At 40.9% G+C, this 144,179-nt stretch overlaps 1 protein-coding gene across 5 annotated transcripts; it reads left to right on the forward strand.

The window, feature by feature from the left end:
- Window positions 1-1,948: 1,948 nt before the first annotated feature.
- Window positions 1,949-102,334, forward strand: LOC126203328 (lysine-specific histone demethylase 1A). Of its 5 annotated transcripts, none has more exons than XM_049937599.1 (11): window positions 1,949-1,973; window positions 3,764-4,080; window positions 9,132-9,328; window positions 11,831-12,028; window positions 21,248-21,469; window positions 29,769-29,951; window positions 31,647-31,859; window positions 64,202-64,477; window positions 75,246-75,458; window positions 90,249-90,503; window positions 101,271-102,334. In XM_049937599.1, exons 2-11 carry the CDS (start codon window positions 3,789-3,791, stop codon window positions 101,673-101,675), a joined length of 2,454 nt encoding a protein of 817 aa, XP_049793556.1. In that variant the 5' UTR covers window positions 1,949-1,973; window positions 3,764-3,788; the 3' UTR covers window positions 101,676-102,334. The 5 variants fall into 5 exon arrangements, with proteins under 5 accessions (XP_049793556.1, XP_049793555.1, XP_049793554.1 ...); XM_049937598.1 differs by lacking the exon at window positions 1,949-1,973 and adding an exon at window positions 1,986-2,069; XM_049937597.1 differs by lacking the exon at window positions 1,949-1,973 and adding an exon at window positions 2,074-2,193.
- Window positions 102,335-144,179: the final 41,845 nt, after the last annotated feature.

Consider the following 144,179-nt stretch of genomic DNA (forward strand, 5'->3'; position numbering starts at 1 on the left):
TGAAGTGTTGTTCTAATTTAATGCTTTGCCGGCACAGGGAATTTTTTCCAGACAGATTGAAATATGCAATTGTTAAATCTCTTCATGAGAAAGGGGACAAGAGTGACTTAAATAATTATAGACTAGTCTCATTGCTAACTTCATTTTCTAAAATATTCGAAGAGTTATGTATTCAAGAGTAGTCTCACATTTAAGTGAAAATAATTTACTCAGCATGTAACAGTTAGGATTCCTGAAGGGTTACTCGACTGAGAATGCTATCTACACATTTACCCATCAAATAGAACAAGCCCTAAATAACAAATTATCACCAGTTGGTAATTTTTATGATCTCTCCAAGGCATTTGACTGTGTGGATCATGTCACACTCTTAGAAAAACTCAGGTTTTATGGAATTGAAGGATATACACACAGCTGGTTTGAATCGTACTTAATGAACAGAAAGCAAAACGTTGTGTTGAAAAGCACAAATAATGCTGGGAGGGTGGTAAATTCTAGTGAATGGGGAGTTATCACAAAGGGAGTCCCACAGGGTTCAATTTTAGGTCCTCTGCTGTTCCTTATTCATGTGAATGATCTCCCACTTAACGTTTAGCAAGCGGAACTAGTACTTTTTGCAGATGACACGAGTGTTATAATAAATCCCATTCCAGAAAAAGCAGCTGATTATATTGTTAAGGATGTCTTTCAAAGAATTATTAAGTGTTTCTCAGAAAATGGACTCTCCCTTAATTTTGAAAGAACTCACTATATCCAGTTCTGTACACCGAATAGAGTCATATCGACAATTGATGTAGCATATGAATATTACAGTATCTAACAGAGCTCAGTTAGCTGGGTAAATTTCTCCAAATTTTTGGGTGTTCACATTGATGACAACTTGAACTGGAAGAAGCATATTACTGAGCAACTCAAACAACTAAGCTCAGCTTCTTTCGCTCTTCGTATAGTTGCTAATCTTGGTAATAAACAGATAAGCCTCCTAACGTACTTTGCATATTTCCACTCAAAAATGTCTTATGGAAAAGTTTCTGGGCTAACTCACCACTTAGACATAAAGTATCGATTGCACAAAAGACAGCAGTGAGAATAATTAGTAGTGTTCACCCAAGAACGTCATGTAGGCCCCTTTTTAAGGAGTTCGGTATTTTTACTGCACCATCAGAGTACATATATTCGATAATGAAATTCGTTACAAATAATCCATCTCAATTCGCGAAGAACAGTGATGTTCATGATGTTCATACGTACAACAATAGAGGGAAACATGACCTTTCCTATCTGTTATTGAAGCTGTCAGTTGCTCAAAAAGGAGTACATTATTCAGCAACAAAACATAAAGTGTCTGGCAGGTAGCAGATCAAGTTTTAAATCTGGCTTAAAATCGTTCCTTTTGGACAACTCCTTATATAGCATGGACGAGTTTCTGTTTCAGAACCGGTAAACAAAATGTAGCTCTAAATGTAGTTGCATTTGTAGAACTAAAAATTTCAGTAATATTAATATTAGCACTATTCATGTATGTATATATATCTTGTAATCTTAGTTGTTCCACACCATATCCATAAAAGTATCGGGAAAATGATCTACGGAACATGACATAACTAAAACTAAACTAAAACTAAACTGATTTTTGGAGAAGTGATTATGCATAGATGATTATAGGCCTACACAAGACTCAACGAAATTATTATTTCTTGGTCGACTTTTAGTATATGTGAAACAATTTATAAACACTAGAATTCCGGATATTTTATTTAATGAAGTGCAAGTGGAGTATGGTGTGGTGAGAAGATGAGGAGATGATGCTCACTTTTGAGCCAGGTGCAGCTTTTGATCAGTATGATCGTCTTAAGAAATGTTGCTGTAGACATATGTTAGGCTATTGGAAGTTCTGAATTGCTGAAGAATGCATTTAGCAATAGAACCTATTGGGGGTTCTTGAACCCGAACTGATGTTTGATCTGTGAAAGGTGACGTATCCGACAGTATTTAGTTTGAAGACTGCTGGTTATTGGATGAAGTTGTAGGCTGTAATTTTGTTCATGTAAGATAAGAAGTTAACGCAGGTTCGTGAAAGATTTGCTCTGTAATATTTTAGATTTAATGAAACCTGACAGTACGCCAATAGTTGTATTGTCTTTGAAGAAATGCTTTGAAGAGCGTCTGTTGGGAGCGACGTTTGGATTTTTGGTAAGATAAAGAATGACAAATTTATCACTGACAGATATACGCTAAATGGCATAGCTGCTGATATCTCATTTGCTGGAAGCTGCTGAGATAGCAAGCATGCGGCGGTACTGAGAAAAAATATCTATTATTGTGATGTGAATTAGCAGTAAAGGGTCAGGATAATAAGAATAAGAAAATAAATGTCATTTATGATTGTATTCTATGCTGTGCTGGGACATGTTAACGATCAGATGGCTTTTTCGAATACGCCGAATGCAATTAAAAAATAAATTGGACGTACAGAAACCTTTTTTTTATATGCGATAGATATGCATTGTGATATGAAGCGAAGGGCCCATCATAGGGGTTGCTGGAGGTGCTTATTGCTATAACAAAGAAGGAAATGGAATCAAAATTAATTGCGTTATACGTACGTGCTACAGATAATAAAGCTGTATTGTTCACATATTTGTTTTGGAGAAAATGAAGTAGGAAGGAACCAAAACAAATCTATGTATAAAAATTAAGACAAGGAATTTCTGCGTCTCCTGTTGATAGAACGATCCTTCGTGAAGACCTTTTTTTAAAGCAACTTTAATTTATGCTCCAACATTACATCCGATGCTGTGTTTTGTCCAGAATTGTAATATTCATTGTTTGATTGAAATCCTCAAAGGAGTTTGCTTTCGATTATGTCAGAACAGTGCCTTCATAAAGACCTTATAGATCATCATAGGCTACTGCAAAACTGTAGATGTACAATTAATTCCCTGGAAGTCGACACGTTTTATAATGATGTTACCATTTAGAGAGAAAAATGCTAAATAGGAAATATATCTTCAATGTAGGACATTGATGATTAAACGCTTCTTTATGTAGGTATTTTAGTATTCATTTAGGGCTTCATACTTTATTTATTAACTGTTTTGTTATCTACAATTTAGTTCATACTCTCATTATGTCATCATCCATATGTTAAGGAGAGATGGCAGTGTGGTTGGCAACTGAACCTGTTTGGCTGATAACAGAATCCAATTTCAAACTTGATTTTTAGCTTTTGTGATTTAGATATTACCTAAATGACTCTGTGTGACTGTCTTTTCATAATTCATATTGGCCTAAATGCCAACTATTGATTAACACTGAACAGAATCAAAAACTGTTTACATCAGCCAACTACTGATACAATTTAATGAGCTGATGGTTCTGGATGCATCTGGGATGCTATTATTATGTTTCAATTGACCAATGAGAAAAAAGCTGATAATTTTTTCTTTCACACCTTGTGACAAGACCTTTATGCCATTATCCATTGGTTTGGATCCTTTTATACAAACTTATATGGATTTTTGGGCTCTGAATAGACATGTCAAATGAATTAAAATGCCAATAATTATGACTGTCAGTATTCCTGGATAAATAAAATGGTGGTGAAACAGCACCACTTAGATTATTTTCAACATTTCTTCATGTATGCCTTTAGGCTAGGCTTGCATTATTTATTTATTTATTTATTTATTTTTTTTTTTGGGGGGGGGGGTTATAGGAACAATTCCTTACAACCTTTTTTGAAGTACTAACTTTTTTGTAGGAAGTGTGATCAATCAAAGGGCACCATGAGTCGTCGAAAAAAAACGAAAGTTGAAATTCATGAAATGGAAGAGAAATATGGACAGTTAGTGGAGGAAGAGGAGGTTCCTGATACTCAAGAAAAGCACAAAGTTAGTGCTGTATTAGACAGTAAGCCTGTAATAACAGATACCTCCAGTGCGACATTTAAGAAGAAGACTGGGGGCTCTGCAACTGCTGAAGCAGCACCAAATGCAACACCTTCACAGGGTGGTCAGTCAGTGAAAGAAGTGAAAGAGGAAGAAATGGAAATGGATTCGGAATTAGATGACCCTACAGGTAAAGCTTTCTTGCAAAAACTTATATTCTCTCTATCTCTCTCTCTCTCTCTCTCTCTCTCTCTTTCTCTTTCTCTCTCTCTCTCTCTCTCTCTCTCTCTCTCGTGTGTGTGTGTGTGTGTGTGTGTGTGTGTGTGTGTGTGTCAGGAATCAATGTCTTCAAATAGGTTGTTACAGTGAGAGGACTTTTCCTGAGCAAAGGAAAGAATTCTCTTATCTCATGAAGTGCAAATAACACAACTTAATTTTGTGCTTCTTAGCAAGGGCCCGCAGAACACTAACCTTGCAGACACTTAAATCTTTCATGTTAACAAAATTTTTCGTGGACCACTGTATGTAATGGTATTTACCATATTTATTTATTACAAACTACATAACAGCAATATAAAATAGCATTCAATGATGTTGGCTGCAAAGCTATTGCCTTCACCATTTTGATAGCTAAAGTTGCCAGTGAGTGACAAAATGCTACCAATTCAAAGTCCTCCATCTTCTGCTGATTCAGAACTAGGGACATCAGTCATCATGATAAACGTGTGTGTGTATTATATATTTTATTTTAAAATAATTGTCAGGACATCCAGGCCGTGTCACCCACTATTTCAGATTTGAATCAAACTTGCCTTGTTTGTTCTCCACATGAAGAAAGGTAATTAATGAAATTTTTACATTTTATCTCTCTCTGTTTCCATTTTATGGCACTTCAAAGTTTGGTAGGATTGTAATTGTTAACATAGTGGTAGGACAGATTGACATTTGTAACCCTTCTGAAAATAAGTTTCCATGTATTTATTTGACATCCAAATGATGTTAAGCTGGTGGTTATATTTAAATAGCCTACTATTACAATTTTAAAAATAAGTAACTAAAACAATCAAGATAATAAGAAATTTGTACTTACATCATTGTATTATATTTTGTAAAAAGTGTGATTGAGCATTATATTGAAAATTACATAAAAGGAAAGGGATATCCTTAATGCGGTTTTTTTTTCCAGAATAATTATAATCACTTGGGCTGTCACTTAAGAAAACAAAATTAATGAGACTTTTGTATCTTAATTGTGCTTCTCATTGTATATTGGAAATTTAAGGTATTTCTTTGATGATAAAAGTCTCACTTTAGTGGTACTATTTACATTTATAATTAATGTTTATTTTATTTAACTCTTAACTGAATGGTGTGAGAAGTGATCCAAGTTAAATGATGGAAGAGAAAACTTCACACTTCCTAAATTAAGGTTGTGACAAGCTATGGCATAAAAATATGTGATTAATGAGTGTTATGTATTAACCTCCTGTTTGTTACCACACATGACAATCACTGATCCCATTTGTTGTGAGAACGCAGTACATGTGAGGTGCCTGGTTGTTTTCATCGCCCTGGAATACCACAAGGCACTTATAAAGTACTAGCTTTGTCCATTACCTAATAGTTTGAACCTCGAGTTTTCTTCTAAATATTTACAAACAGAACAGGTACTGTTTACGTTCAAAAACAAGGTAACAAATAATATACCATATTTGTTTTTCTTGTTCTTTAAGTATTTTTTCTGCTTTCCTGTGAATTTCAACTCGTCAAGTTTAGTCTTACATTGCGGATGACCATTTGCCAACAAGAGTCACAGAGCTCATGTTGTTGCTTTTGAAAAACACCAACCTTTGTAAGGAGTCTAGTTTTGAGGCCTCATAACATGACAATAGATTGCAGATGGTGTTGACAATGGTTCTGTAAAAGAAATCATGCCAACATTTCATCTGGAGTGACACCGAGTGGGTCTGGAGAGGAACATTCGGAGAGCAATAGCAAATGACATCAAATAGACACTAATGAAAAAAAAAGAAACAGATAGGCCTAAAAATGAGAAGTATATTGGAAAGCAACCTGCATTCATATTGTTCTGTTATTTAAAGTATATTTCAAACTAGCTTCTTAGTCGTGTTATAAACATCAGAAAAGTTTGGAAAGTAATTGCACATAATTTTCACCACTAATTTGCTTCTAATGGAGTAGGTAAGGTAGTGATCCATAGTTTATAATCGCTGTCTATGTAGCAATGCCCTGAGTGAAAGCTTGGATTTTTCCATGGTTGTTAGCGAGCAGCATGAGGCTATGATTGCGATGATGAAATCTCATTCTGAGGACTGATATTGAAATCCACATGTGACTACCCAAAATTACGCTTGCTGCCGTTTCCATTCTCTCTTACGGCGACTGGCAGGATGTTGTCCTTGAAAGTGACACAATCAAATTCCTGTCCCATCATTTGTTTAGTCTGAATCAGTGCTGTGTCAAATGGCCTTGTCATCCAAGTCTTCCATCCTTTTTATTTCTTAGTCTCTTTTTTTCAGTGTGGCATTGAGGGCATAATCTATCATGGATATTTATTTGTCTGTAATATGGGGATTTTCAATTTTGTGGATATTTTGACAGCTTTTGTTTTAGTTCTGTCCGTAGCAGACTATTATCGCACTTGAATTCAGATTGACCGATTTAGGTAACATGCAATGATCAGGCATCATAGAGCTCACTTACATAGAAAACTCCATTTTAATTGCACAGAGGTTGGGAAGGCGTGATCATATTAATCAGAATTTTGGTTTGGACTACAGTGTGAGAGTGCTACATCATTGTCATAAACAAAGTGTGGTACAATTGCTTTTATATTTGATACATGTGCAACTTGTTTCCAGAAAGGAGCATATCAACATGAATAAAGGTGCATTATGGAAATGTCATGTAACTTTTACAATTCACTGTAAATTAAAATGTTATGAAAACTCCGTCAATCTCTCTGTGAGTTTTAGTATGAACATATTTTCTGTAAACGTGTATCGGTTTACGATTTGACGAATCTACGATGCCAAGACTCGCTCTCAGATAACTTTTACGAAGGTGGAGTTGTGGTGGTATCCATTGCTGTACTTCATAAGTGCAGCTTAACTGTACTCAGTGAAATTGATCATTTTTGTTGGTATTTGCAGTATGTAAGCAGTAATACAAGACATGAAATTTATTTGAAAACGTGAATATTGACGAGCATTAGCTGTGTAATGGAATGACAACAATGAAAATTTGTGCCAGACTAGTACTCAACCCGAATTTCTCTCTTTATGTGAGTGACTGCCTTAAACGTTCTGGCTATCCGTGCATGACCCATGGCTTCCATATGGCATAATTCCTGCATCGCAGCCTGTACTTGTATACACATCATGTAATTCGTATACAGAGGAGGAAGTCACTGCCTAGTATAGGTGGATAAATACAATACTGCAGTGCCTGTGTTGTTAAGAGGAATGATGCAGTGTTCCTTTGGCCATGGCATGCATACTTTGTATTGTTGGATAAATGCGAAATGCAGGAAGATCTGCAGCGTATAGGCACTTGGTGCGGGGAGTGGCAACTGACCCTTAACATAGACAAATGTAATGTATTGCGAATACATAGAAAGAAGGATCCTTTATTGTATGATTACGTGATAGCGGAACAAACACTGGTTGCAGTTACTTCTGTAAAATATCTGGGAGTATGCATGCGGAACGATTTGAAGTGGAATGATCATATAAAATTAATTGTTGGTAAGGCGGGTACCAGGTTGAGATTCATTGGGAGAGTCCTTAGAAAATGTAGTCCATCAACAAAGGAGGTGGCTTACAAAACACTCGTTCGACCTATACTTGAGTATTGCTCATCAGTGTGGGATCCGTACCAGGTCGGGTTGACGGAGGAGATAGAGAAGATCCAAAGAAGAGCGGCGCGTTTCGTCACAGGGTTATTTGGTAACTGTGATAGCGCTACGGAGATGTTTAGCAAACTCAAGTGGCAGACTCTGCAAGAGAGGCGCTCTGCATCGCGGTGTAGCTTGCTGTCCAGGTTTCGAGATGGTGCGTTTCTGGATGAGGTATTAAATATATTGCTTCCCCCTACTTATACCTCCCGAGGAGATCACGAATGTAAAATTAGAGAGATTCGAGCGCGCACGGAGGCTTTCAGACAGTCGTTCTTCCCGCAAACCATACGCGACTGGAACAGAAAAGGGAGGTAATGACAGTGGCATGTAAAGTGCTCTCCGCCACACACCGTTGGGTGGCTTGCGGAGTATAAATGTAGATGTAGATGTAAATATGATAAATGCGAATTTTCATTGTTGGCGTTCCATTATACAGCTGGCGGTTGTTAATATTCGCAACTGTGACTACATTTCATTATTTAATGACAGCTGTAATTACTGCAGTGCCTCTTCCTTCAGACATGCATTCGTGTCCAAAGGAACATTGCATCATTCTTCTTAACAACACAGGCACTGCAGTATCATAGTAATGGAAGAATATTAGCACTCTGAGAACAGCGCTTTCTGGTATGAAACAATCTCACAGCAAAACTTTGCTAGACACATTCTAACACAGATCTTTGCCATTCATGACATGTTCTAGCACCTGAGCATCTGCTCTTGGCCTAGTGCAAAGCTTCAATCTGTCAGTATTCCTTTTATAATTTGTTTAAGCTTGACAGAGTGCACCTTACTGAATTAGCACACCTGGTGAAAGGACATGACAGGAAAAAAAGCTTAGCCAATGCCTAATTGTCTTCAATGGGACGTTAACTCTAAATCTCTCTTCCTTCTGTCTTGAAGTGTATTTCAAAAGCAATCGTGTACTTTTTATTGTTTCTGAATTGTCCTCAGAGTGGCTTATCTTTCATTCTGATTGCTCTTTATCATTATTTGTTTTCATTTCAGTTGGCTTCTCTTTGATTTGAGTTGATGAACATGTTAGGCATAATAGCCCCTATTTCATAAATTTCTGAGTGGAGGATTTTCCCATACATAAAAATTTATTTATAACTTATTTTATAATTATTTTTAGATGTGTAATTAGTTTTCATTGTCCTGGAAATAACTCCATGCACGTAAATATTTATTTATAACTTGTTTTATAATTATTTTCAGATGTGTAATTAGTTTTTATTGTATTGGAAATAACTTCATGCACTGCATCACATTATCAGTTTTTATCTCTTTGATCAATTTGATTAACCAAACGATTAATGCAGCAGGATTGGAAGGCGCAGCATTCCAGAGTCGCTTGCCATTTGACAAACTGACAGCAAATGAAGCATCCTGCTTCCCGGATGTAGCTCAAGGTCCTCCACAAACACAAAAAGTTTTTCTTCACATTCGAAATCGCTTGCTACAGCTTTGGCTCGAAAATCCTAAGCAGCAGCTACTTCTGGAAAATGCTCTACCAATAGTAAGTGAAGTTTATTGAATAAACTTTTCTGATCTGTTCATGTCAGTAAATAAGTTGTTTCCATGTTTGAGCCTTGAAACCTGTAAACTCTGTTATAATTTAATATTAATTGATTGATTTGTGATTTTTTTCTTACCAAGACTGCAAAATCAGAAAGAGAAAAACAATATTAATGCTGTCTTAAGTAAAATCTACATCTCCTTACCAATTGCTGAATCATGAACAATTGCGAGAGCATTAGTACATACATAAATTTGTTGTTATCTCCAAATCCTTTGCAGCGTTTTATGTTTCCACTGACCTTATATTAAGGTGGACTAACAGCCTTATAGATAAAGTTGTGGCAGGGGTAGGAAAGAAAATCACAGTATGATGTTTTTATGCTCTGCTGTAAGCTGTCACATTGGAATTTACAGCAGGCAACAGTTTTTACTCCAAATATCAGTATGACGTCACAAAGTGTTGATATTTTTTTGTGCTGCTCATGAGTAGAATCTGTTAGTCTTAAGTTGCTATGCTGCTACAGCTTTGTGCTATCTAATTACATTCTGACTTCTTATAATGTAAGTGATTTCATGAATTTGTAAAATACTGAATTCACTATGAATCTCAAAGGTTATTGAAGAAACATTCAAAATAAAAACTGGTGTAGACCTTGATTCCTTGCATTAATTTGTTCCAGGCAGAGCAGATGTGAAACAAGTAGATGTGTTGAAGAATTTTTCTGAAAAGTCCATATACAGAGATACACACATGGACTCACACTTTAGCAGAAGGTGGCAACCCATCAATAAAGAGCATCCCCAGTGGTCTTGTAATTTCTTAAATATGACTAGATGAGTTGTTGTACAAAATACAAAAAGTAATAAGAGTTCTAGAAGGGCGCACAAATTGTGATTGTAGCAGGAAATGAGTTGTTCTATACAAAATGAAGCTTCTGTTAACCCTGCCTAGAGCCTTCAAAAATTATCACACAATGAATTACTGATTTTCAAAGACTTCTTTCAACAGCTGAAAATGTTGGGGTGGATATGTGAGTTGACTGAATTAAAAAAGAATGGAACAAATTTAAGGGGGAAAAAATCATACTGTCCATACATACAATTATTTGTCAGAATAGAATGCAATAGAATCAGCAGCCTCCACATAAAAATCTGACCTGTATTGTACAGTGTACATATACAAATGAAAGAATCATTGAAGAATTGTTAGAAAGTGTACACTTTTGATAGAAATAATTTGGTGAGTCTCAGACTGTATCATATCCTAAAAACTAAAATTTGCAGGACATAGATAAAGCAGTCCCCGTCTCCATAATTTGCTTCATTTGTGTGTGCAGCCGTGCCAACTGGACAGCAGGATTTGTGACTCCACAGTGGCATGTTGTGCTGCACTCCACCTTGTTGACTTTAAGATGATCCCAGTTCCCTTTCAGCTTTTTCACACTTTAGTTTTTCTTGTCTTGACTGATGCATTTCAGTGAGCAGATGAAGTATATATTTGTACACCTACAGTGTAGTGTGGCTACAGCGTAGTGCCAAAAGCTATCAAGTTTTCTTTCTTTTTGCGTGTGTCTGTCGCTGACTCGACACTTCTGCTGTTTGATAAGTGGTCTTCTTTAATCCATTCTACCAGAATGTCCACATCATTCCATTATTAAGGTGTTTGACTATACCACAGCTGTGCGGGAGGTGTTAGTAAGAAATGTGAAAGAGGTAAAAGAACTTGAAGGTGAATTTAGTGAGATACTTGTAAATTGGGGTCCACATGGGGAATTTGTGCCACATCCATTGATTCAGGTAAGTGTAAATTTGAAAAATTACGGCATGTTAGGTCAGCCTTCACTCTTTAATTGGAGAGCTGCAATTGATGTCAGAAGGAGGCATTAAGTACTGGCTGTGTTTCCAGTTCATCTGGCTCCCGTGTGTTCCAGACAGACTAGCAAAACTCAAGAATGATGCATATAAGTGTCTTGTAAGCTACTTCATTTGTAGGATATTTGCATGATTTCCCAGAAATTTTTAATGAATTACTGCCTTGTGTTTGCAGTCTTGTCTAATTATTGTCTTCCAATTTCTGTTTTCATATCACACTCAAGAGTCTTACAGAAGTACTGAAATAATGACACTGGTTTTGTAAGTTATAATTGATTTGTTCTTTTCAAAAAAAATACAGAGCATTCATGTATACTTCTGTGCAGTATTTTGACTTGGCTTGTGGTCTCCATATAATTCCTCATCTCTCTTCAGTCAGCTAATCATTCACTGTACATATCCTGTGTACACTTCATTATATATCTGCAACACTATAGTTCTTTAGTTGGTTGCAGTAGTGAACCATTTTCCAATATGTAATGATAAATGACAGTAACATTGTGTGATATTTAAACATTTAATACCTTTTACCATTTCTGCTTCAGAAATTACTGAAAATATTCAACATAGAATTTTTTATATGCAGGTATTTCAAATTATTTTTTGTCAACGTAATACATTTTTACAGATGGAGCCACCGTACAATAGTGATGGACCTCTTGTAGCTCGGGTACATGCATTCCTGGAAAGGCACGGATTCATCAACTTTGGAATCTTTAAGCGGCTGCGCCCATTGCCTGCAAAGAAACTGGGCAAAATCATTGTCATTGGTGCTGGAATAGCTGGCCTAGCTGCTGCCCAACAGCTGCAGCAATTTGGAATGGAGGTGCAGTTGGTTACTGTTCCAGTCTTTAATTTGTTAAAAATTATAATGCAAATGTGAGTTTGCCAAGGTGTATAGTTGCAGGAAGCCTTCTGGTACCATATAAATGTTTGTCTGAATATTTCCCATTAAGAATGTAAACTTTTTTATGGTCGGAAACACAAAACTGATTATTTTGGTTTTATTAGTTTCAGATTATGAAAAAGTAGAAATTGGAACTGATAAATCAGAAAAGTGATAATCCACTTATATGTTCATGTAAGACCTTTTTGCAAATGGTTGTTGTTGTTGTTGTTGTTGTTGTGGTTGTGGTCTTCAGGTCCAGAGTCTGGTTTGATGCAGCTCTCCATGCTATTCTATCCTGTGCAAGCTTCTTAATCTCCCAGTACCTACTGCAACGTACATCCTTCTGAATCTGCTTAGTGTATTCATCTTTTGGTCTCCCTCTACAATTTTTAGCCTCCACGCTGCCCTCAAATACTAAATTGGTGATCCCTTGATGCTTCAGAACATGTCCTACCAACCGATCCCTTCTTCTAGTCAAGTTGTGCCACAAATTTCTCTTCTCCCCAGTTCTATTCAATGCCTCCTTCTAAGTTATGTGATCTACCTATCTATTCTTCAGCATTCTTCTGTAGCACCACATTTCAAAAGCTTCTACATAGTGTCAAATCATTTTAGGCTTGATATAGCAATAGCAAATTATGAAATTACGAATTTGGATGTAGATGGCTAGGGATTTGGGGGAGGGGGAGTGGGGTGACAGGTGACTTTATGTCATTCCTATCTCCAAATGCTGCTACGGTTCTTAGTCAACATAAGCTACTTTCAAATACACATGCACAAGGAAGATTTTATCATCTTCCTTTTTTTATTCAGCCAAGGAGAGATGTAGGGAGTGGGATGAAAGTTGCTCATAAGGCAGAAATAAAGAAGTGTGGGTCACGAGAAATTATCAGTTTCAGTGAAGAGAAGTAGTACTTCTAACTAGCCTCTCTGTATGTTTAGTCTGCTGTGGAACAGTCAGGGAGTGCATCGTGCAGTTGTGGTGTGTCCCAGCAACCAGATCCTGCCCTGAGGTAACCACATAGAGCACCTACTGCAGGAACTTCTGGCTGACAGCTGATGATGCTAGATTACATGCAGAGGGTTGCTGTATTGATGGAAGAGATCCATTTTTGTCTGTTGACTGCTGTGAGACAATTGTCTTCCTGGGACATTGGCAGCTTGTTAATCTCTTACCAGGTGTGTTCCCAGACAGTAAATGCAGCTCCACAAGTGAAAAATAAATTATAGCTTTGTATTTGGACTGGAGCCATTTTTTACTAAACCACTAAAGGATATAGTTGCTGCCTGTGACATGGTAGTGATTGAGTTTGATGTGTTTGTATGTTTTTTGAATAGTGCATTGGGCAAGGTTTCACACTGGTACACTGCAGTGTTTGTGAGGAAAGTGCTGCAAAAGATTTAGTTGGATTTGAAGGAGGTGCATCCCAACATAAAGTACATTTGAAAAGGCAAGTTGTTCAGGTGTCCACGAATGGCCCTTATGTTAATAACACTTTCCTAAGAGAGCTGAAAAGCAAGCTCAGAGTCGAGGGTAATTCAGAGGGTCCTGTGTTTTTAGATTTTGGGACATATTGCTTATATACAGTGTAAAGAAGTTTCTCTTGCAACTCTGTTCTTGTCAAAAATTTGAAGCCTCTCTCATAGCTGTTCATGATGCAGTCCAAATCACGGTGGGGGGGTTGGAGTTTTATCTGTAACTATCACAAAGCTGTTAATACATAGCTTCCGAAATGCACATGGTAGGTACAGTGAAACAATAACAGACAAAAGGGCAATTGAGAAGTCCTCAAAATAAAATAAGAGAGAGTAGAGAAAAGCTAAGAGCACTACAAAGTATGAAAACAAAACTCATGGAAAGTACTGAGAAAGAGGCTTTTCAGGTTGAAGTAGTGGATCTATCACTAAAAACTACCTGCTTGTGACTTCACTTAATGTTCATGTGTGTATCCTTATCAGATTAGTCTATTACTATTCCTCGCATAATTGTTTTGTTCAAAGTATATTTGAATTTTATTCTTAAGTCTCTTTGTAAGCAGTGTACTTTTTTACTGAAGTAGTAGATTATGTTCTTTGTTTTCATGCTGATGGCTCATAATGTAAATGTTTATCAGTTATGTTATTTCCTTTGCAACCTAGTCTCATTCCAATTTTCCTGCAATTTATTTGTTAAAATTACATTTTACACTTAATTCTGTTGTCAGATACTGGTATGTTTATTTATTAGTTCATAAACCATGCTCAAAATTGGTTAGATACTAAACACAGTATGACCCTGAAAAAATCAAAAATTGGCCTGAAAAACATGGGGACTTTTTATTTTTAGAAAATTGCTGGACAACCTGGAAGTAGTAGCTCAGCTACAAAGCCCTTCTATCCTTCCACAGTTTGATGGTTTAATTTCTGATGCTAATGTGTCTGGCACATGCATTAAAGTTAGTTTCGGCACTCTTCTGCCTAGACATCTTGGAGCCTTATAATTAGCTCTCACGAAAAAAATGTCAGTAGTAATAACTGTATTGTAATGTTCATGGGGAAAGATTCTTAGAACTGGTCTAGGACTCCTTGAGTAATTAATATAAAGTGGCAATTTTTTATACAGGCAGCATTTTTGATCAGTATAACAAGCTGTGGATGAAGCTCCTGTTTACTGTGCAGTTTCAGAGCTCAGACACACAGCTGGGAAACCCAGCATGGACATACCAGAGTGAAATCTTCCATCACTCATTCGTATCACACACAATGTATTTTACATCTGGAAACGTCTTGTGAGAGGATACTTGCACAGATAACTGCCTGTAGCATTCAGTGCAATCTTATTGCTGTGTTTTTGGTAGTGTTGTGATGTCCAGTGCAGGGTGAAACATTTCTGTGGAAATGCGAATTTATGATATATCTCTGATATTCATTGTAACATTATTGTAATAGAATCTCAGATTTGTTGAACTTAATGTGACTACCATCCAAGTCAAGCACAAGCACTCTTCTACAGACCAATACACTCTGTTCAACATATGAGGGGAGATTTTATCAGCTGTGTCTCTAATTCATTCTTAAAATTGGGTTATGGTGTTGATCTTCATCTCGTGCACTTCAGCCTTGATAAACCTCCAAACAAAGCAATTAAAGAGGGTCAAATCTGAGGAATGAGGGGCCCAAAGACTCTGAGAACGACATCCAATCCATCCACCAAGAAATGCTGCATCCTGGAAATTACAGACAATTGAAGTAAAATTGGGTAATGATTCCTGCTGCTGGAAAAAAAAAAGAACCTATGGCTCCAGAAAGATTTGAGATGTATCAAGGTATGTCTCCAGTAATTGTTTACTTTTCAAACCTAAAGGGTCCAGAAACAGTGGTCCTGGTTGTCTCTGATCACACATTCACATTTCATCTCTGAACGATACAGGTGCTATTTTCCAGAGCCTGTAACAGATCATGTAACATGTAGCCTGTTGGACTGTGAACTCCTCATTTCTAGCTTGTACTGAATATGGTTGTTGCATGCAATTTCTTCGTTCTGTATCACAGGGTTTTCGAAACTGTGTGTTGTGGAATATCTAGTGTCCTACTCAGTTTTCTGATAGATTCAGATATCCTTTGTGCAGTCTAATTCTACATCTGCTCCATTGTTCCTTGAGTTATATGTGACCTCTCAGAATGTTCACCACCAACATTTGTTTACCAAATTCTTGATTTGTCTACTTTGTGGCACTGTCTTTCTTTCACTAGACTATTTTCAAGACTTAAGTTTCCAAATGACAGAGCTACAGAATTATGTCCACAACTGAGAGAAATACCACAAAACAAAGCACATAAACTTGAATGAGATGAGAGCTATTAATACACATGCGTTAAGTGCATTTCATAAAGGCATAAGAAGCCTCTGAAGTAAGGTAATGGATTTTTATTGCTGTTGACGCTGGAAAATGAAATGTCAAAAAGTAAATCTGTGGATGAGCTATGCTTTTTAAGACAGTAATTGAACCTCTTTGTGATCTGAATATTGTGATGTATTAATGGAGTTTGGAATGCTGAAGTTAGTTGTCCCAGCTTGATATGGCATCAGTAAAATAACTTTATGATATAGTAAGAGAATTAAGTTACATATTAGTAAATATTTTGTAGCAGCTGCATATAAAATAAATAAATGAAGTATGTGTTAAGTGATAATCAGTACAAGAGCAAAGAATAACATACAATTCTTAACCTATTTTTAATTGAGTCTCTGTTTCTGCAACAGAAAATTGATGTAGATGAGTCTTTTATGGGAGTCAGTCCATGTTGTCAAGATACCCTATCTCAACCACCTTCGGTTTTGTTATGGTTTGCACAGAATGTAGCTAAGGTACTTCTACTGAGTTTAAGCTCCATCTGTAATGTGATGCAGGTACTGAGGCTGTTTTCACAAGAACCACTTTCTTTGAAACTGTAATTGTGCCAAAAAATTCCAAGTTCAGGAAGGTACTGTTGCTAATCTATAGAGCTACAATCCTGAAAATTGCCAGCGTGACACAACTTTCAACGTAGAACACAGAAACAACTTACATGAAGATCAGGAAATAATGCACATGAGAAAATCTGACTTTGCTGACAAATTCAGTCACAGAAATTTTTTTTCCCATCAGTATACAGGAGTGGGTATTAAGTAAAAGATTGTTCGTCAGTTAATTGTGTGTCTGCTTGTCAGAAAATTAGTGAGTTACGAACTGTCTTACAATTATATTTTTTAGCAACTTCTAAAGTTGCCAAAAATGCAGGATACCAAATTTTGCTTACCTTTACTACCATTTTCAGTGGTAACACCGGTTCCCGTCAGATCATTGAAGTTAATCGCTGTCGAGATTGGCTAGCACTTGGATGCGTCCCCTACCAGGTCTGCCGATTGCTGTTGGCAAGCGGGGTGCACTCAGCCCTTGTGAGGTCAGTTGAGGAACCGCTTGACTGGGAAGTAGCATCCCTCCATATCTGCATCCAGTGATGCCTAAGGGCTGAGGATGATACAGTGGCCAGTCAGTACCATTGGGCCTTCAAGGCCTGTTCGAAGGTGTTTGTTTGATATCATTTTAAAATTGGCATCTTATTTTATAATTGTTAACGTCACTGAAAGACTACATTTAAATCTGTTAGAAACTTTTTCTTACCTCACTGTATTAACAGTTGGAATTTACATCTGTTGATAAAAGCCCAAAATTTAAGCCCAGTTTTTGCACCTTAAGTGACATGACAAAAAATCAAATTAAGTGTTTGAGATGGGCTTGAGATATGCACTTCTCATTGGTGTAACTATTATAAAATCAGTGATGTCAGTTTTAAGACATATGTTATCAAATACAGGTAAAATATGGTCCCCCCCCCCCCCCCTCTTTTTTAGGCTGACAACATAGCAAAATTTGGCACACTTGCATTTTTGGTAACTTTAATGGGTGATGACACAGGAAATATATTTGTAGGAAACTCATAGTTTTCAGACAGGCTCACAGACAATGCATTGAGCAATGATCATGGTTCCAGTGTCTTTCACTCACTCGTCGGCTGATACTCGTATCCAAGTTTTCATTTCTCTCCTGAGATTTCCTTTGTCACGGTTCAGGCGTGGAAGTGTCGTTGATGGCTTAGCAATCCAATCCTAGCGTGGAACAGGCGGCCACAGACATTACAGCTGATGGAAGGTGGAGGACGTGGCTGAGCCTGGAGGAGTTTACGTCTCTGGCGTTTGTCATTCTCCATTCTTCGACGTTCCAACTCAAAGTTTTGAAGAGCATTTGAGGTAACCGAGCGCCAGCGACTTCGGTCTTCTGCTATTGTGGACCAGTTACTCGGATCGATGTTCAAGTTTTTCAGATTTTTCTTGTACTGATCCTTATAACGTTTGAGAGGGGCCCCTCGTGGCCTTTTACCTGTGCTCACTTCGCTGTACAGCATTTGGCGTGGAAGTCTGTCATTTTTCATCTGCTGGACATGTCCAACCCATCTGAGTTGATGCCCAATGATAAGAGCTTCCATGCTATGCATTTTTGCTTTCTCTAGAACAGCCGTGTTGGATATGAAGTCATTCCATTTCAGGTTCATGATATATCTTAGCTTCTGTTGGTTGAAGCGTTCTAGTTTCTTCAGATCGCAGCGATATAACGTCCAGGTTTCGCAACCATATAGCAGGGTGGAAATAACTACAGCTTTGTACACCATCAGTTTGGTGTACAGTGTTAGGTCTTTATTCAGGAAGACACGCTTTGTAAGACGACCAAATGCTACATGTGCAGCACGTAATCTATTCTCCACATCTTTTCCAGATGAGCAGTTGGATGACAGTATGCTTCCCAGGTAGAGGAAATGGTCCACTTGTTCCAAGGGTGTATCATAAATGGATATGCTGAAGTCAGGAACGGAGGAGCCAGGAGTTGGCTGCGCCATCACCTTTGTCTTTGGAATATTGATGGAGAGACCAAATCGTTCGTATGCCCTGCTGAAGGAATCAACTGACAGCTGCAACTCTGCAGGTGAATGAGCTGGAGAGGCATTGTCATCAGCATACTGCAGCTCTGTCACACGAGTGGTACTGGTGAACCTTTTTGAATGGAGTCTGGACTGGTTGAATAATCCTCCATCAAACCTGTACTTTAGTTCTATTCCTGCATTGTTTACGGTTGTCTCGTAAAGCATAGCTGCCAGATACAATGCAAATAATGTTGGTGCAAGAACGCATCCTTGTTTAAGCCCACTTGTTATTGGGAATTCACCAGTCATTTCATTCTGGCAGAGGACCTGTCCAGTCATATCATCGTGGAGAGCTTCAATCAGGTCAACAAAATGTTCAGGGCAGGCGAAGCGTTTTAAGACCATCCACATGGCTTCTCTGGGAACTGTATCAAAGGCCTTTTCTAGATCGTAGAAAACAAGTAGTAAAGGCTTTTTCTGTTCTCTGCACTTCTCCTGTAGTTGTCGTGCACAGAAAATCATGTCAATTGTCCCTCTTGAAGGTCGAAACCCGTATTGAGACTCAGGTAGTACAGTCTCTGAAAGTGTCTGGAGGCGATTTAAAAGGATTCTCGCAAAAATTTTTCCAGTGACAGAGAGTAGAGATATTCCTCGGTAGTTACCACAGACGCTTCTGTTGCCCTTCTTGAAGATGGTGACAATTGTGGAGTTCTTCAAGTCAGCTGGTACCTTGCGGGTTTCCCACATTAATATAATAAGTGAGAAGAGTCTAGTTTTTAGAGGCAAGCCGCCACCCTCAATAAGCTCCATCGGGATGCTGTCAGGTCCAGGAGCCTTCCCAGGTTTCACACTCTTGAGTGCCTTGCAAAGTTCTTGAAAAGTTGGAGGATCAGCCAGCCAGGGTTTTGGAGGGTGCTGTGGGACATTTTTGAGAAAATCTCCAGCGGCAGTAGAAGGGCTGTTTAACAGTGAGCTGAAGTGCTCTTTCCAACGATTTAAGATGTCCTGACTTTCAGTAAGAATGGTGGAGTTGTCAGCAGATTTCAGTGTTCCTGATGAGGAGCGGATAGGTCCATACAGCTCTTTAATACCAGCGTAAAAGCCACGCAGGTTCCTTGCATCAGAAAGATTTTGGAGTTCTGTGGCTTTCTGTTGCCACCATTTGTTCTTGATTACTCGTATTTCACTTTGACATTTCTGCTTGAGTTCTTGAAAGCGTGCTTTCTTTTCTGCGCAGGATGGATCTTGAGCAAGGGATAGGTAAGCATCCCGCTTTGCATTGATGATGGCTTGGATTTCTCCGTGGTTGTCATCAAACCAGTCACTTCTTTTCCGTGCACTACAACCAACAACATTCTCAGCAGTTTCTTTGATGATGTTCTTTAATGTGGTCCATTCTTGTTCGACGTCATCTGTGGTTGCTGGAGCTTTGTTAAGTTGTTCAGACAGTATGTCTTGGAAGTGTGAGCGAACGTTTTTGTTTTTCAGGTTGCTTATGTTGAATTTTCTGCGTGGTGGGTTTGAAAAGTGGGATCGTGGCTTGCGATACTTTGGTACTCTCAAGTGGCTGACTAAAAGTCTATGGTCAGTCCAGCACTCATCGATGTTTAGTGCTGCTTTTGTAATGAGAATGTCTTTCTTGTCACGCTGTCGCATAATAACGTAGTCTATAAGATGCCAATGTTTGGAGCGTGGGTGCATCCATGTGGTCTTATAGCGCTTACGCAAACGGAATTGGGTATTGGAGATGAAAAGCTCGTGCTCGGCACATAGACCAAGAAGTAACAACCCATTTGCATTGCAGTTTCCCACCCCTTGTTTACCCATGACATCTCTCCAAAAACAGTTGTCCCTTCCCACTCTGGCATTGAAATCACCAAGTAAAATTAATTTATCTTGAATGGGTATTTTAGAGAGAGTACTGTTCAGTTGGTGGTAGAACTGATTCTTTGTGTCTTCATCACTGTCTAAAGTAGGAGCATATGCAGAGACGAAGGTGATGAATCTGTCTGAACCAATGGGTACTCTAAGAGTCATCAGTCTTTCATTAATTGAGACAGGTGTAAGTCGAAGATCTTTCACTATTTTCGTTTTTACGGCAAATCCTGCACCATGGATGCGTGGTTCTCCTGCATCCTTTCCCTTCCAGAAGATGGTGTACCCTGAACGTACCTCACTAATGTGTCCCTCACCTGAGAGTCTTGTCTCACTCAAGGCAGCTATGTCTATATCTAGCCGGGCTAGTTCTTGGGTGATAAGAGCGGTTCTTCTCTCTGGTCTGTAATTGTTCACGTCCAGGAGGGTCCTGACATTCCGTGTCCCTATTGTCATAATCAGTTTCAAGTGAAATAAAAAAAGGATTGCTTTAGAGTACATATAGTTCACTCACTACCTGTTGTTAAAAGGGAAAAAGTAGTTTTTAACATGTTTCGAGAGAGGAGCATTCTGGTCTATTGTTCTATTTCTGTATTGTGCACATAAAGTTGTCAGTATGGTAAATTGCAGGATTGTAGCTCTATAAGGTCAGGAATAATAGCTTGCCAAATTTGAGATTTTTTTTCATTTTTTTCCATTTCTGAAGAAAGTGATTTTTTAAAAAATGGTTCTACCTCCTGCAGCAAGTCACACAGAGACTCCTAGATCACATGATTGTAACATTCAGTTTAATCAAATCAAACTTCAGAAAAAGTGTTGAGTAGATTTTTATTGGTTTTCTAGGTGTTGGTACTAGAGGCACGAGACAGGGTTGGGGGACGCATAGCAACATTTCGGAAATCATCATACATTGCAGATCTAGGCGCTATGGTGGTGACGGGGCTTGGTGGGAATCCAGTTACAGTACTGTCAAAGCAGATTAATATGGAACTTCACAAAATACGACAGAAATGTCCATTGTATGAATCTTCTGGGTGCACTGTTCCTAAGGATAAAGATGAAATGGTGAGTATAAAATTTACTAACTAATCTGCTAAACTTTATCAGCTGAAATACTGTAAAATGTGTGTTATGTTTTGCATTATTACTTGAATTAGCCATCTCCTCCCTTCTTAAGCATTTTTTCTTTCATTATTGTCTTAGAATTCTGTAAACATTTTAAAAAATGTCTGCTATTTTTATTTACATGGCGTAATGTGTAATGGTAACTACTTGTAGAGAATCAGTTTCAAGTGAAATAAAAAAAGGATTGCTATAGAGTACATATAGTTCTAACACTAAAATGAAAAGCTTCAAAACAAAGCAAGAATAAAAAAAATGTTCCTCTCTCCAGGGCTTTTTTTAGTTATAGTTGAGTGAAGCTAGTTAAAGTTTGTCCCTGTGGGCAGGTCATTGGACATGGAGTTCTAACTGAGCTGTACAAGAACAAGGATGGTACTCTGCAGATTATGTAAGGAATCATCCTTACATATTTCTATAATTAATTAGGAGCAACAAGAAACCTAAATTAGGTTGACCATAGGTGGACGTTAACTACCCCACCACCCTAATCTTTTTTATGTGCATTCATTCTCTTTAACTTCTGCTCTTTTTTTATGTAGTTGCTGCTCTAGGAAGACATTCAGCAGTATGGTACAAATATACATAAAATATGGTAAACCTTATTATTGTAAAATGTACATGTGACAAACATTGGAGTTATTACTACTACTACTACTACTACTACTATGAATCTTCATACAGCTTCTTGTATTAATTTTCTGTAACTTGTGTAGCTGCAGCATTTATATGATTTGTGATGGAATGCTTCTTGATAGACTATGTTTCCACAGTCAGTAACTTTTGTTAGGTACAACCATTTGTAAAACACTGTTGTCAAACTGTGATGGAAATCATTTGATAAAATTAAGAGCTTTTTGAAGGACTGAGTGGTGACAAAGATGAAAGGCAGGGGGATGTCATAGGGAGTAGGAGGTCAAAGAAAGTATACTTGTAAGTACTGTGACAGCTTCAGTCCAGAGACAATGATGTAATGTGAAGAAAATAAAATAAAGGGAACAGTGATGTATACACTCACTGCCAAAAAAAGTGAAGCACTCAAAGGGACACGGTTGGTTGCTAATGTAACTTCATACACATACACACCGTCACCAGAACTTAACATGAACAGTGTCAGAAGTTGAGTGATGACAGTGGAGGATACAGAAATGCTACATACTGGTGTGAGATAGCATTATCAGCAACTGACAGAGTTTGAAAAGGGTCTCACGGTGGGTGTCCATTTGGTGAGCTGGGCAACATGTGCCGTATGGGTCATTCCATGTCAATTCAACCAATTTGAGAAAATGTTTCAGCTGATAGTCTCAGATTTGGCTGTAATTTAGCACACCAATGCTACCAAGTGTGGAACACTTATGTATAAAATTTTAAGTTCCCCTACCGACTAGTTCCAGAATTATGGCTTGTGAAAGGTGACGTGACCCGGAAATTGCAACCCGCATCTGGAAATCTATCTTCAGACCCAACTTCAGGTCTTAATAACTTTGGAACTATTCCACACAGTCCAGTGAAATTTTTACAACCCAGTGACATCCACTTAGGGAACACACTCTATGAATCAAAACACCAACAACATATTTCTGAGGGAAAATAAAAAATTCCAAAATGTGATTTTAAAAATGTAATACTTTAAAAGGTACATATTGTAGGTGCCCTCTATGCCAAATATAATTCACTCAAAAAGGTTATAAATTTTTTGTGGTAAGCTTAATGTGGCCTAAACACACGCAGAACTCATCTTGCCCTTATCAGTCACACAAACAGTTACACGCACACGAAAATACAAAAATTTGAAAAATTACCTGAAAAACATGGATTTTCTAAGTGTGGTAGCACAAAAGGGACAAGTGATATCCAAGCCAAATTTCAAACACTGTATAAGTAGACCATAATATAATATGTTGCAAAATTTCAACTTATTGCAAGCCATTTGTGTACAATAAAAGTTGACAGAGATGTATTTGGTTACATTTCTTTTAACACGATTTAGCAAGTAATAGTGATGATGCAGAGAGCTTGTTTCAGATAAAGCTGCAGCAATTGTTGGGAACCATTAGGCAACAGAAAGTTTAACAATGGTAGTTTTCAGGGACAGAATGAGTCATTGTTAGGCAGGAACAACAAAGGAAACAAGCAACAATTACAGGTTACTCATGTTTTTAAGATTCTAGTTCAGACTGGTCAGCACTGTTGTGGAAAATCAGTATGGAGGCAGAACAGTGTACTAGCTATGCTTTTGTTCAAAGAAGTTGCAGTATTGGTAGAGCACAAGCATCTGAATGTCATAAAACAACATATGGCACAAAATGTGGCATTCACTTTGTTCTGTATGATCTGGATGAATCGGACCAAGATTTGTTGCTATGGAGATCCGGGATACACCCTGTGGGCACAAGAAGTACAGTTCCAGGAAACTTTAGTGTTTGATATCATCATATTAAAGTGTTTCTGGATAAGTATTCTTTCCTACAAAGAAGTTGTTTTGATCCATTTTGGAAGACAGTGAAGTGTGGCCTCAGAGAAATTGATATAAAATCAGTATTGAAAGTGAATCATTGCATGGGACTTAACATGAAACCAGGACAAAAGTTATGTTCCAGGTGTGTTACACTGCTAAAAAATGAAGAATGCTCTGATAATTTACATGACAATGATGAGTATCAGCCACCTACAACCACAGCGGGTGCGCAATTAAATACTTCAGTGACTGCTCTGAGTTTGTCTCCCATGAAGACACACAAAGTTGGGAAAAGAGACAGGCCAAGCTATGGTAGAAGATACCTACAACAAGCTCAAATGGAATTAAAACACAAAAAAGCTGACACACTAATGCTGGAAGAGGAAGAACTATCTGCTGCAAAGGAACAGAAATCATGCCAGAAATGCTCTGATTTGGACAAAATTTTGCATGATTTGAAAGAAACATGTGCCATATCCACACGCCAGAAAAAAAGTAGTTATTCTTACCCTTGCACCTTCCAGCTGGTCTATTGACTACACTACTAAGGAATTCAATGTTTCTACATATATTGTAAAGCAAGCTAGGAAAATAAAAACAACCCAAGGAGTGCTTCCACAACTTCAGCAGGCTCAGGGCAAGCAATTGCGTTCAGAAATAAAGGTGCTAGTGTCGGAGTTTTATGAAAATAATGACTACAGCCGAATAATGCCTGGAAAAAAAAAGACTATGTAACAGTGAAAATGGGAAATGTACGTGTACAGATGCAAAAAAGACTGTTGCTATGCAACATATCAGAACTATATGTAGAATTCAAGGAAAAGTATCCCAATACCAAAGTAGGTTTATCATCTTTTTTTCAATTTCAGCGAAAATTGGTTGTGCCTGTAAGTGCAAGGGGCACACACAATGTTTGTGTATTTTGAAGCCTATCAAAATGCTAAGCTGATGTTTGCTGCTATAAAGGATTCTTGTCTGGATTACAAAGGTGCAATGAAGCTGCTAGTGTGTGACATCAGTTCCTACCAGTGCATGATACACAGGTGTGAAAAATGTCCTGGTAAGGCAAATCTTGCGGAACACATGAATAACAAACTGTATGGTGAACTCCTTATGGATGATGATGAACTTGTTTCTTATAAACAATGGACACACATGGATTACACAAGTCTTGAAATAAAGCAAAGTACAGTGGAAGATTTTGTTGAAATGTGTTGTCAAAAAAAACGGACAAACTGACCACACACAGCTTCACAGCAACAGCACAATTGGTTTATCTCCAGTTTTGTAAGGATAATTTGAAACAAGATGAGATTATAGCAATACAAGACTTTTCTGAAAATTATGCATTTATAGTTCAAGATGTCATCCAAGGATATCATTGGGACAACAGTCAAGCAACTCTCCAGCCATTTGCGATTTACTATAGAGGTGAATCAGGCGATGTGTCTGTCATGAACCTGTGCGTTTTTAGTGACTGTTTAATTCATGATGCCATTGCAGTTCATGCCCACATTCGCACTGTCATGGCATTTGTGAAAAACAAGCTGCCTGACATACATCTTGCGAAATACTTTAGTGATGAGGCAGCTAGTCAGTACAAAAACTATAAAAATCTCAAAAATTTGTGCATGCATTACCATGATTTTCAGATTCACGTGGAATGGAATTTTTTCGCAACAAGTCATGGTAAAAATGTATGTGATGGTATTGGTGCTACCATTAAGCACATGGTATCACGAGCTAGTCTGCAGCACCCTACAGAAGGTCACATTTTAACACCTCTTCAATTATTTACCTGGGTACAGAAAAATATCTCTGGCATACAATCATTCTATGTTTCGAAAGATGAGGTGAAATCAGTCGAAGAGTTGCTAAAAAGCAGACTAGAACACGTTAAAACTGTTGCAGGCACAAGGAGCCATCATCACTTCTCTCCAGCGGACTCTGACAAAGTGCAGATGAGCAGACTGTCCGGTTATAACTATAGGTTCATCCACAACATGTGTCTTCGCAGTGTGTCTGACTCAGGATTCAGAAGCAAAAGCAGCAACATACAACCAGGTTGCTATGTTATTGTTGTTTATGATGACAAATGATACTTAAGATGTGTTGCAGAGTGCTGTGAAGCAGAAGGTGATGTATTTGTGAACTTCATGGCACCAGCAGGACCACTAAGATCATTTCATTGGCCATGTTTGGCAGACAGGTGTTGGATTTCTTTTTAACATATTCTTATGACAGTTCCAGTTCCTACCACAATGTCAGGAAGACAGTACAATTTGCCACTCAATCTGCAGAGTACAGTAGCTAAAGTGTGGGAGAACGTCTGTTCGAAGCACAATCAACTGGTTTTTAGCAGTTAAGGTGCAGTAAACATTAATGATAGGTTGTGTTAATCTGTCTATCACCAAATACATCTGTCAACTTCCATTATACACAAATGCCTTGCAATAAAATGCTGAAATTTTGAGATATATATCATTATGGTCTACTTATGCAGTGTGTGAAATTTGGCTTGGATACCACTTGATGAGTTCTGTGTGTATTTAGGCCACATTAAGCTTACCACAGAAAAATTTATACCATTTTTAAGTGAGTTGTATTTGGCATAGAGGGCACCTACAATATATCTTTTAACGTATTACTGATATGAATAGAATAGAGGGAAACATTCCACGTGGGAAAAAGATATCTAAAAACACAGATGATGTGACTTACCGAATGAAAGTGCTGGCAGGTCGATAGACACACAAACAAACACGAACATACACACGAAATTCAAGCTTTCGCAACAAACTGTTGCCTCATCAGGAAAGAGGGAAGGAGAGGGAAAGACGAAAGGATGTGAGTTTTAAGGGAGAGGGTAAGGAGTCATTCCAATCCCGGGAGCGGAAAGACTTACCTTAGGGGGAAAAAAGGACAGGTATACACTCGCGCACACACAGACATATCCATCCGCACGTACACAGACACAAGCAGACATTTGTAAAGGCAAAGAGTTTGGGCAGAATGTCAGTCGAGGCGGAAGTACAGAGGCAAAGATGTTGTTGAAAGACAGGTGAGGTATGAAGGGCGGCAAATTGAAATTAGCGGAGATTGAGGCCTGGCGGGTAACGAGAAGAGAGGATATACTGAAGGGCAAGTTCCCATCTCCAGAGTTCTGACAGGTTGGTGTTATTGGGAAGTATCCAGATAACCCGGATGGTGTAACACTGTGCCAAAATGTGCTGGCCGTGCACCAAGGCATGTTTAGCCACAGGGTTATCCTCATTACCAACAAACACTGTCTGCCTGTGTCCATTCATGCGAATGGACAGTTTGTTGCCGGTCATTCCCACATAGAAAGCTTCACAGTGTAGGCAGGTCAGTTGGTAAATCACGTGGGTGCTTTCACACGTGGCTCTGCCTTTGATCGTGTACACCTTCCGGGTTACAGGACTGGAGTAGGTGGTGGTGGTGGGAGGGTGCATGGGACAGGTTTTACACCGGGGGTGGTTACAAGGGTAGGAGCCAGAGGGTAGGGAAGGTGGTTTGGGGATTTCATAGGGATGAACTAAGAGGTTACGAAGGTTAGGTGGACGACGGAAAGACACTCTTGGTGGAGTGGGGAGGATTTCATGAACCCGACCTGGTACAGAAGCAAATAACCAGAGCCACTTCCTCATCTTCTCAAACCCAGAACCTCCCACGGAAGAACCCCAAAAGTGCCCCACTTGTGACAGGATACTTTCCGGGACTGGATCAGACTCTGAATGTGGCTCTCCAGCAGGGATACGACTTCCTCAAATCCTGCCCTGAAATGAGATCCATCCTTCATGAAATCCTCCCCACTCCACCAAGAGTGTCTTTCCGCCGTCCACCTAACCTTCATAACCTCTTAGTTCATCCCTATGAAATCCCCAAACCACCTTCCCTACCCTCTGCCTCCTACCCTTGTAACTGCCCCCGGTGTAAAACCTGTCCCATGCACCCTCCCACCACCACCACCTACTCCAGTCCTGTAACCCGGAAGGTGTACACGATCAAAGGCAGAGCCACGTGTGAAAGCACCCACGTGATTTACCAACTGACCTGCCTACACTGTGAAGCTTTCTATGTGGGAATGACCAGCAACAAACTGTCCATTCGCATGAATGGACACAGGCAGACAGTGTTTGTTGGTAATGAGGATCACCCTGTGGCTAAACATACCTTGGTGCACGGCCAGCACATCTTGGCACAGTGTTACACCGTCCGGGTTATCTGGATACTTCCCACTAACACCAACCTGTCAGAACTCCGGAGATGGGAACTTGCCCTTCAGTATATCCTCTCTTCCCGTTATCCGCCAGGCCTCAATCTCCGCTAATTTCAATTTATAATGGATCAAACCACATCCTTTCGTCTTTCCCTCTCCTTCCCTCTTTCCTGATGAGGCAACAGTTTGTTGCGAAAGCTTGAATTTCGTGTGTATGTTTGTGTGTCTGTCGACCTGCCAGCACTTTCGTTCGGTAAGTCACATCATCTGTGTTTTTAGATATATTTTAACGTATTACATTTTTTAATCACATTTTGGAATTTTTTATTTTCCGTCAGAAATATGTTGTTGGTGTTTTGATTCATAGAGTGTGTTCCCTAAGTGGATGTCACTGGGTTGTAAAAATTTCACTGGACTGTGTGGAATAGTTCCAAAGTTATTAAGACCTGAAGTTGGGTCTGAAGATAGATTGCCAGATACGGGTTGCAATTTCCGGGTCACACCACCTTCTTTCACAAGATAATTCTGGAACTAATTGGCAGGGGAAACTAATACTTTGTACACAAGTGTTCCACACATGGTAGAATTAGTGTACTGAATGAGCTCCTGGTTGAACTTACAGAGAATGACCCAGGGTCTCCAGTTGGTGAGCTGGGCAAATTGTGCCGTATCTCAACTTGTGGGGTGTTCGGATATGGCAGTGGCCCATAGTAGGGCTGTTTGGGAATGTGAGGGCAGGCATATTCTCGGTCAAAGTTCTGATCGACCATATCTGATCACCACAAGGGAGGATGTATTGTAAACTGAGCACATGGTAACCACATCTGTGCCTGCAACCTGAGAACAAATGTTAGAATCCCTGCAAGATTCTGTGTTATCCCGCACCATTGGTCAGAACCTGGCAGCAGCCAGATTAAGGAATTGTCATTCTGTATGCAGGATGCCATTAACACCACTACACAAATGTCTGTGCTGGAGTGGTGAGATGACCAGGAAGTGTGCACTGCTGATGAGTGTCACACTGTGTTCAGTGGTGAATTGTCTTTCTGCTCTACCCTGGATAATCATTGTTGCTGAATATGGTGGTGACTTGGGGAGTTGTCCCATTCTCCCATCTCCCAATGTTTTGGAGAGGCCCAGCAAGTATTACTCTTTGTGTCATGGTGTGGGGAACCATTGGACATTACTCCTGGTAATGGTTGGTAATAATTGAGGGAACTGTGACATCAGAACAGTACATGTGGACACCCTATGTCCTCAGTATTTCTCAACATGGCAGTGCTCATCCACACATGGCACGTGTGTGATATATATAGAGGTACTCCTGTTACCAGCAAGATCTTTATCTGTCTCCTCCCCATCTGGATGCTCCCCATTTTTTGGCAGACTGTGAGTGTACATGTATGTTTTTCAAGGTGGACTGTTCTATTATGCTCATTCATATAAATGAACAGTATATAGTTTTCCAGTTTTGAAAGTACGATCCATTCATGTAAGATATTTTGGTTTTCCAAGGTAAATTATTTGTGAAATGCTCTTATTGGCAGGTGGAGCGTGAATTTAATCGTCTTCTTGAGGCTACAAGTTACTTGTCTCACCAACTTGACTTCAACTATGCTGGAGGAAAGCCTGTGTCTTTGGGTCAGGCTCTTGAGTGGGTTATTAAACTTCAAGAGAAGAATGTGAAGGAGAAGCAGATACAGCACTGGAAGGCAGTGATTGCATTGCAGGTACTACAGAATTATAAATTTCAGTATTAAAAAAAGGCAGTTTGTTACCATGAATAAAGATGAGAAAACAAAGACATCAACAAGGTCAGTCAATACTCATAACAATAGCCATTTGGGTGTTGAGATTCACAGACAATGCAGAATTCTTAAGCTTTTATTTATTTATTTAAGCCTTCAAAGTCATTTAAAAGTAAAAAGCAAAAAGAAGTAGAGAATTAATCCTTCAGTAAAATACAATTTCACATTTCTGTATAATGTGCTATTATTTTTTAATATTATGAAATATTTTATTGTGTGATTGTTATAGATTTCTTGCATTTTTGTTATGAGAAATACAGGGTGTATCAAAAAGAACCATCCAATTTAAAAAAATTCATAACTATTACATTATTTGAGATACGGGCATTAATAATGTACTGTTGGAAAGAGCAAACTCCCAAGTTTTACACGGTTCCCGCTAGGTAGCAGCAGTGTGTCCACTTCAGTTCTAGTAAAGATGGTGTCGGGGCAATGGAATGCATTTTGTGTTCCACGTTTTGCGCAGTGCGGGTAAATAATAACTGTTCAGCGTGACTTTCGTGCTAGGTGTGGTGTGGATCCTCCTACAGCACAGAGCAGTAGACGATGGCATGAACAATTCTGAGAAACAAGTTGTTTGTGTAAAGGCAAATCGATGGGCTGCCCCTGAGTGTCTGCATCCACCATAGTTTCACAAGTAGTCCGCAGACATCCATTCGTTATGCAGCTCAACAGCTTAATGTCCGTCTGGTATGTGTTGCATCGACATTTACTCGTGAAACTGTACAAAATTCACCTACTGCAAGCTCTTTATGAAGGTGACAAACAGCAACATGTGGAGTTCTATAATTTTGTTCTTGGCAACATGGAGGATGACAGGTTTCTTCCACACTTAGTGTTTAGTGACAAGGCAACATTCCATTTAAAAGGAAACATGAACCATCATAATGTGAGAATATGGGGTACAGAACAACCAAATGAAGTTGTACAACATGAGAGGGACTCCAAAATTTAATGTGTTTTGTGCAGTTTTACGGGGAAAGGTGTATGGTCCATTTTTCTTTGCTGAGAACACTTTTTCGGGAAGCACATATCTCTAAATGCTTGAGAACTTTCTCTTCCCAGCATTGGAGACTGATTCGAATGTCTTCATTTACCAACAGGATGGGACACCGCCACATTGGCATCTGGAAGTTCAGGAATTTTTAAATCAAAGGATTACAGAATGCTGGATCGGGTGCACTGGACCAAATAATTCAGCCTTACAATAATTGCTTCCACGGTCACCAGACCTGACTGTATGTGATTATTTCTTGTGGGAGTTTATAGAAGACTGTTTATGTGCCTCCATTACCAACAACAGTGAAGGAACGGAGACATCACATAACAGCAGCTGTGGAAGCTGTAACGCAAGACATGCTCACTGCAGTGTGGGAACAATTTGAATACCACATTGACATATGCCGTGCATCTCAAGGGGGGAATATTGAACACCTATAGGAAAGTATGGAAAAAAAAAAACTTTTTGAGTTTCCCATTCATCAAAAAACAAGATTCATTGTATATGTTTATTAGTTTCAGAAACACAGAGGTGCCAAATCGGATAATTTTGTTTGATACACCCTGCATATTATTTTATTTGTCACTTGAATGAATATAAATTGTCTTTGAGTACAGGAGAGGCTGGAGGCTAATCAGCATCAGATGTTGGCTCTGAAGGACAAAATCCAAGAACTAAGTCGCCAGTACAAAGAGCATAGTGAAAATAAAGTGGTGCGTGATATCACACAAGAATTTGTTGTAAGATCCGAACTGCGTGACCTCAAAATTGCCTGTCGTGAATGGGACCAACTGTTGGAGCAGCAGCGAGAAATTGAAGAACGGCTCCAGGTAAATATCACTCATTGTGCTCTTAAAAGTTTGTATCTACAATTTAACTCCATTTTTGTTTTGAGCTACTAAGGGGAGCTACAAAATAATTTTTTTCTTGATATATGAAGCAATATGTAGCCTCCAGTTTTGATAATCCATAATTTTGTATGTCATTACAAACCATCTGCTTTGTTAATGTGTAGATGGTGCCATTGTTGTGTTTTAGGTCATAACTAATTGCGGAAAGAACACACTATGCCATGCTGGCAATAAACTGTGTGGCACAACTTTATTACACAAATGTGTGTTGCTGCCTGCACATCTCAGTGATTCCCAACTACACCTGAGACAGCGAATCTGATATTCCTGACACTTGGCATCAGAACTTCCGGCAATGACTGATGCTAGGTGGTCAATGCTGTGGCTGGGTGGTGCCCATGAGGAGAGCCCCTGTTAGGAGTGGGTGGTACCAGGGTGGACGTTTGGCGCATCAAATATGTTAAACTCTCTGGCAACTCTTCCTCGGCTGTGTCTCGTCCTAGGAATAGTTCTGTCTCAGTTCCTGTTTCTGCCATATCAGCCCTTCCCCCCTTCGCTACCCTTGGGAGAAGGGTTGCACCCACTGGGTTGGGTCAAAACCCTTTCTGCGGTTCCTGGTCTGCACCAGGACTGATGGGGGAGACTTTGCCGCAACCAGACCCCTTTTCTTTGCGGAACACGTTGAGGACAAGTTTGGTGTAGTTGAGTCCTTAAGCAAAAATGAGATCTGGCTCTCTTTATAAAGACAACTTCTGCCAGCCAGTCGGACTCCCTCTGTGTCTGCAACCATTTAAGAGATATCCCAGTGAATATCGGTCCTCACAAGTTTCTCCATATGACACAGGGTTTAATTTTCCGTAGGAACCTTCTCCTCTAGTTCAGTGATGAATGTAGTGCTAATATGGAATGACATGGTGTTAATTTCATCCAGAGGAGCCCTAAGGACCATCGTCCTGGCATTGAAGGGGGGTACTCTGCCCGAGAAGATCAATGTAATAGTATACAGATGCGACATTAAACTGTGCATTCCACCTCACATGCATTGCTTCCATTGCCTCACATTTGGCCACATGTTCTTGTGATGTGATGCCACTCCCATATGCGGTGGATGGGGCCTCACTTTTCACGTGGGGAGTCCTTACACACCCTCACCTAACTGTGTAAACTACTTTGGTCTGCATTCTCCCCGCTCACCAGAGTGTCCACTGTGCGCAAAGGAAATATGAATCCAGAAAATAAAGATCCTTGACTGTCTTAGCTGCCTTGAGGCCCAGAAGGAGTTGTACATATTTCACCCTGTGAGTCCCCCATCTAGCTTTGTCTGAGTTACATCTTCCCCTCTTTTCTCCTCTTCCGCTCTCCACATCCTGTCCCCTTTCCCTTTCCTCCTCCCCGGCAGCTCCCGTCCCTTCCCCTCAAGTAACTGCTCCTCCTTCTCCTCTTTTTACTCTTACTCTTCTTTCTTGGCCAGAGAAGACATCCTCTTCTCCTGCTAGGAACAGGACTTCCTGTCAGAACATCCCTCCCTGCCTTTCTCAAGCTATGAAGCCTGCAACTTTAGGTTGAACGAGGGACCTAAGCTCCAAGGTCCCCAAAGCCGCTCGCTCTCTGTCCGATCCAGACATCTTTGCCACCTATTCCCTTGCCGATAACACCTGCCCTCTCCCTCCATCCGAGGGAGAAGAAGCAACAGCTTGAGTCTAATGACAAGGCTTCCCCAGAATCCAAAAGGCTTCGCCCCCTCCTCCTCTTTCCTAATCAGACACAGTTTGTGTGGATGTCACCCATCCTCGTCGGTGACGACCACTGACCTGGTGACATGATCTCCCCTCGGCTTCTCTATGTCTAACCCAGACTCTTGCCACAGTGGGATTGCAATGGATATTACTGTCACCTACTGGAAATACAACTCATTTCCTCTTGTTCTGCAGCCTCGTTTGCTCTTCAAGAAACGCATTTCCTTCATGATCACTCTCCAACATTTTGTGGTTATCAGGTCTTCTGTTGGAACCGCGATGGTCCCGGAATAATGTGTGGAGGGATCTACACTTTGGTTCTCACCGTTGCCATTACTGACTAGATCCTCCTGCGTACCAGCCTGGAAGCAATAGCAGTACTAGTGCGAACAATCCCAGCAATCACCATTTACAGTGTCTGCCTCCCTCCCGGTACGTCACTTTCTTATGTTGACCTGCCTACCTTAATACAGCAACTCCTTCCCTTGTACATCCTCCTCAGGGACTTCAGTGCACACCACCCTCTGTGGGAGAGTGCCATTTTTGACAGGTAGGGGTCTTGTAATTGGCCAACTTGTTACAGATTTTGATTTGTGTCTCCTTAATAATGGTTCCCCTACCCACTTCAGTGGCACTCACATCACTTTTTCTGCTATTGATCTCATCATCTCCTCCTTTGCTATTTTAGGTTCCCTCTATTGGTCACCCCGGCAACGGCCTTGCCGCAGTGGATACACCGGTTCCCGTCAGATCACCGAAGTTAAGCGCTGTCGGGTGTGGCCGGCACTTGGACGGGCCGCCATGTGCTGTTGCCATTTTTCGGGGTGCACTCAGCCTCGTGATGCTAATTGAGGAGCTACTCGACCGAATAGTAGCGGCTCCGGTCAAAGAAATCCTTCATAACGACCGGGAGAGCGGTGTGCTGACCACATGCCCCTCCTATCCGCATCCTCATCTGAGGATGACACGGCGGTCGGATGGTCCCGATGGGCCACTTGTGGCCTGATGACGGAGTGCTATATTGGTCACCCCATAATGATCTTTGTGACAATAACCACTTTCTGGTGATTCTATTGTTCCCCTGCTGCTGCCAGGCAAACAGGCTCCTACATTGGGTATTCTGCAGAGGTGGTTGTCCTTTATATACGTCCACTGTGCGCTTGGACACCTCTTTCTCAGGTTGCATTGATGCGGTAATGCAAGACGGCTTTGCCACTCTTCTTCACGCTGCTGGCACTGCTTTCCCCATATCCACAAATCCCCTTCATCACCAACCAGTACCATGGTGGACCAAGAATGTGGTTGTCAGTATCCAGGACCGCCAATGTGTGCTGCAACGATTTAAGCGACACCCTTCACAAACCAACCATATCGCTTTTAAGCATCTCTTTGCTAAGGCTCACTACCATATTAAGCAGAGTAAAAAGTAAAAAGTAATACTGGGAGCGCTATGTTTCCTCCCTGGGGATTTATGCCTCTTCATCACAGATTTGGTCCAAGCTCTGTAGCCTTCTGGGCCACCAGTGACAATCAGCTGTCTGGTGCCTTATCCTACAGGTTGCTCTGTGTACTGATCCATCAGTCCATGCAGAACACCTTGCAACACACTTTGCAACAGCGTAGACCTCTTCCTATACAGCTACCTTTCTCCGGCAGAAATGTGAATTTGAACAAATCCCTCTATTGTTTCAACCCCCATCAAGCTCTGAAGCTTCACTGAATCCTTCATTGAATGGGAATTCTTGCAGGCTCTTACTTCTTCCCAACACATGGCCACAGGCCCAGATTCCATCCACAACCAGATGATCCAACACATGGATTGTACCCAGAGGCACCGTCTCCTCAGGGTCTTAACCGATTTGCCTCACAGCTGCCTTCCCCTCACAGTGGTCAAGACAGAATAGTTATCCCCATCTTTAAGCTCGAGAAGAACCCAACCCCCCTCTATAGCTACGACTCTATTAGCCTGACCAACATAATTTGTAAACTGCTCAAGAGGATGATTAGCTTCCGATTATGCTGGATACTCGAATGTCAGAGTCTTTGGCCCCATGTCAGTGTGTCTTCTGGGAAGGATGATCTACAATTGATCATTTACTCAGATTGGAAACAGCAATGCAACAGGCTTTTACTAACCACCAGCACCTTGTCACACTCTCCTTTGACCCACATAAGGCATACAACATGGGTTGGCACTGTCACAATTTAGTTATCCTCCATGACTGGAGCTTTCATGGCCTTCTTCCAATTTTTATGTGTGAGCTTTTATCCCATCACCTCTTCTGGGTTTGACTTGGCACTTCACTCAGCACCCCTTAGATCCAGGAGAACGGTATCCCATCGGGCTCTAAGTGTTGCACTCTTCCCCATTGCCATCAATGGGCTTGTAACCTCTGCTGGGCCTCTAGTTACCCTGGTGTTGTATGTCGATGGTTTTTGCATCTTGTGCAGCTCCCACTCAGTAGCATCTCCTGAACGCCAGCTCCAAGGCGCCGTTGGAGGGGCCCTCTCCTATGACTTCAAGTATTCTTCCTCCAAAACACGGGTTATGCAGTTTTGCCGTCAAACCACAGTACACCCCGATCCTGAACTTTATATTTAGGCAACCTGCACTTAGTTGTTGCGTCACAGTCTCGTTTCTTGGTCCTTATTTTTGATAAAAAGCTGACGTGGCTGCCCCATATTCACCATCTGAAGATTACCTGCATGCAGAATCTGAATGCTCTCCACCTCCTGGCCCACATATCTTCGGGTGCAGACCATACTACTCTTCTCCATCTTTATTGCACTCTGGTTTTGTTCAGACTAGATTATGGTTGTCAGGTTTATGGCTCAGGAGCACCGTCCATTGTGAAACTCCTTGGGTGCGTCTGGCTATCGATGCCTCATACATGTTCTGCCGACAGTCTCCTCGCAGAAGTGGGGATTCCTCCTCTGCAAATATGATGGAGCAAACTCCTGGTCTCTTGTGCAATCGCCATTCGATGAGTCCCTGATTATCCTGTGTACCCTGTCCTCTTTGCAAACAAGGGATGTCTCGCTCCTTATACCCACCCTCAGGTGGTATTGTCAGTTGGAATGCATCTCACTTCCCTCTGTCAGAATCTCCATCTCCACTCATTGCAATGTGCCCCATGTATTTCCTCCCGAACCGCCCCTTGGATGGTGTTAAGACTGACCTATTCCAGGGTTCTAAGGTCTCTGTCACCCCTACTATATTTTGGTATCTTGTACATTCAATCCTTGAAGAGTTCCAGGGTGCTACTATATTCTACACTGATGGTTGTAAAATGATAGATAAGGTGGGTTACTCTTTTACATTTCCTAGTGGCATTGAATGCCATTTACTACCAGGATCGTGTAGAGTGTTCACAGCAGAGCTGCTAGCCATTAACAGAGCCCTTCATTTTGTTTTCATAGGCCTCCCCCCACAGTGTTTCAGTGAAGATTCACTGAATGGGAATTCTTGCAGGCTCTTACTTCTTCCCATGACACGGCCCCAGGCCCGGATTCCATCCACAACCAGATGATCCAACACATCACTACTCGAGGTTAAATCTAACTTTGGCTCAGAAGAGGGTAAATTATGCTGCCACAAAAGGCTTTGGTTACTTACCTAATAGCATCAAAAGTCTGACAGATAGCCATATAGCATTTAAAAGGAAATGAAAAGAATTTCTGAATGGCAACTCCTCCTTCTCATTAGATGAATTTTTGGATATAGTAAGTGGGTAATTTCCCCACCCCCCCACTGTTGTAACGGCGACCAGAAAGGTCGCGGGGTTTTAGTGATGGAAATGCGGCGGGACCTGCTGAGCGGCCTGTGAACAACAACAAAATAGGAGAGGACAGACACATCCAACGGAGGACCTTACGACACAACAATAACAGACAATAGAGTCGCGAACCAAACCAGACAACAACGTCCACTCGTATAGAAACACGAAAGTCAATATGCTGTCTGAGGCGATACGTCCTGAGACGCACGCGAGGTTAGACTGGCAGGTTGAGCAACAGGCAGGCGCTTAAGTACGTGATCGGGGATGCCGCTATTGGTCACTGCAACCACATGTTCCCCTGTGGCGCCCTCACTCTAAATGCGGGCCAGGAGGCGTGCGCTGCCACAGCTTATGGCGCGATGGTACAGAGACCTCTGTGGTTCTTCGACGTCCATGACGTCTGTCGGAGATTCAGATTCTGTGGCGCATGGTACCAGACCTCACAAAAACAAAAAAAATTAAGTTAAATTAAAAATATTAAGTGTCATGTAATATTTTGTGTAATGTAATATCTTGTATAGACACCTTTTATTAACCTGACACGTTCCACATCATTATGAAGTGTTGTATTCATGATCCATGGAACAAGTACTAATCTAATCTGTACCTTCTCAGTGAGTAGCTTGCAGGCTGTAGACCGAGGTTACTCTCGTCACCCTTCGATCTCTTCTGTCCATGATATTCACTCTGCCTTTGGCCATGCCGCCTGCTCCTTTGTCTTCCTCTGGGTCTGAAGTCATGTGGTCATCCCAGGAAATGAACTGGCTGACCATTTGTCTTGAGAGGCAGATACTTACCCTCCATTCCCTTCCATGATTCAAGGTGCAGATATGTTGATGATACACATCAAACCTCTCGTTGCCCAAAAGTGGAATGACATCTAGTGTGCTACTGTTCTTCTTAATAAACTCTGCACAATCAAGGTGACTACTGCAGTTTGGTGCTCTTCTGTCTGTTCCTCTCAGAAGGAGTCCACTGTTCCTCTCAGAAGGAGTCCACTGTCATGCCATCTGTGCATCGATCATACTAGGCTCACCCATTGTTTTCTCTTGCGTAACAAGCCACCGCCACAATGTGCCTGTGGAGCCATACTGACGGTATCCCATATATTGCTGGATTGTCCCCTTCTTTTGGTCCTTTGTGCTAAGTATAACCTTCCAGATTCCATGTCTTTAATATTAGCAGAAGATTCACATATGGTTGAACTAGACCTTAGTTTCTTATGTGAATGTGGTTTTTATTTTCAGTTACAAGGTTTTGTTTTGCTCCTGGAGCATGGGCAGGATGGTTGTGTTTGAGGCCTCTCTTTGTGTTTTCTAGGTCTGGGACTCATGGCCACTCCCCCATGCAAAGACCGCTCTTTTATTCCTCTGTTTTTCTAGTTTTTAGATTTGGCCTACCCTTTTATGCCTTCCCCTGCGTGTATTTTAATTTCTTCACTTTATAGTTTGACCCCTCTGACTGGATCTGCCCACTTTTAGCGGACCCTCTATCTTACACAAGAAACTTTTGAATCACAGGACCGATAACCTCACCATTTAGTCCCATAACCCCTCTCAATCAATCAGTCCCATGCTGCATTTATTTTTGAGCAGGAATGTCAAAATGTTTATACTACTATTTGTTACTTTATCTAAGAATCGTGTTTTACATGATGAGCACACAAAGAGAACAGATACATACATGGTGTCTTTAAAAAAATCGAAATTTTGCTATAACACCTTTATTGCTTTTTGTACAACATTTTAAGCTCTGTTCCCCCTAATATAATCCCTTCTACTGCTCCCATTCTCTCTCCCACTTTTGAAAAGCCTCCTGGAACACATTTTCTGGGATGGGACATAGGTCTGTTGCGCATTGTCTTCAACATCCTCAGTGGTTTGGAAACGATGCCTTTCAATGTGGTTTTAAGTATGGAAAACAAGAAAAAGTCTCCAGAATGAGAAGTTTCAGGAAAAAGTCTGCTAGCTCTATGTCTGGAGAATACAATGTATGGGGCATAATGTGATTGTGATGTTTTGGTAGATAGTGCAATCAAGGAGTTAGCTAGATAGGGCAGTCAGAGAGTTTTCTAGATAGTGCAGACCAGGAGTGATGCAAGAGCCAGTGCATTGTCATGATGCAACTTCCAAGTATGGTTTCCGACAATTCAGGTCTCTTCCTGTGCATAGCATCCCTCATGCCCATTAGGATTCATCAGCAACTTCTTGAACAGGTAAATGACAATTTCTACAAATGACAGCATGAACTCTCTTGATATGGTCATCATCTGTTAATGTGGAAGGTGTCCGGCATTGAGATTGTCACCAAATAATATTCTACACTGCTGAAAACGCTTAAACCATTCCTATCGCTGCGTCCAACTTGTACAGTCCTCACCGTATGCTTGACTAAGCAAATTTTGCCTTGTTTGCAGCAAAATTTCACACACACACACACACTCACACACACACACACACACACACACACACACACACACACACACACACTGTTCTTCAAGCTCTTTAAGTGTCAGTTTTTCACTAATCCAATGCGCAGCTTGTGCACGTGCTCACTTCCATGGCTGTAGCTTGTTTACTAATGGTTTGAGTGAAATGCAGCAAACAGTAGTTTGTTGTCTAAACTACAGTAGTTTGTTGTCTAAACTACATGTGCTCAGTATGTACTCCTTCTGCCAGTTAACAAGCTATTTCAAAAGCTTGGTGTCTTTTTGAGCACATCTTGTATGTCAAGTTAATAGCTTCAGAAGCCGTAGATAGCCACAACCATCTTTTAGGAGTGACGGTTGGAGGGATAAAATAGGAAAGACAGAAAAGAGAGTGGAAGAGAAATGCAAAGAAATATTTCAGAAAATAGTAAAGAGCAACATACCAAGTATGAACTGCAGTTGAATAGGAATGAAGAAGGTTCAAAAGAACAATGGTGGGAGCAGCAGAAAAGAGTGTGGAGGAACCATTGATCACAAAAGATGGAAAGAAACACCCTTGTGTAATGATAGAGGTAAGGGAGCAAGTTGCAAAGAAAAACAAACACTCCATTTATGGTTTTGAGAAAGAACAGATGAAGCAAAAAAGTAATACACTGAGGAAGAGGAGGAGGAGGAGAAGAAGAAGTTGGGGAGAAGATGAAATGGATAGAAGAGTAGATGAAATTGATGGAAATGAGGGAAGCAAGATGGTCGTCTATGAAATGATTAAGGCTAAGAAGAGAGGCATCATGTAAAATGTCAGGGTGATCAATAAAGAATGGAAGAGAGTTGGGAATCTACAGGAAATTAATGTTAGGAATATTTGGAAGAGGTACTGAACTGCAATGGAAATATGGAAAAGTAAAAGGAGCCTCCTGGGGATGCTGAGAGGGGCCTAACCTGGACAAAAGATAGAACAAAAAGACTATGAGAGGAAGAAAAGGGACTGAATGAAGTAAGTGTGGTGATAGTGGGAGCAGCTGCCATTGTAGGAATTTACTGACTCTGCCAGGTCATGTGAACAATAGGGAAAGAAAAGAGGACACTTGAAGACTGGAAATAAATAATCATAGTGTCAATTTTTAAGAAGGTTTGCAAGAAATTCTGTCAAAATTGTAGGAGAGTTACTTTAGTTGTATCATGCTGTCAGTTCCGGAAATGAGAATACAGAAGGAGAGCATTGAGAGAGGAACAGTATGGGTTTAGACCAGGAAGGTCAACAGCAGGTCTAATTTTTGTTGTAAGGTAACTCCAAGAGAGAGACAACCAATGTGGTGAGGATTTAGGAATGGTGTTCCTTGACATTGATAAGGTGTATAATAGTTTGAAAAGAAGCAGGATATGGGAAAACCTTGCAGGAAAGGGCATTGGAAGATTGACTTTGAGAAGAATGAAGGAAATTTATCAAGGAACAGCGAGTCGTGTAAAAGCTGGATGAGAGAAGACAGACTGGTTAGAACAGAAAAATGGGTTGAAACAAGGGAGTACACTATCCCCGCTACTTTTCATCACTGTTATGGATGAGATAATAGCAGGAGTGGTAGTGTGTATAGGAGATGGAAAATAAGAAATCAATGTAATGGTTTCGGAAAGTGGAGCAGGAGATGTACATGAAAGGCTAGATGTGTGGTAGGAAGTAGTGGGACGGTATGGTGATGGCGCAATTATGTATCACCAAGAAGCAAGCAAATGTTAATACTAAGCATGTTATACTCCAGTACTCATGTATCCGTCAGAAATGCAGGTAATGAAGAAAAGGCTTATGAGCAGGGTACATGTTTGCAAAATGAAATTTGAAAGAAACACGATAGGACTTACTAGAACGTATAGAGTAAGGAGTAAAATGGTGAGGGGAATGGTGAGAGAGAAGGCCATGCAAGACACAGAAAAGACAAGATTAACGTGCTAAAAGAGTGGAAATTGACAGGATATCAAGACAGTGTCGTGAAATAACAATATAAGATAAGAGATCTAGAGGAAGAGTGAGAGACAGGTGGATAAGACTGGGGTAGAGTTGAGGGGGGGGGGGGGGGGGGGAGTTGAGAGTACAGGGAAACATGAAAATACATGAATCCATGTATCTACACAAGATGGCAGTAACTCACGCATGTGCAGAACGAAGTACTCAGGAGTGTGCTGTATGCTTGTTATTTTATTGTTTGTCATTGTTCAGTCTGTAGTCAGCAGCTGACATCAGGACTTTGTACTGGAGCTTTCGCACATTTTTCAGTGCATAAATTCTCATAAATGCAGTAATTAGGCAAATCCAATATTTTTCCTGGAAGATTTCATGTTTTTTGAATTGCTATTGCGAAAAGCATTCTTTGTGCCGATGGCTTCATATTCTAGTAATGGAATGCAACAAACAAGGCTTGACCATTCTAATCCAGGTGTACAGTGAGGATAGTTATCTGTATGATCCTCATGACCCTCTATATCATAATAAGGTACATTGGCAATAGTTTATTTCTGAGTAAATAAGAATTTAACTTTACATCTGTGACTTTCAATTTGTAGCGATACAAAGTGTCTTAGTTGATAAAATATCATGTTTGATTAGACTGCATCTGTTGCTTTATTTCAGCACGCCAGGAAGGAGAAACTGGCAATAGTCGACAAGGGAGTTCAGTGACAAAATATGGAATTACTTCACACATTAATGTGTCACTTGAGCGAGTTCCTCCTGTATCATCAGCAGAAACTTGTCAAAACTAGCCACATCTTTTCTCATGATGTTCCAAAATGCCCACAGATCTTGGAGCTGCAGTTTGTGCAGTTGAGCAAAGCTACTGTGCCAGGATGACATAGTGGTTAGCCCATCTGCCTAGTGAGCAGGAGGCTCAAATTTAAATCCTAGCCTTCGTACCAATTTTCACTTGTCACTTCAATCTGCATATGTACATACAGAGAATTGTTAAATGGTTTGTGTGAAGTTTTAACACAGTTAAGAAGAATGATTTCAATGTGACAACCTGGTAATGTGCTTTCAATAATGCTTCATCATCATCTTCTATAGTTTCTAGCCATTCCTCCCAAACAGGGTCAAACCCAACTTATGTCTGGTTTCCATCATCGTCATTATGCCCCTTCTCTTAATGATTAAGGCCACTATCAGGGCGATGGCTCAAAAAAGTAACTGTCTCCTCCAAATGTGGAATGCTGTATAGATAAAAATTTATTTAAAAATGTGCTTGTGCAAGCAGGTGTCATTATATAAAACAATTGAGCCTCTTAAAACGATGTACAGTATGAGTGAAGAACAACTTTACTTTCCTGTTTGTCATTTCCTTGAATATCTCACGTGTATCATGTAATAAGGTGACATGAACCAGTCTGTAGTTCCAAAATGTACACTTAGGGCACTGCTGCAGAGGTTTTGTCCATAGGTGAATTGTGTAATATGGGGCTTTATATTCCTAGCAGATCCAGCCAGGAACGAAACTGTAGATGTAGATGATGATGATGATGATGATGATTTTATTGAAAGAACATTATCAGTTTGTCACATTGAAATCACATTTGTTATCAGTGTTGAAAATTCGCTCAAACCATTTAACAATTCTCTGTATGCATTTATGCAGACTGAAGTGACAAATGAATATTTGTATAAAGGCTGGGATTTGAACCCAGGTCTCCCTGCTCGCTAGGCAGATGTGCAAACCACTCTACCAATCTGGCACAGTGGCTATACACAACTGCATGGGCTACCCTAGCATTCCCCCTCCTCAGTCAAAATTCTCATTCATGCCTCAGTCCACTTGGTTCCCTGTAAACTCAAACAACATTTTCGTTCTTCGCTTCAGTTTGCATATTTATCATAAATGCTTGAGACTCAGAAAGGTCTCTGGAACCAACAGTTCATTTAATTCTCCATATGTTCTCTATGTCCTGCCTCCGAGAAGCTTTATGCCGTTGTTTTTAGGGTAGGTGATTTTTGAAGCTCAGGATATGACGTCACTGAGCTCTCATATCATTGCAGCATTGTTATGATTGAGATCAGGATTAAGTAGTATTTACTCTTATACAGATGAACACTTTAAACCCTTAGTCTGCAAATTTTTCTTGCTTGCACATACCTAAAACCAACACAGTCGGTAATGGCATAACTGTTTCCCACCCCCGTCTCCTCCCACCATCCTATAATGCACATGACTTTCAGCATGGAAGGATAGACTTTTTATACACACACACACACACACACACACACACACACACACACACACAGAGAGAGAGAGAGAGAGAGAGAGAGAGAGAGAGAGAGAGCCAGCACTTTGTAGATGGTTCAGATAGTTAATGATGGACATACGCTGTCAACATACTAGCAAGGTTCCCCTGTGATGGAAATTCAAACATTCATTCTTTTTTCGTGTTCCGTGTTTCCCATAATGAAGAAGAAACTGAATGGATTTGTAATAAGACAAGGTATATATTAACAAAGTGGAACAGTGTAAGAAACAGATTTCATAATGAAACACAAACTGTTATAAACTATTTGTGATTACTCAAGCCAAATTTAAATAGTGAAATTAACAGGATGTTCAGTCTTCTGTTGAGCTTTGGTGTCTCAGTGCTGGGCTACTGCTGCTGCCACCTACATTTTTATTTTTTTTTATTTTTGTATCCATACATTTAACTGTTTCTTATATTAATATTTCAAATCAGTCTAATCAAATCAAGGTACATAAAATGTTCTCTTGTAAGACTGACATGCTGCATTATTTTTTCAATAATTTTCACTTTTTTATGGAAGAATTATCTACTGTGGATACTTATTATTTGCATGAAAGAATTATCTACTGTGGATATTTATTATTTGTATGGAAGAATTATCTACTGTGTCATGGCCTGACACCATAAATATAATAACAACAACACAGATTCGTGACATGTACAAGACAAATGATGAGCACAGACTGACTGGGGCCAGGTACAGATTATGTTGTGCATATAGGCTGCTGGTCAGAGCTGGAGCATGATGGTATAAAGAGCATTTGCCTGCCAGGTGCTGCTTCCTCTCGGCTGCAGGTGATCGAGGCACTGGACAGTGATCGGTGACCTCTGTGGGGGCACGGAGCAGCCGAACAGTGCACTACTCAACCAGTGTGATGCTCGTCGTCGTAGGGGTGGTGAAGGTGTGCTTGGGAGGAAGAGTGACCAGATACCTGTTCCTCCAGTAGGTACTGATGGTGACACATCCATAGTGTTGGAAGCTGCTGTCCTGGGTGTGCATAATTACGGGTCCCCCGCGGTCTCCTAAACCAGGGCAGCAGTGGAGTGACCCTGGAGGCATGGTTTAGGTGACAGCTGGGTGCTGTAAACTCGCCAGCCGCGGTATGCAGTGGGAGGGTAGGTGGCATCAGAAGGAAGTGACAGATGCCCACATCAGTGCAGAAGGTGCCCTTGTCAATGTGGGAGGTGCCTGTGCCAGTGCAGAAGGTGTCTGGATCAGTATGGGAGGCACCTGTGTCTCTGCAGGAGGTGCTTGCACAGGGTAAGAGATGCCTGCGGAGGTGCAGGAAGTGCCTGCAGCAAGGTAGGAGGCACCAACAGTGCCTGCATAGGTGCAGGAGGCACCTGTGCAGGTGCCGGGGGCATCTGGAGATGCTCGCATCAGTACAGGATGTGTCAAGTGGCCAAGCTGCATCGTCTGCACGGAGGTGGATGCCTGTCGAGAGGGTGGGTAGCTGTGGCTGTAGTGGTGTACTGCCATAGTGAACTGTGATACTGGTGGGTGCCATTGCTGAAGCAAAAATTGATTGTAAAGATATGAGGTAAATAACTACTGTAGAAGGGAGTCCTTCGACAGGAAAATGGAGGCCAGTGCTGCAACAGTCGCATCAGCTGTGGGAGGTAAGTAAAAAATGACATAAGGAAACTCGGAAAAGGCATCAATGACCAACGACCAAAAGGTGACTAAAAAGTGTCCAGCAACATTGTATCAGTCCCTTCCCAAGGTAGCATAGGTGCTGGCCAAGGCAAAAAAAACAGTGCGCAGTGCCACCTGTTCGTGTGGCAAGTTGCGACAGAAGTGTTCATTTCATAATCGATGTGTTTAAGTGCTGGTTCTTTAGGTACTGGAGGTGTAATCCTGGAGCTAGCAATGGTGAAAGCATCAATAGTGTATCGTGCTCCTGTGGCAAATGGAAGACACAACAATTCTTCCTTTGCAAACAATGGGTCTATACCCAAAGGGCAGCTGAGATAACATGGTGTACTGCAACATAGGGTGGAAAGACAAAGTGTATGTCACAGTAACAAAAAATTCAAAAGCAACAAAGTGACAAACAAATTCTCAGTACAAAGATCATTAACAACTACATAAGTGCAGAGACACTGTAGATTTGTAAACTGTAGCATCGATAAATTAATCAGGAATTTGATGTTATTGTAGCTTACCAGACAGCATTTTTCAGGAGGCAACGGTTGGAAGCCCAGCCATGCATATGTTTGAGGGTTGAGGAGCAGAACAGCTGCTTCAGTGTCCATATGCAGTTCTCATGTTGCACAAAGGACGGTTCCAGGTGGAAATGCTGCTTGGTGCCCATGGTGTTGTTGCCAATGGAGTTGTTTGTTGCAGTGAGGTTTCCTGGTGAACTGCCGTGACTTCCTCTTTACGTGGCAGGCTTGTTGTGCGCTGATGTGGTTCACGGACGACAATGAACCCCCCCCCCCCCCCTCCACACTGCTTTGATTTGAAAGCACAGAAAATGGCAGTCAAAAAGAAAGGAAGATTGGTTTAACTGTGTGTCTGTCTTTGCAGAGATGGCTGTGGGACTCGGCTATTCGCTACAAGATGTCAAATCAAACTCCTTTCAGCTGTCTAATGTCCAAACTGTTATTTTATTTGGCTACCAGTTTCGGCGATTTACTATGCCATCTTCAGGCCCTGACTGATGTTTAGGAAGATTCCAACCTCGGTTCGGGCCAAAATAGGGATCAGCATTCAAATAATTGTACGTGTAGATTTCTGCTTGATACAGTGATCAGTTCAACTATTGTCTGCTGAGTTGGCAGGTGATGATTGAAGTGATATCTGTATCAGGCAGAAGTCTACAGATACCAGTGTTTGAATGCTGACCCCTATTTTAACCGGAACCGAGGTTGGAATCTTCCTACACTTCGTTCAAGGGCTTGAAGATGGCATAGTAAATTGCCAAAACCAGTAGCCAAATAAAATAACAGTTTGGAAATTAGATGGCTGGAAGGTGTTTGGTTTGACGTCCTGATTGGTTTAACATCCCATGACATCGAGGTCAAATGGAGCACAAGGTTGGATTGTGTCAAGAATGGGGAGGAAATGGGCTGTGCCCTTTCAAAGGAACCATCTGGGCATTTGCATGGAGCAATTTAGGGAAATCATGGAAAACCTAAATCTGGATGACCGGCTGTAGGTTTGAACTGTTCTCTTCCCACATGGAAGTCAAGTGTGCTATCCACTGCACCACCTTGCTCAGTAACTGTGGTCAAGGACAGATCTCAATACTAAAGGGTGCACTGACAAACCACTTCATTGAGCACTAGGCGGAGGATCACATCTGTAACTACAGGGGCAGCATAGGACATGGGAGAGGTCGTAGGCAGAAACATTTCAGAGGCTGATGTGGCTGCTTATGGTACTAGGAAAAATTTGACGCGAACGGCAAGAGCATGGACACATGAGCGATGATAAAAAGACAACCGAAGACCCAAGATGGCAAAGGTGAGTGAAGCTGGTCCTGAAGTGGGGGCTAACAAACAGAACAACTAAGAGAGGGAGGCCTTCCTTGAAAAGGAGGCTAAATAAGATAGCAGGAAAAACATGTGAGGAGGAATCATAGACAAAAGAAAACCTCACAAGTGTTCATATTCATTACCCAAAATATGATGAAGTACTGGCTGAGCCATGAGCAGAAGCTCGCTGAACTGCTGCAGAGTCATCGGATGGTTTGAAACAGTGGTAGTACACCGAGAGGCAGTGGAACCTGTAGTGTCAACATAGCCATGAGGTGGTCTAAGATGGCCGGAAGAAGTTGCTATTACTGTAGAAGAGATCAAAGTACCACATCCCTGGAGAAGTACGTGGAAAAAACAGTCACCCCAGCTGCGCACATGAAAGTTCCAAAGTTGAGCACACAATAGTTCTGTAGTGGAGCACATGGAAGTTCTACCCATTGCTACCTGTGTTCTGACTCCAAACATAATAAAGACGTGATCTTGAGAAACCACCCTCTGTGAGTCTGCGGGTTAGAATAGGCCCGAGGTATTCCTGCCTGTTGTAAGAGGTAAATAAAAGGAGTCTCATGTTTCGGCCTTTATGTGATGGTCCCCTGTAGGGTTTGACCTCCATTCTTCAAATTTTTCCAAAGAGAGAGCCAACTGGGGAAGGGCACCTTACATGGTGCATTGTGTCCATCATGCACTGAGACCTCTCGCATCTTTTGTCGACATGGATCTGCACTTCTGCCCGTTCTCCAGCTGTTGGGCAAGGTCACCCTCCTGGGTGCATTTTCCTCCATCCACTGTGCAGTATCGTTTTCTGCACTGACATTCATAATAGACTTCGTTGCATCTGATATCCAGCATGGTAGCCAGTTCGTTGTGGTGGGGCCGCCATGTACCCTGTTGTTTGTAGCCCCCTGACAACACAGGGATCGCTCTGCTCATGCCTTCATCGTTAACTCCCCACGTATACCATTGAGCAGATGCTCATCTCCCTGGGGCATCGGGACTCCTGGCAATGGCCATCCTGCCAGGTGGCCTTTGCTGAGGCTGGGTGGCGCTCCTGGGGAGGCCCTCTGGTCGGAGTGGGTGGCATTAGGGCGGATGACACGCCATGAAGCGTACTAAGTCATCACTTACTGGTGGTCAAACACCAAAAGTCTCTAATCGTTCATGGGCTCAATTTAATGCACAGATGTATGACCCCAAATCGTTCCCTCCCTGGCCACACCATGGGAGGAACACTAAGTTGAGGATGGCAGCACATCTTATTCGCCCTGGTACCTTGTATGTTCGAGAGCTGATGGGGAATCTTTCATGACAATGAAGCCTCAGTTTTATGTTGAGCATTTAGAGGACAAGTTTGGGGAGGTGGAGGGATTGTCCAAAATGCGATCTGCGTCAGTGTTGATCAAAACAGCATCGTCTGCCCAGTCACGGGCACTACTCGCCTGTGACAAGCTGGGGGTGTTTGCGTTTCCATCACACCCCATATTAGCTTAAATATGGTCCAGGGTATTATATTTCTCAGGGATCTTCTTTTGCAGTCTGATGACAAGCTGCATGCCAATTTAGAGCGACAAGGAGTTCATTTCGTCTGGCGTACCCACAGGGGTCCAAAGGATAATCAGATAGCTACCAGTGCCTTCATCTTGGCCTTCGAGGGTGACACATTACTTGAGAAGGTCAAGGTGGTGGTATACCAGTGTGATGTCAAGCCATATATCCCTCTCCCGTTGCGGTCCTTTAAGTGCTGGAAGTTCGGGCGTATGTCTTCCCTCTGTAACTTCCAGCGTCACACGCTGTAACTGTGGATGTCCATCACAACCAAATACTTCATGTGCCTCGCCTCCCATCTGTGTCAACTGTGGAGAGCACCATTCCCCTTGCTCACCAGACTACAGGATTCTCCAGAAGGAATGTAAAATCGTGGAATACAAGACCCTGGACCGACTGACCTACACTGAAGCTAAGAGGAAATTTGAACGCCTACACCTTGTAGATTAAAACTGAAGAAACTGCAAAAAGGTGGGAATTTAAGGAGATGGGACCTGGATAAACTGAAAGAACCAGAGGTTGTGCAGAGTTTCAGGGAGAGCATAAGGGAACAATTGACAGGAATGGGGGAAAGAAATACAGTAGAAGAAGAATGGGTAGCTCTGAGGGATGACGTAGTGAAGGCAGCAGAAGATCAAGTAGGTAAAAAGACAAGGGCTAGTAGAAATCCTTGGGTAACAGAAGAAATATTGAATTTAATTGATGAAATGAGAAAATATAAACTCGCAGTAAATGAAGCAGGCAGAAAGGAATACAAACGTCTCAAAAATGAGATCGATAGGAAGTGCAAAATGGCTAAGCAGGGATGGCTAGAGGACAAATGTAAGGATATAGAGGCTTATCTCACTAGGGGTAAGATAGATACTGCCTACAGGAAAATTAACGAGACCTTTGGAGAAAAGAGAACCACTTGTATGAATATCAAGAGCTCAGATGGAAACCCCGTTCTAAGCAAAGAAGGGAAAGCAGAAAGGTGGAAGGAGTATATAGAGGGTCTATACAAGGGCGATGTACTTGAGGACAATATTATGGAAATGGAAGAGGATGTAGATGAAGAGGAAATGGGAGATATGATACTGCGTGAAGAGTTTGACAGAGCACTGAAAGACCTGAGTTGAAACAAGACCCCGGGAGTAGACAACATTCCATTAGAACTACTGACGGCCTTGGGAGAGCCAGTCCTGACAAAACTCTACCATCTGGTGAGCAAGATGTATGAGACAGGCGAAATACCCTCAGACTTCAAGAAGAATATAATAATTCCAATCCCAAAGAAAGCAGGTGTTGACAGATGTGAAAATTACCGAACTAATAAGGCACAGCTCCAAAATACTAACGCGAATTCTTTACAGATGAATGGAAAAACTGGTAGAAGCCGATCTTAGGGAAGATCAGTTTGGATTCCGCAGAAATGTCGGAACACGTGAGGCAGTACTGACCCTACGACTTATCTTAGAAAATAGATGAAGGAAAGGCAAGCCTATGTTTCTAGCATTTGTAGACTTAGAGAAAGCTTTTGACAATGTTGACTGGAATACTCTCTTTCAAATTCTAAAGATGGCAGGGTTAAAATACAGGGAGCGAAAGGCTATTTACAATTTGTACAGAAACCAGATGGCAGTTATAAGAGTCGGGGGACATGAAAGGGGAGCAGTGGTTGGGAAGGGAGTGAGACAGGGTTGTAGTCTCTCCCCGATGTTATTCAATCTCTATATTGAGCAAGCAGTAAAGGAAACAAAAGAAAAGTTCGGAGTAGGTATTAAAATCCATGGAGAAGAAATAAAAATGTTGAGGTTCGCCGATGACATTGTAATTCTGTCAGACAGCAAAGGACTTGGAAGAGCAGTTGAACGGAATGAACAGTGTCTTGAAAGGAGGATATAAGATGAACATCAACAAAAGCAAAACGAGGATAATGGAATGTAGTCGAATTAAGTCGGGCGATGCTGAGGGAATTGGATTAGGAAATGAGACACTTAAAGTAGTAAAGGAGTTTTGCTATTTGGGGAGCAAAATAACTGATGATGGTCGAAGTAGAGAGGATATAAAATGTAGACTGGCAAAGGAAAGCATTTCTGAAGAAGAAAAATTTGTTAACATCGAGTATAGATTTAAGTGTCAGGAAGTCATTTCGGAAAGTATTTGTATGGAGTGTAGCCATATATGGAAGTGAAACATGGATGATAAATAGTTGGGACAAGAAGAGAATAGAAGCTTTTGAAATGTGGTGCTACAGAAGAATGCCAAAGTTTAGATGGGTAGATCACATAACTAATGAGGAGGTTTTGAATAGAATTGGGGAAAAGAGGAGTTCGTGGCACAATTTGACAAGAATAAGGGACCGGTTGGTAGGACATGTTCTGAGGTATGAAGGGAGCACAAATTTAGCATTGGAGGGCAGCGTGGAGGGTAAAAATTGTAGAGGGAGGCCAAGAGATGAATACACTGAGCAGATTCAGAAGAACGTAGGTTGCAGTAAGTACTGGGAGATGAAGGAGCTTGCACAGGATAGAGTAGCATGAAGAGCTGCATCAAACCAGTCTCAGGACTGAAGATGACAACAACAACAACAACACCTTGTAGGTATGATGTCGTCTTAGGCTGCTGCTACAACAGTTCTATCCCCATCAGTTCCGCCAACTCCAGTCACCTTTCAGAGTCAGAAGACTTCACCTGCCCCTGCTCCCGCACCACCTACCTTGGGAGCACTTCCTCCCCCCCCCCCCTCCCCCTAACCATCAGGGACACCAGTCCCCACTTCTCAGCCGGAGAACCATAAGTCTTCTTCGGCTCCTCTAGCTAGGAAGGGGTGTCTTGGGTCACTCCCCTCCCAGGCTTCTACTAGTGGGAAAGATGACACCGACCAGTGGCTGAAGTGCCCAAAAGCAGCTGGTCATAGGGCTTCACGATCATCGTCAGTCCCAGAGACTGAATCAGTGAAGCCCTCCCAGCCAAAGAAACCCAAGGAGCAGCGAGAGAAATCCAAGAAGAAGACCCCCAAGACCAAGGGAATTGCGGTGGCACCCACACCACTGCTACCTGCAAGCTCTGCATCTGGGGATGAGTTGAAGATTCTGGTGTCCGCTGAGGACCTAGATCTCGCTGGAACCTCAGACACAATGGATATAGACTACTCAGGAAATAAGTTGGTGGCAACAGGTGACCCTGAGGCGTAAACTGCCTCATTGAATGTTCCATGCCTTCCCAGCCTCCCGATCATGTCATCCTCCAGTTGTGGCAGTTTTTTCCACCACCTGGCTGAGCTATGGCAACTGTTAAACTTTACACCTGCTTTCTGCATTACCCTGTGACAGAAAATGCAATCCTTTGTTCTTTAGGGTGCCCCCCGGCGAAAGTCAGTACCTTGGTGGTCGCCGGAAGTTGCTGAGGCAATTAAAGAGCGTCGCCGAGCTCTTCAGCGAGATATGCAGCACCCTTCCTTAGAGCACCTAATAGCCTTTAAACGGCTCCTTGCCTGTTCTTGCCGGCTTATAAAAAGGTGGAAACAGGTGTGTTGGGAGATATAAGTCTGGACGAAGATCAGACGTGTTTTTGGGTACCAGCCCCCAACAGGTGTCCCTGGCATTAACATCAATGGTGTGTTATCTACCGACGCGAATGCGATTGTCGAGCACTTTGCTGAGCACTAAGCTCAAGCCTCTGTGTCGAATTAACCCCCAGCCTTACGCACCCTTAAACAGTGGACGGAAAGGAAAGTCCTCTTCTTCACTACATGCCACAGTGAACCCTATAATGCCCCATTTACAGCGTGGGAGCTCCACAGCACCCTTGCACATTACCCCGACACCGCTCCTGGGCCGGATTGGATCCACAGTCAGATGATTAAATATCTCTTGTCCGACTACAAGCGACATCTCCTCATTCTATTCAACCAGATCTGGTGCGATGGCGTCTTTCCATCACAATGGCGAGAGAGCACCATCAAACCTGTGCTCAAACCCGGTAAAAACCCACTTGACATGGATAGCTATCGGCCCATCAGCCTCACCAATGTTCTTTGTAAGCTGCTGGAACATATGGTGTGTCGGCAGGTGGGTTTGGTCCTGGAGTTACGTGGACTACTGGCTCCATGCCAGGGCAGTTTCCACTTGGGTCACTGTAACGCTGATAACCTTGTATCCCTCGAGTCTGCCATCCGAACAGCCTTTTCCAGACGCCAAAACTTTGTAGCCGTCTTTTTTTATTTACAAAAAGCGTATGACACCATCTGGCGACATCATGTCCTTGCCACATTATACAAGTGGGGTCTGCGAGGCAAATTTCCTGTCACTTTATACTTTCCGTGTCCAAGTTGGTGCCTTCCATAGTTCCCCCCATATCCAGGAGAATGGGGTCCCGCAGGGCTCTGTATTGAGTGTATCTCTATGTTTAGTGGCCATTAACAGTCTAGCAGCAGCTATAGTGCTGTCCGTTTCACTTCTCGATATGCAGATGACTTCTGCATTTCGTACTGCTCCATCAGCGCTGCTGAGCAGCACCTACAGGCAGCCATCCACAAGGCGCAGTCATGGGCTCTAGCCCACTGTTTCCAGTGTTCAGCTGCAAAGTCGTGTGTTATGCACTTCTGTCGGCATCATACCATTCATCCGGAACCAGAACTTTGCAGTAATGACAATCCACTCACTGTAGTGGAGACGTATCAATTCTTAGGACTGGTTTTCGATGCCTGATTGACTTTGCTTCCTCACCTTCATCAGCTTAAGTGGAAGTGCTGTCAGCACCTCAATGCCCTCAGCTGCCTGAGCAACACCAAATGGGGTGCAGATCGCTCTATGCTGCTGCAGCTCTACACAGAGCCCTTGTTCGATCCCACCTTGACTATGGGAGTCTGGTTTATGGTTCGACGGTACCCTCAGTATTGTGTTTACTCGACCCAGAGCACCACTGTGGTGTTCGCCTAGCGACAGGAGCTTTTAGAACGAGTCCGGTGACCAGTGTCCTGGTGGAGGCCAGAGTCCCTCCATTGCAGATCCAATGTGCACAACTGCTCGCTAGTTATGTTGCACACATTGGTAGTTCTCGTGAGCATCCAAATTACCACCTCCTTTTTCCACCAACGGCAGTCCATCTCCCAGGTCAGGGCCAACAATTGCGGCTCACGTGTGATCCCTTCTGTCTGAACTGGAGTCCTTCCCTTTACCACCTCTGCTTGAGGTCCATTCACGTACACCTCCACGGTGTACACCTCGGCCGAAGCTTCATCTGGACCTTTTGCATGGCCCTAAGGGCTCCGTTTACCCCACCGCTCTCCTGTGTCACTTCCTCTCGATTCTTGACGTGTTCCGGTGCTCTGAAGTTGTTTACACCGATGGCTTGACGGCTGATGGTAATGTTGGCTTCGCCTATGTCCACAGAGGCTATATTGAACAGCATTCCTTGCCCGCTAGTTGCAGTGTATTCACTGCAGAGTTTGTGGCCATACACTCTATCAACCTGTGCTACCAACGCCATCCTTTGGTAGCGACCATCCAGGACTCCATCTCTGCCCTGGAACGGTCCAGTTGTTCAGTGATGTTTGTGTGGCCCCAGGACACGTCGGAATCCCAAGCAATGAACTTGCTGACAGGCTGGCCAAACAGGCTGCCGAGAAACCGCTTCTGGAGGTGGACATCTCTGAAACTGACCTGCGTTCTGTCTTACGCTGCAATGTTTTTCGGCTTTGGGAGATGGAGTGGCATAACAATATGCACAACAAACAGCGTGTCATTAAGAAGACTATGAATGTGTGAAAGTCTTCCCTCGGGCTTTTCGCAGATAATCTGTTGTCCTTTGTCGGCTCCATATGGTTACCTCCTCTGTTACGAGGACCCACCTCAGTGACGCTGTGGCTCACAAATGATGGTCGTCCACCTCTTGCTGCATTGCCCACTTTCACCCTAGTGCTTTTAGGGTGGAGGTTTTAATGTGTTGCAGAGTGGCTGGCTTCTTCTCTTTATTCTCATGGTCAGACAGTCATGGTAATCTGCGTTCTTCTTTTAATTGCTTCTACCTATTTCTTGCGTCTCTGTCTGGTTTTCTTGTCCCCTTTTTTTTTATTTGTAGTGCTTGTTGCCCTTCTGTCATTCTTCTGATTTTTCCTTTCTTCCAGCTTTGTTTTGTGTGTCTCGATTCTTTTACTCCCATCCTTGTGGAATTATTTTAATCGGAACGAGGGATCAATGAATGGCCTAGCAATTTGGTCTCCCCCCCCCCTTTTTTTTTTAAACCAACCAACTATGAGAAACCACAACATGACAGTGTGAACATAAGTAATACAATGAGCATACCTGTAAGTGACAGGTACAAGATTAGTGATGACTACAGACTACATGATGGAAATTGTTGATGCATACAGACTGCCGGCTGGAGCCTTGTGCACAGCACTGTAAAGAGCATTTGCGAGCCAGGGGCCACTGGTTCTTGACTGCAGGCGATTGAGCTGCAGGGCCACAATCGGCGGTCCCTGGTGGTGGCAGCACTATGGAAACTGTGTGATGTGTACTTTGGAGGGGGTGGCAGAGGTGTAGTAATATGTGGATTACTGCATGTAATGTGACATTTAAAAGATAAAACAGTGGTAGTATAAAAGTAAAACAGCATGATGTAGTTCATGCCTGTTATTGTGGAACACAGCATTGACAAGATGAGAATTCATTATTCTGCTGACAAGCTGTACACAGCACAGTCTTATATCATACCAGTATTATTAATTTTCATTTTTTATTCCAAACAGTGGAAAATCCAAGAAGGAATGTACCAATATTACGAAAAGGATAGTTGTTACTCACCATATACTGTAGGCACTGAGTTGCAGATGGGCACTACAAAAGGACTGTCACAATATAAGTTTTCGGCCAACAATGCCTTTGTCAAAAATAGATGACACACACACACACACACACACACGACTGCAGTCTCTGGTAGCTGAAGCCACACTGCCATCAGCTGCCAGAGACTGCAATCATGTGTGTATGAGTGTGTGAGAGTTGCGTTTGTGTGTGTGTGTGTGTGTGTGTGTGTGTGTGTGTGTGTGTGTGTGTTTTATTTTTGACAAGCACCTTATTGGCCAAAAGCTTATATTGTGACAGTGCCTACTGCGACTCATCATCTTTTTTATTCCATTTGCATGTTGGGTGTAGGGAAATAAAGACTGTGTACATCCCTCTGTGGTTGCCCTAATTTCTCTCACCTTTTTCTTGTGCTCTCTAATAGAGGTGTGTGATTGTGGTAGCATAATGGTCATTCAGTCTGTTAAAGCAGATTCTCTAAATTTACCCTGCAAGAACATCATCATGTTTCTTCCAAGGATTTCCCTTTCAGTTCCCCAAGCATTTATATTAAACCTTCATATAGGCCATACCAAACTATTACAATCTTGGCAGCACGTCTGCCAATTCATTTGATGTTTGTTGTCATACCTGTTTGATAAATATACCAAACACTTGGACAATACTGTAGAACACTTTAGTATCTCATATGCAGTTTTCTTTACAAGTGTATTGCATTTTTCGAAAACCATTCCAACAAATCTGTCTTCCATTTGCTTTCCCTAACATTGATTGTATATTATGGTCCCTTTCCATGTCGCTTCAGAGTATTGCCACTAAATACTTTTACACAATGGGAATGCTTATGATGTTCTACACTAACTTTGTAATCAGATACTGTGGGGATCCTCCTCTTTATTGCAGACATAATATTACATTTATTTAAATTGAAATCGAGCTGTGATTAAAGTTTTGTCAGATCATTCTGCAGCTCCTTCTTGTCATTTGAAAGTTAACACTTTTCTGAATACAACAGTATCATCAGCAAACAATTCCATAGTGCTGCTGATCCTGTGTTATAAATAGTTTACGTGTGGTGGAAACATGAGAGACCTTATTATCATTTATGTATAGTGAAAGCTGTTGTGACTCGCCGATCATTCAAAGCACCGCAGCGCAATTATGCGTGTCCTCTACATGCGGCGCTGTCTGCCAGCCATGCAGCAGCTGCGCCACCTAAACGGCCAGCCGAGCAGCGGCCGCTAGACTGGGACTCAGTGCTCATTCGAATGCTAACTTGTACACATGTCTTGCTTGTCAACTTACTCTGTGACTTATATGTGTTGTGTCGTTCTGAACTATATTTGTTAAACTTGACGTTATAACAATTGGCGACGAGGTAGTGGATTTTTCCTTTTCACCGTTGACCCACAGGATTCCATGGCTACTGTCAAGCAACTATTGCAAAATCTCCTTGAACAACAAATGCTTCTAACAGCGGCGATTCGCGATTTCGTCGCGGCGTCAAATGTGGGGCATTTCTCGTCGTTGGCTGTACCTCCTTTTCCTCCTTACGACGAGACGGCGGAAGACTGGTCTGATTATGAAAAACGTCTTCGTCAGCACTTCTTGGCATTTCATGTCACGGACGAACAACCATGTAAGTCTCTGTTCCTTTCCTGGATTTCACCTCAAATGTATCGGTTGTTGTCGCAGTTGGCTCCTTTGAAGGATCCTGCATCTTTGTCCTTTGCTGAAATGTGCTCACTTCTGTCTGTCTATTTTCAAAAGCAAACACATATGGTAGCCTCTCGTGTTGCCTTTTATCGTTGTCAAAAACAGCCACGTCAATCCTATCGCGTTTGGGCTGCTGAACTTCACGGCCTCAGTCGAAAGTGTCAATTTGTTACTGATATTCACCAAGAATCCTATGCCGATTCCATGGTACGGGATGCTATTATCCGGTCAGCGCCCGACAAAGAAGTTCGGCAACGTGCCCTTCAGTTGGCGAATCTGACTCTAGATGAATTTCTCTCCATTGCGCAGTCTTTTGAAATTTCTCGCACCGCTGGGGCGCAAATAGAGGCATGGGGTGATGTCGGGGAAATACAATCTCTGTGCGCTGTTGACGACGCGTGCGGTGCGTCCCCGCCGGCCGACGTGGCCGCAGTGCGCTCCCACACGCAGCCTCGGCCTAGCCGTAGACAACCCGCTAAGAAACTGCAGCAAAACCCCTGGCAACTTCCTTCATGTCCGCAGTGTTTTACAAAACATTCACGCGAGGATTGTCCCCAACGTTGGGCTGTGTGTCACAATTGCAAAAAGAAAGGTCATGTGTCTTCCGTTTGCAAATCCGACCGCATACATGATGTTCATGAACATGACGCTGATTCTGATTCTGTGTTGTCTGTCAGTTGCACTTCTTCCCTGAGGGAAGTTATTCCTCACTGTCCAAATCCTTGGTCGAGATGTTCGCATGAAAGTGGATACCGGTTCTGCTGCCACTATAATTAATTCTCAGACGTATCTTCAGTTGGGTTCTCCACTCCTGTCACCTGTCACTCGGCAATTACGGACGTACAATAAACAGAAGATTTCTCTCTTGGGACAGTTTAATGCTGAGGTATCTTACAAATCCGTCGTTCGCACTGTTCCCATATTTGTGGTCGACCAGAGCAACGCAGAAAATATTTTTGGTTTTGATGCCTTTCGCGTTTTTGGGTTCTCCATAGATGACTCTGTCAATATTGTCTCTGATGCTATTCCTTATGCTCAACTGGATTCCTTGTCAATGACATTTTCGTCCCTTTTTTCTTCTGGGTTAGGCCGTGCAAATGACTTTGAAGCTCATATCACACTCAAACCCACTGCTCGGCCTAAGTTTTTTCGGGCTCAGCCCATTCCTGTGGCCCTTCGTGATCGGGTAAAATGGGAGTTGGATCGTCTCACTACTTCAGGGGTCTTGCTTCCTGTCACTTCCAGTGAGTGGTCCTCTCCTGTCGTTGTCGTTGCTAAGCCAAATGGTGATATTCGTCTCTGTGGCAATTTCAAAGCCACTGTAAATGCTCAATGCCTCATCGACACTTGCCCTATGCCCCGTCCTGAAGAACTGTTCACTAAACTTGCTGGAGGCCAGTATTTTTCTAAAATTGACCTGTCAGTAGCTTATCATCAACTTCCTCTCGACACTGCTTCCCGGCAGTTTCTGGTCCTTAACACGCCTTTCGGCCTCTATCAGTACCAACGCTTGCCATTCAGGGTTGCTAGCGCCCCTGCTCTCTTTCAGCGATTCTTGGAACAATTATTGCTCCCTGTCCCTGGGTGTATCAATTACATGGACGACATTGTTGTCACTGGCTCCACCACTGAAGAACACCTTCAAAATCTCCGCACACTTTTTCATGTCTTGCAGACTGCCGGTCTTAAGTGTAATCTTCAGAAATCACAATTTTTTCAGGCATCTATCACGTGCTTGGGGTTTTAACTCTCTCGGGATGGTATTCGTCCGCTTCAGCAAACTGTCGCTGCGCTCGATGCCCTTCCTCGCCCTACATCTGTTAAGGAACTGCAGGCCTTCTTGGGGAAAATAGCATACTATCACAAGTTTTTACCGTCTGCGGCTTCGGTGGCTCAGCCGTTGCATAAAAACGTGCCTTTTCACTGGTCCACGTCATGCGATGCGGCTTTCCAGAAATTGAAGACTGCTAAAACAGGCCCCTTGCCTGGCTACTTATCGACCTGGCCAACATCTTGTTCTTGCCACAGACGCCTCTCAATACGGGGTCGGTGCAGTCCTTGCGCACCGTTTTTCTGACAGTTCGGGCCAACCCATTGCTTATGCCTCCAAAACGCTCACGGATGCCCAACAAAAGTATTCTCAAATTGAAAAAGAAGCTTTGGCCATTATTTATGCTCTTCATAAGTTTGGTGTTTTTCTCTATGGCTCAAAATTTCATCTTGTTACAGATCACAAACCACTTGTTTCCTTGTTTCATCCATCAACGTCACTTCCCGACAAGGCTGCACACCGCCTCCAGCGTTGGGCTCTTTACTTGTCTCGTTTCAATTATGAGATTCATTTCGGGCCAACGGCTCAACATGCAAATACTGATGCTCTGTCTCGCCTTCCCATGGGTCCTGATCAGGCATTCGATAGGGGCAAACTTTTGTGTTTCCACCTGGATGTTGCCGAGCAGCGGGTTGTGGACGGGTTCCCCATCACTGGGGACAGGATGGCGGCTGCTACGAGTTCTGACCCTACCCTCTCCCGGGTTTTACACTGTATTCAGAAGGGTTGGCCAGATCGCCTGTCCGCTAAGACTTCTGATCCGTTGCGGAACTACTACGCTTTGCGCTACCGCCTCACGGCTAAGGATGGTGTTATCCTCCTCTCCACTGACAATGCTTCGCCGCGTGTCATGGTACCTGCGTCTTTGCGTGCTTCGGTCTTGCGCCTCCTTCACCAAGGGCACTGGGTTGTGTCTCGCACAAAATCTCTGGCGCGCCGTCATGTGTACTGGCCTGGCATCGACTCTGAAATAGCACACATGGTCGCTGCCTGCGGCCCTTGTGCATCACAGGCCGCTGCCCCGAAGTCATCTTTGTCACCGTGGCCTTCGCCTGAGAAGCCCTGGGAGTGCATTCATGCTGACTTGGCGGGACCCTTTTTAGGTACTTATTGGCTCCTCGTAATTAACGCCTACTCTAACTTTCCTTTCATTGTCCGTTGCACGTCGCCTACCACCGCGGCAACCACCAGTGCTCTCGCCCGCATTTTTTCTTTGGAAGGCCTCCCCTCTACTCTTGTTACTGATAATGGTCCGCAATTGCCTCTTCCGAATTTGCGGATTTTTGTGCTCGTCACGGCGTTATGCATGTCACGGCCCCGCCGTTCCATCCACAATCCAACGGTGAGGCTGAACGACTGGTCTGCACATTTAAGGCTCGGATGCGGAAACTTCTGACTTCTTCTGCTGCTGATGATGCGCTTCTCCAGTTCTGGTGTCTTACCGTTTCACCCCCATGGGCGACCACAGCCCGGCTGAGCTCTTACATGGCCGACAACCCCGCACGCTACTTCATCTTCTGCGGCCTCCCACCTCACGGCCGCGGGTGCCTTCCCTTGGCCGGTTCACCGCCGATGACCTCGTCTGGGTACGGGGATATGGCAGGCGGCCAAAATGTAGCCCGGGCCGCATCTTAAGACACCGTGGCAGACACCTATATGAAATCCAGACGGACATGGGTGTTGCAGTGCGTCATTCGGACCAGCTTCGGCCTCGTGTGCCAGCAACACCTGTTCCGAATGCCACTACACCACTTTTGGCCCTACCTGACGCTTGGGATCTTGGCATCTCTCAATACTCACAACGCAGCCCTCTCACCGTCAGCGCGATGCCAGCACAAGAACGGATGCTACCAGGAGACGTGCCCATGCAGGAACCGGATGACCATCCTCTGTCAGAGCAAATCTACTATCCTCCTCCTCCAGCGGACGCCGACACATCACAAATGTCTTCTGTCATATCAACCGGACTTGCCTCAACGGGCAGATTGGTGCAGGGGGCCCCAGCAGATTCGACCCCTACGTCTCCTGTCATCTCGACCCGTTATCATCGGGGACACTTCCATCCATACGGGAAGCCTCCTCCTCGAGACTTTACGCCGAGTCAAACAACGCCTATGGACGTTAGCCATCTCCAGGACACCTCCATCAAGACCAGTGCAACAATTTCAAAGGGGGAAAAATGTTGTGACTCACCGATCATTCAAAGCGCCGCCGCGCAATTACGTGCGTCCTCTACGTGCAGCGTTGTCTGCCAGCCATGCAGCAGCTGCGCCACCTAAGCGACCAGCCGAGCAGCGGCCGCTAGACTGGGACTCAGTGCTCATTTGAATGCTAACGTGTACACATGTCTTGCTTGTCAACTTACTCTGTGACTTATATGTGTTGTGTCGTTCTGAACTATATTTGTTAAACTTGACGTTATAACAAAAACATGAGAGGTGAACTTCTTTTGGGCACACCTGATGTTACTTTAGTTTGTGTAACACATTCATCACCCTATATAACATTCTGAGCTATATTAGTCAAATACTGCTTGAGCCAGTCACATATTTGTTTTGATAATCTATAATCGTAGCTATATTAGTAGTCAGCGATTGGTACAGTGTTGAACACCTTTTGGAAATCCAGGCAGATAGAATCTACCGTTTCAACTGCATCTGTTATTTGTGAGATGCCATGTATAAATAAAGCGAGCTCTGTTTCACACAAGTGCTTTTTCACAGATTCCTGCTGTTTTTTAGTGAAGCTTGCTTTCCTTTGGGAACATTATAATGCTTGAGTGTAGAATATGTTCTAAGATCTTGCAACAGACAGATGTTAGCAATATTGGTCTATAATTCTGTGTGTCTTTCTTTTACTCTTCTTGTAAACGTTGATGACCTGTCACGTGAGACTAATCTCTGCCCAAGTGTTTCCCTATAGTAAAGGAGCTATTCCATGACATATTCAACGGATTTTCAGTATTGGTAGTGCTAATATCAATACATGTCGTTTGTGAGCCTGTGAATGGTAAAACATTTGTATGGTAATATCCTTATGGGTTAATGCATTTCTAAATGCTGACTTTACCATTTCTGCTTTCTCTCTTTAGTTTCAGCATCAGACAGATCATGAGAAATTGAATGGAAGGTTTGGGCTCATTTGTTGATATTATGTATAACCGAAAGTACCGTGGATTTTATGATGTACCTTTTGCCACGATCTGACTGAAAATTATTGTGCACTTCATGTGTGGCCATTCTTACAGACACATAAGTTGCTGTTAACTTTTAAAGATCAGTTTTCCTGCAGTTGTTTTTATAGCGAGAGTGGAGCAGTCTCTGTTTTTGCAACATAATGTAAATAGTACCATTAAACCAGATTGGGTCTTTGCTGCCTTATGTTATTGTACTTGGAATGTGATAACTAGACTGTGGTTTATATCTGTCACCATTTACCTCAACTGTTCTGCATTTGCCAGATCTAAACTAAATGCTCTCATTGGTAATATGCTCATGAAGATTGAGTCTGTCTGCAACTAGAATATCTAATTATTTCTTTTGTGTATTATATCTTGGTGACTAGACTAGCGCCACCATTCATACTGCTTAGTACTTTCTCTTTGCTTATAACTTAGCCATTTTAAGCTCGGAAATAATTTTTGTAATGCTTTTAATATTAAACCCATTACTCATTTGTGGATACCAAGTGTTCTTTGACTCTAATGTCAGTTGTTTTCCATGAATAATTATTTTTTCCTATTATTATTCCAGCTGCAGATTTTCTTCTCCTTCTTATGGTTGTTATTATTATTGTTGTTGTTGCAAATGTGGATTTCTTTAATGTTAAAGAGTTTAACAATTTAAGAGAATATTTTGGCACAACCACAATTAAAATGTTGTTGTGACCGACATTATAAAAATGCCATTGAGTTGAAATATTCTCTTATATTTTTAAATAACATCCATGACGTGCCTTCCGTCTAGCCATGGATAAAATTAAAATTCCATATAAAGTTAACTATAATATGTGAATATAATAGAGGGAAACATTCCACGTCGGAAAATTATATATAAAAACAGATGATGTAACTTACCAAACGAAAGCACTGGCATGTTGATAGACACACAAACAAACACAAACATACACACAAAATTCAAGCTTTTGCAACCAACGGTTGCTTCATCAGGAAAGAGGGAAGGAGAGGGAAAGACGAAAGGATGTGGGTTTTAATGGAGAGGGTAAGGAGTCATTCCAATCCCGGGAGCGGAAAGACTTACCTTAGGGGGAAAAAAGGACAGGTATACACTCGCACGCACACACATATCCATCCACACGTACACAGACACAAGAAGTGTCTGCTTGTGTCTGTGTACGTGTGGATGGATATGTGTGTGTTTGCGAGTGTATACCTGTCCTTTTTTCCCCCTAAGGTAAGTCTTTCCGCTCTCGGGATTGGAATGACTCCTTACCCTCTCCCTTAAAACCCACATCCTTTCGTCTTTCCCTCTCCTTCCCTCTTTCCTGATGAAGCAACCGTTGGTTGCAAAAGCTTGAATTTTGTGTGTATGTTTGTGTTTGTTTGTGTGTGTATCAACATGCCAGCACTTTCGTTTGGTAAGTTACATCATCTTTGTTTTTAGATATAACTATAATATGTTATATATTCACATGTTGGTTGCAGTTTCTTCCTGAAATTATTTCAACCATTGATTTATGACATCACACATGAGTTATTACGTTTCTTATACCAAGTCCGTTATCCTGCAGGAATTAGATGCTTCACCACCCTCGGATGTATACTTATCACCTCGTGATAGACAAATTCTGGATTGGCACTTTGCTAATCTTGAGTTTGCAAATGCCACACCTCTGGACAAACTGTCTTTGAAACACTGGGATCAAGATGATGATTTTGAGTTTACTGGTAGCCATTTGACTGTGAGAAATGGATACTCATGTGTGCCAGTTGCTCTTAGCGAGGGTTTGGACATTAAACTGAAAACTGCGGTACGCCACGTAAGATATTCTAACACTGGAGTTGAGGTAAGACCAATAGACTAAAGAGTATAATGTAATATTTGCACTGTTTGACTGTAATAATAGGTGTACTAGCAGAAGTAGTAAAAAGAGGAGAAGTATCGACATAAGTATTGGGTTCTTATCAAAGTCCGGTACTTAAGATTTTGAGAGAAGAACTGTTTGCTAAGCATTTTTGAGCATTAAAAAAAACCTAAATTTTACATGAAACTAAAGAACTATTTTCAGTTTCATTAGTCAACATCTGTGTTTACTGATTATTAAGTAGAAGTACTTTTACTTAATGTGTAAACAAACAAATGAATGTTTTATTAGACATGACTGCGAATATAATTCACTGTGAGATGTAGCTTTCAGCACTGTCTATATTCTAGTAGCAGTGACGATAGTTTGTTGTCTTTTGAGAAACTTACTTGTTAAAAGATATGAACAGAAAGTTGTTTGGTGTAGTCATCCTTGCAGTAATGTCATAAGATTCATGAACTGACATAATATGTTAGATATCTACATGAGTAATACATCAAATGGTGATGCGTATAAATTTGTTTGTGAAGATTGTGTTCTTTACAGGCAGCCTCATAAGAGTGTGAAAAAGTTACATGTTTCCCTTTTGTAAAATTGTGTTCGCAAATACTCCAGTAAGGAAGCTTTCTTCACATTGTTGGTGTAAGGCATTAGTAAGGACCTGAAACTATAACATGTATTTTTGGTGAAACTAGCACTCTTTTGTATAAACATCCATTCATATTTATGTGGCCACTGCTTATGTTAGATGTCAATGTGCAATAACAATTCACAGATGGCAGGTGGCAGCACTAACAGTGGAATGTATGTAAAGCATGTATAGAGGTTGTGGAAACCAGAGCAGGCATTTTTTTAATGTGGAAATGCAGCGATGTATCTGATGTCCAAAAGGGCATTCTAATTAGCTTTCAGTCAAGGGTAGAAACAATCATGCTATCCAGTATGGGAACCAAGGCAACTGTGGTGCACTGTGTGCCGTAGATGACAGTTGCGAACAACAGCTGCAGAGGCATGTTGTTGTTGTTGTGGTCTTCAGTCCTGAGACTGGTTTGATGCAGCTCTCCATGCTACTCTATCCTGTGCAAGCTTCTTCATCTCCCAGTACCTACTGCAACCTACATCCTTCTGAATCTGCTTAGTGTATTGATCTCTTGGTCTCCCTCTACGATTTTTACCCTCCACGCTGCCCTCCAATGCTAAATTTGTGATCCCTTGATGCCTCATAACATGTCCTACCAACCGATCCCTTCTTCTAGTCAAGTTATGCCACAAACTTCTCTTCTCCCCAATCCTATTCAATACCTCCTCATTAGTTACGTGATCTACCCACCTTATCTTGAGCATTCTTCTGTAACACCACATTTCGAAAGCTTCTATTCTCTTCTTGTCCAAACTATTTATCGTCCATGTTTCACTTCCATACAAGGCTACACTCCATACAAATACTTTCAGAAACGACTTCCTGACACTTAAATCTATACTCAATGTTAACAAATTTCTCTTCTTCAGAAACGATTTCCTTGCCATTGCCAGTCTACATTTTATATCCTCTCTACTTCGACCATCATCAGTTATTTTACTCCCTAAATAGCAAAACTCCTTTACTACTTTAAGTGTCTCATTTCCTAATCTAATCCCCTCAGCATCACCCGATTTAATTTGGCTACATTCCATTATCCTCGTTTTGCTTTTGTTGATGTTCATCTTATATCCTCCTTTCAAGACACTGTCCATTCCGTTCAACTGCTCTTCCAAGTCCTTTGCTGTCTCTGACAGAATTACAATGTCATCGGCGAACCTCAAAGTTTTTACTTCTTCTCCATGAATTTTAATACCTACTCCGAATTTTTCTTTTGTTTCCTTTACTGCTTGCTCAATATACAGATTGAATAACATCGGGGAGAGGCTACAACCCTGTCTCGCTCCTTTCCCAACCACTGCTTCCCTTTCATGCCCCTCGACTCTTATAACTGCCATCTGGTTTCTGTACAAATTGTAAATAGCCTTTCGCTCCCTGTATTTTACCCCTGCTACCTTCAGAATTTGAAAGAGAGTGTTCCAGTTAACGTTGTCAAAAGCTTTCTCTAAGTCTACAAATGCTAGAAACGTAGGTTTCCCTTTTCTTAATCTTTCACCTAAGATAAGTCGTAAGGTTAGTATTGCCTCACGTGTTCCAACATTTCTACGGAATCCAAACTGATCTTCTCCGAGGTCCGCTTCTACCAGTTTTTCCATTCGTCTGTAAAGAATTCGCGTTAGTATTTTGCAGCTGTGACTTATTAAACTGATAGTTCGGTAATTTTCACATCTGTCAACACCTGCTTTCTTTGGTATTGGAATTATTATATTCTTCTTGAAGTCTGTGGGTATTTCGCCAGTCTCATACATCTTGCTCACCAGATGGTAGAGTTTTGTCATGACTGGCTCTCCCAAGGCCATCAGTAGTTCTAATGGAATGTTGTCTACTCCCGGGGCCTTGTTTCGACTCAGGTCTTTCAGTGCTCTGTCAAACTCTTCACGCAGTATCTTATCTCCCATTTCATCTTCATCTACATCCTCTTCCACTTCCATAATACTGTCCTCAAGTACATCGCCCTTGTATAAACCCTCTATATACTCCTTCCACCTTTCTGCCTTCCCTTCTTTGCTTAGAACTGGGTTGCCATCTGAGCTCTTGATATTCATACAAGTGGTTCTCTTCTCTCCAAAGGTCTCTTTAATTTTCCTGTAGGCAGTATCTATCTTACCCCTAGTGAGACAAGCCTCTACATCCTTACATTTGTCCTCTAGCCATCCCTGCTTAGCCATTTTGCACTTTCTGTCGATCTCATTTTTGAGACGTTTGTATTCCCTTTTGCCTGCTTCATTTACTGCATTTTTATATTTTCTCCTTTCATCAATTAAATTCAATATTTCTTCTGTTACCCAAGGATTTCTATTAGCCCTCGTCTTTTTACCTACTTGATCCTCTGCTGCCTTCACTACTTCATCCCTCAGAGCTACCCATTCTTCTTCTACTATATTTCTTTCCCCCATTCCTGTCAATTGTTCCCTTATGCTCTCCCTGAAACTCTGTACAACCTCTGGTTCTTTCAGTTTATCCAGGTCCCATCTCCTTAAATTCCCACCTTTTTGGAGTTTCTTCAGTTTCAATCTGCAGTTCATAACCAATAGATTGTGGTCAGAATCCACATCTGCCCCTGGAAATGTCTTACAATTTAAAACCTGGTTCCTAAATCTCTGTCTTACCATTATATAATCTATCTGATACCTATTAGTATCTCCAGGATTCTTCCAGGTATACAACCTTCTTTTATGATTCTTGAACCAAGTGTTAGCTATGATTAAGTTATGCTCTGTGCAAAATTCTACAAGGCGGCTTCCTCTTTCATTTCTTCCCCCCAATCCATATTCGCCTACTATGTTTCCTTCTCTCCCTTTTCCTACTGACGAATTCCAGTCACCCATGACTATTAAATTTTCGTCTCCCTTCACTACCTGAATAATTTCTTTTATCTCGTCATACATTTCATCAATTTCTTCATCATCTGCAGAGCTAGTTGGCATATAAACTTGTACTACTGTAGTAGGCATGGGCTTTGTGTCTATCTTGGCCACAATAATGCGTTCACTATGCTGTTTGTAGTATCTTACCCGCACTCCTATTTTTTTATTCATTATTAAACCTACTCCTGCATTACCCCTATTTGCTTTTGTGTTTATAACCCTGTAATCACCTGACCAAAAGTCTTGTTCCTCCTGCCACCGAACTTCACTAATTCCCACTATATCTAACTTTAACCTCTCCATTTCCCTTTTTAAATTTTCTAACCTACCTGCCCGATTAAGGGATCTGACATTCCACGCTCCGATCCGTAGAATGCCAGTTTTCTTTCTCCTGATAACGACGTCCTCTTGAGTAGTCCCCGCCCGGAGATCCGAATGGGGGACTATTTTACCTCCGGAATATTTTACCCAAGAGGACGCCATCATCATTTAATCATACAGTAAAATGCAGAGGCATGTAGGAGTAAATAGACATGCAACTGTTGAGCAACTGATGGCCCAGATGAACCTAAGGGCTACCAACAGTGTCTCCTCAACAATTGTTCATTAAATGTTGCTGTGTATGTCTTGCAGTGAGTGCCTGGTTCGTGCACCCATGCTGACTGCTGTCCATTGGTGATGAAGGTTGGAGTTTGCAAACCAATGCTGCAACTGGACTTCCACTGAATGGCAACATGTAGCTTCTGCACATGGACAGCTAGCCGTTGGAGTGTATGGCAATCATCAGAAGGGTCCAGGCCAGAGAAGGGTGCGCGATGGTCTGGGCATTGTTTTCGTGGAATTCTCTGGGTGATCTCATCATCCTGGAAGATGCAGTGGATCAATACAAGTATGCATCTATCCTTAGAGACCATGCCTACCCGTAGATGCTGTTTTTCCTCGGCATGATGGCATCTAACAGGTGGACAATGCAATGTGTCACACACCTCATAGGATACATGCATGGTTCAAAGAGCACCAGGATGAGTTTACCATATTCCCTAGGCCACTGAACTCCCCGGACTTAAACCAAATCAAGAATATATGGGACCATGTCAGTCAGACTGTTTGTGCCATGGAACCTCTATCGAAAAACCTAGTACAGCTGGTAACAACACTGGAGCTGGCAAGGCTCCACATCCCTGTTGATACCTTCCAGAGCCTCGTTGACTCTCTTCATGCACATCTCTCAGTGGTCTGTGCTGCAGGTTTTGATAGGTGGTCACATTAATGTGGCAGGACAGTGTGTGTATGTATACACTATGATACAAAAACAACGTATCAATTGCCCGAATGAGATGGAAATATCATGGATGTAATGCAGATTTACAGACAAACAAATGATTACAATTTCAGGAAAATTGTATGATTTATTCAAGAGAAAGAGCTTCACAAATTGAGCAAGTCAACAATGCATTGGTCCACCTCTGGCCCTTATGCAAGCAGTTATTTGCCTTGTCATTGGTTGATAGAGTTGTTGGGTGTCCTCCTGAGGGATATCATGCCAAATTCAGTCCATCTGGCATGCACCAAAATAATGAGCTGGTTGGAGTGCCCTGCTCATAAATCAGACATTCTCAACTCAGGGATACCAACCTGACTGTCACCTGCCATTTGGCCTGACAACCAGGAGTCATGGTCTGGGATGCAATTTCATATCAGGGCCCCTTTGGTTGTTATCTGCTGCACCCTTACAGCACAGTGATATGTTGACTGCCTTACTTTGTTGCCCTTGAAGCCATCCTGAGCGTACATTTGAGCAAAATAATGTCTGCCTACATGTGGCAAGATTTTCTACTGCTTGTCTTCGTGTTTACCAAACCTTATCTTGGCTAGCAAGATCACCAGGTCTCTCCCCAATTGAGAACATTTGGAGTATTACAGCCATGGCCCTCCAACCGGCTCGGCATTTTGATGATCTAATGTGCAGTTGTACAGAATTTGGCACAGTATTCCTCCGGAGGACATCCACCAATTCTAACAATCAGTGCCAAGGTGAATAACTACTTGCATATGAGCCACAGGTGGACCAACGCATTATTGAATTGTTCAATTTGTGTTAATCATTTGTTTACTAAACCTCACCAGTCATTTTCCTTCACCCTTTTTCCTTCTTCAGGCTCCAAAAGCTTGCAGACTTTAATACCTTTATATGTGTATTTTTCTGCTCCTGCTTGGTGAGTAGACTTTTTTATCTACATTAAATTTAAAAGATTGCTTTATTACATGCCTAAAGGCTAAACCTTAGTACTTGAAATGGATGAAGGAAATAAAAAAGTATAGTAAAAGAGAATGAATAGTTTTTATTGTGCATGGCAAGAGCTCTTTGACTGGACTGTTTCATTTTACAAAAACTTCTGGATTTTTTTGACATCTTCTTGTTTTCTTCTTTTGGTTCAATTTTAAGTTTTCAACAAACGATTGTTACGGCCCAGGAGCAGCAGCATTATGTCATCAGTAAACAGAGTACATTCAAGGTGTTTCAAGACATTATCTATCTTTTCCCACCAATTTGATCACTACGAAATCCTATTGTATGGCCCATACTTGACAACGCTACAGATAGAATTGGTAAGATACATGAGAGTTATTTTCGGTTGTACTACTACTCTGTTCATGCTTCATAGGGAGACTCTCATTGTGGTCAAAATACGTTGGTCTCTTTTGTTTTCAAGTCACTATAGTGTGGGCAACATAATGTGACACTGAGGCACAAGTGTGAACAATCAAGAACTTTGATTGCCAGAGGGGTGAGGAGCAGACAGGGGGGAAAGGTTCCAGCTGCCTCTCACAGGGCAGCCAGTCTACAACCGTAATTTACACTCCTGCAGAAGCAGAACAACTGACACATGATCATTGTGAGATTTTCACTCAAACCCTACGATGAAGCAGGGTGAGTCTTCACATGTTTCAAAATAACAACCAAAAACTATTAGCACTACACAACCCAAAGCAAAATAGAGAGCGCAAAGTGTTTCATAATGGCTACCATGTAGTTGCTTACTGAGATTGGCAGCATTGTAAAAGAGGTAGCTCAGCCCTGACCTCTACCAGTTTCATACACAACTATAGTTCAAAACAACAACAACAACAACAACAACAACACCTAAAACTGTCATGTTAAAATGCCCCATTAATGCCAGCTCTAGCTAGCAGGCAAATGTAAGTGTTTCTTGATTCTAAGAAGATGGAAAGGTCCCACAGTAAAGTCCTAGTTTGCTATACCATTCAACGATCTACAACTGATGTGATAGTAGAACATAACTTAAGAGTGCCATGATATAGTGTTGCGTTTATTTTGCAAACACCTTCTTATACGCATTTTCTTTTAAAGCTGGTCTTCACCAGATATTGTACAATATAAGTAAGCAGAAAATATGCAAAAAATAAAGCTGTTTCAAAAGACCTTTGATAAAATAGTTCTTCTGGATACAGTTCGCAATGAAATACCGTTTATTAGGTAATTTTGTATTTTGAGGCAGTATTTGCATCTGTTGTTGCTGTGGTCTTCAGTCCTGAGACTGGTTTGATGCAGCTCTCAATGCTACTCTATCCTGTGCAAGGTTCTTCATCTCCCAGTACCTACTGCAACCTACATCCTTCTGAATCTGCTTAGTGTATCCATCTCTTGGTCTCCCTCTACGATTTTTACCCTCCACGCTGCCCTCCAATACTAAATTGGTGATCCCTTGATGCCTCAGAACATGTCCTACCAACCGATTCCTTCTTCTGGTCAAGTTGTGCCACAAACTTCTCTTCTCCCCAGTTCTATTCAATACTTCCTCATTAGTTATGTGATCTACCCATGTAATCTTCAGCATTCTTCTGTAGCACCACATTTCAAAAGCTTCTATTCTCTTCTTGTCCAAACTATTTATCGTCCATGTTTCACTTCCATACATGGCTACACTCCATACAGATACTTACAGAAAAGACTTCCTGACACTTAAATCTATACTCGATGTTAACAAATTTCTCTTCTTCAGAAATGCTTTCCTTTGCCAGTCTACATTTTATATCCTCTCTACTTCGACCATCATCAGTTATTTTGCTCCCCAAATAGCAAAACTACTTTACTACTTTAAGTGTCTCATTTCCTAATCCAATTCCCTCAGCATCGCCCGACTTAATTCGACTACATTCCATTATCCTCGTTTTGCTTTTGTTGATGTTCATCTTATATCCTCCTTTCAAGACACTGTTCATTCCGTTCAACTGCTCTTCCAAATCCTTTGCTGTCTGACAGAATTACAATGTCATCGGCAAACCTCAACATTTTTATTTCTTCTCCATGGATTTTAATACCTACTCCGAACTTTTCTTTTGTTTCCTTTACTGCTTGCCCAATATACAGATTGAATAATATCGGGGAGAGGCTACAACCCTCTCTTACTCCCTTCCCAACCACTGCTTCCCTTTCATGTCCCTCGACTCTTATAACTGCCATCTGGTTTCTGTACAAATTGTAAATAGCATTTCACTCCCTATATTTTACCCCTGCCACCTTTAGAATTTAAAAGAGAGTATTCCAGTCAACATTGTCAAAAGCTTTCTCTGAGTCTACAAATGCTAGAAACGTAGGCTTGCCTTTCCTTCATCTATTTTCTAAGATAAGTCGTAGGGTCAGTACTGCCTCACGTGTTCCGACATTTCTGCGGAATCCAAACTGATCTTCCCTAAGGTCGGCTTCTACCAGTTTTTCCATTCATCTGTAAAGAATTCGCATTAGTATTTTGCAGCTGTGCCTTATTAGTTCGGTAATTTTCACATCTGTCAACACCTGCTTTCTTTGGGATTGGAATTATTATATTCTTCTTGAAGTCTGAGAGTATTTCGCCTGTCTCATACATCTTGCTCACCAAATGGTAGAGTTTTGTCAGGACTGGCTCTCCCAAGGCCGTCAGTAGTTCTAATGGAATGTTGTCTACTCCCGGGGTCTTGTTTCGACTCAGGTCTTTCAGTGCTCTGTCAAACTCTTCACGCAGTATCATATCTCCCATTTCCTCTTCATCTACATCCTCTTCCATTTCCATAATATTGTCCTCAAGTACATCGCCCTTGTATAGACCCTCTATATACTCCTTCCACCTTTCTGCTTTCCGTTCTTTGCATAGAACGGGGTTTCCATCTGAGCTCTTGATATTCATACAAGTGGTTCTCTTTTCTCCAAAGGTCTCGTTAATTTTCCTGTAGGCAGTATCTATCTTACCCCTAGTGAGATAAGCTTCTATATCCTTACATTTGTCCTCTAGCCATCCCTGCTTAGCCATTTTGCACTTCCTATCGATCTCATTTTTGAGACGTTTCTATTCCTTTTTGCCTGCTTCATTTATTGCATTTTTATATTTTCTCCTTTCATCAAATAAATTCAATATTTCTTCTGTTACGCAAGGATTTCTACTAGCCGTCGTCTTTTTACCTACTTGATCCTCTGCTGCCTTTGCTACTTCATCCCTCAAAGCTACCCATTCCTCTTCTACTGTATTTCTTTCCCCCACTCCTGTCAATTGTTCCCTTATGCTCTCCCTGAAACTCTGTACAACCTCTGGTTCTTTCAGTTTATCCAGGTCCCATCTCCTTAAATTCCCACCTTTTTGCAGTTTCTTCAGTTTTAATCTACAGGTCATAACCAATAGATTGTGGTCAGAGTCCCCATCTGCCCCTGGAAATGTCTTACAGTTTAAAACCTGGTTCCTAAATCTCTGTCTTACCATTATATAATCTATCTGATACCTTTTAGTTTCTCCAGGGTTCTTCCATGTATACAACCTTCTTTCATGATTCTTGAACCAAGTATTAGCTATGATTAAGTTGTGCTCTGTGCAAAATTCTACCAGACGGCTTCCTCTTTCATTTCTTAGCCCCAATCCATATCCAGCTACTACGTTTCCTTCTCTCCCTTTTCCTACACTCGAATTCCAGTCACCCATGACTATTAAATTTTCATCTCCCTTCACTATCTGAATAATTTCTTTTATTTCATCATACATTTCTTCAATTTCTTCGTCATCTGCAGAGCTAGTTGGCATATAAACTTGTACTACTGTAGTAGGTGTGGGCTTCGTATCTATCTTGGCCACAATAATGCGTTCACTATGCTGTTTGTAGTATCTTACCCGCACTCCTATTTTTTTATTCATTATTAAACCTACTCCTGCATTACCCCTATTTGATTTTGTGTTTATAACCCTGTAGTCACCTGACTAGAAGTCTTGTTCCTCCTGCCACCGAACTTCACTAATTCCCACTATATCTAACTTTAACCTATCCATTTCCCTTTTTAAATTTTCTAACCTACCTGCCCGATTAAGGGATCTGACATTCCACGCTCCGATCCGTAGAACGCCAGTTTTCTTTCTCCTGATAACGACATCCTCTTGAGTAGTCCCCGCCCGGAGATCTGAATGGGGGACTATTTGCCTCCGGAATATTTTACCCAAGAGGACGCCATCATCATTTAATCATACAGTAAAGCTGCATGCCCTCGGGAAAAATTACGGCCGTAGTTGCCCCTTGCTTTCAGCCGTTCGCAGTACCAGCACAGCAAGGCCTTTTTGGTTATTGTTACAAGGCCAGATCAGTCAATCATCCAGACTGTTGCCCTTGCAACTACTGAAAAGGCTGCTGCCCCTCTTCAGGAACCACACGTTTGTCTGGCCTCTCAACAGATACCCCTCCATTGTGGTTGTACCTACGGTACGACTATCTGTATCGCTGAGGCACGCAAGCCTCCCCAACAACGGCAAGGTCCATGGTGGGATTTGCATCTTTATTCGCATTAATCACAAATGTGAATTTTTCATGTCCTTAAGCATTAGATATGTGGATGCAGCTTATGCATATATTTAAAGGTCAGTCTTTCTCTCTCTCAGCCAGACTGGCTTCAGCTGCCAGAGATTGGTCATGTGTGTGTGAGTTGTTTTGCACGCGCATGCACGTGTGTGTGTGTGTGTGTGTATTTTCGACAAAGATCTTGTTGGCGAAAAGCTCATTTTTTGACAACCTCTTTGTTGCACTCACCTAAGACTCAGCATCTCTGCTTGATGGTGGATAGCAACTATCCTTTTCATAATACTGTTACATTCCACCATGGATTTTCCATCGTTTTAGTATTATTACCTAAACAGATTAGTTCTACTCAACTTTGACTTTTTTATTAAACTAACATTTTCTCTTGTCACATACAAGTAAATTGTGATTACAGGTTCTGGCAACTGATGCGCGTTGCCATGGAAATCCACTGACCTTTAAAAGTGATGCTGTACTATGTACCCTTCCTCTCGGAGTGCTCAAGCAATCCACATCTGCTGCTGCTACTCAGGATACTGGCAGACCAAATGTTATACAGTTTGTTCCACCACTACCTGACTGGAAAGTAGCAGCAATACAGCGTCTTGGTTTTGGAAATCTTAATAAGGTATTGTACCAAAAAGTTTAAAATATGGGTAATGTTCAAAACTGGTAATTAAGTACAACACAAATTTGATGCAGTAATGAACAAACATAATATCACACAAAGCCGTGTACAGAATTCACTGTGAGAATTAGCTTTCAACATTGCTTATATTCTAGTAGCTAGTAGTTGCCACACAATTATTACTAAAAAATACTTCATTAATTTACAGAGTAATGTACAGCTTATTTTTACTTATGTATTACATTCAAGGGTGTAGCCAAAGTAATCAGATTGATCCCATTTGTTTAGACTTTCAAAACTTCAAAGGCATTGAAATGATGGTTGGCATGCACTTCTTCTGTGCACCACATTTAGACACACACACACACACACACACAAACAGTTCATGTTTTTTACTCTTTGGAAGTCATAAAAAAAAATTAGTGACTTTTTGTTGAAAGAGCCAGTCATTGACAAGAAACAGCCTTGAAATGTGTGGGATAAAGATCCAGCTTATATTTGTTATTCCCGCTCTGTGTGAAGGATTGTATCAGGTAGAATGGGCAAAGAGAAAAAGGGGGGGGGGGGGGGGGGAAGTGGTAGGCAGGGTTTGGAAAGGATAGTTAGTGGCAGGGAGGGAGAGGCAACAAATGCATGGGATAGAAATGCATGGGTACTACACATGTGAGCTCATGAATGCATGTTAATTTGGTAGATTTGGGGGGGGGGGGGGTCGGTACAGACAAAATAGAAACAGGAAGAATTTGTGAGTGCAGGAAGAGTGAATTTTTCAAATTCATAACATCCTGTACTCGCCTTGGAGCATATATAACCCCCACCTCAATCCCTTATAGCACCCAGACCCTGGCTTGCTGAATCTTATCTGTCTATATTGACCTAAGTCTATAGCTCAAGGGGGAAAAAAGATAGTTAAAATAACGTGAATCCTACGTGCCAAGAACATTGTGATAAAAAGGAAGGGGAAATAAATCTCTCGTGATTGTCAGTGAATCAAACAATCGAAACTCGTTTGGAATATCAACAATATAAGGAAAAGATAGAGTGCTACTAACCATAAAAATGACATGTTAAGTTGCAGACAGACACAACAAAAAAGATACTTATACGTTAGCTTTCGGCCAGTCTTCATCAGAAAAGGACACACACACACACACACACACACACACACACACACACACACACACTTACATACAAAAGCAAGCAGATGTCACGCACACGACTGCCGTGTGTGTGTGTGTGTGTGTGTGTGTGTGTGTGTGTGTGTGTGTGTGTGTGTGTGGGGACCGGGGGGGAGGGGGGGGGGGGGTCCTCTCTTTTCTGGCGAAGGCTGTAGCCAAAGGCTAATGACTAATGTGTAAGTACCTATCTTTTTCTTATATTGTTGACTGTCAGTGAATGTTTGATTGTTTGATAATAAGAGAAATGGTATGACAACATAGTGATGAGCAATCACTCACTGACGAGTATGAATGTCTTTTTTGAAACTGTTTCTATGGGATCTGAAGTGGTGGTAGAGGCCAATCCAGGGGTTGCAGATGTTTCCACGTTGTTGACACACATCTGTTGTAGCAGGGACTGGCTATGTATTGTAGCTTATCCTTAGGAGCTCCCGTTGTTTCCTACCATTGTGCTTGTCAGGCTCTGTTTTCCGTCTCCTTTGCTAAAAACATTACAACGCCTTCCTGGGTGATGAAGTGCAGTAGTTTCGCAGTTTACCACCCTCAGGAGGCTCACACCTCCTTTGTGAGTATGTGCTAGGCCACCACGGGGCCCCAGACCTTGCTGTGCTACTCCCCTTTCTGTGCTGCAAGTGTATCCTTCTACTATTTGTTTTTCCTCCCTGCCTTTCCATTGCATTGTCTTCTTGGTGCCGATTGTACTTATATCTTGTTTGTGATTTTGAACACTTATGTTCTTCACATCTGGCATCCTCCAACTTTTTGTTCTTTATTGTATGGTACCCATGTTGGGTTTGACTTGCTACTCCTTCTCCAAATTTTACGGAAGTGCAGACTATGCAGGGAAAAATTGCCCAATGCAGTGTTGATTCCAGTTTTTGTCTTTTCTCTCTTTACACTACCCCGTCTTTATTGTAAAGGTAATACACCCAAAACCCAGCACAGTATCCATTCTGTTGTTCTGTTGTAGGGTGAGGGGGGAGGGGGGGTTGTCCATCAAGTGCCTGCCTGGTGGTAGCCCCCCCCCCCCCCCCCCCTGACAACACGGAGATCACACTGTTGGTGCCTGAACTGGAAACTCCCGATGCAAGACGCAAGACAAGGGGTGTGTGCCCATTATGGCTGAGGCTTAGTAACTCCAGGCAGTGGATTACTGGCCGAGCGGCTGTGGCTGTGTGGCACCTGTGGGGAGAGCCCCCATTCGGATTGGGTAGTACCATGCAGAAGATTTGCACATGAAGTGAAGTGAACACAAGGCTCGGCATTGTCTTCAGATGGGGAAGGTTCATTTGCATCTACGCAGATAATCCGCAAGCCGCCATACAGTCGAAAAGAATGTCGCCTTCCCTCCAGGGGTTCCCATTTGAATTCCCGAAGCATTTCCATAACTCTTATGTGTTGTATGTATCTGCCGGTAACAAATGTAGCCACCCTCCTCTGAAATTGCCTTGACGTCTGCCTTCAACCTGATCTGGTGCATTTCCCAAACACTCGAGGTGTTCAAGAATAGGTCGCACCAGTGTCCTACATGCGGTCTCCTTTACAGGCGAACCATTCTTTCCTAAAATTCTCCCAATAAACCGAAGTCAATCATTCGCCCTCCCTACCACAGTTCTCACGTGCTCATTCTACCTCATATCGCTTTGCAACATTATGCCTACATATTTAAGCGACTTGGCTGTATCAGGCAGGACACTAGTAATACTGTATACGAACATTACAGGTTTGATCTTCCTATTAATCTGCATTAACTCAAATTTATCCACACTTAAGGCTAGCTGCCATTCATCATCAACTGGATATTTTTCTAAGTCATCTTGTATCGTCCTACAGTCTCTCAACTTCGACACCTTACTGTACACCACGGCATCAGCAGCAAACAACCGTAGATTGCTGCCCACCCTATATAAAGAAAACGACAGTGGTCCTGTCACACTTCCCTGGGGCACTCCTAATGATACCCTAGTCACTGATGAACACTCACCGTCGAGGCGACATACTGGGTTCTATTATTTAAGAGTTCTTGGAGCCATTCACATACCTGTGAACTTATTTCATCTGCTCATACCTTCGTTAACAGCCTGCAGTGAAGCACTGTGTCAAATTATTTCCGGAAATGTAGAAATATAGAATCTGCCTATCACCTTCATCCGCAATTCTCAGTATGTCACGTGAGAAAAGGGCAAGCTGAGTTTCGCACAAGCGATGCCTTCTGAAACCATGCTAATTTGTGGACATAAGCTTGTCCATCTCAAGAAGGTTCATTATATTTGGACTCAAAATATGTTCAAGGATTCTGCAGCAACAGAAGTTAGGGATATTGGTCTGTAATTTTGAAGGTCCATCCTTTTACCCTTCTTATATATTGGAGTCACCTGCACTTTTTTCCAATGGGTGAGAGATTCACAATAAAATCAAATTAATTTAGGGGCTAATGCCATAAATTACTCTTTTTAAAAATCGAACTGTGATTCCATCTGGACCTGGTGATATATTTGCTTTCAAATCTTTCAGTTGGTACTATATGCCAGGTATGCTTATTATTATGTTGTCTGTGCAGGAGCCTGTCCAATGGTCAAATGATGGTATATTTGTACAATTCTCCTGTTTGAATGATTTCATAATTGTGAAATTTAAAATTTCAGTTTTTGTTTTGCTATCTTCAACTGTCACACCAAACTGGTGAACAAGAGTCTAAATAGAAGCCTTAGACCTGCTTAGCGATTTTACATATGACCAGAATTTTCTCAGGTTATTATGACGTAGAGGAATATGACCCCATAATATTTCCTTCCCTGGCTACACTGTGGGAAGAGGGACAACCCAGTTCTCCGGGTGGGGAAGGGAGAGGCATTTTCCATCAAGTACCTGCACTTTGGTATCCCCTGGCAACACAGAGATCACACTTTGGTGCCTGAGTGTGTCCATTATGGCCGATGTGTGGGGTCTCCAGACAATGGTTTACTGGCCAGGTGGCAGTGGCTGGGTGGCACTGGTGGGGAGAGCCCCCATTCGGAAGATTCACACATGAAGTGAATTAAACCCTCTTCCCTAGTGACCGCAAGGCCCCAGCAGTGTCTTGAGGTGGGGAAGGTTATTATGACATATGACTCCGTAATGTTTTCTTCCCTGGCTACACTGTGGGAAGAGGGACAAGCCAGACACGAAATACTTCACCGAATACTTGATATGTACTTGGACTGATGGGGGATACTTTTTTTGCAACAAAACCATTATTTATTGTTGAAAACATTGAAGACGAACTTGAGGAAGTTAGGTCTCTGGGAAAAATATGAACTGGTTCGTTATTAATTAAAAGTTCCTCTGCTGCCCACTCCATCGTTCTTTAGGCATATGATTGTCTACATGACATATCTGTTACCATTGCCCCACATAAAACATTGAATATTATCCAAAGAATCATCCTCTGCAGAGATCTTCACTCCACACAGATGAGGAGCTGCTGAGTAATCTCCACCGGAGATGTGAACATTTTGACAGATGTGTACAAAATGAGCCGAAAGATAATCATGTGGATACAGGCATCTTTATCTTAGCCCTCGAAGGGAATGTCCTCTTGGAGAAAGTTAACATCATGGTGTACAGGTGCGATTCAAAACCCCCAGGTGCGATTCAAAACCATATGTCCCACCGTCTATGAGGTGCTTCAGATGTTTACGCTTCAGGCATATGTCATCCCGTTGTCTGGGAGATCCAAAATGTGGAAACTGTGGAGGGTCACTCCATGAAGACAGTCCTTGTGATCATCCGCCTTTGTGTGTCAGTTGTGTGGAGTATCGTCTATGTTCGCCAGATTGCCCAGTTTTCAAGAAAGAATAGAAGTTCCAGGAGTAAAAATCTGTTGACCACCTGTTGTATACTGAGGCAAAGAAGAAATATGAATGTCTGCATGGATATAATGATCAGTTACACTAACATCACAACCATCACCCCCTCCTCCTCCTCCCCCTGCCCTCAACCTTCCCCACACCAGATCTCCAACTGTCCCCCAGTCCCGTAGTTCCCACAGTACTTTCTGTGGGAACAATTTCCCGCACCAGCCAGAAAAGTATTCTCCTTCTAAGGCATCTACCAGTGACAGGGCTCCCTCTCAGAATCCCTCTCCCCAGCAGCCCCCGGACCGGATACCCAACACCAAACAGTGGCTGTAGAAGTCTAGGCCTGTGGGCCCCAGAACTGTCCGCTCTTCATCTGTATACACACTTAGTACATATAGCCCCTTGAATGAACCTTGCCAACCAAAGGTTTACAAGGAGAACAAGAAGAAGAAGAAGAAGAAGAAGAAGAAGAAGAATCAGGACAAGGGTCCTCCAGTATCAGTGGACGTGCCAGATCCCCACACCCAATCAGATTCTGAGCTGATGTTTGTGGATGTGGTTCCATCCCCTCTGGAGACAGGCAGTGATTCTGCAGTGTGATTAGTCCTCCTGGGCCCTGTCAATCCTAACCAGTTACATGATCATTCAGTGGAATTGTAACGGATACAGCTGTCTCCTGCTGGAACTACACCACCTTATTTCCTCTTCTTGGAAACACTCTTCACTGATGATCATTCTCCTATGGTCTATGGTTATCGTGTATTCTGTCGGAGCCACGCTGGTTACAAGGGCCATGTACTTTGGTTCCTACAGATGTAGTCAGTGAATGGATTCCCCATCATACCTCGTTAGGGGCACTAGCAGTGCAGGTGCAAACGATCTCAGCAATTTATTACCATTTGCAATGTTTACCTACCTCTAGACAGGCCACTTATGTGTGTTTAACTGATCACATTAATCCAATTGCTTTCTCTTCCTTTTCTCTTGATTAGGGTGTTTAATGCACACCACTCCCTGTGGGGGAGTACCACTTCATCTGGTAGAGGCTTTCTAATTGACCAGCTTCTCACAGATAATTATCTGTGCCACCTCATCAATGGTTGTCCTGCCCACTTCAGTGCCACCCATGGCACCTTTTCATCTGTTGATTTAGTGGTCTCCTCCCCTAATCTTGTAGGTTCGCTATATTGGTCACCATACAAGGACCTTTGCGACAGTGACCACTTTTCGGTGATCGTGTTGCTTCCTTGCCACCAGCAGACAGATCGACTATCGCAGTGGGCACTTCACAGAGCCATCTGGCCTTTGTATGCCTCTGCTGTTACATTTGCCACCTCTGTTGGATTGTATTGATGAGATTGTGCAAAGCGTTTCTGTCATGGTCAACCAAGCCACTGGAATCGCTAGTCTTGTTTCTACAGGCCCCCCTCCCCCATTGTCGGCTGGTGCCATAGTGGATCAAAGACATTGCAATGGCTATTCAGGATTGTTGAAGAGGCCTGCAACGATTCAAACAAGATTCTTTTCTGACCAACCTTGTACTAAGGCTCATTGTCCAATCAAACAAGTGAGAAAGAAGCAGGGAGCACTGTGTTTCCTCCATGGGGATGAATGCCTCTTCATCTTAGGTATGGACCAAGCTCTGTGGTCTTATGGTCCACCAATGATGAACAGCTGTTCTAGGTCTTGTCCTACAGGATGGTCACTGTACCAATTTATCGGTTATAGCAGAACACCTTGTGACCCACTTTGTGACAACAGCAGCATCCTCTTCTTACCAGGCTACCTTTCTACTGTGGAAGGGACAAATTGAAGACATACCCTTAAGCTTCACTTACGACCAAGCTGAAACCTGTAATGAAGCCTTCACTATCTGAGGACTACTCCAAGCTCTTGCCTTTTCCTATGACACAGCTCAAGGCCCTGTTTCAATTCTCTGTCAGGTGAACCAACACCTGAATGTTTCTCAAAGGCAAGATCTTCAATTGTATTTTGCTTCAAAGAGCCTTCCCTTCACAATGGCGAGAAAACATAGATGTCCCAGATTCTAACCCAGGCAAGACCCAACATCTCTCAGCGGTTACTGCCCAGGTAGCCTGACCTATGTACTCTGCAAACTGCTTGAAAGGATGGTTCCCCCCAAATTATGCTCAGTTCTTGAATATTGGAGCATTTTATCTCCCTATCAATGTGGTTTCCATGAGGGACATCCACAACCGACCATCTGCTTCTGTTGGAAGCAGCAGTTTGACAGGCTTTTTTTAAATACCAAAGCTTAATTGCAGTGTTGTTTGACTTGCACAAGGCATAGGACACCTCTTGGCAACACCACAGTTTACTTACCCTCCATGACTGGGACTTTTGAGGCCCTCTACCAGTTTTAATCCAGCAGTTGTTCTGGGCCAGAGTTGGCACTTCATTCAGCTCCCCACCTAACCAAGAGAATGGCATCCATCAGGGCTGTGTGTTGAGTGTAACTGTCTTCCTCATCACCATCGATGGGCTAATGACCTCTGTTGGGTCCCTGGTGTCCCCTGCATTGCATGTTGACAATTTTGCCATTTAGCAGCCTCTGCTGAATACCAGCTTCCAGGTGCCATACAGTGGGCCTGTGTGTGGGCTCTCTCCCATGATTTCCATTTCTCTCCTACAAAAATGAGGGTCATGCATTTCTGCCGTCGTACCACAAACTATCCTGACTGAGAACTTGCTTAGATACCCAACAGCTGGACATATTAACACCATCGTTTTTATTTGGCCTCCATATTGATAAAAGGTTGTCTTGGCTACCCATGGTTAGTTGCCAATGGCGGCAGCGTGTTTATTGTAGTAAAAAATTCGATAAAATCTAGCGAGGTTATCATGGATTCTGAATATGAATTAATCTGGGTGAAATTGAGTATCAAAGAACAGTCAAAAATGGTGATTGAATGCTTTTATAGACCACCTCGGTCAGGCTCTGTAGTTAGTAGTAGTAGTAGTAGTAGTAGTAGTAGTAGTAGTAGCAGCAGCAGCAGTAGTAGCAGTAGCAGTAGCTTTATTAATCTGTAGATCTCTTTTTACAAGGATATAGGACATGTCAAAGTGTTTACAAGTTTAGACCAATTTAAAATAAGCTAATTCGTATACATATACATTTACAGATTTCTAGTTAGAGACAATCATTAGATTTACTTCTGGTATACAGTCCTTTTTGTACAAATAACTTATTAAATAATGTAATGCCACACTGTACATTCATATCTCACTATCAGTCACTGCACACACTATACACACATTGTTTCATAACACTTCTCTCACTACACACGCAAACAAAAAGAGTGCTTCAGACAGAACTCGCAGAATATCTTCAGTAATTTTCCTGATCATGCCGAGGTAATAGGGGGTGACTTCAACTAGCCAGGTATAGATTGGGAGTGTTATGCCATCAAAACTGGTGCCAGAAATAGGGAATCGTGTGGCATTGTTCTGGACGTTTTGTCCGATAATTGTCTTGAGCAGATAGTTAGAGAACCAACTCGTGAGGGTAACATCTTAGGCCTCTTGGCAACAAACAGACCTGTACTTATCGAATCAGTTATCATAGAAGAAGGTATCAGTGATCATAAGGCTCCGATAGCATCTATGACAATGAGTCCTACAAGGAATGTTAAGAAAGGTAGGAAGATATATTTGCTCAGCAAGGGTGACAGGATACAAATTTCAGAATACCTCAGCAGTCAGCATCAAATATTCAGTGATGAGAACGAAGATGTGGCGAATGAAGAACAAATGGAAAAAATTCAAAGGCATCATTCAATATGCACTTGACAAGCATGTTCCGAATAAGGTTTTAAGGGATTGGAAAGATCCACCATGATTTAATAACCGTGTTAGAAAAGTGCTATGTGAACAAAGAGCACTTCGTCTCAGATTCAAGAGAAGTAAACACCTAGCTGACAAACAAAAGCTGAATGTAGCGAAAATGAGTGTAAGGAGAGCAATGGGAGAAACATTCAATGATTTTGAAAGTAAAACGTTGTCAACTAACCTGAATAAAAACCCTAAGAGATTTTGGTCGTATGTAAAATCAGTAAGTGGGTCAAAATCATGTATTCATTCTCTCAGCGACCACACTGGCACCAGAAGGGAAAATAACAGGGAGAAGGCCGAACTATTGAATTCAGCCTTCCAAAGTTGCTTCACTGCATAAGGTTGTAACACTGTCCCTCCTTTCAATCATTGTATGAACATCAAAACGGCAGCTATTGAGATTACTGACTGTGGAATTCAAAAGCAGCTACAATCGCTTAGTAGTGGAAAAGCTTCAGGACCAGATGGTATACCTATAAGATTCTGTACAGATTATGCGAAAGAACTTGCTCCCCTTCTAGCAGTAATTTATCCTAGATTTCTTGAACAACGATAAGTACCTAATGACTGGAAAAAAGTGCAGGTCATTCACGTTTTTAAGAAAGGTCTATATCATTGACGTTAATCTGTTGTAGAATTATGGAACATGTTTTATGCTAAAAAATTATGATGTTCTTGGAAAATGAACATCTCCTCTTTATAATCAGCCTGGATTCCACAAACAGAGGTCCTGTGAAACTCAGTTCACTCTGTTCCTCCATGAGATCCACAGCGCAGTGAACAACGGCGCTGAGGTTGATGCCATGTTCCTTGATTTCAGTAAGGCATTTGACACCGTCCCACATTGCAGTTTAATGAAAAAAATACAACCTTACAGAGTATCAGAGTAGACCTGTGATTGGATTCAAGACTTCCTTGCAGATAGAACTCAACACATCGCTCTTTATGGAACTAAATCGACAGATTAAAGGTAATATCCGGAGTACCACAGGGAAGTGTGATAGGACAGTTGCTGTTTTACAATATATATAAATGATCTAGTAGAAAGTGTCAGGCGTTCTCTAAGGCTGTTCACAGATGATGCAGTTGTCTATATCAAAGTAGCAATGCCAGAAAATAGTAAGAATATGCAGAATGATCTGCAGAGAATTGATGAACGGTGCAGACTCTGGCAGTTGACCCTGAACGTAAATAAATGTAACATATTGCGCATGCATAGGAAAATGCACTACTGTACAACTACACTACTGATGACAAACAGCTGGAGACAGCGTCTGCCGTAAAATATCTTGGCTTAACTGTCCAGAGCAGCCTTAAGTGGAATGACCATATAAAACAGATAGTGGGAAAAGCAGACACCGGACTCAGGTTCATTGGAAGAATCTTAAGGAAATGTAACTCATTCACGAAAGAAGTAGCTTACAAGGCGCTTTTTTGCCCGATTCTTGAGTGTTGTTCATCTATCTGGGATCCCTATAAGGTAGGACTGATAGAGAAGATCCAACGAAGAGCGACACGTTTCGTCATGGGATCGTTTAGCTGGCGAGAGAGCATTACGAGATGCTAAACAAACTCCACTGGTAGACGTTACAAGAGAGGCATGCATCACGGAGAGATTTACTATTGAAAGTTCAGGACAGCACTTTTCAGGAGTGACAACATATTACTTCCCCCCACATACATCTCACATATTGACAACGAGGAGAAAATTCGAGAAATTAGAGCCAATACAGAGGCTTACTGACAATCATTCTTCCCATGCACTATTTGCAAGTGGAACAGGGTTGGAGGGATCAGATAGTGGTACCGAAAGTACCCTCTGCCACACACCATTAGGTGGCTTGCTGAGTATGATGTTTTTGTAAATGTGGATATGTGTCACCTGAAGACCAGGTGGATGCAGAAGCTCTGCTTCCTTGCTCCATATTTACCGGGACCCTGGTTTCACCCCAACTGGACTATGGTTACCAGGTTTATGGCTCAGCAGCTCCTCCAGCATTAAAACTGTTAGACCCAGTCGACCATTGTGGTGTGTGTCTGGCCAGTGGTGCCTTTTGGACTATTCCATAGATTATCTCTTTGCTAAAGTTGGGATCTTCCTTCTTCAGATTCAACAGTACCAACTCTCGGTCTCCTATGCAACCAGTATTCTTCAATTCCCTGAACATCCCACATATCCCATTCTCTTTGCATACGAGAGATATCGTTGTCCAGATACCTGCCCTCGAGTGGGGGTACCAGTTGGAATGCACTTTGCTTCCCTCTCAAGATCTCCGTCTTACCTCCCTTGACCCCTGGACTGTACACCCATGTTTTCTTCGGCACTCCTCCTTGGATGTTGCCCAGACTATGGATTAGGATCGATCCCTTCCAAGGTCATAAAATCTCGATCGCCTCCATGACCTTCTGGTATCTTAATAAGTCCAGTACCAGGGTGCTACCATCTTTTACAATGACAGCTCTAAAGCCGTGAATCAGATCTGCTGGAATGTAACGCCATTCATTGCCGGTAACATGTAGTGCGATTGTGGCAGAGCTGATAGCCACTAGCAGTCTCTTGACAATGCACCTCTTGACAATGTTTTAATATGTACCATATTAGTGGGCTGTTCTTGCCACACTTTGGTCTCTGCTATTCATGATCTTCCCGCTAACCTTCGTCATGTTGCCTGCTCAGTTGTCTTTCTGCGCATCCCACGTCATGTGGGTACCTGGGAAATGAACCGACTGACAATTTGGCTCGAGTACCACTTACTCGCTCCCTGTTCACTTTGCTGCTCCCAGGTGCAGATTTGCAGGTGCACATGACATCTGGTAAGCAACTGCCCCATGCTAAGTATTGACTTCCAGACTCATTACCTCTAATATTGGAGGACGATTTGTGCATGGTTGACATGTTTCTCAGTTTTCTCCATGAAAATGGTTTTTATTCTCAGTTATGTGGTTTCAGTGTATTGCTGGAGAGAGAGAGAGAGGGGGGGGGGGGGCAGGGTGATTGAGGATTGGGTGTCTCCTGGTCTGGGGTTCACTGACCATACAGCCTTGACTAGGCTACTGTTTCATCCATCTTTTATGTTGCTTTAATTGCTTTTAGATTTAGTTTGCCTCCTTTCTTCCACACCCAGTTTTCTGTTTTAGATGTCGCACTCTGCTGAGAAGTGGGCACTCTTGATTGTAACGGATCAGGGGTGTGACAGCTGTGGTGTGGGATGTTTCCCATAACATGCAGAGCTCCAGGGGTGCCCACCTGCTTACTTCCTTGTTTCCTTCATCTCGCTTTTATTATTGAATATACCACAGATGTTCATTACGTATTTAGCATTCTGCTTTTTTATGTCATGAATCTCCCTACTAGATCAGAAAATATTCTTGGAGGACATCTCTGCTTACGTATGCACCACTCTTGGATCAAGGGACTGATGACTTCTTTGTTTGGTCTCTGACACCCCCCCCCCCCCCCCCCCAAGATGAAGTATAGTTTCAACAAATATTGAGAACAGAGTGGGAGCTATCACATAACCTTGCCTCATACTCACTGTGATTTGAAAATTCTGTCCACGGGTGTTGTTGACAAGAACCATGTCACTCATGTTGTTATGCAGCAGTCTAACAGTGTTAATGTACTTCACAGGACAGCCTGCTTTGGCTAATGTTGTCTGCAAGGCATCTCTTTTGATTGAGTTGAAGGGCTTTGCAAGATCTATGAATTACATCTGCAGAGAATGTTGTTCTTTGCACTTCCCCTGCATTTGTCTAGCACAGGAAATCATATCTGTATTAGAAGAGTGATTAGATTGAAATCCACAGTCTTTCAGACACACAGTCTTCAATGAGAGGTATCAGGCAGTTGGATAGAATTTGATCATGTATTTTTCCAGCAGCATACAGGAGGGATAGTCCACAGTAGTTAACACTGCCAGTTCTATCCACTTTTTTGAAGGTAGTAACTATCAGTGCTCCATGTTTTGACAATGAGAATTAATGTTCGTCCAGTGAGGATTCGTCCATCTTCCCTGAAATATTCAGCAGGGATTCAACTGATCCAGTGGCTTTGTTGTTTTTAAGTTGCCTAATAGCTTTCTCAACTTCTTGTAGAGAAGGAACTTCATCAAAGGGTATGAGGGTTTTTACAGTATTGTGGAAGATGTTGTTTCTTTGATCTGTGGATCTTCGTTCAAGAGTTTGCGGGAATGGTAGTTCCACCATTGTTATTGGAATTACTGTCCAGGAGAGTAGAGCCTTCCCTAGATTTAAATAGGTTTAGACATGGACCATATATGGTTTTTGCCATGCTGAAGAAAGTTTGAGTGGTGTTAGTTTCTGCTAGGTGTTGCATTTCTTGAGATATCATAGTCGACCATTTGTTTTTCAGAGCACGAGTTTTCCTCTGCACTTCCGCCTTTGCTTCTCCATATTCTCTTTCTTGATAATTGACTTAGGATTGCTCTGCCCAACCTGGTGCACCTTTCTCTTTTTGTTTATTAGTGCCTGACTTTCATGGTCATTTTCGTCAACATAGAACACAGTACGCAACACAGAAAATCAGCAAACACTATACAGAATGTAGCAAGAATTATGAGACTCAGAATACCTAGTGCAGATGAACAGAACATCCTTAGTTTCAACAACTGAAAAATGAAGTTGGAGAATACAAATGCACACTAATTTTGCAGTCAAGGAATCATTCTTTTGTAATAAACACTATCTTAGTTTACATGTATATTCAAACTGATTCCTGCATTATTTGATCTGATCAATTTTCTGCTTAGCGAACTATTGTAGAAATGTAGTATAAGGTGTGTTGAATACCAAGAGTGGAAAACAACCATTAGACAGTGTAACCATGTTACTAGAACTGCAATTTCTTATACCTATAAAATGATTTTTCCCATTCATCAACCTGTGTTCAATCGTAGACTTTGATTCAGTTTGAATTGCGATACCTTAAAATAAAAGAAAATCTGATATAAATCATTTCTTTTTCAAGTCCTATGGATTGATTTTTTTTATGGGAAACATGTTCTTGCCCTCTCAGCAATGTATTAGAAGAGTGCTGTTTATAATATATCAGATGTCCAGCATTTCATTTGTATTGACTCCAGTCAGATTTTGAGAAATATGTATCCTATGTAGGTATGTGGATCTAAGAAATCTTGTAAAATAAAGAAATAAAATAATGGAGGAAATACACCTTGGAACTTCCCGACAGGTTAAAATGCTTGTTAAACCAGAACTCAAAACTCAGATCTTGCCTGCATGACAGTTTTAATGTGCCAGAAAGTTTCAGAACAGCGCACACACTACTGAAGAGTGAAATATTGATTCTGAAAATACATCTTGCTTTTTGTCAAGGAGCTATGTAACAGGAAGAAGAAGACACGCACTTGCCAAATTGATATTATTGTGTCTCTTTCGATGTGTCGGATAGGTCATTTGCATAAAGTCATAGTTATGAGGTTATTGCTTGTAGCTTCATTGTGTTTCAAGTTTCACCTGTGCTTGACAAATATCAGCAAAAACTAACAGAATAATGGAACATACTGATGGAAGATAATGTTATGAGGAAAGGAGGGCAATGAGTAGTGGTCAGGTACCACAATGCAGTGGTTGTTACTCAGATCTTGAACTTCGATTCTTTACAGGAAAGTGTGCAAGTTGTCCCACCCACCCCCTACAACACAGATGTGGAGTAGTTTTCACCTGATTCAAGAAAAAGCTTAGATGCACTCCACACATTTGAAGTATCACAGTTGATTTAATTGCTGCAGTGTTGAAAATAGTTGTGTGAAATGAGCTTTATTACACAAATTATGAATAAAATCTTATTACTTCATATCTTTGTGTTTTTATTGCTCATATTGTGTTACTGCTTTGAATTTTTTAAATAATTTTATTGTTTATTTATTGCCACATTTTTGCAGGTGGTACTGTGCTTTGATCGAATTTTTTGGGACCCAAGTACCCATCTGTTTGGACATGTGGGAAGTACAACAGCATCACGAGGTGAACTGTTTCTCTTTTGGAACTTATACCGAGCACCAGTACTACTTGCCTTAGTAGCTGGGGAAGCAGCTGCTATAATGGAAAATGTTAGTGATGACGTCATTGTGGGACGCTGTATAGCAGTTCTGAAGGGTATCTTTGGAAACAATTCAGTTCCACAACCAAAGGAAACAGTAAGTAATTCTTTTAAATATTGATTTGCTAGCCACCCTTGTGTGACTATTGTCATGGAGTTTTCTAGACTAAGAATAGATATTATCTTTCAGGTGTAGAAATGTGCGTACTACTTTCATTTGTGTCGCATAACTCCTTCTGGTTGATGCGATTTTTTTTCTGTCAGTGTATATTTATTGACAGTTCAATCACCCATAATTTGGCAATCAAGTTAATAACCCGGCAGGTGTGTGGTTGTTTCAAGTATTTGTCTATCCCAGAAAAGGAAGGGAGGGGGTAGACCATTCTTACAATCACAAAAGGACTGATGATGGGGGAAGGTGAATATTATAGTATGTGTACAGTGAGTGAAAGGCAGCCAACTTTTAAACTGCTCTGCGCATCCACTTCTGCTAACTGCCAGCACTCAGTGAGATGTAGTCTCCATCTGGATTCCCTGTCATGAATATCACTGAATGTTGGTGACACCTCTCCTCCAGCCTGTGACACTTTGGAAAAACAACATGGATGGCAACCAAACCCAACACTGACGGCATATATTTCAGGTCAGTGTGTGTGCCTGCGTGGAGATAGAAGAGGCTTTGTTGATAGCACCAAGCAGCTGCTGGATATCATGAATGATAGTCTTTAGGACACTACAGTGGTTTTCATTTATTAATGCTGGGTTAATACCTTTCATGAGGCCACTGCTAACACATCTTCCTACGTCCATCTTCCCCTAGAAGCCATATTGCATCCCATAGAAGACAAGTGGAATTTAAAAAATGGATGGCCAGGACCATATACAGGAGAAGTCTTCTTAAGTAAATAGAACGGATGGAGAAATTGATGTTTGTGACATAAGTTTAAGACACAAGACCGCATGTTACAGGTATTGTGTAAAATGTCTGTGATACAGTTCTTTCTGACTAGCAAACTTCAGCACCTCATTGCTGATCCACTGAAACAGGTCACTGATTTCCATAGCCATTGAAGTGTATAGATGTGCTGCAGTTATTCTCTCCTACTCTTCATAAGTAGAGTACAAGTTATGATCACTCACGCTGGTGGTAATGAAGAGTCTGGTGCAACAAAGAGGTGGTTCCTGAGGCCAGTGATGGCAGAGTTCCTCAAGTCAACAGCTAGCCAGAAACGAAGTCCAGATCATAGCAAAGTCCTGGTAAGCATACACAAACAGCCCAGGGAGCAATTAAAATCAAAAACAAGCAAGATCAAACACTACTGAGCAAAGGCACATAACTAAGGCTTCAGCAAACTAGCAAGACGGGTGGCAAATGTCAGGGTGCGGTATTTGCAGAAACACTTGCGTCAGTGGACACTTGTGACTGCAACAGTGTCTTACACGAGAGCAAGCTGTGACTGGAGTAAGTAGGCTGAGTATCTCTGATCTGTTCTCCATATCAATACTCAATACGAAAAAGAATGATGGAGGCCAAGTTTGAGGGCAAGAGGGTGACCAAGAGCAAGATGGATTAACTCTCTCAAGATCAGTATAAGAAGAGGGAATCAGAAATGGAATAAAAGTTATAGAAGAAGGATGGGGGAAAGACAGGGTAAAATGGAGAAGTACCATAAATGCTGGATAAAGGGAAATGAAGACAACAATGATCTGATAAATAAGATAGGTTCCCACTTATATTAACTGTTTTTTAGCTCATGAAACTAAAATTTTTGTTAAGAGCTGCCACTTAATTTGCAAAAGAGCAAAACTCAACAACAAGTACATGTGCCGTCATATTGCTCAAAAGATATCGGTACAACACAGCTTCTATATTGAAACTTCCTGGCAGATTAAAACTGTGTGCCGGACCAAGACTCGAACTCAGGACCTTTGCCTTTCGCGGGCAAGTGCTCTACCAACTGAGCTACCCAAGCACGACTCACGCCCCGTCCTCACAGCTTTACTTCTGCCAGTACCTCATCTCCTACCTTCCAAACTTTACAGAAGCTCTCCTGCAAACCTTGCAGAGCTAGCATTCCTGAAACAAAGGATATTGTGGAGTCATGGCTTAGCCACAGCCTGGGGGATGTTTCCAGAATGAGATTTTCACTCTGCAGCGGAGTGTGCACTGATATGAAACTTCCTGGCAGATTAACACTGTGTGCCGGACCGAGACTCGAACTCGGGACCTTTGCCTTTCGCGGGCAATTGCTGGCAGCTTCTATATTTCTGGAATTAATGTTTTTATGCCATTTACAACCTTTTTTTATTGGTCCTGTCAAATTTCCTGTGTTCACAATGTTAATTTGCACCCAATTTTCCATTAACATATTAATAAATTTCCCGTGATTTATGCTTTATGAAACATTGTTCATCAAAAGCAAATTGACATAATAAACGTTAAATAATGTAGGTGTAGTGTTGGGTAATGTTTACAAATGTTATGCAGATAAGTTTCTTGACACAAGGTGAACTGATAAAAATCTGAGGAATTCGTGCTTTATTTCCCTCAGCTGCCAACCTCTACTTGGCATGGTGGCTCATGAGGGTAACTTATGCTCATTCAAATAATGACCAATCACAACAGCTTTCAACTCCTACAGCACATGTACAACTTTGTGATTCTTGTGATCATGACACATCATTTCAAAAGCATATTTTATTCTTTGGCCGCGTCTCATGGTAGTTGACACCTTTGCATTGCTCAAATGTTTCCGGTTTAAACAATGAAACACTGTACCAGTTAAGTATTTTTTCATGCTTTGCAAAACGTGTTTCAAGAATTTATTCTCGTTGTCAAGTGCAAATATTTATGTAAGTATTTTTTGTGATATTTCATATACAAAAAATGTGAGTGATGGTCTCTCTCTCTCTCTCTCTCTCTCTCTCTCTCTCTCTCTCTGTGTGTGTGTGTGTGTGTGTGTGTGTGGGGGGGGGGGGGGGGGCACAGTACCTTATAGCCTCAAGAAGACAACTAGATTGTTAGAGACACAAAACAGCACATAAGCAAAAATCACTCAAAATACTGACGTAAATATTTGTGCTTGACATTGAGAATAAATTCTTGAAAAGCATCATGCTAAGCATGAAAGAAAATGTAACTGACGTGGTGTCTCATTATTTAAATAATGAATAACTAAATTGCAGGCTTTCCAAAAACAACGATTATGCTGAATGAAATTAAGTCGAACATTTCTCCTTCCTAGACAGTTATGCCAGTGGGTAAACATAAAACAAAATTCAGATATCCTTTACCAAATAATAAATCGGTCTCTAACAAGTACTTTGACACCTATTATGTGCACACATAATAAATAAACTATGGAAATGCAAGGGGGGATCCTATATGTAACTTTTATCACTTAAAAATTTATTTCTCACATTTTACATTTCTCCACATTTTACATCATTTCTTTGAAGACCCTTCAAATGTACAAAAGTGGTGTTTTACTGTATGTACATTTTAACTGAAATGAAACCCATTCAGATAGTGGGTGAGACAGCATGCATCTCTAGGCCTAAACTCCTTAGATTATTTTCTGAAGGCCTTCAAAAAATTGTGTGTCCAGTGGTGTAACACCACCCCCAAATGCCGATGAGACTGTTTTGGTGCCGGACAGTGATTCAGATTCCATTGTCGAGGTCTCTAATGCATATGCCAATATGGGTTAAAATATGTCGTGTATAGCACTTCTCTACACATCATTGGCACCTCCCTTCCCCAGGCTAAGTGCCTCATACACTGATAAAATGCATTGCTCTGTTGCTGCCTTTTGCTAATTTCTACCTACATCCTTGCATTCTCCTTAACTATTAATTTGTACGTTCTCTTCTCCATCTTCAGTAGTTACTGTTGTTGTTGTTGGGCATCCTTTACTGTTAGTTCCCTGCAACTCAATATTGTCACAAATAGCAATAACTTTATCTCCCTTCCTCTACAAGATTCTCCTGTCTCTTTGATGAATTCATCCATACCATTATATATGATAATGGTGACCCAACACTTCCTTATCGCAGCCCTATAATGTTCCTAAACCAATCACTTTTCCTAACTTGGATCTGGACACAGCAAGAAGACTGGACTCCAGATGGTCACATATCATGTTTAGCTTACGGCTCTGATGCATCGTACTGCATCTGCAGCAGCAATTGGAGCATCAGTTGCTTGAACAACTTCAGTTATTTATTTCCAAACTTCCTTTCGCTCCAGGATTTGCATACCTTTTCTCTGGGAACAATGTCATATATCTTTACTAAATCAAGAAATGTCATCAACTGTCTCATATTAAAGATTGAGTCCAGTGTTGATCCACCACGGCAAAAGCCATACTGCTCCTCTTACAACCGACCTACTTTTTCCTTCAATCTTCTTTTCACAAACCTCTCCATTATTTTTGCTACTTGTTATATGAATGTGATCCCTTTATAGTTATCACATACTTTTTTTCTACCTCCATTCGTGTCTGCTGGAATTATTATTATGTGTCCCTCTTCTTCAGGCACACAATTCTGTGTCCATGTGCACACAAGCAATCTATATAACCGTTATAGCCCAGTAGGTCCAGCCAGCTTTATCATTTCCACACTTTCATCTATCCTAGTGTCTTTAGTGTTTTCATTCTTTTACCTGTTAGTTTGACTTCTAACATATCCATAACCAGGTCCCCCTTGTTTGGTTGTTATTCTCTTTTCATCACTATTTTTCGTTTTCAGTAGTTTGGCGAAGTACTCTTTCAATCTTCCTCTTATCTCCTCTGGTTAAGTTGTTAGCTGTCTGCTCTTGATAGCTTTGTGTTAGTACTTTCATTCCTCTTACATTTTACGAGGGTAATCCCAAAAGTAAGGTCTCCTATTTTTTTTATAAGTACATAGACCTGTTTATTTCTACAATGGTTTACATCAGTTTACTGCTTGAACATTTAGCTATTTTTCGACATAATCACCATTTCTGTCGATGCATTTTTGTAGACACTGTGGCAGTTTTCGTATACCCATACCAGCTCGCCTCCATGCTGTTCAGAAACTTATGAACCTCTTCTTTCACCTCGTCGTCGGATCTGAATCGCTGGGACCACAATTAATGCTGACAGGTACTGTGAGACTCTGAAAAAACTCAAATGGACAAATCAGAACTAGGGAAGAGGAATGTTGAGCAAGGACGTACACATTCTCCATGACAATGCTCGCCCACACATCACTCGGCAAACCGTTGCTCTCCTGCAACAGTTTCAGTGGAACATAATCACCCACCCACCCTATAGTCCTGACTTGGCACCCAGTTCCCTAGGTTAAAAGAACATTTGGCAGAAAAGCGATTGAGGATTGAGGGAGCTAATGTTCTTTTCTTTATTTTTTGTTTCTTCTGTGCAGATATTTACTGTCCAAGACTGCTGCACAACAACGTGCATGTAGCATTTACTTTAATCAGTCTTGGATCCTACTACAAGTTCATGTCAGTTATTTCTCTAGGGAAAGCTGTCCAAGTTCTCTATAGAGAAGTCCAAAATCTGTTTGGTTCTATGCCAGCAGCCATTCAACAGACTGCATTTGTTGGCTTTGTTCTTAAAAGTTAATCCCTGCACAATATTTCTGCGATGAGGACGAATGAGTTACGCTCAAGCAACCAGTCAATTAACCACATGCTCGTTCTGTGTGCTATGATACTTGATGTATTGTGCTGTGTTTTTTAATGTCCGTTTGTTTGGCATCATAGGGGAATAAATTCAGGGTATGGTTTTTGTCAGAAAATTTAAAAAAGGAAATGGCTAGATTAAAGTTAGATAAGTTAGATATAATGGGAATTAGTGAAATCCGGTGGCAGGAGGAACAAGACTTCTGGTCAGGTGAATACAGGGGTATAAATACAAAATCAAATAGGGGTAATGCAGGAGTAGGTTTAATAATGAATAAAAAAATAGGAGTACGGGTAAGCTACTACAAACAGCATAGTATAGTAAATGCATTATTATAGCAAAGATATACACAAAGCCCACACCTAAAACAGTAGTACAAGCATATATGCCAACTAGCTCCGCAGATGATGACTGGGGACTGGAATTTGATAGTAAGAAAAGGAAGAGAAGGAAAGGTAGTAGGTGAATATGGAATTGGAGTAAGGAATGAAAAGGAAGCCGCCTGGTAGAATTTTGCATAGAGCATAACTTAATCGTAGTTAACACTTGGTTTAAGAATCGTGAAATAAGGTTGTATATGTGGAAGAGGCCTGGAGACACTGTAAGGTTTCAGATAGATTGTATAATGGTGAGATGGAGATTTAGGAGCCAGGTTTTAAATTGTAAGATATTTCCAGGGGCAGATTTGGAAATTGACCACAATCTATTGGTTATGAACTTTAGATTAGAACTGAAGAAACTGCAAAAAGGCGGGAATCTGCAAAAAGGCGGGAATTTTAGGAGATGGGACCTAGATAAACTGAAACACACACAGGTTGTAGAGAGTTTTAGAGAGAGCTTTAGGGAACGATTGACAAGAATGGGGGAAAGAAGTACACTGGAAGAAGAATAGGTAACTTTGAGAGATGAAATAGCAAAGGCAGCAAAGGGTCCAATACGTAAAAAGACGAGGGCTAGTAGAAATCCTTGGGTAACAGAAGAGATATTGAATTTAATAAATGAAAGAAGAAAATATAAAAGTGCAGTAAATGAAGCAGGCAAAAAGGAATACAAATGTCTCAAAAATGAGATCGAGAGGAAGTGCAAAATGGCTAAGCAGGGATGGCTAGAGGACAAATTTAAGGATGTAGAGGCATATATCACTAGACGTAAGATAAATACTGCCTACAGGAAAATTAAAGAGACCTTTGAAGAAAAGAGGGCGCTTGTATGAATATCAAGAGCTCAGATGGAAAACCACTTCTAAGCAAAGAATAGAAGGCAGAAAGGTGGAAGGAGTATATAGAGGGTCTATACAAGGGCAATGTACTTGAGGGCAATATTGTGGAGATGAAAGAGGACATAGATGAAGATGAAATGGGTGATATGATACTGCGTGAAGGGTTTGACAGAGCACTGAAAGATCTAAGGCGTAACAAGGCCCCGGGAGTAGACAACATTCCATTAGAACTACTCATAGCCTTTGGAGAGCCAACCATGACAAAACTGTACCATCTGTTGAGCAAGATGTATCAGACCAGCAAAATACCTTCAGACTTCAGGAATAATATCATAATTCCAATCCCAAACAAATCAGATGTTGACAGGTGTGAAAATTACCAAACTATCAGTTTAATAATTCACGGCTGCAAAATACTAACACGAATTCTTTACAGGCGATTGGAAAAACTGGTAGAAGTCGACCACGTGGAAGACCAGTTTGGATTCCATAGAAATGTTGGAACATACGAGGCAATACTGACCTTACGACTTATCTTAAAGGCAAACCTACGTTTCCAGCATTTGTAGACTTAGAGAAAGCTTTTGACAATGTTGACTGGAATACTCGCTTTCAAATTCTGAAAGTGGCAGGGGTAAAATACAGGGAGCGAAAGGCTATTTACAATTTGTACAGAAACCAGATGGCAGTTATAAGAGTCGAGGGACATGAAAGGGAAGCAGTAGTTGGGAAGGGACTGAGACAGGGTTGTAGCCTCTCCCCGATGTTATTCAATCTATGTATCTGGCAAGCTGTAAAGGAAACAAAAGAAAAATTTGGAGTAGGAATTAAAATACATGGAGAAGAAATGAAAACTTTGAGGTTCGCCGATGACATTGTAATTCTGGCAGAGACAGAAAAGGACCTGGAAGAGCAGTTGAACGGAATGGACAGTGTCTTGAAAGGAGTATGTAAGATGAACATCAACAAATGCAAAATGAGGATAATGGGATGTAGTCAAATTAAATCAGGTGATGTGCAGGGTATTAGGTTAGGAAATGAGACACTTAAAGTAGTAAATGAGTTTTGCTATTTGGGGAGCAAAATAACTGATGATGGTTGAAGTATAGAGGATATAAAATGTAGACTGGCAAAGGCAAGGAAAGGGTTTCTGAAGAAGAGAAATTTGTTAACATTGAGTATAGATTTAAGTGTCAGGAACTTGTTTCTGAGAGTATTTGTATGGATTGTAGCCATGTATGCAAGTGAAACATGGAAGATAAATAGTTTAGACAAGAAGAGAATAGAAGCTTCCAAAATATGGTGCTACAGAAGAATGCTGAAGATTAGATAGGTAGATCACATAACTAATGAATAGAATAGGGGAGAAGAGAAATTTGTGTCACAACTGGACTAGAAGAAGGTATTGGTTGGTAGGACCTGTTCTGAGGCACCAAGGAATCACCAATTTAGTATTGGAGGGTAAAAATCATAGAGGGAGACCAAGAGATGAATGCACTAAGCAGATTCAGAAAGATGTAGGTTGCAGTAGGTACTGGGAGATGATGAAGCTTGCACAGGATAGAGTAGTATGGAGAGCTGCATCAAACCAGTATCTGGACTGAAGACCACAACAACAACAACAACATATTGTGGGGCGGCGGGTGGAATAATTGTTAATGTTCCTATTATTTATTTAATGCTGTTGTTTGCCGTTCTCAACACTGGCTCTCTAACTACAATATTGGAAACCAGAAAGTGATTAGCAAAACGTGAAACCTGTAATTAGAATTCCTAGTGCCCACTTCATCTGAGAAATACGTTTATAGCTACAGCTTATAGCTCTGAGGAATTAGGAGATTGTCTGGGATTCATAATCAAAAACCATTCTCTCTAAAATGTTCACTATATTCTGAAAGTCACAGACGAAAAAGAATCCACACAATCCAATTACCAGAGCAGTTCAGAGTCTAATGCGCTGATGCAACTATAACTGTTCAAATTAAATGTTTAAGTGAATGCTCGCCATAATTTGATGATAATGTGCATCAAACGCCACGCTAATAATGGTAGAATGTCTGTCCTGTGGCGGCACGTGAAAATACAACGTACGCAAACTATAGATAGATCATTAATGTCATTGCAAAATTAACACTTCACTCGAAAACGATTTCATGGTTACGTGTATCCCGAGTAACTTATTACTGCATCCGAGGCTGTTTATATCAACGATACCGACGCGACGCGACTCCCGGCACAGGTGGTGCGCTAATCAGCGTCTGGAAAGAACTGGGGCCTTCCTCTTTTCGCGCAGCGTTCTTACATATAAAGCCGCGGTGCGGACGGCTAAGGGAATGCCTGATCAAATCTGCTCTCCCGACTAGCCGCTGGGCTAGTAATGCACCACTTTAAGTTATCGAATAAATCATTGCTTCCTTTGCTGATGGCCGATGAAGCTTTCAATTTAATTGTGCAATCAGCACACAAGTAAGTAATCATAATAAAAGTCTGACATGGCTAAGTCAAATATTTTGGGCGAGAGAATTAATTTAATTACACTACACGCAGTAGACGAGCTCTGAACTTGCTCTTTGGAGATATGCTATAGCTATAGTTTTATAGTTATTCAGTTGAAACTTCTCACATCTTTATGATTATAGCGGATCTCCCTTCTACTTAAATTTAAACATCCTAGCTTTATTTATTCGCGTACTTAATCTATCTTGCTTCCTTAATTTCTAAGACAAAAACCAGAAAATCATGAATTTCAACTAAAATTTTAATTTGTGAGATCCAGGATACTGTTTCTACTAAATTATTATGCAAAAGGAATCTAAATATAAATTTTTAAGTTTCTAGCTCTTTTCTGTTGCGCCAATGATTTTTACAGAAAAACATCCAAATTTCGAAAATGGTTAAAGTTGTTGAACTGATATCCAACACATATTGATTTTGTATTACTCCTGACATGCTAGAAACGTTTCAGGTTCTTTACTTCATTTTGAAGTATTGCGCAATATTTATGACGTCAGATCTAGTTACAGCGGACTAGGCTGGCACACAATGGAAAGACAGATGTGAATTTTATAAGGCGTGAGTATGCTGCTTCCCTACAATATGATGGACTGGAACTCGAAGCTAGGACTTTTGTCTTTCGTGGGCAAGTGCTCTACTGAATGAGCTATCCAAACAATTCACAACTTGCCATCATAGCTTTACTTCCATCAGTAGCTCATCTCTTGCCTTCCAAACACACATGCACACGCACAACTACATTGTATTGGCATTGCAGCACTGTTTGTGTGATTAGTGTGTGTGTGTGTGTGTGTGTGTGTGTGTGTGTGTGTGTGTTATTGTGATTAGTTATGATTTATTGGAATTAGCAGCAAAGGCTGCATGTCTTGAATATATCTTTATTTCCTTGAACTCGTATCTCGATTTGTGCTCATCATCAGCTGCAGAACCGAAACTTTCGGATACCATTACAGACCAATAACAATGCACGTTTCATGACATTCCATCTCAGTATGAAGGAGAGATATAACTGTCACTATGAAAATGTGTTGTATAAGTCTGTGGTTCAAATAGTACACATGTTTGGGTGTGTCAGATGAAAAACGTTTTGAGAAATAGGTAAAAGGAAACACATGTGGCATTAGCCCATAGGTGAGTCATTCTCAAGTGGGAAGTTTGGCAGCATAGTCACTGCCTGTAATGCGTGGGTAGCATACAAAATAAATATGAAATTTACACAACCTTTGCCATTAATAATATCAGAGTGAATGTTTTCAAAATGTGTAGTATATCTCTTGTTCGTTATGACCCTCTTGTATTATAAAGTAATGTCTGTATATTAATAATGATGATGAAGCTGTTTTAAAAAAGTAGTAAAGCCACTCTCTCCTCACAGATAAGGCATGAGAACACCATTGCTTTGCTCTTTGACAATGTGTGTAAGTATGTTCAGCACTCGATTTCTGATTCACTGTGACAGGTCGTGACAAGATGGCGAGCAGACCCGTGGTCCCGAGGTTCCTATTCATTCGTTGCTGTGGGATCATCTGGAGCAGATTACGATATTTTGGCTGCCCCTGTTACTCCAGGCCAACCACAGCCTCCTCCAGTTACTCCTGCTTCACAGAGCGGTAGCAGTGGCTCCAATGGTAATTCTGCAAATCCTTCAGCCACTCCACCACCTGCTCAGCAGCAACAACAGCAGCAACCACCTCCTCGTTTGTTTTTTGCTGGAGAGCATACAATTCGCAATTATCCTGCAACTGTTCATGGAGCATTTCTTAGTGGATTGCGGGAAGGCGGGAGAATAGCTGACTACTTCACCGGATGTCCATACGCACCTCCAGCTGGTAGCACTACCAATTCACAATCAGCTGCAGCTTGATTATTTTCATTCCCTTAGCCTGGCTTTACTGCTAGTAGAGTTGTAATTTAAAGCAGATTTGTGGAAATTGAATACCAAACACATTACTTTCCCTTTGGCCAGTCGTGAGTGAAACATGAAACAATCACCGATACAAATTGTCATCTACCTTACAGATCAGCTTTTTTCATGTTTTTATCTACTGTGTAGACATGGAATACATAAGTACATTGAAAGAAAATGAGAAGTAAAGTTGGAACTAATGAATGTAGTTTTAGATGTAAAGGACAAAGAATGATTTTGATGGGGGGTGAGCTATATTCTGTTCCAAAAATGATGTATGTAGGTGAATGTGAGACTTTTTTAAATGGACCTTTGTGGTGTTGTGTTAGTTATCTTTGTATGTTACTCTTAGTGCACAAGATAAAAAAGTTAGAGGTGACATCAGTTAGTTTTCTTATTGGCAAAGAAATGTAAATATTTGTGTGTGTATGTAAAATTATTTTCTTTCCTTTAACTTCTTTTAAATTTTTCCAAAGATTATTATTCAGTATAACTTGTCTTTGGTTAAGGAGTGACTGAATTTAGTGAATTTGTGTTCCCCACTTCATGCTGTATAAAATTGTATTAATTGGTATTTTTGCAATATTTTGTCAATTAAGAAACTTTATTATCTAAGAAATACAGCTGGCTTAAGCAAAATCTCCACCTTATTTTGCACTCAGTAAAATAATGTGACTGGATGGTCTGTTAACAGGACCTATATTATAATACAGAGACTGGATTTAGTTATGGAGTGCTGAAGTTGTTGTTTGTGTGTACTATCCTGTTGGATCCAACTGTGCTGAGAGGTTATGATAGACCTGATCATATGGAGAACTGACGTTCAATAGCTAGCACCACCAAGTCAACTTTGCTATTGAGAGAATATAATGCAAGCCACTCAGCCTCTTAAGGACAAATGACGTAGCTAGCTAATTGCATAGTACACAGCTCATAATTACAATCTCTCGCTGTGATGTCGGATGAGTCAGTGCTACAATTACATGTGGTGACTGTTGGTGGTGAACCAGAAGGTCCTGAGGTATGTGCCACAGAATGCTAACACCCGTGACCACCTAGCAGCATGTGATCCAGTTAGATGTGCCACACTGTCTGCGAGTGACATCAGCGTCACGGAAGCTGACTGGAACACTTGCAGAAGACATCAGCCCCCTGATGGAAATTCCCGTTTGTGCAGGTGGCACCACTGTGCAGGTGGCACCACAGCGCTCGCATGATCATAGAGTGGAGGACAACAGTACTGCCCCAGTCATGGACTGTTGCACCATCGGCAGGAGTTGAACTGCTGCTGGAGTGAGCCAGGAAAGACCCTCCAGTGGAGAGGCACCAAGTCTGGAATGTAGACTTGGCATTAGAAGATAATGCAAACTTGATGCCAGAAGATGATACAGTTGTGGAAGCCCAAACCTATGGCAGGTTTTTGCTCTCCCATATCACTCAGTTGCTGGCATAGCTATCTCATCGTGGTAGCATTGCCGGAGTATGGATATGTCTGCTAAAAAGTTATTATTATTTATATGGGATAGTGGATCATTTCTTGGGCCAATGTACCATTTTCAGTCACTTTACTGACTACATTTTTGCAGTCATTCAGTGGAGAAACCACTTGACGTCTTCCGTAAGAACCCTTTCTTACCACTGTGCTGGCAGATTTGCAGAGCTGGATCTTAACTGTGTCACCAGCCATGTTGCTGTAGCAAGTATTAGGTGGCTTGAAACATAAGGCTACATCTGTGTTACACTAATTAACAGATCATTAGTTCTCGTTGTCATCTTGGCAACTTTCTGTAGACCACTAACACCTTAGCACTTGAGGTCTCGTGTCCTACTCAGTAGAGTTACACCTCCTAAACACTGGGAAATAAATTTCTGGACACTACTTGCATTATGGTAACCGTGATAGCGTTACGGAGACGTTTAATAAACTCAAGTGGCAGACTCTGCAAGAGAGGCGCTCTGCATCGCGGTGTAGCTTGCTCGCCAGGTTTCGAGAGGGTGCGTTTCTGGATGAGGTATCGAATATATTGCTTCGCCCTACTTATACCTCCAGAGGAGATCACGAATGTAAAATTAGAGAGATTAGAGCGCACATGGAGGCTTTCAGACAGTTGTTCTTCCCGCGAACCATACGCGACTGGAACAGGAAAGGGAGGTAATGACAGTGGCACGTAAAGTACCCTCCGCCACACACCATTGGGTGGCTTGCGGAGTATAAATGTAGATGTAGATGATGCCCACACACACACAACAATTACTACTTCTATTTTCCACTTAACGTACAAACTAAGGATGATATAGCAAAACTCTTTTCTCTTCATAAATTATCCTTAAGAAATCTTTAACATTACATGGTCTTGAGGAGTTAAAAAAAAAAGTAATTTTTACTTCAAAGGCACCCTCTTCCTCTTCTTCCATATCAGATGAACAAGTTAATTAGCTATGCATTTGTTAGACAGTGGGAGACCAATCAACTTGGTATGAAATATCTCAGGGGTGCCTTAGTTTCATTCAAAGAAATCAGTGATGAGAAAACTCGGTTAGCATTGGCTGATCGCCTTCCAATAATTCATCACCAACCTCTATGATTTGAACTCTGAAATAAAATTCTATAAGCACAATAATTATTAATTGCATAAGGAAAATTCGGATGAGTGATGGAATTGTAATAACAGTTACGGCAGTTTATCAGATGTTACAGTAATTATTCAAGTAATTTAGCAAACATGGTGGCACTTACACATTGAGTATAAAACATCAGGAGGAGAGAATGAGTGAGTTCACAAGCTCCAGACAGTAGAAGTGTGGTTCTTCTTCCTTTTCCCCGTGATGTTATACATTTTCTTTACAAGAATCACACAGATTAAATACTGATGCAACTCTATAAAATGTTAGATATATGTTTTCTACATAAAGGTGGAACTTTCAAGGGTAAAACGTGTTTGAAAAGTAGATTGACAACACTGCAACAATCTGTTTTCTACTTCTGTAGACCAGTGTGCTCATCCCTTGTAGATGCTCAGTCCCAGTTTCAGCTCCATACAGCAATCGCATGATTTTTGAGAGTGCCATCAGTGAGGTTTTGTTTTTGTTTTGTGTTACAAAAGTGGAACAGCAGAATTTAGAGCAATGTTATGCCATCAAGTCTTGTGTTAAACTTGAGGAATTTGTGAGTGCAACCTTTGATATGTTGAAACAGCCCTACAGGGAACATTCCGTGTCAAGAGCACAAGTTTTTTCTGACACAAATCATTTTTGGAAGGCTGAGAACACGTTGAAGATGAACCTCACTCAAGTAGACCTTAAACCTCAAAAACTGATGAAAACATTGAACATGTGCATGCTCATGTGAGATAGATCCTCAGAGACAAATTGTCAGCCAAGTGTTAAGTGCTCGAATGGCTCAAGAAAGGGTGGATTAAGTGAGACCTGATTTTGCAGACAAGTGGATACTGGATTATGACAACAACCCATGTCACACAGTCACATCCATCACAGAATTTTTGTCATCAAAAGGTGTTCCTTTGGTTCCACAGCCCCCTATTCACCTGAACTGATGAGTCCCTGTGACTTTTTCTTTCCCAAAATTGAAAAATGTTGTAAAGGACATCACTTTGGGACTCTGGAGAACATTCAAAAGAATGTGACTGACATGTTAAATGTCCTACCAGTTGAAGCCTTTCAGTGCTGCTACCAGTGTTGGTAACAGTGACTCTGCCAATGTTCAGCTGCCAAAGGGAACTGTTTTGAAGGGGACAATATTGTTGCTTAAAAAAATAAAAACTTTGATAGATAAAAAAATCAGTCTCATTACTTTTCTCCCATACCACATATATCATTAAAATATGGGTTTCTTCTAATAATATTCCACTGCCCTCTTGAATACTTGGAGCCACTGTGGTAACAACATACACTACAAGCATTCAGCTGTTAGAGTTGGGAGAGGGGAGAGTAATGTTCTTTTAACTCAGCATATTCACATTAATTTTTACGGATGACTATTATATTTCAGACCTGTCTCTTATCCTTTGCCTGTCCCTAGCCCATCCTTTTTCTTTTCCTTTCCATTTCCCCCACTTAACAGATGCTGGCGGTTAAACCACGTATAGGGTTGCAGAGGAGATGCCAAGTCCATATACCGAACATCTAGTAAATCGGCAGTGCCTGGGCGATAAGGTGGCAGCCCCACCAAGGCAATCGGAAGTGCTGGGCCAATCACCCGCCCTTCTTAAATAACGTGGTTACTGAAACCGAGACGAGTATACACAACCAGATGTATAAATTGGTGATGACCTTTGGCATGAAAAGGAAAACAAAAATTGGTTTTTTGAATATACAAACCTTGAGGGAGAGTAGCAAGCTGAAACAAGTGACTAGGGAAGTGAGTAACTTTAAGCTCGAAAGGGTGGCGCTGGACTGGAACCCTCAAGGAGTTAGAAAACGTGGTCGTTCCAAACAGACCTGGTAAAGGACGATTGAGAGAGAAGCTGCGGAGGATGGGAAAACCTGGAGTGAAGTGAAAAGACTAGCTAGAAATAGTACCAGGTGGAGGAATTTAGTCACGGCCCTATGTTCCAGACGGTACGACAGGAACTAAGTCAAGTCATTACATTTCATATAAACAAAGTTATGTGTGGTTGGTCTAGTTCAGGTTCCTGGCAGTATGATTAGTTTTTTAGAACAGCATTAGTAATTGTTTTAGTACCAATAGGACAGCATTTTTAAATCCTGCCCCTCACCATTCAGGCATGGCTGACAGGGAAAAAAATGATGACCCAATGAAAAAAGCTGCAAAGAGGGGGAAAGATTTTCATCCGCCTTTGTCAGGTGGCACCAGTCAATGAACTCGTTGCTGTGGTTGTCGAGACACAAGTCTGGCACTGTAAACATACTGGACACTTGACTACAAGCCTGCAGATTGGTTGACTAATGCACTTCTCACCACCCATCTCGGGAGTACATGAAACATTTGATCGGGCAGTATCAATGTTAGTGTAATGATTTGAAATGCGAAGCTGCCCTAACATAAAGTCACAAATCTTAAGATGGCATGTCTCCCTGCTGTGTTCGACACTACTGCATTAGCTTAAAGTAAACTATTCTCATGTTTCACACCTTATGTTCATTTTAGCAGTGTTTGTAGCTACACAAATGTTGACCACAGGCAGTGAAGAAATGTCACTGTAATACCGCCAAATACTGAAATTACACCAACACAGTTTAAACGTACAATGACAATTGCCTTTGCAGTCTCATTCTTGGCATTCACCGGCAAAGCAGTGGTTCAGTTTGTGACCATGGTTGCATTGTGTTTTATTTATTCTTATGGGTGTGTGGATTCATCACCACTTGCAGAATCTGCTGGGGACAAAAGGTGTCCATGGATTATGGATTAAATGACCTACCATCCAGTCTGTCTGAGGTGAGTAACATTGCACAGTCGGTTTTCGTATGTTTTAAGTGTTTGCAGTTTGTGCACTTCCGAGTAACATCACTCGCATGAGTGTCCAATAACTTTTCATGGTAACCACTTGCTGGTCTTTGTAACACTCCATTTTCACATTAAGTCATTTGTAATTTTTCCACTTTATTTTGGCAAAAAATAATTGTTCTTGTTGTTATATGTACATACATGTGTTTCTGGTGTGTTATTCAATGACGTTGTGTAAGCATATGTTAGTTACCATTGTTCTACTTTTCCTGCTTATAAATGCCCCGATACATGACCACAAATCAAATTAAAGAAACAGAACAAATAGAAACCAAACGAAATTGTGTATGTGAAAGGAAACTTGCATGAAAATGCTATGAAAAAAGAGAGAAAATACTAAAGTTAGAATGCAATGCATCTTGAATAATTTGTGGTCCATAATTACATCTAGAACAGTGTCATATAAATAAAGGATTAGGTAATTTTGTCAAAAGATCAAGGGATCAAAATAAATTTGTAAATCTTATGCTAAGTAGAAAACCATGAAAACATACTTAATGTAGCATAATAAGTGTAAAAAATAATTTTGCCTTGCCCTCATCATAGTGTACTCGCTATTGATAATGAGTAGACAGACAAGATGTGACTTGAAACTTCCTGGCAGATTAAAACTGTGTGCCGGACCAAGACTTGAACTCAGGACCTTTGCCTTTTGCGGGCATTCAAGATGTGACTTATTTAATTAGCTGGTTAGTTAGTTACATGTTCCATGGATCATTTTGCATGAGACATCATAATGATGTGGAATGATTCATTCTATATTCACATTGCAAATTAATTTGTAATATGTTTACATTGTGACCATTGCTGCTTTATATATATACACACAAAACGAAGAAAATATATATATAATAGAGGGAAACATTCCACGTGGGAAAAATATATCTAAAAACAAAGATGATGTGACTTACCAAACGAAAGTGCTGGCTCCCGGGATTGGAATGACTCCTTACCCTCTCGCTTAAAATCCAAATCCTTTCGTCTTTCCCTCTCCTTCCCTCTTTCCTGATGAAGCAACCATTGGTTGCGAAAGCTTGAATTTTGTGTGTATGTTTGTGTTTGTTTGTGTGTCTATCGACCTGCCAGCACTTTCGTTTGGTAAGTCACATCATCTTTGTTTTTAGAAGAAAATATATATATATAGATATGAGTTAGTAATTCCTACCCACCAGCTTTTACACATTGCAGTAATAGAAATTCTTCTGCAGAATAGAAGGAGTTGACAAGAAGAAACTTTCTCAATTTGTTGTCAAAATTTTCCTTTGCTGTCTGCCAGACATTTTATATCACTAGGTAAGTGATTCAAAATTTGTGTTGCAGCATTGTGCACCCCTTTTTTGGTAGAGACAACCTTAATGTGGATCAATTAATGTAATTTTTCCTTCCTGTATTGTAATTATGTACCTCATTGTTCCTTTTGAACTGTGGTGGATTATTTACAACAAACTTCATGGGAGAATAAATGTACTGTGAAGCTATAGTCAGAATGCCCAACTGCTTGAACAGATGTCTACAAGATGATCGTGAGTGAGCACCGCATATTATTCTTACAGTTCGTTTTTGCACAGTGAAGACTTTCTTTCTTAAAGATGAGTTACCACAGAACATTGTTCCAAATGATTATTGAATGAAAATGTCAGCTTGTTGATTTGTCTCTCCCCAAGATTTGCAATAGTTGTAATTGCTAATGTAGCTGAACTATATTTTTTAGGAGTTCCAAAATGTGTGTTTTCTAATTTAAATTCTCATCAGTATCACCCTTAAGAATTTTGAAGTTTCCACCCTATTACTTCCTAACCAATACACTTGTCATTGGTATAATACCTCTAGGTATGCAGAACTGAATATGTTGTGTTAGAAATTGAGGGTGAAGCCATCACAGAAAACCAGTAAGTGATACTTTTAAGAACTTTGTTTACCATTTCTTCTGTTATGTATATATGCTTGTATTCATTACAATACTAGTGTCATCTGCAAAAAGAACTAATTCTGCTTGTTTTATACTAAATGGAAGATCGTTTCCATATATGAGGAACAGTAGTAGACCTAAGACTGAACCTAGGGAAACCCCAAATGTGATTTCCCCCCAGAGGACTCACCACTCTTTGGTGAGTGTGTGCTTGGCTACCACTGGCCTCAGCCTTTGCAGCACCTTTTCACTTCCGTGCTGCATGTGTGTCCTCTTGCTATTCTTTTTCCCCTCCGTTTCTCTGGGATTTTTTGGAATGTGTTCTGCATTTTCAGTAGCCTGACATCAGACTGTTTTTTTTTGTTGTTTCTTTCTACATTCCCCTTCTACTATCCTTCCTTTGCTTTGGCGTTTGAGGTTCCTCTTTTTCTTCTTCCTGCCTGTGTGCTCCTGAAGGCGGGCCCATGTGTCTGATGGGTAACAGGGGACTGGGTAGTTTGTAAGTTTGTAATTCCCAGCCCTATGTCAACAGGTAGGGTTCACATGTTCCCCCTGGTACAAACCAGGCCCAGGGAGGAGTGAGTGCCTGAGCTGTTACCTTCCCAAATTGCCAATTAGTCCCTCTGTCAGGTGTTCAGAAGTTGTGACCTGAGGTGTGACTTATCATTTAAGACAAGTGAGTCTCCCCTCTGGGAGGGGTGGTGGGTGGGGGGGGACAGTTGGAAGGAGTGAACCATCAGAGATGCTCGCATTCATGGGGAATTTTCTCACAATGAGCCAATCATCTTCTTCACAGCCTACATGTACTAAAAATAAACAGCTTGAGGCTAACGATTCAAAGACCCTCCCAGCTGCACCACCGAGCGAGGTGGCGCAGTGGTTAGACACTGGACTCGCATTCGGGAGGACGATGGTTCCCGCGTCCGGCCATCCTGATTTAGGTTTTCCATGATTTCCCTAACTCGCTCCAGGCAAATGCCGCGATGGTTCCTTTCAAAAGGGCACGGCTGACTTCCTTCCCCGTCCTTCCCTAATCCGATGAGACCGATGACCTCGCTGTCTGGTCTCCTTCCCCAAACCAACCAACCAGCTGCACCATGGTTCCTTGTGGTTTCATGTGCTGAAGACAGAATCTATTTATTCAGAAAGGTGTTTATGCAGTTGTAGGCCCTGTGAAATCCTGGTCTCATTCACGCAATGGCACTTCGCTTTTGGAGACTACTTCTGGTGCTCAAGCACAACTTCTTGCAGCTTCATCCCTGTCAGGGCCCATCGAACACTGAATTCTTTGCGTCTTGTTATGTACACTAGGCTGCTCGATGGTCTGACAGAGGCAGAAATCCAAACTTACCTCTCTGATCAGGAAGTCATTGCAGTGCATCGGGTGATGGAAAAGGTAGATGCATCTTTAGTGCCCACAGACACTCTTTTTCTCACATTTGATAGAGTAGTGCGTCCATCAAAGATCAAAGCAGGCTATGAAGTTATCACATGCTGACCATACATTCCAAACTTGATACACTGCTACCAATGTCATAGGTACTACCACACTCAAATGTCCTGTCGACACCTGGCCAAATGTGTAACCTGTGGTAGGGATACTCACGAGGGTAATTGTCTGCCTCCTCCACCCTGCTGTATCAATTGCAATGGCAACCATGCAACCTCCTCCCGAGATAGTCCTGAGGATCTCAATGATTGGGCCATCCCAGAGATCCGCAAATTGTCGGAAACATTGAATTTTACCCTCTGGCACTTACTGTACTGTTCTTGCTACATCTTGCTCCATGAAAGACATGGCCACGCAGACATGCAGCCTCAAATTCAGCACCACGGTGATAAAAGTGTCACGTTAGCGTTCCCACGTCCTTCCCCTCCAGTCGTGTAACAAGCCACCAAACTTCCACCACATGAGGCGAAGTCAGCTGCTACACAACTTGCAAGCCGGAAAGGACAGTCTCCTGCGAAGACTTTATATGTCCCTCCAGCCAACAGACATTTGAACCGTCATCTGCCAACAGCAAAGGCTACAAGAAATCAAACAAAGACAACGGTCTTGTCCTTCATCAACTCTGAGATCCTCTTCAACAGTGTTGCCATGTGATACCCTCACCCGACCGACCTCCATGTCTCCAGTACATGCTGCTAACCATTTTTCTGCCCTGAACTCCGCAGTCCGATAAAGGGAGAACACCGACACCTCTTTAGATCTCATGGAGCAGGACCTCAGCAGAGAGTCTTCAAAGGCTGGCACTTGACAGCCACCGAGGTGACACCCCTTCATTTTTTCCCTCCTACCCTTTCCTAATCATAACTCTTCTTCAATGAAACATTCGTGGCCTTAGATCCAACAAGGACGAATTACAGCTACTTTTGTTCTCTGTCTCTAGGAAACAAAATTGCGTCCTCACAACCACTTTGACCTCTCACATTTCTTTCCGGTCCGCTTTGACCTTCTCCCTGAGGATGGCATTCCTTCTCATAGGGGAGTCACGCTTCTCATCCAGGAATTCTTTCATAGTCAAACAGTCTCCCTGAGTACACGGCTTCAAGCTGTTGCAGTCTGCATTTTCCTTCCTCACTTCACCTTTTCCCTTTGTACTGTTTACGTCCCTCAGACATTCAGTGTCACCAGAGCAGAATTCCTCCAGCTTATTGGCAACTCCCTGACCGCTTTTTGCTGCTCGGTGACTTTAATGTGTTCAATCCCCTTTGGGGTTCTCCCAAAACCTGTCAGAGAGGTGGCCACTTGACTGACCTTCTCAATCAACTCAACCTCATCTTCCTGAACACTGGAGCACCCACATTCCTTTCAGACTCCACACTCACCTATTCCCATTTGGACCTCTTCCTCTGCACTGCCCAAACTTGCCTGTCATCTCAAGTGACACGTACTCAACCAGCCATTTCCCATGTGCTATCCATTTGCTAATTCCTACCCCAGTTACTTGCACTTCCCAATGGCAGCTTTCTGAGGCCAACTGTAAGCTTTACTCCTCCCTGGCTATCTTCGACGAACAACATTTCCCCATTTGTGATGACCAGGTGGAATACCTTACAATCATTATCCTTACCACTGCAGAACATCCCATTCCTCACACTTCATCTTTATTGCGCCATGATCTGATCCCTTGGTGGAATGAGGTGTTCCGTGACGCAATTCGTGCATGGAGATGTGCTTTCCTTATTTTTAACCGTCATCCTACAATGGCAAACTGCATTCGTTATAAACAGTTGTGTGCGCAATGTCATTGCCTTCTTCAGAATAGCAAAAAACCTAGCTGGATTTCATTTACTATTCCTCTTTAACAGTTCCAGTCCCTCTTCTGTCATGTGGGACAACCTCCAATGGCTCTCTGGGACCAAGGTCCATTCGCCAATTTCCAGCCTGACCATAGCATGTGATGTGAAAGCAAACCCTCTTCATGTCTCCAACAACCTCGGCCGCTATTTTGCGGAGATTTCGAGCTCCACCCATTGGAAATGAGTGGAGGAGGTTCAGGTGGTACCCTTCTCTTCTCAGAATTGTGAGTGCCACAATGCCACCTTTAACTAGATCATTTCATCCTGATCCTCTGCCCCAGGGCTGGACGATGTTCACATTCAGATGTTTCAGCCCCTTTCTCTTGCTGGCAAGCACTTTCTACTCCATACGTACAATCGCACATGGGCAGAGGGCGCATTTTCCAGATGCTGGTGTGAAGCTGCTGTTATACCTAAGCTCGGTAAGGACAAACAGCTTTTTCCTAGCGACCACCCCATTTCTCTCGCCTGTTGTGTTTGCAAGGTAATTGAATGTGTGATTTATGCACAGATGGCATAGTGGCTTGAATCTTGCAATTTACTAATCACTGCACAATATGGATTCCAAGAACGCATTTCTGCAGTTGACCATCTTGCCACTTTGTCAACCCATGTTATGAATGATTTTCTGCACGGAAATACCAGACTGTGGCTGCGTTTTTTTATTTGGAGAAAGCCTACGACACCTGCTGGAGGACTAGTATCCTCCGTACTGCCTACATGTGGGGCTTCCGAGGACGTTTGCCCCATTTCCTTCATGAATATTTAAAAGACAGAGTTTTCTAGGTATGTGGGTTCTGCCTTGTCGGACATCTTTATCCAGGAAAACGGTGTGCCTCAGGGCTCCATCCTGAGTGTCGTCCTCTTTGCTATTGCCGTTAGCCCAATTATGGCCTCTCTCCTGTTGGTCAGCTCCGACTCCCTTTTTGTCGACAATTTTGTGATCTATTGCAGTTCTCCATGGACTTGTCCCCTTGAGTAGCATCTTCAGTGTTGTCTCAATCATCTCTACTTTTGGAGCATCAACAGTGCCATTCGCTTTTCCACTGACAAAACTGTTTATGAATTTCTGGTGGCACAGTTGATTCCTTCGACAGTCTGTACTTCTTGGGCCTGTTGCTTTCCATCGTGCTGAAACTACAAAATTTCTGGGGCTCACACTCAATAGTAAAATTCCTTGCTCTTTGCACTTGTCTTACCTGGCAGTCCACTGTACCCAGTCCCTCAATGTACTACATGTCCTCAGCGGTACTTCCTGGGGAGCAGATTGAATCACCCTCCTCTGTTTGTACCGATCTCTTGTCCGTTCGAAACTAGACTGTGAGTGTTTCGTTTATGCATCTGCACATCCATCCATCTTACACCATCTCAATACCATCCACTGTTGTGGCATCCGTTTGGCCACTGGCGCCTTTTACACTGCCCCAGTTGAGAGCCTGTATGCAGAACATGCTGAACTACCGCTGTCATACTGATGTGATGTTCTACTTGGCAGATACAAGCTGCTTGTCTGCCGTGCCTGTCCACCCATCCTATGCCTCCTTCTTTGATGGTTCCTTTGACCGCCAGTGTGGGGTGCATCCCTCTTCTCTGTTACATCCTGGAGTTTGCTTTCAGCTATTGTTCCAGCAGCTTAACTTCAAAATACCTGCCATTTTCCTGATGGTTGCGAACCGTTCACCATAGACTTCATAATGTCACTACTCCAGACTCATTCTATTGCCATAAGTTTCTCGACCTTTGCACAGAACTTTGCAATTGTACCTTTGTGTACATTGAAACACCATCAAAACCAGATGAGCGTTTATTTTTTACAGAGAATATAATTTTCTTAATTTCAGATGGAGAAGTTGGTACTACATCCATATGATAGAATTTTACGGAAGGTTTGTTTTAACATACTGCTGTGATTTTGCTCTGGAACCATTTGTCCCTATGATTTGTACTATATTTAAGAAATGATTATTAAATGCATTTATTACCTGCACCTCAACATTTATAGCCCTTCCATTCAGTTCAATAATGATGTCTCGTTCTGTGGCTGGTTGTCCTGTCTTTCGTTTCACTGCATTCCATGTAGACTTAAATCTGTTGCCGGAAGTACTAATTTTTGACATTTTGTGAATTTTCTTTGATTTTTTTAATAACCTTTCTAACTAATTTTGAGTAATTTTTGTAGTGTGCAACTACTGCAGGATCTCTTCTTGTTCTTGTCAAAAGATACATTTCCCTTTTCCTTTCACAAGATACTTTAATCTCTCTTGTAACGGCTGTTTAGTATTCCTACTGATTAACTTATGACCTGTACTTCTACTATCTCATAGCCTCTGCTTGATTTTATGTGAATGACATTTTTTGTGCCTTTTCTAAGTACAACAGATGTAATTCCTTGTTAAACATTAAGACAATTATTCACAAATGAAGTTTTGTTAGTTATTTACAAAGAACATTTTGCAGAAAAATACTAATTATCTCTCATTTTGCCAACCATGTTTCAATTATGCATAAACAAACAGAAATGCACAACATGTCAGTATATATTACTCATCTTAAACTTAAACAATGGAATATCCAGACAGGATATCAACAGTGTAAGAAAAGACAGATTGCTACTTACCATAAAAAAGGCACATTAAGTTGCAGACAGGAACAATTAAGACACTCACATAAAGCTTTCAGCCACAGCCTTCATCAGCAAAAGAGAAACACACCTCCTTCATACACACAAGCCAACACACCTCATGCACACACAACAGCCAACTTTAGCATCTCGGGCCAGACTTCAGCTATCAAGTGAAATGCAAGCAACAATTGGGGGGTGGGGAGTGGGAAAGGAGAAGAGATAGTAGAGTACAGATGGGGAGAGAGACGAACACTGTCTGGTGTAGTGTGCAGGGACTAGAATGCCAACAAGTGTAGCGTCGGAAGGTTGCGGGGCCGGGAGGTGGGGAAAAAAGGAGCAAAAAAGAGAAGAGTGGAGAAAGATGGGCAGGTTTTTTGGCAGAGGGCAGCAAATAAACAGGGTGGGGGACGAGAATGGGGAGATGATAGGGCAGGTGGGGTGGAAACTGTTTGGTGGAAGGTGTTGGGAAAGTATGTTACCGTAGGTTGAGGCTGAGATAATTACGGGAGCAAAGAATTTGTTGTTAAGATAACTCTCATATGTGCAGTTCTGGAAAGCTGGTGGTGGAGGGAAGAATCCAGGTTGTCTGGGTAGTGAAGCATCCATTGAAATCAAGTGTGTTATATTCAGCTGCATGTTATGCAGATAACTCTGTATGCACTGTGAATGTACACTGCACATTTTGTTGACAGCTTCGGAAGTGCCATTTTCGACTTTGTTATTTTGATTTGACAATGGGTCTCGGCCCAAAACTAGTCATCGGATGAAAAATAAAATATTTGCAACTTGGACTGGTTTTTCGTTCCATAGACACAAGACTGTTTCTCTCCCTTTCAACTTGCTCCTTTTCCCTCCTCTCTGCTTAGACATTTAAGAAGTTCTGTAACTCTAATTTCCCCTTTGGGTTCCTGTCAGTGTAAATTCCATAGAATTTTTTGTTTCTGTTTTTGATTTGCCCTCATACATTATTTCTAATTGTGTGGTCAGGCTTTTTGCAGTGCTGAATTGCATGTATTGTCTTTTACCTAAAGCCAGTGACAGTCCACTTGCAGAGAACCAGTTAATTTTCAATAAAATATGATGTACATTTTCAAGTTGTGATTATAATACTTGCAGAGTCAGCAAAGATAAAGATTTATGCTTCTTGGATATGAAATGTGACCAAAAAGTAAAGGAAATTTTTGTTTTTGTTAAAGAATCTCTATTTACCCATCACCATCAACTTTGACCCCTTGAAAATAACCCATCTCAGATATAATACACTTGTGCCAGCACTTCTTGCAATCTTGGAAACACTTTGTAATGGTGTTCAGCTCTGTCAATGATTCTGTTTTTATCTCATCAATTGTGGCAAAAATTATGTCCTTTCATGGTTCTCTTTGGTCTCGGGAATAGAAAGAAGTTGTAAGATGCCTTGTCCAGTGAATACGGTGGCCAAGGCAACATGACAGATTTATTTTTTCCCAACAAATCATGAACAAGCATTGAGATACAAATGGGAGCATTATCATGATACAATTTCCATGAGTGGTTTTGACACAATGAGAAATTCATGATGCAGTATCCCTTTGTAATCAAGGAAAACAGTGAGAAGAACCTTAACATACGATTGAACTTGTCAAATTTTTTTTCAGTCTTGGCTTTTGATGCAGTTTCCATTGGGACGATTGAGCCTTGGTTTTGATGTCATACCTATATACTCATGTTTTATCATATACTTCTTCAGAAGTTCCAGATCATTGCCACTTTATTCAGCAATTCACGACTGATGTCTACATGGCATTGTTTCTGGTCAAAATTCAACAATTTTGAAATGAACCTTGCTGCTACATGTTTCATGCCAAAAACATCAACAACAACAACAAAAAATTGCCCGGCATGAGCCAGAGGATATGCTGACATCGTCAGCACCCTCTCTGATGATGATCCGTCAATTTTATAGAACCATTTTCTTTCCTTCTTCCACATTGTCATCAGTAATTGATGTGCTAGGGTATCATGGGCAATCATTGTCTTCATCCTGTCGATCCTCTTTAGAATGATTATCTTTTGTAAACTCATAGTAGGTTCACCAAAATCCACAGTCAACATTTTGAATGTGTTACTCCACTTTATTGCATTTTTCAAGCAAAATTCTATGATTCACCTTCTTTGAAAGTAAAAGTTCAATGACTGCTCAAAAACATGTGTAACCTTTTTGACTGTCAACAATAAACTAAATATTCAAAACAGTTGAAAATGCAGACATATATCAGGAACAAGTGTAACAACAAGATAAAGAATTTTGAAAATTGCATGTATAAAGCCTGCAAAATTAAAAAATTCCCATTACTTTATGATCGTATCACGTATATGATGGAAGATCATTTGTTATACAAACCATGAATAAGAACAGACCCAATATTGATCCCTGTGATGCATCTGTAGTGATTAATCCTCAGTCTGAACATGTTTTGTCGTGTACTGGCACGATATTTGAGCTTCTCTAGATTAATGTGTATTTCACAGTGAAATCGTATTTTAAAGTCACAGAAAATACCAGTTGGCAGTATGGTATAAATTTTATATATTCTTAGCTATAAATTGACAAAGGGCATCTTTAGTGAAGAGACCTTTTTGAAATCCAGACTGAGATTGACTAAGTATCTTACTTTGAGAAAAATGAGTTGAGGGCATAATCTTTTCTATTCCCATTAAGAAAGAGGTAAATAGTGAGACTTGTCAGTAATTATCATTTATCTGGATATAACCCTTGAAATAATTATGGTTGCATATGGAACTGGATACATTACATTTATGTGAAGAGCAGTATTTTAGTACTTTGCATGAGATATTGTTAACTCTGTGAAAGTTCTTGGTTTTGAAGGAGGTAATTACATTTCTAATTTCTTTAGCATATCATGGGCTAATTGTGATTCAGCTGTATTTGTGTGGCATTGGTTCTCGCATATATCCTCTAGCTTTAATTATCCATGATAATCTTCTGAGTTACTTAGAGAAAGTGATTATTAAATATATTGACTATCTGACTGCCAGCATTTATTATTTGGGTGTTTCCTTTAGTAACAAACTCTTCAAATTCCTCAACTTACTACGTGGTTTCTCTTTTAACTACAGCACATAAAGTTATTTTAATTATCTGAATTATTAGTTTGAGACATTGTACAGAAGTGTTTTTGGTTTCTGAATCCCTGTCCTTAAGATAGCAAAATGTTTCTTGCACATGAAATCAATTTTACTTCTGTGTTCATCCGAGCTATTTCATACAATTTCCTTTCCCTTGCACATGATACCTTGATTCTTTTTGCAATCCAGGGTTTTTAATGTCTTATTACTGCCACAGTTTCTTTTCTTGAGAGTTAAAGATTGTTAGAAACCCATCTATGGATAGATTAAGTTTTGACTTGAAATCTGTCATGTTATACACATCCTTCCAGTCAGCTTCCTGTAAGGCTACCTTGAAATATTCTATTGTCTGTTCTTTAATTACTCAAAACTGTTTTCCTTAGTAGCTCTTCATTCATCATCATTGTCAGGTGCTGTGCCTATTAGCAAGTTCCTGACACTAAAGCTGTCTCCATCTGATCGTATTCCAGGCCAACTGCTTCTAAGTCTGGATTCTTCCTCTTTTCACTTCAGCCAGCATTTTTATTCTCCTTCCTATTTTCTTCTGTCCTTTGATTGTACCTTCAGTAGCTGTTGTTGGAATTCCTATTCCTCACAGTACCTGTGAACTGCACAACTTTTCCAGTTTGACCTTCTGTTGCTTGCTTTTTTTTTTTTTTTTTTTCTTTGTCATGTGCTCTCATCCCCTTAATTTTCTTTCTGTCAATTTTCATTCCACACTCTTGCAATTCTCTTCCAAGTCCAGATAGAGCTCTTCGAAGAGATGTTTTATCCTCAAGCAGTACCACATCATCAACAAATCTGATGCAGTAGGTCTTTTGCCTTTTGCTATCCAACACTTACTCCTTCCTTCTGTACATCTAGCAGCTTGATTAATAAGTGTTTGATATTTGAGAGCATGCCTCTGAATTTTTCATAACTCTTTATGCTTTTTAAATAAAACAAATGTTATTGACATTCTATATCTTTATTTTCCGTGTCTACAAATTTATTTCTCAACATAGTCACTCTGGCAACAAACATATTTCTCCCAATGGGAGACCAGTTTGTTGAAATCTTCACTGTAGAAAGTTTTACTTTATTGACAGAGCCACAACCTTACCTCCACTTGCACCACTTCATCACTATCAAAGTGAAGTCCTCGAAGATGTTCATTAAGTTTTGGAAACAGATGAAAATTGGATTGGGCCAAGTCGGTATTGTATGGAGGATGATTGATGAAAGTGAACCCAAGGCATCAGATTGTAGCAGTCGTGTGTGGTCTGACATTGTCACATTGGAGGAAATAGAGCTCCATACATGGATGAACTCTTTGAATTCAAAACTCAGTTACAGCACGCTATTTCTCATGTACCGACATAGTTACATTATGCACCAACATGTTGTATACCACAATTCTGTACCCTCTAGTGGCAAAGGGCTGAAAATATGTAGCACACTTTTGTATATTGCAAGCAGAATTTGTGATATGTGACAACCTTTTGTTACTTTTCTACTGATTTCAAACCAGTCTGTCATACCGTTTGTTAACTTCATAGCTGCTTTCTGCCTTTGTATAACTCATTAATTAATCCCCTGATGAGTTATACTCACAGCAGAAAGTTAAGAAATGAAGTAACGGATTGGTTGGAAATCAGTAGAAAAGTAATGCAGTGTTATCTTTCACCAAGTCTGTTTACCGTATATATGGAATACTTTATAATGAAGATGGCAGAAGAAGAAGAGGAAGGAGTTGGATGTAGTAGTGAATTGCTTAATAGGAAAAATAACTTCTCTAGTGTTTAAACTTACATTAATGACAAAAGCTGTGTACTTATCAAATGATGCACCATCACCACTGCTGACCATATCTTGGGCATGAATATATGCTGCAGAAGAATAGTGCCAGATAGTTTAGTTAGTATTATATTTCCAATCAAAACCTTAGTTTGCTCATTCAATGGTAACAAGATACCTTCCAGCAAAGTACAATGGAGAATTTTAAATTGTGTGTATACTATTTGATATAAAACATGGCTGGTTCCAGCCACTAAAAGTCCATGCTGATCTTTTAAATTGTGTGTATACTCTTTGATATAAAACATGGCTGGTTCCAGCCACTGAAAATCTAAAAGTCCATGCTGATCATGACACGAGGCAAACATGGGCATCTTGATAAAAGATGACACTATGAGCTGTGGCACTTCCAGTAGAAAGTGTTGTCTTCTGTTCAAGCTCTTCTGCAATGTCTATGCCTGTGGGTTAGCGATAAACTATAACTTATCAAAATGTGGCAGTCGAGATTACTCTTTGCCAAAATTTTTATAACCCCTTTCATCCGAACATTGAAGTCATGAGTATTTTGGTAGTACAGCTACAATGTATTTCACTTTCTGGCTCACCAGTAATAAAAGTTCAGTCCAATAGTATTTTTATGACAGATTTATTGGCAAAATATCTGCTTCTCAATGGTACATGCTCCAGACCTCTCCAGGACCCACTTGCTGACACCTACAGTGACTGTGACAGCTCTGTACTATCTCACCAATTGTTGAAAGAGCCAATTATTGCTCTTTGCTTTGGTTAGTATAAAATGCTTTACTGCTGTTGAGTGATCGACAAAAAAAGTCTACAATTTACTTTTCACATTTGACAGCAACAGACACAGATGACCTGTTATAATATGATGAGTACTGTATTACAGCAATATGCAAGAGACCATAATATCAATGAGTCACTGTTGGAATCTGCCAACTCATACAAATATCTATGTGTAACATTTTGTAGGGATATGTAATGGGATGATCACATAGGCTCAGTCATGGGTAAAGAAAATGGTAGACTTTGGTTTGTTGATAAAACAATGGGGAAGCACAATTTGACCACCATAGGGAGGAACAGTGGTGTAGTATATTTTACTGCCATTGTTTGATTCTTTACAATAAATGTATATATTAAAGTGTGTGAATACTTTGCAGTGCATGCTCTATAGCAATGCAGACACACTGCACATTTTCAGCTCCATATAGGGATTAATAGAAAATTTACTGCTGATAAAAAGCGTTAATTAAGGTATTCAGTTAGCTTTAAACCAAGAAAACTGAATATTTTGGAAGCTACCCAGAATGGAAAGGAGTTGTAAATGCCCATGTAAGCAAACATCTAACAGGAGTGCCTAATTTCTATTACCGAAATTTAGCAAAGAGGAGCTATATTTATCAGTATGTTCACTTCCTAACTACCCCTTTGACATGTAGGCCCTACATTATGAAAAGAACTCTTATTCATATCATTGACAGCCAATTCACATCTCTTCTAGGATGATTCTGCAGTAAACCACCTTGGTATTCATAAAGCAGATACCTCTGACAATTAGCACAGGTTACTGAGTCAAGAAGATTTAATGTGTAAAGGTTTTCTTTAGGTGTTGTAAAAAAAAATTTCTTTTAGCAATTTGCAGCTCCATTAAGTAAAACAGAAAATAAAAATGTTCAGTGCACTGGTATCCAGTGCACTGCTCTAGCATTGCAAGGCATGGGTGGAACTACTGAGTTAATGAGATGCTGTCAGTAGCGGTTGTCTTTCATTGCAAATTTGGTCGCCAAGCCTCATAATGCTACACTAAAGATAAAAACAGTGTTACTTATGTGGAGAACGGCATTCCAGGTGTCCAAACCTGAAATTTTCTACCTCATTGTCTCATCTTACATGATAATTATGTAGCATGAGTCATTAAGGTGGAAAGGGAATGTAAAGTCTATTTAGCAGGATGATTCAAGACCACATGTGGAAGTAAATGCACTATCACAAGGCTACTACATACTTGCAGTGATGTTGTCAGTTCTTAGCTGTCATAAAGGGCAGCTCTGTAGCGAAATGCTTTCAGAGAGGAGGCACAAATGCATTTGGTTTTTCTATAGCATTATCTCCTAATAGTTTCTAATGTCAGCCTTTAGGCTATTTGTATTTAAGGCATTAAATAAGATTAAATCATGAATTACTCAATTTTGAAGCTCTCTGATGTGGAAGAAGGCTGTTGATGTTGATGTTACATAATTTCAGTGTAGGAACAGCAACGCTAGTGACCTTAGTTTCACTCATATGACATGTGAATTGTTGAGGTATATAATTTTCCATAACAACAACAATTTCCTCAAAATACCTATGAATAAATCACTTACATTGATATTTTCCAATGAAAGCTTATTTCAGTGGAACAAAAAGTGGTAACAAATCAACCTTGCCCCCACACCATAAAACAATAGGATGCCAAATCACATCGCTCCTTGAAACTGACTGTCGTTACGTGTAGTCTTGTGCAGCATACAAACAGGATTTCATGAATTCCGTGGGAATGTTGAAATATTTTAGTGGGAATGGAAGCAATACGAAATTCAGTTAACTAATGCAGTAAGCACTTCATTCTAGGATTTAAAAGATAAAAAAGTAAAAATTATGTTCATTAACACAGAAACTAAAATTGCAGATGTGGGCAATTTGCAGTTCTGCACCTTTATATGTCTTTCACTTTGAGTTCTATACATATAATGTATACTAAGATGTTCCACTGCTTCTCTACCATGATATCAGTTGATGATATGCGTGCTGATTGGGAGCTATGACTCGCTCACCTTATTATTACAGTACACTTGCGAGTATCCTGTAGTTGAACTTTATTTCTCGAAGTGGTGCAGTTACTACTGGAAGTCAAGAGTACAGTCCAACACCCAATTCTTGAAACAAATATGATTCTTCTCGTAAACAATGTATCATGTATTGTGCTGTTATTTACAATGACTGTACATAACAAAGTTGGTTCATTATTTGGAAAATCACAAATACATTTATATGGACTATGTCCAAAAACAGTCTGTATTAGTTAATAGAGTGCATTTGAATATTTGGCTTGTACTATATCTCCAAGGCAGAACCCGTAAACATGGAATAAACCGTGCGATCAGCAGGTACCCCAAATGTAGTAAGATGTCTATCGTCATCCCAGTTCACTGATTCCATTCTATTATACAAGTGCATAAATAAAACATACAATCCCCCCCCCCCAAACAGTAGGTAATACTAATTCATTATGAAAATGAACTTCTTATGGCAGCAGCCATCATTTGTCAGTTCTTCAGATGCTTGTGCATCACACCTGTTCACCAGAGTGATAAGTTACACTACAGTACTAATTAGCCTGTTGATTGCTTTCATAATGATCACCTCTTGTTTGGTCCCTAAGTGATGAAAAGAATCCAAGTCACTGATGGTTTTTTTCAAATCTTTCCAGCAACATGTTTTGTGTGTTGCTCGGTATTTGTAAAGCAGACAACCAAGTCTGCTCCCATGAGGTATTGGTTTGAGCTTGCCAGAAGGCTTACAAATTGTATTCAAAATTGAATGTCACAAGCGAATCATGCACTTGATTACTCAGAATTTCCACGTCAGTTTATGTAGCTGCATAAATAAAAGAAATAATAGACCTTAATTTATCCACTGGCATAACTCATTCAAATAGCAGCAGAACAAAATTATCAAATATAGCATTCCATTTACAGTTGTAACACTATAACCAGGACCTGAGCCAATGATAAATCATGACTGTGGTCACAAATTCATATCTATCTGTAGCACTGACACAGTTCATACTACATATTCAACTGTTGAGTAATATACTGCAACACCAATTTACCTGTTGTCTCAGTGTTAAATGAACAGAAATTATTAAGCATATTGCATGTGTCATCAATCTCCCACTGTATTTTCGTATTGGGCTTTACCTTTTGCTGTAAACACAAGGCACTTAGGAAAATGTATGAATTCTGTATGGTGAAACATCCAATATTCCCTTCTTCCATACGCATTGGTTGTGTGTGTTGGTACAGAGTAGGGAAAGGAAAGCTCCTTCAAATGAATGAACAACAATAATAATAGTGGCAATAAGAAACTAATAATGAAGGAAGTTTATTGCATTACGCAAGAAGGCTGACGACAAAAAATTAAAATATATTGATCATGCAGTTGGCACAATGCAGAGGTTTTCTTAGCGTTTTGGTTACTGAATTTTGTTCTAGCTATTTGCAGAGAAAAAAATGAAATGATATGAGAGGTATTAGAGATAAGTTAGTGAACTGCTTATGGATGTTGACTCTGAAATTATTGGTATATAAGAGCACCACATAAATAATTTGACAATTCAGAGGCTTCCTATACCAGGATACAGATCAGCTGGCTGTTTTTCAAGGAGTTCCTTGCAGCATGGGGGAGTGGCTATGTACGTAAAAAAAACAGTATTCCATTTGAGTCCATAGACGTGTCACTGCACTGCACTGAACAGATATTTGAATGTTGTGCAGGGACAGCTGAATTCAGTGAAAGTAAACTTCTAATTGTTTTTATTTATAGGTCCCCTAACTCTGACTTCAGAGCATTTCTGCTCAAGCTAGAGAGGGTTCTTGATTCACTTTGTAGGAAGTACCAGAAATTAGTTATATGTGGTGACTTCAATATAAATTTCGTATATGATGGTGCAAGAAAAAGTATGTTGGCAGATCTAATAAATTCATATGATCTGATGCAGATAGTGTTTTTTCCAACTAGGGTCCAGGAGAACAGTAACACTGCCATGGACAATATTTTTATTCATTCTTCATTACTAGATGGGCATTCTCTTAGTAAAAGGGTGAATGGCCTTTCAGACCATGATGCACAAATTTTAACACTAAAACGCTTTCAAACAAAAGTCAAATATAATTACAAACTATGTAGGAAAGTTAATCTAACAACAATAGAGTTTTTTAAACCTTGGCAAGGAACAATCGTGGCAGGATGTTTATAGTACCAATAACATATATGATAAATATAATGCTTTCCTTAACACATTTCTCATGCTCTTTGAGAGTTGCTTTCCATTAGAACATTCTAAGTGTGGTACTAGCAGTAATAGGGATCCTTACCAGGTGGGATTGACGGAGGACATCGAAGGGGTGCAAAAAAGGGCAGCTCGTTTTGTATTATCTCGTAATAGGGGAGAGAGTGTGGCAGATATGATACGCGCGTTGGGATGGAAGTCATTAAAGCAAAGACGTTTTTCGTCACGGCGAGATCTATTTACGAAATTTCAGTCACAAACTTTCTCTTCCGAATGCGAAAATATTTTGTTGAGCCCAACCTACATGGGTAGGAATGATCATCAAAATAAAATAAGAGAAATCAGAGCTCGAACAGAAAGGTTTAGGTGTTCGTTTTTCCTGTGCGCTGTTCGGGAGTGGAATGGTAGAGAGACAATATGATTGTGGTTCGATGAACCCTCTGCCAAGCACTTAAATGTGAATTGCAGAGTAATCATGTAGATGTAGATGTAGATGTAATAGGCAGCCAGGTTGGCTGACTAATGGGATAAGGATATCATGTAGAACAAAGCGGGAATTATATCAAAATGTTAGAAGTAGTTACAATCAAGCTACAGTAGCCTATTGCAAACACTATTTTAAGGTGCTTAAAATGGTATTAGGACGGCAAAGAGTATGTGGTATGCAAATAGAATAGCTGATTCACAACACTATTTTAAGGTGCTTAAAATGGTATTAGGACAGCAAAGAGTATGTGGTATGCAAATAGAGTAGCTAATTCACAGGATAAAATTAAAACCGTATGGTCGGTTGTGAAGGAAGTATCTGGTCAGCAGGGCAAGGTCAATGATATAAAGTCAGTTCGTAGTAAAAATATTTATGTTACTGATAAATCAGATATACGTGCAGTATTTAACAATCATTTTCTGAGCATTACTGGTGAATTAAATAAAAATTTAGTTTCTGCAGGGAAACATATAAATTTCTTGGCAAATGCCTTTCCGAGATTGAGTCAGTAATTAAATCACTCTCATGGCTATGATGGAGTGCCTAGCAGAATATTAAAGTACTGTGCTGCTCATGTTAGCCCTGTTTTTAGCCATATTTGTAATGTTTCTTTTAGGAATGGTCAGTTTCCTGAGATATTAAAGTACTCAGTAGTAAAGCCGCTTTATAAAAAGGGAGAAAGGGATAATGTAGATAATTTTAGACCTATTTCTATGCCATCAGTGTTTTCTAAAGTTATTGAAAAAGCTGTGTATGTAAGGATAATTGATCATTTTATGTCACACGATTTGCTCTCAAATGTACAGTTCGGCTTTAGAAGTCATTTAACGACTGAAAATGCTATATTCTCTTTCCTCCGTGAGGTACTGGATGGGTTAAATAAAAGGTTTCGAATGCTAGGCATATTTTTTGATTTAACTAAGGCATTTTATTGTGTTGATTACAAAATATTACCCCAGAAGTTGGACCATTATGGAATATGGGGAGTAGCTCACAATTGGTTCACCTTTTACTTTAGTAACAGACAGCAAAAGGTCATTATTTGCAATGTTGAGAATGACTGTGATGTGGGGTCTGAGTGGGGTAGTCAAGTGGAGGGTGCCCCAGGGATCAGTGTTGTGGCCACTCATGCTCCTTATTTATATAAATGATATGCCTTCTAGTATTACAGGTAACTCTAAAATATTTCTGTTTGCTGATGACACTAGCTTGGTAGTAAAAGAAGTTGTGTGCAACATTGGCTTGGTTTCAAATAGTGCAGTGCTTGTAGAAAAAAACTAACACTAATCACAGCAAGACTCCGTTTTTACAGTTTCTAAGACACAATTCAACAAAACATGACGTTTTAATGACACAGAATTGGAATATTATTAGTGAAACTGAAAGTTCAAATTTCTAAGTGTTCAAATAGATAGTAAGCTGTCTTGAAAAGCCCACATTCAGGATATTGTTCAAAGCCTTAATGCTGCCATTTTTACTATTTGAACGGTATCTAAAGTGAGCGATCATTCAACACGAAAATTAGTCTACTTTGCTGATTTTCATTCGTTTATGTCATATGGTATTATATTTTGGAGTAACTCTTCCCATTCTAAAAGGATATTTTTGGCTCAGAAACGGGTGGTTCGGGAAATAAGTGGTGTAAGTTCACGAACCTCTTGTTGACCCCTGTTCACGAGTCTCGCTATTTTGACATTGGCCTCTCAATATATATATATATATATATATATATATTCTTTACTGTCATTTCTTGTTAATAATATTAGCTTATTCCCAAGAATGAGCAGCTTTCATTCAGTTAATACTTGGCAGAAATTAAACCTGCATTTGGATCGGACTTCCTTAAGTCTAGTGCGGAAAGGTGTGCAGTATACTGCTGCATCCATTTCCAATAAGCTCCACTAGGATCCAAAAATGTTAGCAGTAATCCACGCGCTTTCAAATTGAAACTGAAGAGTTTCCTCATGGGTTACTCTTTCTATTCTTTCGAGGAATTCCCTGAAAAATTAAACTGATTCTTGTTGTATTGTTGATTGTGTTTACTTAAACTTAAGGACTCACTTTTTTTGGGTTCATAAACATTTATTTTTATCTGTTATTACTTTTATGCTGTAATTTCATGTACTGACACTTTCCATGACTTTGGAGATTTGCTCCTCAATTAAGTCCTACGGAACTTGACATGTAAATAAAAATAAAATTATTAGTCTAACAATATCTGAACTGGCAACTACCCTTGTGTAAGGGCACGAGATGAGCATGATACCAAGGAGCTAACATGACACTGCTGTGTTCATCTCTCTGCGATTGCTCTGGCAGTAGTTAATGGAGACAGTCCACAATATGAAATTCAAAACCAGTTGCAATTTAAGTGTGGAATGACCTTCCTAGGATCAAAAAATTAAAGTTATGATCTTGGTGTCATATAAACCTAATGATTATCTAAAAACAAAGATGATGTGACTTACCAAATGAAAGTGCTGGCAGGTCGACAGACACACAAACAAACACAAACATACACACAAAATTCAAGCTTTCGCAACAAACTGTTGCCTCATCGGGAAAGAGGGAAGGAGAGGGAAAGATGAAAGGATGTGGGTTTTAAGGGAGAAGGTAAGGAGTCATTCCAATCCCGGGAGCGGAAAGACTTGCCTTAGGGGGAAAAAGGACGGGTATACACTCGCGCGCGCGCACACACACACACACACACACACACACACACACACACACACACACACACACACACACACACACACATATCCATCCACAGGCAAGTCTTTCTGCTCCCGGAATTGGAATGACTCCTTACCCTCTCCCTTAAAACCCACATCCTTTCGTCTTTCCCTCTCCTTCCCTCTTTCCTGATGAGGCAACAGTTTGTTGTGAAAGCTTGAATTTTGTGTGTATGTTTGTGTTTGTTTGTGTGTCTGTCGACCTGCCAGCACTTTCATTTGGTAAGTCACATCATCTTTGTTTTTAGATATATTTTTCCTACGTGGAATGTTTCCCTCTATTAAAACCTAATGATTATTTAGATTACTTCATCAATGTGAAAAGAGAATATTGTGAGAATTTAGCAGGATCAGTCAGCACCAATTCCAAAAGGGGGTGAATAGTCAAAGAGGTGCCAAACATTGTCAGCAGTACTGCCAAGTCTCAGCTGCACTAGAAATATGATGAACTTCTTGGACAGCTCACATCATCCTCACTGCTATCTGGAGCCTGCTTTGGCCAGCCCTCAGTGGAGCCATGCTATCGGACACAGATATAGGGAAAGTTTTAAACAGACTGCACCATTGAAAAATACAAATGAATTGCACATTTATCATGATCTGTTTTCAGGTAAAGCTTATTTTAACAAAACTAAAAATGAGTGCAAAATGATCTTGTCCGCCAGCCGCTGTGGCCGAGTGGTTCCTATGCTCTTCAGTCCGGAACCGAACTGCTGCTATGGTCGCAGGTTCGAATCCTGCCTCGGGCATGGATGTGTGTGATGTCCTTAGGTTAGTTAGGTTTAAGTAGTTCTAAGTCCAGGGGACTGATGACCTCAGATGTTAAGCCCCATTGTGCATACAGCCTTTTTACCTTGTCCAAAGCAAGAAAGAGTAATTCACTACACATTCTTGACTACATATCAACTGTGTGTACATCTCTGTTGTGTCATACACAACTACCATATTAGGAGTATCACCAAATGTGGAGATGTTTGAATGAGAGATCAATACATCAATAGCAAATTGTGAATTCACAAGAAAAAATTGTGTGTTGTCTACTGAAGCAGAAACAAAATAGAAGGACTAAGCAAACTGACTGTTTTACACTTATATATGCTTTCACCTTCTGATTTGCCATAGATAAAGTATACCAGTGAACTTGTTCATTGCTTCCATAGTTTTTCCCATCTTGCTTGATACTGAAGTGAAGAATAAAATAAAAATTCATATCACTAACAGTTATTTTTAATCTTTTTAGTGCGTTTCTCTTTTGTGGTTGGTAATATTACTTCGAATTTGTGAAGCAGACGGCTTTAACAACTTCTGCAAGGTTGCCAGGGCACATTGATGTAGAGGGTAAAGATTTGTGACTTACTATAACAATTAGCACTCAATTAAAGCAGTAGTGAAAGGAATTTATAAGATACAGTAGCATTAGTAGAAAGGTAATAAACTGTAGTCAAATTAAGTCAGATGATGTTAAGGGTGCTAGATTAGGAAACGAGTGGTTGAAAATAGTAGATGAGTTTTACTATGTGGGAAACAAAATACCTGATGTCAGCAGAAGTAAAATGGATATAAAATGTAGACTGGCTATAGCAAAAAAAAAAAAAAGAAGAAGAAGAAAGCTTTTCTGAAAAAAAAAAAAAGAAAAACACACTAACATCGAATATGAATTTGATTATTAAAAAGACTTTCCTTAACGTATTTGTCAGCCTTCCTGCTGTTATTTAATTGTGTAGGTTGCTGTCATTGCACATAAACATTAGCTCTAGATAGACTTTGCCCTGTCCGCAGCTCGTGGTCGTGCGGTAGCGTTCTCGCTTCCCGCGCCCGGGTTCGATTCCCGGCAGGGTCAGGGATTTTCTCTGCCTCGTGATGACTGGGTGTTGTGTGATGTCCTTAGGTTAGTTAGGTTTAAGTAGTTCTAAGTTCTAGGGAACTGATGACCATAGATGTTAAGTCCCATAGTGCTCAGAGCCATTTATTTTATTTTATTTTATTTTTTTTTTTTTTTAGACTTTGCCCATGGTCTGAGTCGCAGAAATAGGAGTAACACTTAGTGGGTATTGTTAAGTTTTCTACTTTTTCTGGATACAAGGCCACACAGCATAAATCAGATCTTGAGAGCATGGTGTCTTGCACTATATTGGATGAATGGGTCCAGTAACACATGCTGCAAAAATATTTTACTTCTTTATCTATCTATCTATTTATTTATTCATTCATTCATTCATCTTTAAGCATTTGGTCTGCCCCGATAACTGAATGGTCAGTGCAACAGAATGTCATGCAAAGGGGCCCGGGTTCGATTCCCGGCTGGGTCGTAGATTTTCTCCACTCAGGGACTGGGTGTTGTGTAGTCTTCATTATCATCATCATCATCATCTCATCCACTGGGGTGGTGACAGGAAGGGCATCCAGCCATTTCTTAACTTAACCCTGCCAAACCCGACCATAACAATGCCGACCCTGCGAAGTCTGCGGGACACAGGCACAAACAAAAGAAGAAGAAGATTCATCTTTAAGCATTTGCATGCAATTGATGTTGTCATGAGCAATGCGCAAGAGGTTTTATAAAGTATGATTGACATGCTAAGGAACATATTTACATTCACTATGGTACTACACATAATTAAAGTACATGTAATAAAACAACATTCATGATTAATCAACATAGGTGATACTTCAAGAATCCTCCAAATGGTTAACAGGTAAATATGAAACTAAACATTGTTAAGTAAGTTCTTAAGTTTCACGCAATAAAAGAATAGAGGGCATACACAAATGTTTCACAGTTTGGTTAATAATCAGTTCACATGTACATAAGTTCCCTAATGATACTGTAATCATTGGAGGAGACTTTAATCATCCAACAACCAATTGGGATACTTATAGTTTTGTTAGTAGTGGGCATGAAAAAATATTCTGTGAAACGTTAGAAAAGGCCTTCTCTGAAAATTACCTTGAACAGATAGTTCAGAACCCCACTCACGATGAAAATACATTACATCTAATAGCAATTAAGCAAACCTGACCTCCTTGAGGAAGTCCACATTGAAACTGGTATCAGTGACCGTGAGGCAGTTAGAGCAACAAGAATATCAAAACACAAAGGACAAATAAAACAAGCAGAAAGATGTATACATTTAGCAAATTAGAAAGAGGTAGAATAGAGTCATACCTCAATAACGAACTTGAAACTTTTAGCTGAAAAAGAAACATGTAGAGGAACTATGGCTCATGCTTAAAAGAATAGTTGACCTTGCACCGGACACATTTCTACCCAGTAGGCAGTTCATAATGGGAGAGGTCCTACATAGTATTCAGTTACTGTAAAGAAATGTCTAAAGAAACAGAGACTACTGCATAATAGGTGTAAAACAAAGCTATAGATAAAGAGTGCTTTAGATAAAGAGACGTTGAATGAAATGCATTTGGCAGTCAAGAGAGCAATGTGTGAAAGCTTCAGTGACTACCATAGCAATATATTGTCAAATGAACTTTCACAAAACCCAAAGGAATTCTGGTCATATGTAAAGGCTGTTAGTGACACCAAAGTTACTGTCCAGTCACTCATGAATGAGACAAACTGAAACTGAGAGTAGCCAACCAAAAGTAGAAATTCTTACTGCTGTTTTCAAATGTTACTTTACAATGGAAAACCCAGAAGTATTGCCCCAACTTAATTCTCAAAACACTAAAAAGATGAGTGAAATAGATATCAGTGTCAATGGCATTGAGAAATAGCTGAAATCATTAAAATTGAATAAATACCCAGAGCCTGGTGTAATTCCTGTCAGATTCTGTACCAAATTCACAGTTGAGGTAGTCCCTTTGTTAACTATAGTCTATCATAGATTCTATGAACAAAGAAAAAAGAAAAAGTGTGTCCAGTAGTTGTAAGAAAGCACAGATCTCAGCTGTCTAGAAGAAGGTTAGCAGAAGTAATCCACAAAACTACCGTCCAATGTCCTTAACATCAATTTGTTGTAGAAACTTAAAGCATATTCTGAGCTCAAACATAATGAGGTATCTTGAGCAGAGTGAACTCCTCCATGCCATCCAGCATGGATTTTTAAAACACAGATCATGTGAAACCCAACTCACATTTTCTCGCATCACATCCTGAAAGCCATGGATCAAGGCAGTCAGGCAGCTGCAGTATTTCTCAATTTCTAAATAGCACTTTACTTAGTATCACACCTATGCTCATTATCAAAAGTACGATTGGGTATCAGATGAAATATGTGACTGGATTGAGGATTCTTGGTAGGGAGGATGCAGTATGTTAACTTGGCTGGAGAGTCATTGACAGATGTAGAAGTAACTACAGGCCCTTGCAGTTTATGTCATATATTAATGATCTTGCGGACAATATTAATAGTAACCTCAGACTTTTTGATTTTATTTTATTTTATTGCAGTTATCTAGAATGAAGTACAGTCTGCACGAAACTGTACAAATATTCAGTTAAATCTTAATAAGATTTCAAAGTGATGCAATGACTGGCAGCTTGCCTTAAATGTTCAGAAATGTACAACTGTGCACTTCACAAAATGAAAGAAACATAGTATCCCATGAATGTAGTACCAATAAGTCACAGGTGGAATCTATGAACTCTTACAATACTTGGGCGTAACACTTAGTAGGGATGTGATCAGACAGGCTCTGTCATGGATAAAACAGGTAGCAGACTAGTTTATTAGTAGAATAATAGGGAAATGTAGTCAGTCTACAAAGGATATTACTTACGAATCACTTGTGGGACTGGTTCTAGAAGTGTGGGATATTGAATGTATACAAAGGAGGGCAGCACAAATTGTCACAGGTTTGTTTGAGCCATGGGAGACTGTCACTGAGATGTTGAAAGAACTGAATTGGTAGACTCTTGAAGAGAGACAGAAACTACCCCAGAAAGTATACTAACAAAGTTTCAAGAACTGGCTTTAAAAGATGACTCCAGGGATATTCTACAGTGCCCTTTACATAGCTCCCATAGGGACCATGACAGTAAGATTAGATTAATTACAGCATAGACTGAGACATTTAAATAATCATTTTTCTTCTATTCCATACATGAATGGAATAGGGAAAAGCCCCAATAAATGGTACAGAGGGCTGTACCCTCTGCCATGCACTTCACAATGGTTCGCTGAGCAGAGACTTAGATCTAGATGTAGGTGAACAGTAAAATATGAGCTACATACATACTCATTATATACATAATAAAAGGTACCAGAGTGGACAAAAGAGCATAGAAATACTGTACAAACAAGCAGTATTACGAGTTACTTAATAAATCAAGTCTACTTTTGAAGAGTTTTAAAATCCTTTCAGAGTATAAGAAGCTTTCTCTTTCTGTGATTTTTGGTTCTTATTTTTAAAGATATTAATTGAGGCAGCATGTGCCTGCACAGGTAATGTGTTGAAAAGCTTTATTCCTCTATGCATGTAACTGCATTATGTCTTTTTTCTTTTTTAAAAAAGTTGGATTGTAGGTGTATCTATCTTTAAAGCTTGAGAGTATATTATTATGAATGGACACCCTAAGTTTGTAACTGTAAAGGGCTTTTTTATGTTCCATAACTTTTCTTCTTGCCAATAGTATAGTCAAGGCTTCACAATGTAGTAGGCATTGTTTAGCAATCTTGTTGTCATAACAGTGTTTCGCAGGTGTGGGACTGATTTATCCTGTTAAATTTGCTCTGCTTTTTCTTGTCATCTGAATTAAATATTCTGGATAAAGGCCTGGCCAGACAGAACACAGCCAGTCTATACAGCCTGTGGCATTGAGCTGCAGTGACCAGGCCGCACCATTGAAATGCTCATTATTGAATTGTGCTGGTCCCACAGAATCGGCTTTGATGTAGTAGCAACCGACCTGGTGCATAAGTTGGCACTGAGTTGTCTCAGAATACAGATCTGCCCCAGGCTGAAATGGCTGAGTGCACCTTCTGACACATTTGACTACGTGTGGCAGTAGCTGTGGGAGCCAAATCTGTTGTACTACACTACATTACACTTGCAAGCTGCTAATTATGTGTTTGCTTCCACATTGTGAGAGCTGATGCAGCAATGGCAGCTGCTATGGCCAGCCACTTAGTCTGTTTGGCATCCTCTGCCTTTGCATGTGCTGGCCATCCAGTACAGCATGAACTGCACTGGCTATCCGTGTTCTGTCTGACTAGGCCTAAATTCCCACTTAAGATATCACACTGCGGTAGTACAAGGGCATTCAATAAGTAATGCAACACATTGTTTTTTTCTGAAAGCAGGTTGATTTTATTCAGGATTCCAATACACCATATTATTCCCTATTTTTTGGCTACAAAATGCTATTTTTCAACACAATCTCCATTGCATGTGATGCCCTTATGCTACCTGACTGGAAGGGCCTGTATGCCCACAAGGTACAATTTACTGGGAGGGCCTGTATGCGCACAAGGTACAATTTAGTGGTCAATGTTGCAGTCAACATCTTGCTGCATAAATAACATCCCCATCATCCATGTACTGTTTTCCATGGAGTGCATCATTCATTGGACCAAGCAGATGGAAATTGGAATGTGCAATATCCGGGCTGTTGGGTGGATGAGGAAAAATAGTACAAAGAAGTTTTGTGAGATCTCCTCAGGTGTGCAGACTTGTGTGAGGTCTTGCATTGTCATGGAGAAGGAGAAGTCCATTTTCATTTTTGTGGCAATGAACATGCTAAAGTCATTCCTTCAATTTCATGGGGATAGCGTAATACACTTCGAAGTTGATCGTCGCACCATGAGGGAGGACAGCATACAGAATAACCTCTTCATAGTCTCAGAAGACCATCATCATGACTTTACCGGCTGAGGTTGCAGCTTTGAACTTTTACTTTGGAGGAGACGTGTTGTGGTGCCACTCCATGATTTGCAATTTTGCTTCGGGTTCAAAGTGATGAACCAATGTGTCATAGCCTGTAATGATGTTCGACAAAAACTTGTTGCAGTCAGCGTCATAACGCACAAGCAATTCTGCACAGGCCGGCCGGAGTGGCCGAGCGGTTCTAGGCGCTACAGTCTGGACCCGCGCGACCGCTACGGTCGCAGGTTCGAATCCTGCCTCAGGCAGGATGTCCTTAGGTTAGTTAGGTTTAAGTAGTTCTAAGTTCTAGGGGACTGATGACCTCAGAAGTTAAGTCCCATAGTGCTCAGAACCAATTCTGCACAGATGGTCCTTTGTTGTTATTTGTGGTATTCTGTTAGGTGACAAGGAACCCAGCAGGTACACACCTATGAGTACCCCAATTGGTGGACAAGTGTGTCAGCATTACCAACAGAGATGTCTGGTTGAGCAGCAAGATGTTTAATTGAGATCTGTCGATTGTCTCAAATGAGAGTGTTCACTTGTTTCTACATTGCAGGAGTCCCAGCTGTGTTCTGCTGACTGGGATGCAGGAGATTGGCCAGGTTTGCACTACCGTGTTGCAATGATGACAGTCACCTTGACCAACAACTCCCCATGCTTATGTTCACTGCCAGGTCTCCATAGACTTTCTGCAAGTAGATATGAATATCTCTGATGCTCTGGTTTCCTCCAAAAGAAACTCAATGACAGGTCTCTACTTCAAACACACCTCCGTTACAGATGCCATTTTGAAGATTATGTATAGTGTCACCACCTATCAGAACTTCATGAAACTATAGGGCCTGTAGTGGGAATATTCCATGAAGTACTACAACAAATTCCGCATTCTTTCAACTGAAATTGGCTGAGAAAAAATGTGTGTTGAATTACTTACTGAAAGCATACTCCCATCTCTCATATTGTGAGCTACCTACTACAGCTATGATTATACCAATGAGTGGGTGATTACTGCTGCAATGTCTCGTACACATACTTGTAAGTGCTCTCCTTCTCAGATGGTAGCTGTTTCTGAAATCACTTCCAATTTTGCTGCAAAAGCTATATCTTATCAATTCCTTTCACTATTCAGTACTTTAATTGAGCTGCTAATTGTCAAAAGTAAGTGATGTATCTTAACTTTTTGTGTCATATGTGTACTTGCAATCTCGCATGAGTTGCCATAGTCATCTGCTTCATGGAAACCAAGTTACATCACCAACAAAAAAGGAGAAAGTCTCGGAAATGATTTGAAGCAATTGTCAGTGACATGAATTTGTATTTTGTCCATCATCGCAGTATCAAGAAAGATGGGAAAAATTACAGAAGCAATGAACAAGCTCATTAGGAGATGTTATCTATGGTAGACCTGAAGGTGAAAATGTATGAAAGTGCACAACTGCACATTTATCTACTTCTTCTGTTTTGTTTCTGCTTCAGTAGCCAACATTTAATTTTTTCTTGTGTATCCACAGTTTAGCATTTGCCAAATTTCAACAGTGGCAATTAAGTATCACCAGTAGATGTTTGATGACACGGGCATTAGCAACTCCCTTCTATTCTGAGTAGCCTCCAAAAGAATTCAGTTTTGTTGGTTTAAATCTAACTGAATACCTTAACCATCACTTTCAATCAATGTTAAATTCTCCAGGACTCCATAAGCGGACCTCAAAATGTGAAGTGTGCCTGCATTGCTATAGAGCATGCAATGTATTCACACAGTTAATCACATACATTTACTGTAAAATATAAAACAGCATCAGTAAAATGCATTACACTACAGTTTCTCACTGTGGCTTGATAAAAACATACAAATTCTTGACAAAAAATAGCACGAGGAATCACCTATAAAGGGACAAGAAATGAGATATAAAACATTAACAATAACATCACAGGATATAGTGAGGTATTTTAATTCAGTGACAAACTATAAAAGCAATTTTGACCATTACTTACGCCTTGCATATTAGTGTTATATAATAATCATCATCTTAAAATAGATTGTTTGTCTCTGCTGCTGACGAATGTGAAATGCAAATCATAGGCATTTTTTTATTGAGCATCACTCAACATCAGTGAAGCATTCTATACAACTCAAAATGATGAGCGGTAGCTAGTGCTTTTGACAAAGGGCGAATGAGTACAGCATGACAGCCACTGCAGGTGACAGGAAATGGGCCCCGGAGAGCTCTGATGCATGTGCCGTTGAGAGGCAGACACTCTGTAAAAATGTTACTGGTCTGTTGTAAAGATGTTATTAGTCTGAACTGTTATTACTGGTGTGTCAAAGAGTGAAAGATATTGTAGCTGTGCTACTGTTACACTCATTACTTCAGCATGCGTACAAATGATGCTATAAAAATTATGGCAAGAAGTGGTCTCAGCCTCCACACATTGCATTTAGATGATACACAGTTTACCACAAGACCACAGGTATAGACATCACAGAACAGCTGGAATAGAAGATAACACTTCTGCCAGAAACTCTTCCAACATATAGTGTTGCCAGCTTTTGCAGATAGCTGGACTTAGAAAATTATCAAGGTGGCCATGTTATTTGTGCAATGTCATGATCGGTGTAGACTTAGACTCCGTGACGGCTGGCCACCAGACTGGTTTTATGTCTTGAGAGTAACCACAATAAACTTTGGTTCTCAATGTGTTTCCAACAGGTGTCCATAGTTTCAGACTCAATTTCAAAAACTGTGTGCTATTGAGACATGGTGAAAAGACTTGAGGGAATATGGTATAGTTGTAGGTAAACAACTAGAATTCTCTCATATACAGATTTATTCACACTTAGCGTCTACACAGACACAAGTCCGGAGGCTAACTGCCGTTAGCGTCCAACATCCTCTCCAAAGCCCTCTCCTCAAAGATAGCACACTTACGCACAGAACAAATATCGATTTTTATGGCGCTCTACGCCACAGACTGTTTCCTAGCTAAATGTGCACAAACATACTGAAATATTTCTTTCTAGGTCTGTGCATTTGGTCCAATGTTTTACAATGAGTAGTTTCCATCTCTGGGATGTGATTCCGGATGGTTTGCAGAACGAATACCTGTCTGTGGCAGCCATCCCCTCACTGTTGGTCTAATAAACTTTTGCTGACAATTTTCTTCTTATGTGGGTATAGGTGCAAGCAACAGGGTGCCAAATCTGGTGAACAGAGTGAGTGTTTTATTTGATTCATACAGCAAATTCTTCTGTTTTACCATTACTAAACAACCTTTCTTTGTATCGACAATTTATGGATTTTTTTGTTAACTAGTCCCTTCTCATTTATTTTTTATTTCCAGTTGATTCAGAAGACTTGCATAGTATTTACCAGTTATTGATTTACCATTGCAGGATAATCAATAAGAAGACTCTCTTTTGTATTGCATAAAACATTGACCATAGTATTTCTGGCAGACAAAATCATTTTCTTCTTTTTAAGTACAGTGTCACTGGTTCCACCCACTTCTTTGGTTGCTGCTATGTTTCAGACATGAAGAAGTGGACTCATATCTCATTCATACTAACAAATCAACATATAAAATTAGTTAGATTCTTTTGGACATAGTCCAAACATTTATTTATTTATTTATTTATTTATTTATCTGCAAAAGAAACTGATTTTGCCAGCATTCGACAAGTGTAGCTCCTGTCTTGGAGAAAGCTTTCACATAATTAATTCTTAAATGATGTCTGATGTGCATAAGTCATAAAATATTTGTTAATGATAATAATGATAACTAACTGGCTATCTACCAACATGAATGGCATAGGTTGTCATCAGAAATCCATGGCTGTAGAGAATACACCCAGTGATAGCAAGCCACACAGTTGGTTGTTCTGGGCAGAAGGTTGGCAACTTGGGTTGTGAACTGGGGTGAAACGAACTGTCACTGAAATTTTGGTATGCATGTGACACAACAGCTGATTGGAGAACAACAATGGATAAGCTCCTGTGGACCAGTCATGATGTGGAAGGAAATTCTGCAAAAGTGTTCATGTGTTACGCAGCTGGATGCGCTCCATATGGCAATGCAAATGGGTTTGGTGGAACTGTAAGTAGTGCAGTTGACGCGACATAGTCAAGCAACATTCCACTGTGTCATCGTATTTCCTATTAAATGAGTCAAAATTAAAACCAAAATAAGGACATGGGTAACACGGGATAAAAAATCTGCATTCACTCAGTGACAGTTAAACAAATCTGCAAAAAATACTGTTGCATTAAAACCATATGTGAAAATTTACAGGAAATATATAAAAGAAGTTATAATAGTGGCTAAGAAACTAAATAATGACTCATACATCAGGAAAGTTACTAACAAAATAAAATCAACCTGGGAGGTAATAAATAGGAGCATAGGTAAACAAAAAAGTAAAAACAGCATTCTTGTAATTAAAAGTGAAGGGAAAACAGTTGAGGACCCACTACAGATAGCAACATATTCAACACAAATATCACAACAAAACTAATTCAAGGAAGATGTGATTTCAGCTCCAAAGTGCAATTACCAATGCATGATAAAACAATGTTTGTATACCCTGTTACTGCATTAGAGGTACAAAATGCCTTAAATCAGTTAAAAAATAAAATGACATGTGGCTGTGATGGGATTCCAGACAAAGTAATAAAGAACAGTGCAAGATAGATATATTCCCCACTTGCTGACATGATTAACGTGTCATTTAGCACAGGAGTCTAGGGATGGGCTATGATCGCGCGACGGCGCGACGCGAAGGCAATTTCTCAGGTACGCTCGAGAAGTTGACAGTGCTGCGCTCTCTGAGAAATTGCGCAAACCATCGGTACACGAAGTACTGACGTGAGCCGCAGCGGTCGTACTCGTCGTGCGTACGTGCTCGGAAAACTTTGAAATTCTATGATTGATATCAACTGTACTACCGTTATTAATGTGTACTGAAGTATTAGTATATGTCTCATAAGACAAAAATCATAGAATTGTTGTTTAAAACAAAGCACAGAATTCGCATAAACAGAAGCTTTATTCTTACAAAATAAATTACCTTGTACATTCTGCATGTATGTATGTATGTATGTATGCATGCATGCTTAAACGTAAAAGAGAAGTGCTATAACCTTTTGTATACAGAAACTGCGTACATGCGTTTACTTACTGAAGAAAGAAAGGAAACAAAAGTTGTTCAGCAGAAGGCATTTTTAAATCCCATTGCTACACTGCCGTCTATTTTTGTTTAGAAATATGATTTTATTAACCAATTGGCCTTTTAGTCTGCTTCTTTGTTTGTTTATAAGTAGTCCTGTTTTCGAAAATATTCTTTCACTGAGAACAGAAGTTGCAGGTATTGCAAGATATTTTTTTTGCCACGACAGCTAGACCTGGGTAACTGTTTTCATTTTTTTTTTTTTCGCCATTAGTGTAAAGGATTATCCGTGCGTTGTAGGTACGGTTCTTCCAAATATCGTTGTATGTCCAAGTCTGTGCTATCACAACCGCTTTTCATTAGATTTTTATTGGAAACCTCTTCATCGAAAGAAGCCCACAAGGAACTACTGGCGTTTTGTACGACATAGTACCCGTGGCTAGTGTCGTTAGCAGTACAGTCTCAACCACGTTTGTGCACTCTGCAATTAGGCTTGCAACGGCATGTTTTGAATGAATGGGATTCGTAAATGGAAACGTTTTGAATCTTTGGTCGAGAACTGTGGCAACAGCATGTACTTTGTTTCTATTAAGCCTAGGCCGGGCTATTAGTGAGTTGTGCAGACATTGCTGTAGCTCTTGCGCTGTCGTGGTAGCCCACTTCCCATTGCATACGGTTATGATTAGCTGTCTGATTATTGGAATAGCTTTCGAAAGAGAGGTATAGTTTTCAGTTGAGTTTTCACTTGTTACCACTTCAAATGGCTCTAGTATACATAAACATTCGCTCAAAATTCGCCACTCGTCAGCTGTGAGGTTCTTTACACCTGAATACAAAGTTGATAAACAGGCTGCAATGCATTCCTTTTGCTCCACTAGACGTTGTAGCATATAAAACTTACTGTTCCATCGGGTTTCGGTTTCCTGACTCAATTTATGAACAGTTTTTTTCATTAGATCCTGAATCTCATGGAGTTTTTCATTAGCATTGCAACTTGTTTTAAAATAGCTAACAATTTTTCTGGCCTTTTCCTGCATTATGCAGAGCTCACTGTTGCTGTTCAAAGAACTTTTTACAACTAAATTGATAGTGTGTGTTAAACAAGGCACATGTTGCATATCTATGTTGCCACTGTGAATAAGTTGTACGGCCGCCGTCATGTTACTGGCGTTGTCAGTTGTGATGCTTACAACTTTGTTTTCAATGTTCCATTTTGAAATCACGTTATCTAACGCCTCACTAATATTTAGCGCTGTATGCTTTTCCGGGAAACGAAATGTCTCGAGAGCTAAAGCTTTCAGGCACCAATTAGCGTTAATGAAATGACCAGTTACAGCAGTATATGCCTCACTATTGAGTGAGGTCCAAATATCGGTCGTTAAAGAAACACAAGTAGAGTCTTCCACGGCCAAGTTTACAGCCTCTTTCTGTTTATGGTACTCGTCCTCAATCATGAGGCGCAACTTTTTTCGATTTGGTATCGAGTATTGTGGGTCCAACAGTGAAACAAAACGACGAAAGCCAGTGTCCTCGACGATTGAAAGCGGTTGAAAATCGTCTGTTATCATGGCCACTAGTGCTTCATCTAGCTGTTGTTGCCGTATACTTCCCTCTATGAAGAGAAACGTAAGATTTAGATCAGTGCTCCTGCGAGGGAATACGTTATGCTCGACAACTAGTCCAATAAAATTACATATCGTAACGTGCAAAAGCTAGGATAGTATAGGTTTGATTTTGCGGTATGTTGTAGATTATCGGAGTACGATTAAAAAATAAATTTTTTAAGCGTGGCGGACCGCTTCGGACACTATCCGAACTTTCGCACGGAATTCATCTTTTGTACCATACGTACCTGGAGATTTTGTCTGCCTCGCACTATTGGAAGAATGAGCCTCTGTATCCACGGACGTCACTGTTTTACTGCTCGATAAATTGTGCAGTTTAAAATGTCTAATCATGCCCGTTGTATTTTTTGATACATTACGGAGATTTTTACGACAAATGTTGCAAGTAACATTATTTCCATCCTCCGCAAAGTATTGCCAGCACCATGACGTTCGTTTTCGAGTGTCCATATTGATTTGAATAACAACTTCACTCGAATGAAACCTGAGACATACTAGTTACGGGCAGAGTGAGCAGCGCGCGTGTTTGTGTAGTGGCGGCATTCAATTCATAAAACAACAGCGGCGCGGCGTATGTTGTGGCAGCCAACTGGCGCGCAGCGGCACACGCCGCCCAGCCGTTTCTCGTGAGCTTCTCGAGAATTGCTTGAGAACTAGAGGCTCGAGGAATTCTCGGTGCGCTCGAGTCGCTGCGCCTCGCCATCCCATCACTGCAGGAGTCTTTCCAGAAAAACTAAAGAAACTAAATTGTATTCATTTATTATTCTAATTTGGCATTTTATGAATGTTGTTATGCGTATGGTTTCATGTTATATGTAATAATATTTTATTTATGGACATATAATTGTAAACCTTTTCATGTCCTATTTGCTATGTAAAGCAATGTATGACAATTCCTATATCATTTTTATAATGATGAGATACAAGGATGCTAAGTAAATAAAAAATAAAAATTACAATCTATAGTGCATACATACCCAGTAATGATGTCTTTAAAAAGAATTTCAGCAATAATGGGCTAAAGCCTTAAATGACCAATTTATATGAAACAAAACAAGACTCCGGTGATGTCTGAAATTAAATCTTTATTACCCTTTCACAAAAAAAAAAAAAAACGGCTGGGTTGGAGATTTTCTCCGCTCAGACATTTCATTTCATTCGTAAAATATTGATTTTGTTCACAATCTTTCCATGCCTAATATATGGCTGGGAAAGTTGCTATACCTCTACCATTTTGGTAACTGTCAGCGCTATTTTTTTTATACTTGTGGCATCGATAGGTCACACAAATTACAATCTTTGGAATATTAACTACACTGATGAGCCACCATGTTTAATTCAGTCTGCCTTTGTACTTCATGCAGTGTTCACGTGTATCAGTCTTTATGAAAAAATATATGTGTATATAGAAAACTTGGGAATTGTTTATTACGTATATTACGATCCATATCCAGAATCCCATATTGGTGACCCCGGACAAAAATTTCTACGTCTTCCGCGCCGGTCGTATAGAATATGTCTACATCACCGAACATTCTTTATGAACATTTGGAGGCCCAGCTCTTACGACCAGGCCAACACCACCTACCGCCATTGGTTATTTCGCAGCTAACGGACAATGATATTCGATCTTTGACAAGGATAACCTCTACTTTAGCAACTCCACAATGACCGAGTTTTACGCAGTTACCTCAAACAATGGACTCAGGCTTTGTTTCGCTGGATTACGCACACCAACAAGTAAAAAGTGGATTGGACGATCTACTAAATAGTGTGATGATCGATCACTCGTACAAAGTTCAAAGGGACCGAAATTTCCACACATGCTTTGATCCTTTACACACCACGACGTCGGTTACAGTAGTGAAGTGTGCAATGCTGCCATTTGTGTAAAATGCACTCACAGTCAACTATTACAAAGCTATGCCAGCCTCGCCTTCCTCACAAATCAGTAACAGACGTTTTTATGCATCAAGTTCACCACAACAAACCACCGGATCGGCGGCCCAGTTTGACGACCATGTGGGTATGAGTGCAACCATTATAGCCTCTTCATCCAGCAATGTTGTACTGTGACAGTGCGACTGCCAACAGGTTTCCCCAGTGTTTTATGGTCCTACCATGAAGGGTGCGTGGCCAGTGTGCGCGGAAAACTCTTGTTGTTGCCACTTTTAAGCTGCAGGCCAACCCCGCACTCACCCATGGGGAGGGGGGGGGGGCTCGATTCCAACCATACAACCGCTCGATCCTTCTGCAGTATCATCTGCGTCTACCGTGCCGGCCTCCCGCGTCATTTCCAAGTTGGACAATGTCAGTGCTAGTCCTGCAATTTCCAG

This window comes from Schistocerca nitens, chromosome 9 (genome assembly GCF_023898315.1).
Source record: "Schistocerca nitens isolate TAMUIC-IGC-003100 chromosome 9, iqSchNite1.1, whole genome shotgun sequence".
NCBI lineage: Eukaryota > Metazoa > Arthropoda > Insecta > Orthoptera > Acrididae > Schistocerca > Schistocerca nitens.

What these genes read in the sequence shown, in the direction of transcription:
- LOC126203328 (XM_049937595.1), top strand. An exon ending in CTAAGGATAAAGATGAAATG is followed by an intron (nt 21,470 to 29,768) that starts GTGAGTATAAAA and finishes TCTTATTGGCAG; the next exon opens with GTGGAGCGTGAATTTAATCG. An exon ending in GTTTTGGAAATCTTAATAAG is followed by an intron (nt 75,459 to 90,248) that starts GTATTGTACCAA and finishes ACATTTTTGCAG; the next exon opens with GTGGTACTGTGCTTTGATCG.